Source organism: Eleutherodactylus coqui, chromosome 7, assembly GCF_035609145.1.
Source record: "Eleutherodactylus coqui strain aEleCoq1 chromosome 7, aEleCoq1.hap1, whole genome shotgun sequence".
NCBI classification, from domain to species: Eukaryota; Metazoa; Chordata; class Amphibia; order Anura; family Eleutherodactylidae; genus Eleutherodactylus; species Eleutherodactylus coqui.
The window spans coordinates 16453908-16598086 of NC_089843.1; the positions used below are offsets into that span (position 1 = coordinate 16453908).

General features: G+C 47.0%; 1 protein-coding gene across 1 annotated transcript; it reads left to right on the top strand.

Annotated features, from left to right (window-relative positions):
• Window positions 1-37243: 37243 nt before the first annotated feature.
• Window positions 37244-84219, top strand: LOC136573415 (vomeronasal type-2 receptor 26-like). The gene is made up of 5 exons (XM_066574707.1): window positions 37244-37906; window positions 62589-62798; window positions 78163-78393; window positions 81451-81574; window positions 83312-84219. The coding sequence occupies exons 1-5, from the start codon at window positions 37244-37246 to the stop codon at window positions 84217-84219; spliced, it is 2136 nt and encodes a 711-aa protein (XP_066430804.1).
• Window positions 84220-144179: the final 59960 nt, after the last annotated feature.

Below are 144179 nucleotides of genomic sequence, written 5' to 3' on the forward strand. Positions count from 1 at the left end.
AAGCGAAGCAGTAAGAAAAAATTACGATTTTCATTTTTTGGGCTATTGCGTCAATTTAAAATCAGGTTTTTTTTGTACAGTTCACATATAAATGAAGACTTTCACCCCAAAATGGATACCCCTGTTTGTCCGTGTTCAGAAACATACCCATTGTGGCCCTAATAGACTTACAGGACACATGGCTAGGCCTACAATGAAAGGAATACCTGTTGGATTTCAGGGTACAACTGAATAAATTCCAGGCCCAATTGCCCACTTATAGAGCCATTGAGCGGCCAAAACTATAAAGAACCCCCTCAAATGCCCTAATTTTGAAAACTAGACCCCTTAAAAAATTCATCTAGATGTGTACTGCGTATTTTGACCTCACAGTATTTGAATGAATCTAAGCAAAGCAGAAGAAAAAGTTACGATTTTCAATTTTTTTGGCAATTTTTTAAATTTAAAAACAGTTTTTTTGTACAGTGTACATAGGAATGAAGATGTTCACCACAAAATGGATACCCCCGTTTTTCCCGAGTTCAGAAACATACCCATTGTGGCCCTAATTTACTTACAGGACCCATGGCAAGGCCTATAAAGGAGGGAACAACCGTTGGATTTCAGGGCACAACTGAATAAATCCCAGGCCCCATTGCTTATTTGTACAGAATAAAAATTGACTCCCTAAAAATCCCCCCCACCCCCCGCTCTACACACACTCCGCGCCCTTTTTGGCGTTCGCAAATCTTAGATGAAAGTAATAATGTGAACTGTGTGGTATTTCTGAAGACAGGGGTAATTACGGAGGCTGGTTGGAATGGGCCCATGGGGCAATAAAACCGTATCCCCCCCTCCTCTCATGCTTTTTGGGGGTATTTCGTGACCTTAGTAGCAGGGACGGGGTGTGAAAAGTGGCGTTCCGTGAGTCTCCGTAAGCTTGATGAGGTGCGGCGGTCTCGCACAGAGGGCGCTCAACAAGCTGCTCCTGGAACTGCATGAGGGCGAACGTTCCCGGGGCTTCTTGTAAAATACGTATTACAGGTAGCGGTCTGAATAACGCCGGGCTCACGCAGCCGTAGGCGGAATCTGCTTGCGGAGGCCTGCATCGGATCCCATCTGTGAGCCCGGCTGTGACCCTGCGTTCGGCCGCGTAATGTACTGCGCATAACTGCGTACTTACACGGGCGGTCATGCGCAGTACACCTTTTTTTTTTTTGTATTTCCCGCACCGTCGCTTAGCGATGACGTGGGTACCCGCAGCCCGTATACAACGTAGTTGCGTATGGGTAGCGGGTATATCCACGACAACGGAGCACAATGGGCTCTATGTTGCGGATAGCCGCGGTAAAATAGAACCTGCTGCGTTCTCTTTTCAGCGAGTGGATTACACAATTCCAACCCGCTAATGTGAGCGGAATTGTGTAATCCAATGCGATTGATCTGCGTATTACCGCGGATCAGACGAATGCGGAATCCGTAATTCCTATCCAGTCATGTGAGACCGACCTAAGGTAGATAGCTACCTTTTTATCACGTGACCAGGGATCGCTCAACGAGGCCACCCGTTACTGCTCCAGGCTCTCGGCGACCGTTGGTCGCCTGGGAGCAAGGAGATTTTAAATTTCCTGGGTTCCCCCGACTCCTGCGCATGTGTCCTGTATTTTGCCGGCGGTCACATATGCAGAATCCGGGTAGGTTCACGGATGAGGATCGCGTCGGGGTGCAAATACGGAGGCCTCCAGTAAAACGTTTCATCTCCTCTCACCGATCGCATCGGTGAGGGGAGATGAAACTTCAATTTTTTTTAAAACTTTTTTACGTGATCGCCATTATCCATTGTATAACGGCGAACCCATGATCAGGAACCGCTCACCGCGGCCCCCCGTGAAATCTCCAGGCTCTTGGCTACGTTTTGTAGCCAGGAGCAGGGAGAATTTCAATTATCCTGGCAATCCAGAGCTTTTGCGCATGCGTCCGCCATTTTGGCGATAGGCGTGTGTGCAGAAGCTGGGGTAAGGTCCGCGGATAAATCTGGGGGCCTTATGTACGTACTTTCATCCTCCCTTACGGATATGATCCGTGAGGGAAGATGAAACGTACGCTTTTTAAACTTTTTTAAAACTTTTTTTAACTTATTTTTTTTACTTTTTTACACTTTTTTTTAAACTTTACATGATCACTGTCATCTATAGGATGACAGTGATCATGTCCCCAGTGACATCCCTCTGCTCTTGGCTACACATGGCAGCCAGGAGCAAAGGGATTTTGAATTTCCCGGGGCTCGAGCCCCTCTGTGCACGCGCCCAATGTCAATCATCGAGCGCGCATGCGCAGACAGGCACTTCGGGTCTCGGGACATCGGGACATCGCAGAGGACCCGAGGTGAGTATTTTCACCTCCCCTCATGGATCGGATCCATGAGGGGAGGTGAAACTAGGACTTTTAAAAAACTTTTTAAACTTTTTCGCGATCGCCGCTATCCATTGGATAGCGGCGATCGCGGGCCCGGGGACCGCTCACCGTGGTCCCCGGTAAAACCTCCTGGTTCCCGGCTACCTTCAGGAGCCGGGAGCCAGGAGATTTTGAATTTGCCAGGGGCTCCCGGGCTTCTGCACGTGCGCGTGATGTCATCGTCTGGCACGCATGCGCAGAAGAGCGGCGGCGGGTCCGGGAGGACCAGATCTCCGGGGGACACCGCCGACAAGCCAGGTAAGAATTTTCAGCTGCCCTGGTGGATCCGATCCATCAGAGCAGCTGAAACTTTAACTTTTTGGACACTTTTATTTACTTTTTTGCGATCGGCGCTATATCCATTGGATAGCGCCAATCGCAATGCCGGGGAGAAGTCCCCGCAGCCCGGGAAGACAGCTCCATGCTGTCAGCTACCTGCGGACACCGACAGCATGGAGCTGTCACATCCAGAGCCCGAGGGGCTTTATTCTCTGCAGGACACATGTTTTTACGTCCTCAGAGAATAAAGCCCACTTCGGGAGGACGTAAAAACACTATGGGCTGGTCATTAAGGGGTTAAATGGCATGTAAAGAGAAACAACACCAGGCCCTTATTAATTAAAAAATCAATATTTGCTATATAACATGCTTTTTGGGGTCCAAATTTTTAGTTAAAGATAAGCTGAGCTCCGGAGATTAGCTCTCACCACAACAACACTTAGCCTGGATTCACACAGGGCGGATTAGCAGCGGTTTTGCCGCGGTTTGCCGTTGCATATCCGCATTGCGGCCATTCCGTCGCGGTTGCAGTGCAATGCAGTGCCAATGTGTTTGGCAAAAATCTCGTTCTCACAGGGCGTAAAATTTACCGCAGAGCCGCAGTGCGCATAAGCAACTGCGTCGCGGTTTTGAAAGATGCAGCATGTCCATTCTTTCGACTTTTCCGCAGCGGGTTTTTTTTTCCATAGGGCCCCTATGAAAAAACCGCAATGAAAACCGCTATTGCTTATTTTGTCGCGGTTTTCAAAGCGGTTCCGCAGCTGCTTGTCCGCATGAGAAAGGAGGGGCAATAACAGGAAGTGGTTCTGCGGCCAGTTTAGACGCTTGGCGCCATTTCAGCCTGGACTGCATGGAGAGAGGAAGCAGGGAGCAGGAGCTCCGCCGGCAGCACCCCACCGAGCGGCACCAGACCCTCCCCAGCGGCACCAGTACACCCATTGGCAACAGCACTATCACCACCACCGGTAGGCACTTCACTGACGCCCAGGGAAAAATATTGGCCAACAGGCGGGAAACTCCCAACCCCGTCAGTGGCGGGAAAAGCACCGCCAGCAGCGGCGGCACCACCACTAGCCCCAGCGGGCCCACCACTACCCCCAGCGGGCCCACCACTACCCCCAGTGGGTCCACCACTACCCCCAGCTGGCCCACCACAGCCTCACTACAACCCCCATTGCAACCACGCCCAGTGGCGGGAAAAGCAGCGGCGGCACCACTAGCCCCAGCGGCGGCAGCACTAGCCCCAGCGGCGGCACCACTAGCCCCAGATGTGGCAGAACTAGCCCCAGCGGGCCCACCACTAGCCCCAGTGGGCCCACCACTACCCCCAGCGGGTCCACCACAGCCTCACTACAACCCCCATTGCGACCACGCCCAGTGGCGGGAAAAGCAGCGGCGGCACCACTAGCCCCAGCGGAGGCACCACTACAACCCCCAACGGGGCAAGCAGCCTGTCCACCACAGCAGCACTACAACCCCCAACGGGGCGAGCAGCCTGTCCACCACAGCAGCACTACAACCCCCAACGGGGCGAGCAGCCTGTCCACCACAGCAGCACTACTACCCCCAACGGGGCGAGCAGCCTGTCCACCACAGCAGCACTACAACCGCCAACGGGGCGAGCAGCCTGTCCACCACAGCAGCACTACAACCCCCAACAGGGCGAGCAGCCTGTCCACCACAGCAGCACTACTACCCCCAACGGGGCGAGCAGCCTGTCCACCACAGCAGCACTACTACCCCCAACGGGGCGAGCAGCCTGTCCACCACAGCAGCACTACTACCCCCAATGGGGCGAGCAGCCTGTCCACCACAGCAGCACTACAACCCCCAACGGGGCAAGCAGCCTGTCCACCACAGCAGCACTACAACCGCCAACGGGGCGAGAAGCCTGCCCACCACAGCAGCACTACAACCCCCAACGGGGCGAGCAGCCTGTCCACCACAGCAGCACTACAACCGCCAACGGGGCGAGCAGCCTGTCCACCACAGCAGCACTACAACCCCCAACAGGGCGAGCAGCCTGTCCACCACAGCAGCACTACTACCCCCAACGGGGCGAGCAGCCTGTCCACCACAGCAGCACTACAACCCCCAACGGGGCGAGCAGCCTGTCCACCACAGCAGCACTACAACCCCCAACGGGGCGAGCAGCCTGTCCACCACAGCAGCACTACAACCCCCAACGGGGCGAGCAGCCTGTCCACCACAGCAGCACTACTACCCCCAACGGGGCGAGCAGCCTGTCCACCACAGCAGCACTACAACCCCCAACGGGGCGAGCAGCCTGTCCAGCACAGCAGCACTACTACCCCCAACGGGGCGAGCAGCTGGCCCACCACAGCTACCACCACCGGCAGCAGCACTTTCAGCACCGCCATCGCAATCACCTCTAGCAGCATCGGCAACCTCTGCTAAAAAAGGTAAGTAACTACTTCACCACATTATGCATTGAAGGCAACCCGCGTCCAGCTCCACCCACTCCACCTTCTTGTGCTCTCTCTTCGCAGCTTTACGCCCTTTTGCGTGCCTTTTTTGGCCATTGCCACCCGCGGTATTTGCTGGTTAGCTCACTTGCTTTACTCAACTGTTGCATGGTGTACCTTTCCAAGGGTCACGCTCGGTGTAACATCGGTCATTTCCACCATTGTATGGCCCCCACACCCGGTTGCATGGCATTTTTTTGCACAGCCGAGGACACGCGTTTAGTCCAATTTTTGCATAGCCGACCCACATTTTTTCTTACCACTTTTCCTTTTACATTGTTGTTCTCACTTTGGCCTGTCACTTTTGTGCAGATGTGATCGTAAGCGATATTTTTGGCGACTTGCAATTGTGCGCTAGTGGGCCAAGATGTGTATATGATGAATATTAACTTTTTCTTATTGCTCACAGGACTACCTACATTTTCTGCAGTCGCCCAGTGCATTCCGTTTGCAACGTCAAGCCACTTTCCGGAAAATGGCCTGGTATCAACGAATGTGGATCAACGTCAACAGGATGATAACCTTGGTGAGTGTAGTCTCCGCTGACACAACCATATCCACCCCCCTCGGAATGCAATTCAACTGGTTTTTCCCTCCCCCCCCCCCCATCCTGCAGGTTGAAAGTAGGCCGGAGATTTGGGACCCAGCCGAGCCGGGCTACAGTGACCGCGACATAAAGGCGGACGCCTAGAATGCGGTCTGCACTGGGATGTATCCCGATTGGGACTCCGCTACAGCTGCCACCCAAAGTGAAATCCGTAAGTTAACAGTATTGGTTGTAACGCTTTGGTGTTTCTTTCTTCGATGTATTTTGAACTGTACTGTATCTAACCACACTGTTTATTGCAGCATTTGGTGGATTCCATACTTTTACATTCTGCTTTTAACCATGTTTTATTATATTGCAGTTAAAGACATCAAGAATCGCTGGCGGTCAGTTCGGGACCGCTACAAGAAACACGAGAAAGAGTGTGAAAAAAGCGGCATGTCCCCGTCTAAGAAAAAGTGTCCAAACCAGGAAATACTGCATTTCCTCAGAACAAGTCGAGCATTGCGTCCGTAAGTGCTGTATTTTAGGCGAGCTTTTATAGCTCAGCTTCACTGTTGTTGCATTTTGATGTTCTATGTCTCTAACGGTACTCTTGTTTCGTCCACAGATCTAGCGGGAACCTCACGGCCGACCCTCCAACGGTCGAAACCGCTACAGCCGACACAGAAGGGCAGGAACAGGAGTCACGGGATGATGATATCAGAGAAGGTACCCCAACCTTGAAAGACAGCCAGCGGAGCATGCCCGATTTGTCCCGCACTTCAGTAACACCGGAAGTGGTGGAACAAAACGTGTCGCGTAGCAGCAGTGCTGGCCCTAGCAGCAGAGCATGCAGTAGCCGGGAGGTGAGTTCCGAGCGGACGAGCCGCAGCTTTGCAGCTCGTCCGCATCGGAAGAACAAGGCAGATGCCGCAAACGAGGCGCTGACATTATTGTGGTGGGTTGACACGGAGGATTAGTGGGATACAATGGGTGCCACCATTGCGTCACGCATTCGTGAACTGAGGTCGGAGCGTCAGTGGGCTATTGCGCCCGTTATTTACTATGCTTTAGAGCTTTTTGCTTCTGAAAGGCCCATTGCTGATAGCTGTACCCTTATTTCGGCAATGAAAAATACAGCCTTTGCAGTACCACAATCGAACCGCATGTTGCCTCCACCCCAATCTTTCCCTGACCAACCAGGCAGGGTTCCTAGGACAACAGGATACCCCATGCACCGTGTTTCTCAAGACACTGGCTACGGCGACACGGTCTCTGGCGGGTCCCCTTCCCCTTCCCAGCCATCGTTTCTCTCAATGATGAGCAGCCCTGTGCATCAGACCTCGCAACACACAACCTCGGTACTGTACACGCCGCCAAGCGGATCTCAATCCAGTACAGGAGAAGGCTCTTTTATCAATTATACGACACTGCAGTGATAACAGCTGTTGCATGGTGATAACTGCAATGTCTTATACGCAAGCATTGTAAAGTGCTGGATCCGTTGTGATGCTGCCTTTTGTAGCGGTGCATGCAGTTGCCTGCTGTCCCAGAAATCCTAACGGATGCTCATGTGAAAGATTGGGGTGCAATTTCTTCCATCGCTCACTGCCGGCTACTATCTGCTCTGCTGCTAAATAGGCAAGGCACACACATTCCTTCCCGTGAGTGGCATGACCGTGAAATTATTCGCAGGTTGTGCGACTGTACGTGAAGGATTGTGTATGTGCGTCTAGAGTGATTTTGTCCGCTGCCTCGCTGTCCTCCAAGGTTGGGGTATTTCACTTCTCGGGGTCATTGCCTTTGTTTGTTGTTTTCTTTTTTTTTATTTTCATGTGTATTTTCATGTTTGCTCCAGTGTAACGCATGTTACCGGAGTTCGAACATGAAATAAACTCCAAGAAATGCTGATGAGAACAGGGGCAGTCTGTCTGTCGGCCTGTTCCCATCCGCATTTCCCCTTGCGGTATATCCATCAAGTGTGGCGAAAGCCAAATTGGTATTGGATCGCCCGGCGACAGAGAAAAACGTTACACCATTTACCAAAAAAAAAGTCACCACGTGCAAAATGACTGCAACTGTGTGGCGAGCAATGAAACAGCAAACCCTGAATTCCGCTATCCAACATTGATGTAAAATAATGTCAGTATTTTAGTGGATAAAAAACGGTCACATACGTCGCTTCCATGTGCTCCTGGGGCGTGGCTAATGTAACGCTCGGTAGTGCTGTGGCGTGAAGCTTGTGAATGTGGTTCCATTGCTTGGGTGAAATGTATTGTGCTACTCATGTTGTTGTAATCGTTAACTGCTGAAATGCTTCAAAAAGGTTACGTTTAAAAACCAATACACCTGCCATGTTCATTAGGCTACTTATTAAAAACCAACATAGCCTAACAATTGTTTCAACTCAACATAAAGTTCAGGTATTTTGTTCGACGACAAAAAAGGAAGAGTGATGTTTTTCATTAAATATAGTAAAATTTATTTGTGCAAACTTTTTTCTAACAATTTTGTAAACTTTCATGACCGATCAGAAACTGCATGGACCGCCTTTGGTGGGTCTTGAATAAATGCACTTTATGCCAATAATGTCTTCTGCATCCTTCTGGGGCTGGGCGCCGGGGGAGGGTCACACTCCAGTTTTAGGGCTGCACACCACCGACAAAGGAGAACTGCCATGGCACGGTGCCTTCGTGACTAAGGAAATAATCAGTGAAGAGTTCTCGAACCTGCACTGCGGTAGCAGGCGTGCGACCTGCACCCCAGTTGATGACCGTGTCAAAGGCAGGAGCGAGTTCTTCGACATCTACCTCGGGGCGATAGTCCCGGAGGTAGTTGTGAAGAACACAACATGCCTTGACAAGGTCATCAACTGTGGTAGGGTCTACCATAAGGGTAGTCCCTAGAACTCTCCACTGACTAACCATGATCCCGAAGGCACACTCAACCACGCGACGTGCCCGGCTCAGCCGATAATTAAAAATCCTTTTCTGGGCATTCAGTCCTCTTCGTGGGTATGGGCGCAACAGGTTTGGCAACAACGGGAAAGCCTCATCCGATACCATCACAAAGGGGACTGGATGTGTGGTTCCCGGGAAAGGTTGTGGGGCTGGGAGCGAAACGCCATCTCGAAGAATTTGCATCCCAATCTGTGAAGTTCACAGCACCCGAGAATCTCCAGTGCTGCCATAGGCGCCGACGTCGATGCAAACAAATTTGCTATGTGCATCAGCCACGGCCATCAGGACAATAGAAAAATTTTTTTTGTAATTATAAAATTTGGAGCCTGAGTGGGCTGGCTGAAGCACACGCACATGTTTGCCGTCGACGGCGCCTATGCAGTTAGGAAATTTGGCAACCTCTTGAAAGCCTGCTGCAACATGTTGCCAAGTATCCTCGGTAGGTGAAGGCATCACGATGGGCTGCAACTTCTGCCAGATAGCGCTGCATGTGCACCTCACAATTTCGGTGATGGTAGATTTACCAACACGAAATTGGAGATGCAGGGATGCATAGCTCTCTCCTGTGGCCAAGAAGCTGAAAAGAAGCAGAGAAGAGAAACAAAAGTTAGTACACAATGAAGACTTGCATTATGTCAACACTTCAAACAATAAAGTATTCCGATATTGATCTCAACACAAAATTTATATGAGAACACAGTATAATTCTGACAGCGGCATTTACATAGCACAAATGGTGTCGAGGGGTCACGCACGGGCAACCAAACACCCACCCGACCAGTGAGTTCGGGGATGCCGTGCACGTGTCATTACGGCGGTGTTGCTAATGAAAGGGGTGTTCGATAGCCAAGCTGTCCAAAAGCAGTGTGACGTAATGCGATTGCATTACGTCCTACTGCCGGAGCAATCACAGCATCGCATGAAAAATTAAAATGTATTGCACAAAACGTGTAAGAAAAAAAAGAAATATACAGTTGCAAATTACATTACGGATAAAACAACTGGGACAGGATAAGAAAGGTTACTTACCGAAGGGTGATGAGCAGCCTTTCTTCTGCAGTGATCGCCTTCCTCATCCGCGTATCTTGGTACGTAAGATCCCGGCGCACCAGCTCCAGAAGGCGGTCAAAGGCCTCCATAGGCAGCCTGCAGAAGGCTACGAACTTCTCCGGATGGCTGCAGAGAGAGAGAGAAAGGGAGAGCGGGCTAAACTAAATACAAATTCTTTGCACAATCTCAAACCTATTCACATCACATGATACACTTCACTTACTTTTTTAAATCTTGGTACAGGCTTGCGAAATGTCCCTTCGTCCCCCTCTCGGTGAGTAGGGGATGCACCCAGTAGCGCCTCCGGCGCCGGGAAGCACGATCAGTCTGTAAAAGAATATTAGCAGGAATTAAAGAACATGGCAGCAATCGCACTCTAGTCCACAATGCATCTAAAGAAACAACAAGGAAACAAAGCACACACTGTCGAAACACTGCTCACCTTTTCTGATTCTTCTCCTTCCATGTACAGCATTAGGGCGATGAGTGTGCGGCGGTTGGCGCGCCTCAGCCGAATTCTTGTGGTAGGCTCCATAGCTCAAGAGAAAATGGCCACAAATTCTTAGCCTCTTCCTACCCTGTGCAGAAATGGGCGTGGACGATGACCTCACAGGAAAGGGTTTTCTTTAGCATCTGCACCTACTAAAATACGCAGTCAAATCTGCAACTAAAACCGTGCCTCTCCAAAAAAAAACGCTGCGAAGGACCTGCGGATTTAACTGCGGTTGAACCGCAGAATAATACGCGATGAAAACCGCGACTACATTTGGGTATTGCATGCAGATTTGCCACAGATGCGGCAGGGTTGCGGCAAAACCGCGACGGTAAAACCGCGACGTTTACGAGGCAAATCCGCCCTGTGTGACCCTAGCCTAAGCGTGATCAACGCAATCTGTTTATTGATTGAGAGACAACAGGTTTTATAGAGGCACATGCTTTGAGTACAATGATTCAAATCCATTATAATTCATTTATTACCATTGGTCACTGAGACAAACAATATGAATATGCAAGATAAGAAATTTAACATCCAAATTGCTGAAGAAAAAGTAGCACAAACGCAGTAAAATCCTACATGATTAACTTCTCCAAACACAAAAATACTTAATTATAACTAGAGATGAGCGAGCGTACTCGTCCGAGCTTGATGCTCATTCGAGTATTAGGGTACTCCAGATGTTCGTTACTTGAGGCGAGCACCACGCGATGTTCAAGTCAATTCCATTTCCTTCCCTGAAAGTTTTACGCCATTTTCTGGCCAATAGAATCGCAGGGAAGGCATTACAACTTCCTCCTGTGACGTTCCAGCCCTATCCCACCCCCCTGCAGTGAGTGGCTGGCGAGATCAAGTGACCCCCGAGTATATTAAAGTGGGGCCGCCCGCGGCTCGCCACAGTCACACACTGGGAGAGATCAGGGACAGTGCTGGTGCTGCTATAGGGAAAGTGTTAGTGCAGGATCCTGTGTACAAGAACCCCAACGGTCCTTCTTAGGGCCACATCTGACCATGTGCATTACTGTTGTGGCTGCTGGTAGCAGTTTTGCAATTTTTTTTTTTTTTGTATATCGGGTGTGCAGCCTCATTACAGCTATAGCGTTCTCAGGCTGCAGTCTGTACTACATAGTATAGGGACAGTGTTGCTGAGATGGTAGAGTGGTAGTGTAGGATCCTGTGTACAAGAACCCCAACGGTCCTTCTTAGGGCTACCTGTGACCGTGTGCATTTTACAGGTTGTCTGATGGGAGTTGTAGTCCATCACTATTGCACAGCTAGGCCAGTTTGCAGCCTTCCATATAATTTTTTTCTGGCTGCAGTTAGCGTTACATAACCGCTGTCAGACTCCAACTATACGCCAATAATTACAAAATTTTTTACACCACTCTGTCTGCCGTCAAATTCATGCACAGCGTACGGCGACAGCCCCTGATAGAGGGAAAGTCATATACATGCTACATAGCCGGTATTCTTTTTCAAAAAAAGTTTTAAATAAAAGCTCCTTCTTATGGCTACCTGTGACAGTGTGCATTTTACAGGTTGTTTGATGGGAGTTGTAGTCCATCACTATTGCACTTTGGCCTGTTTGCGGCCTTCCTGACTATTTTTTTCTGCCTGGAGTTTGCCTTACTAGACTGCTCTCAGCGACAAAGTCTACGCACATAATTCCAAGATTATTTACACCGGGCTGTGTCTGCAGTGAATTAGATACGCACAGCATACGGCCACAGTGACTGATGGAGGGAAAGTGATATACACAGTATATAGTCTGTATTCTTTGACCAAAAAAAACAAAAAGCCCCTTCTTAGGGCTACCGCTGACTGTTTACATTTTACTGGCTGTCTGGTGGGAGTTTTAGTCCATCACTATTGCACTTTTGCACTATTGCACTATCCTGACTATTTTTTTCTGCCTGGAGTTAGCCTTACTATACTTCTCTCAGCGACAAAGTCTACGCACATAATTCCAAGATTATTTACACCGGCCTGTGTCTGCAGTGAATTTGACGCTCAGCGTACGGCCAACACAGGTAATTATAGAGGGAAAGTCTTTTTAAAAAACAAAAAAAACAAAAGCTCCTTCGTTTGGCTACCTCTGACCGTCTGCATTTTACTGGGTGTCTGCTGGGAGTTATGGTGCATCACTATTGCATTGCTAGGCCTGTTTGCGGCATTCCTTCCATTTTTTCTGCCTGGAGTTAGCGTTACGATTCGCTCTCTGCGTGAAAGTGTACGCATATAATTGCATAATTATTTACAGCGGTCTGTGTCTGCTCTATTCGTAATCAACCATGCTGAGGGGTAGGGGTAGTGCTCGAGGATGTGGATGCGGGCGAGGATGCAGAGTTCCAAGTGAGGGTATGGGCACAGGCCGAGTTTCTGGTCCAGGTGTATCCCAGCCGGCTGCTGCGGGATTAGGAGAGAGGCAAGTTTCTTGGGTCCCCAGCTTCATATCACAATTTATGGGTCCACGTGGTAGACCTTTATTGCAAACAGAGCAGTGTAAGCAGGTCCTGTCGTGGATGGCAGAAAATGCATCCAGCAATGTATCGGGCACCCAGTCTTCTACGCAGTCCACTGCTGAAACTCTGAATCCTCTGGCTGCTGCTCCTCCTTCCTCACAGCCTATACTGCTGCTACAAAAATGGTACTGGGGTCTGCATATGCTTCTGCTACATAAATGTTACAGGGGTCTGTGTATACTGCTGCTAAAGAAATGTTCCTGGGGTCTGCCTATACTTTCACTACAGAAATGGTACTGGGGTCTGCCTATACTGCAGCTACTAAAATGTTACAGGGGTCTGCCTATACTGCTGCTACAGAAATGTTCCTGGGGTCTGTTTATACCTTTGCTACAGGAATGTTACAGCGGTCTGTCTATACTATGGGTGCACTAAGTCTTCCCATCGCGGTGTATTACCTATGTGGCACAAATAATACAGTGACTGACTAGGCCAGAATTGCTGGCCAGTTAAAGTTGCTTGGCGGGGCAAAACTCTTCCATGGTTGGGCACTCCGATTTCTTCCTTTGTAATACCATTATTGTGTACTTACAGCATAGGCTAGGCAAAGGAACGCAAAGACTGCCCCTTCTAGTGTTGAGCTATCTATGTTGCGACACATGGATTTCCCATTGCTATGTAACTTAGGGCACCTTGGGTCACAAAGGTGGAGGCTTGGAACCGAGCCTGACCCTGGGCCCGCTAATGTGCTTCCCACACAGACTATAGCGGGTCCTGGTCATGGTGTCTTGGGCTTGTAATGCCACCTCCTCCTCCTGCTTGGGGTCAGGGGATCAGCACTGGGCATCATGTATTTTCTCCCGTGCTACCACAGTTATCTGAGACACTGGTTTGGGCCAAAGAAGAGGAGCATTACTGCATTGATGAGACCTTCACAGCTGTACTAGCATCGGAGTCTGCTCTATGCCCACGATTGCTGGGGGTGTCTGCAGAGGCCTATGTACTCGGCACAGTGAAAGTCTGGCATGTTTGGGCACTATCATTTCTTCATGTTTATTACTGTCTTTGGGTTCCTTTGACTCGCCTACGCTGGGTGCACACAGACTTCCCATAGCGGTGATTTACCTGTCCAGCACAAAGTCACTGACTGACTTGGGTAGGGTGCATAGTGCAGATGGCTTTCCCCTTGCGGTGTGGATAGAGCTATATGACACCTAGACAGAATGAATACTGTGTGGACACATGGACTTCCCATTGCTATGTCAGTCGCGGCACCTTGGGTCTCACAAGGTGTTTGCTTGGACCGAGCCTAGCCAAGGGCCCGCTCACATCCTTCCCACACAGGCTACAGCGGGCCCTGGTCATGGTTTCTTGGCCTTGTAAGGCCACCTCCTCCTCCTGCTTGGGATCAGGGGATCAGCAATGCGCATCATGAATTTTCTCTCGTGTTACCACAGTTATCTGAGAAACTCGTTTGGGCCAAAGGAGAGGAGCATAACTGCATTAATGAGACGTTCACTGCTGTACTAGCATCAGAGTCCGCTCTATGCCCGCGATTGCTAAGGGTTTGGGCAGAGGCCTATTGCCTCGGCGCACTTTAAGTCTGCCATGTTTGGGCAGTCTGATTCCTTCATATTTAATGCTTTCCTTGGGTTCCTTCGACTCGCCTATACTTCAGCTGCAGAAATGTTACAGGGGTCTGCCTATACTTCAGCTGCAGAAATGTTACCGGGGGCTGCCTATACTTCAGCTGCAGAAATGTTACAGGGGTCTGTCTATACTGCTGCTACACAAATGTTACAGGGGTCTGCCTATACTGCTGCTACACAAATGTTACTGGGGTCTGTCTATACTGTTACTACAGAAATGCTACTGGGGTCTGTCTATACTGTTACTACTGAAATGTTACTGGGGTCTGTCTATACTGTTACTACTGAAATGTTACTGGGATCTCCCTAGACTTCTGCAACATAACTGGGGTCAGCTTATACCTTTGCTACAGGAATATTACAGGGGTCTGTGCATACTATGGGTTTTTCATCGCAGTGTTCTACCTATCTGGCCCCCCAAAAAACACTGACTGACTAGGGCATGGAGTGTGGGCCAAAGCCAACATGTAATTTCTCTCACGTTACCACAGCTATCTGGTGCACTGCAATGGGATTTCTTTATGTACCTTCTCTGGGTTCCTGGGACCCGCCCATGCTGTGGGTGCACACAGACTTCCCATAGCGGAGTTGTACCTGCCTGGCACGTAAAAAAAAAAAAACAGACTGAGTAGGGCATGGAGTGTGGGCCGACGCCAACATGCATTTTCTCTCACGTTACCACAGCTATCCGGGGGACTGCATTGGGACAAAAAAGAGGAGCGATACAGCGCTAATGAGACGTTCACAGCAACGCTAGCATAGGAGTCCACTCTATGCCCGCGAATGCAGAGGGTTTGTGCAGAGGGACATTTCCTGGGCGCAGTGAAAGTCTGCCATGTTTGTGCACTCTGATTTCTTTATGTGTACTGTCTTAAAGTTCCTTGGGCCCACCCATGCTGTGGGTGCACACAGACTTCCCATAGAGGTGTTTTACCTGTCTGTCCTCAAAAGACTGACAGACTCGGGTAGGGTGCAGAGTGCAGATGGTTTACCCCATGCGTTGTCGATGAGGTATCCGACACCCAAACAGAATAAGTAGTGTGTGGACACATAGATTCTCCATTGCTATGTCACTCGCAGCACGTTGGGCCACACAAGGTGTTTGCTGGGAACCAGCCTGGCCAAGGGCCCGCTCAGATCCTTTCAGCACAGGCTACAGCGGGTCCTGGTCATGGTTCCTTGGCATTGTGAGGCCACCTCCTCCTCCTGCTTGGGGTCAGGGGGTCAGCATTGTGCATCATGTATTTTCTCTCGTATTACCACAGTTATCTGAGAAACTCGTTTGGGCTACAGGAGAGGAGCATAACTGCATAAATGAGACCTTAACGGGTGTACTAGCATCGAAGTCTGCTTCCTGCCTACGATTGCTGAAGCTGTTGGCCGAGGCCTATGTCCCGGGGGAACTGCAACGGCGCCAGGTTGGGCCTGTGGAACTTTTTCCTAGCTAATCCAGTCTTTGGAGCGGTGAAAGAAAACGTAACGGATTTACTGAGACCTTCACAGGGTTACTAGCATCAAAGTCCGCTTCCTGCCTTTGATTGCTGAAGCTGTTGGCCAAGGCCTATGTCCCGGGGGAACTGCAACGGCAACAGCGCCAGGTTGGGCCTGTGGAACTTTTTCCTGGCTTATGCAGTCTTTGGAGCAGTGAAAGAAAACGTAACGAATTTACTGAGACCTTCACAGGTGTACTAGCATCAAAGTCCGCTTCCTGCCTACAATTGCTGAAGCTGTTGGCCAAGGCCTATGTCCCGGGGGAACTGCAATGGTGGCAGGTTGGGCCTGTGGAACTTTTTCCTGGCTAATCCAGTCTTTGGAGCGGTGAAAGAAAATTGATTGAGCTATGCGACACCTAGACAGAACGAATACTATGTGGGCACATAGATTCCCCATAGCTATGTAACTCATGCCCACGTTTGCAGCTCCTGACGGAGGTTGGCACTTTATTGGAATGAAGATCGAACATCAATTTCTCATTGAATCTCAACTGCATTGTGGGCTATCACCCCGCCCCTTTTAAAGAGGATCGCTACCTGGCCCTGCCAACCCTCTGCAGTGTGTGCCTCTGGTTCCTCCTCATCGCAGACGCACTTATAAATAGACATGAAGGTGGCGTGGCTATGAAGTGAGCGTGTGGCATGAGGGCAGCTGAAGGCTGCACAGGGACACTTTTGTGTGCGCTGCGGACGCAGGGTCGTGCCCAAGGGGGGGGGGGGGTGGGCAGCATTTAACCCAGGAGAAGAGGCAGCGTTGTGTCCCGCAGGCAGTGATTGTGCTTGGTTGGAGGTAGTGTGGTGCTTAGCTAAGGTATGCATTGCTAATGAGGGCTTTTCAGAAGTAAAAGTTGTTGGGGAGGGGCCCACTCTTGCCGCTATTGTGGCTTAATAGTGGGACCTGGGAACCTGAGATGCAGCCCAGCATGTTTCCCCCTGCCTGCCCTATCCGTTTCTGTGTCGTTTCCATCACTTTCTTGGGTTTTCCAGATTTTCACAAATGAAAACCTTAGCGGAGCATGGGTCATATACAAAAATGCTCGGGTCGGCCATTGACTTCAATGGGGTTCGTTACTCGAAACGAACTCTCGAGCATCGCGAAAAGTTCGACTCGAGCAATGAGCACCCGACCATTTTGGTGCTTGCTCATCTCTAATACAGACATAACACACTTGTTTACACAAAAGAAATTTAGGCAGACATAAGCACAAAATGACCCTTTAGCTTGGCAGAGGCTAGTTGTGTTACATGGTTAATTTTGTTTGTGGGGGTTACCCCCCAAAACCACCACCGTACAACTGTTAGGAAGATAATAGTGTATTCCCTCTGCATTTTAAGGGCTTTAGCTACCACAATGGTGAGAAATTGAGGATGCCGGCATTGGCCTTAACATCATAACAATACCCTTGGACCCTGCTGGACCTTCGAATTAGATTAAAGCAACTTAACATTTGGTGTGTAGACTCACATTTTATACATGTGCACTGTGGAGGCAAAGCAAGTGAAGTATTGTTTTACTACATTGGCCACCTTCTTTTCCTGTTGCCAAAGTGTTTGAAAGTTCAAATGCTGACCCACATGCATTTCAGGGAGTGGCAGTTGGCCAATTTAGTACAAGCTCACAACCCACGTCAAGGGTCCTCATTGTTTTTTGAATCTTTAACTAAAAAACATGTGCCAATACGTAGCTAACTAAGAAATAAAAAGGGCATAGCCAGCTTAAAAAAAAATGAAAAAAAAAACATACCATCTGGAGAGACTAGTTCATCTGCCTCCTTGCACATGGTTATTCTCCCACAGAAACACTCCCAGAGTCATCAGAAAGTAGTCCGTGAAGATGTCCCTGACTTTGAGAGCAGAATCTGCTGTTCTACCATACAGCACCAGGTCAAATCACCTGATACATTTCGGAAACTGCGCAGCATCCAGAAATCACTCAGTGATGCCCATTCAATCTTGACGAGAGGGCAGAGCTATTACTGAAGGCATCAGACACTGTTAAATGACATTGCAGGTGTAAAAAAACAAAATGATACTCGTCTCCCTTTAGCTGCCGGGGCTCAGCTGCATCTTCTCCGCGCTGTCCCCTGCTCTGTAGTCCTGATCTATCAGCACACGGGGATTTAAAATTCCCGCCTGCTGAAAGAACTGATTGAGCTTGGCTGATTGTGATTGGCTGAGCACCTCAGCCAATCACAATCAGCTCTTTCAGCAGGCAGGGATTTTAAATCCCCGCGTGCTGAAACATCAGCGGTGCTACAGAACTGGTGAGGTGAGTATCTTTTTTTTGTTTGTTTTAATTTTCTACTTATGTTTAATGCCCTTCTCTGAAAAACCATCAGCTGCCGGGGCTCAGCCATGTCTTAGCCCTGCTATCCCCGACTATGTAGCGCCGCTGAATTTTCAGCAGGTGGGAATTTTAAATCCCCGCCTGCTGAAAGAGCTGATTGTGATTGGCTGAGGCGCTCAGCCAATCACAATCAGCTCTTTCAGAAGGTGGGAATTTTAAATCCCCGCGTGCTAAAACATCAGCGACGCTACAGAGCCGGGGACAGCATGGGTAAGATGCTGCTGAGCCAGCTCGAGTAACGAGTACTTTGAGTATGGTAATGCTCGAACGAGCATGCTCACTCATCTCTAGCTACAACCCATTCAACACATAAGTTTACTTCCTTTTCCTTGCTATAGTAGACCATGAAATGTCTTTTATTTTTGCAAAGTCTGTAAAGAGTTAAATCCTGAGCACAATTCTGTAAAAAGAACATATGTAAATGTACTCAAAAATATAGACTTTGATTTTATATTTATTGAGACCATCACCATAGTGCAGCTGCCGCTGAGTCTAAATCAGTCCCAGGATCTGCATATAAGCAGCTGCAGACTGACGGCAATGCCTCTCCTCTGCTGATTCCTGCTGAGCTGTTGGGCCATGTACTGAATGAGAAGACCTGGTCTGTGCCATGAGCTGCTCTCCTGTTCTCAGTGCCTTTTGTCTGTCTATATTCTTACTACTTGTAACATCTCATAGAAGCCATAATCCTCAATGCAAGCTGTCAGGATACAAGCCGGTTATTGAATATGAATATTACCAGGAAGGAGACATCATTATAGCCGGGCTGAATGCTGCTCATAACACTGCTTGTAGAACTGATATTTATAATATGTATGGCTCTTTAAACTTGTACTGTATAGGGTGAGTATCTTTCTTCTTCATGGACTCTAGTTGCTACACTGACATATTGGTGTTTATTTAGTAATACTGCCTAAAAATTAGACAGTGCAAACTTAGCCTAGAAAGTCTTAAAATGATGCATCTGTCTAATATTAAGACTCTAGTCTAAGTTTAGAACACTTATTAATGAACTTAGTTTCTGCTAAAAATTACAGAACATTTTTGTCGCAATTTGCAGCAATTTGCTGCATATTTCCACAATTTAGACCATGACCCTTTTCCAGAGAAGTCGAAAAAACTGTCCAAAAGTGTATAAACAAACTAGAAAATTTGCTGCAAGCTTGTAAGACAGTTTTCTAGGGTAATTAGCTCCAGGACACTGTTGTATTTTGGATAGTAAATAAGCCCCTATATGCTTCATGTTTGTTAGTGAATAAAAGGTGTAAATGACACCATGATCAGAAGCGGTGTCGGCTCCTGCCAGATACCACACAGTATAATCTGACCGCTACCGATCTACAAAAGGTAAACCGATATACAATACAGTGACATAATAACTAACAGATGAGAGCCTCCATGGGGAAGGAGAAACAACAATGTGCATGAAGTACAGAGGAAACCTGAGACAGTAATCACAGTGCCATGGGGGCTTCAATGAGGGATTTATGGCAGAAGCCTGCAGACATGAAGGGGCAGTAAATACATCAAGCTGGAGAAGCACAAATATCAGCTGCAGGATTATAGATTTTACCGCATTAATGACCGGACGCTTCTTGTTTGTCCACGCTCATTTTTTCATCTCCAGGTTCCAAGAGCTAAAAGGTTTTTATTTTTGCATATGAGGGCTGTTTGCTTTCCTTTTTTAGCGGAATGATCTGTATTTTTAATTGGTGTCATTTAGGGCTCAGTCAGACGAGCGTGTTTTACATGCTGCTAAGCAACGTGTAAAACACGCTACTGACATGCAGGGAATTCTGTGCATTACCAGGGCTGCCCCTAGCTACGTGGAGCAATTTGTGATGCGGGCTGAGTGCTGCCATGGCTCCCATAGGAGCCTATGGTCAGCACCATGGACAGCGGCACACCACGGAGCTGACATCTTTTTTGGATGTGAAACCTTGTGCAGCAGCGTCAACCCCATTGAGAACATACAGTGAAGATCGCGATCCTGTGGCACAGGAGTGCAATGTTCTCCCACTGCTTTCACTGGGGCTGGCACTTCTATAAAAGATACATATACCCACTTCTCCAGTGCTGTCGGGGCTCTGCACGTCGAGTCGCTTTGGTTCCCGACACTGCTCTGAAGTTCTTTCAGCAGGTGGGAATTTAAAATCTCCTCCTCCTGAAAGGTCTGTGTCTGATTGGCTAAGCGCTTAACCATTGACAGGCAGTGCTCAGATATTCATTGAATGACAGCTGAGTGCTGCCTAAGATTTGTCACAGCGCTCAGCCATTTATTGAATTCAACCACACACAGACTTTTCAGGAGGCGGGTATTTTAAATTCCCACCTGCCGAAAGAACTTCAGAGCACAGCCAGGGACCAAAGCGGCTAGATGCGCTGAGCTCCGACAATGCCATAGAGGTGAGTATATATATATTTTTATACCAGCTAGGGTTGATTTTCAGCAAGGGCTTATATGTCAAGTCCTTCCCTGAAAATCACTGCAGAGGACACCTGTAGCCCATTGCTTTCAATGGGACGCCAGCTCCATTAATAGCAATGGGAGAACATTGCGGACCTCTGCCACAGCTGTAACAGCTGTGGCAGAGGATTGTGATGTCCTCCATGTGTTTCCAATGGGGCTGGCATTGTTGCTGCGGCCCAGTCAAAGCAAAAGGCATGTAGCTATGCTCACGGACTTTCTTTACATGCGTGGAAGGATTTTTTTGCGCGCATAAGTGTGCATATTAAAAAAAATGCTTCTTTGACCGCAACTTTAGCCCACTCTCAGACATGCATTTTTTAAAGAATTTAGTGTGGGGTTTGAAATGCCCACTAAAAATGCTGTAATACACCTCCCTTGATTTCAATGGAGGCTCTTAGACAAGCGTTTTGAATGCTGTCTGCACCATTTTACTGCGTTTTAGCAATTTCAAACACACCTCATCACCACTGCAATGATGGGCCGCCTTAAAATCGCTGTTGAAAGACGTTGTTAGAAAGAGCAGCAATTAAACTAACGGCTGTGAGAGCAGACTTATTAATAACCTGTAATATGGGAACAGTTGTGTCTGCAGCCGTTCTATAGACACAGAGCGCCCTCTACTGTTATACTGCTAGGTGTAGATGGATTTCTCAGCCCTCCCTTCACCTAGATGCAAAGCAGAAGAGGGTTCTGTGAGAAAAATGTACAGAATAGACTGATAAAACCTAATGCAAAAATGCTTAGAATTGCCTATTCTGGACATTAAAAAAAAGTTTAGGTACTCTTTAGGCCCTACGGACGTGCATTTGCCAGCTATAAACCATAGCATTGCTACGGAAAGCGCCAACCCCTGTCCACGAGCGGAGAATGTGATTCTTGGCTCGCGGTGGGCAAATCTCAGCGGCCAGCCTATCTATCAGAGGTGGAGATTCGGCAGCGGCTCCTGCTCCTGGGCGGCAGCTCCCACGGCAGAGATCTGCCACGGTACTTCGCAACGCCCATTGACAGCCGTCCTTAAAGGAAGTTTGTCACCTAAATTTGGCCTAGTAACCAAGTATACTGTTATGTTCGTTACCTTTATCTTTTGTCACAGTGTCTCTTATGTGAAGGTGTTGGCCAATATGTTTCACCCGTGCCATATGCTAATGAGCCCCAGGCTGTCTGATGGGCTGTCCACCTCTGCTCGCCTTTCTTGCTGAGTGCCACCCCCAGCTCTTAAGGCTGCAGGACGTCCATTTCTCCCATCCTGAAGTGTAGGTCACATAATTTACTGACACGGAAATAGCCGAACTTCTATAATACACTTCTTATCAGCATAATGGAGACGTTCTCTCCCAGCAGTCACAGCTGTCCCTACCAATGCTTTAGTCAAAGTAAGTGGAAAACGTTAATATTTGTGTATACGATTAAGACATTTCGGGTATTTTTTTTTTGTAATGGCTTTTAACCAATTAGTGATGAAGCCTGTTAGTATCTTAATTACAAACCAATTTTTTATTTTCTTCCATCGTCGCATTCCAGGAACAATAACTTCTTAATTTTTTTCGTCAACATCCCCATATAAGGGCTTGGTTTTTGTGGGATAAACTGTTTTTTTATCACAATATTTTTGGGTAAATATACTATACTGTCTACATTTATTAATTTTTTTAGGGTGATTGGGGAAAAAATGTTGTCAACATTTGGTTTTGTGTTGCAATTTTCCAAGAGCCGTAGCATTTTTTTCCACCAATTCAGCTCTATAGAGGCTTACTTTTTGTGGGAGGAACTCTAGTCATCATTTATTTTCTTTTTGGGAACATTTAACATTTTGATTGCTTTTTATTCCATTTTTGTTCTGGAGACAAGATTAATAAAATCTGCAGTTCTGGCATTTTTTAATTTAAAAAATGTTAACAGCATTCACTGTGTAGTACAAATATTATTTTAAAATAATTCTTCAGGCCAATATGAATATGCCAATATTACATTTAGGCCTCAGTCAGACGGGCGATTGTTTGCGCGATTTGCGCATGCGCATGCGTCCGGCGATTTTTTAAAACCATTGCTTTGCAATGGTATCGGACACATGAGCGCTTTTTATGCGCTCGTCCGATAAATTATAGAACAGAAATCGCAGATCGCACCTATCTGCGATCTGCGATTCCTGTTCTCTTCTCTATATGCGCTCAATGGGGCCGGCGGCAGCAGCGCCGACCCCATTGAGAACATATAGAAGACAAATCATTCTTCTCTGCCACAGCTGTAACAGTTGTGGCAGAGAAGAACGATGTTTGCCCATTGAAAGCAATGGGCTGCCGGACAGCGCTGAATGAATTGTCGGGAAGGGCTTAAATATATAAGCCCTTCCCTGCAATTCATCCAGAAATGTGTTAAAATAAAAAATATATATATATACTCACCTTGTCCCGGCAGCCGGAGTTCAGCGCGGCCGGCCTGCAGTGGGTGTGAAGGGGGTGTGACTCAAAGCTGCCCCTGATTGGCTCAGCGCTGAGCCAATCAGAGGCAGGTCTCACTCATACCCATTCATGAATTTATTCATCGATTCATTAAATAACAGCTGAGCGCTGCCTGTCATTGGTCACAGCGCTCATCCAATCATAGGCAGCTCTCAGCCATTCATTTAATTCAGCTTAAAGCCCTTCTCTGAAAATCACTGCAGGAGTGCCAGCATCCTATTGCTTTCAATGGGGCCACATGCAGCGATCCTCTGTGAAAGCTGCGGCAGGGGATTCTTTACACCCCGCGGGGAATATTGACATGCACCACGGACTAATGGTGCACGCATGTCCTTGATTTTGCAGGTACATGCGTTTGCATGCCTGTAAAACATAGACATGTGAATACACCACAGGGAACCGAAGGTTCTAATAGACGCATGGTTATGTGCACTCATGCACATGCTTGTGTGACTGCATCCTTAGGGTGGCTTTATACGAGTGCATACATAGGTGCGTACATGTGTGTGCACCCATGCGCAAAAACATGAGTGTATGCAGGTATGCATTACTTTCAAAGATGCCAAAGCTGCTACCGGCAGCTCTATTGAAGACAATGGTCTGCTGGCACCCTGTAATTGTTTTTCAGGGAAGAGCTTTAAATATAAGCTCTTCCCTGAAAAACAACAATTTATGTAAAAACAAAAACAAAAATATACTTACTTACATGTCCGCCGCTGCCGTGTTCCCTGCGCAGGCGAAGAACACATCTCCCGCTTGCGGCAGATGTCTTCTTCATCTCCACGGTAAAAAATAATTATATTTAAAACCCTTTCATGAAAAATAATTACAGAATGCCGGCAGCTTGGTAGGGAATTCTTTTATCCCCACATGGATGAAGAATTCCTTTGCAGCATCTGTCACAGATGAGGCAGGTGCAGCAGGGAATTATTTTGCCCCACGGGGATTAGGAACACATCTGCCACATTTATTTTTTAAATCAGTATATTTATAATAAAATAAAGTGCATTCCCCATTTTGTTTTGGACAATTTGATATATAATTTGCACAGTCTTGGATTACAGGGCGGCTATGGTGATGGTTCATGTTGATGTCGGCGGTGGGTCACTTTCTTTTTATCATATATATTTTTATTTTATTCTTTAATTTTTTTAAATTATTTTTGTAACTATTTTTAACCTCTGTGTTTTCAATGACGTCATATAAGATTTTGGGGGGAAATTCAAACTGTCATTAATTTTTAATTTCACACTTTTTCACTGCAATTGGAGCATCCATAGGAGCCGCATCCATAGGAGCCCCAGTTACAAGACAAAACTACTCCCTATAGCATCAATAGTCACTGGCAGAGCTAATAAAGGTTGGCTGAGACTGTGCAGCTATGTTGTGCCAGGGGGCTCCCGGCATACATGTATTCGCTGGGTCAAAAAGCAGAAGCTATACTTATGCTGTCTCCATTCACTACATAATGCTCATTGTGTGCTCTGTAGGGTGCAAAAGACAAGGCAAAAGCAGTATAAGGGCAGGCCAATATACGGTGTCCCTCTCTGCAGGGGGAGGAGGCTGGGAGAGCTGGGAACACTGCACTGGGCTCCCGCCCCCTCTCTGCCCTTCGGCACTATTTGCAATGGGAGGGGGCGGAGCCAACTACTGGGACTCAGCCCCACCTTCTCTCATTGCAAATACTGCCGAAGGGCGGAGAGGAGGCGTGAATACCTGGCCAATGTATGTTCGTCTGAATAAGCCCTAAAACTGACTAACTTCTCCTCCGGGTCCTCAGCTGTCAGTTACACCCCCTGGTCCTGCTAGATTCTGCTTGTTATGTTAAACTGCAGTAAACCTCAGATTAACATGTCCCTGCATGCCTCTCGCAGTTTCAGGTCCAGGAAAATATAATGAAACATGCACAGACACAAACAGTGATTGTCCTATAAATAGGATGCTGCCACCTAGTGGGTCCTGCTGGATATTTTTACTTTCAGCCAGGATTAACTCCCAATGTATTTACAATGCTTGGCTCTTAACGGGTTAAATTTTGAAAAAAAAATGAAACACTTAGAAACTAAATCCAAAAAAAGCCCCAAAAGAACCTGAAGCAAAATCAAAATGGTGGTGGATTATGTCCAAGACATGATGGTGTTTTCACATCTGCTGTATATAGTGGACATGGTTTATATAGTGTATAGTGGAAATGGTGAATGTGCTCATCTGTGCCTCCCTTTCATATCTATTTACCTGTAAAAGTAAAAATATGCAAGTGAAAGTCATTGAATGTGACCTCATCCAATACTGTAGTTACTCTGTTAGATTTATTTCATCCTGACTCTTATCCTGAAAATTTCCTAGGGTTCAAGTTGAAAAATATAGAGGCGTCTTGTCCTTCATCTTTGCTGTTGATGAGATTAATAAGGATCCCGACCTTCTACCCAATATTACTTTGGGGTATCATATAGTGGATACTTGTGGGGATCCCCTGCAAACCGCACATGCTGTCTTCAGAATCCTGTCCGGAAGACACGAGGAAGTTCCTAATTACTCCTGTATGGATCGTGGTGAAGTGGCCGCTCTAGTGGTGGATTCTAACTATCACACCAGCCAGACGATGCTTCCTCTGCTCAGCCTGTATAGGTACATACAGGTAAGTGGCATCTACATACAGAATTACCTAGTAGAGATGAAGCATCACAATGACACCTAGCACTGCACATTCTGCTTTATATTTGTGTTCTGGCACATTCAGGGCCGTGGCGATAAAAGACAGAAGTGCCAGCTTAATTTCTATTTGTGGAAAGAGATAATTTATAGATTGAAAATGTAAGGGACTCCCCTAAAGGGTTAAAAGGTTACTATAGAGATGAACTGTAAAGTGCACCAAAATCACTGCATGTGCCAAAATATTTTTGCTAAATATTTGGCCAAAAGGGGATAATTCTTGCTGTCCAGCAAGAGCACAGTGGCTGAAAGCAAGCTTAGAGGAGCTGATGCCTGACTGTCTGAGGAGGGATGACAAGAGGCTGCTGGCTAACAAGACACTGGTGCAGGAGTGCATCATTCTAGGGAGCAGGAGGCCAGAGTGCAGTGCTCCTCAAGCCCTCGAAACATTTAGTGATCACTGGGAATGGTAAAAGCTGCAGCCCTCGCATGACAAACTGTTAGTGAGGCTGGTCTCAATACAAACACAAGGTGTGCACACTGGTAGGGGCATAAACAGTTAGTTAATAGGCTTGTTGTAAAAGAGAAGAACTGCTCCATGGAAATTAGACTGGCTAACAATTCTTACTACCACTGTTCAACTGAGGTAACATTACAAGAGGATCGGGCATGAACAGAAGGTAAAAGACATGTCTGGGGAATTTCACGTGTTGTATTTTTAATAGACCTTATTAATAACAATGGAGTGTGTTAACCCCCAAAGAGGATCTATTTTCCATAATCTGTACTTCTATAAAACGGGACTGATATTTGCAGAATATTATTGACATTGTTCTTAATGGATATTGCTGTTACTTCACATTGTGAACAAAGCATTATTATTCCTAAATTCCAGTTAGTTAGGGATTCTAAAAGTAAATCCTTAAATGGCAATACTCCATTGTTCACTTTTCTTCCTTTGTTCTTAAATAAATATTGTATATTCCTATTACTCCTTCTGCTGCATTGTGTCCTGAATCCTGTGCAGCAATCCATCCACCCTCAATTAAAAATTAACCCAAAAATTATCAAACATTATGCTGCCTTTACATTTCATCACTTGAAGGGCTTATTTACATGGCCATACGCTTTTTTATGTGTGCCCGCCGATGCTATAAAAATGTGTGAACTGGCACATAAATTGAATGTTTGTGCGCCTGTTAAGGTGGCAGGAGCCCGGTGCATATATGCTGAGCCCACAATGCTGTCGGGCTGTTCTGCCTCTTCCCTCCCCTTCATCGGCTTTCTGCAAGGGGAGGGGTACGATGGGACAGAGCTAGTGGGAGTGGGGGCAGCCAGCAATAGGTGCGGGCAAGCCTGGACAGAGCTTTGTTCTGCCCCCACCCCACCCACTCCCATTACAAACAGCCTCAGAGGAGGAGAGGGTAGAAGAGAAGGTGGTGGAAGTTTAGCTGCTAAACTTCCTCCCACCTCTCTTCTCCAGCCACCTTCATGGGCTCCAATAGGAGCTTACGCAGTCGGCACTGGTGTAAAAGAGCTTGGCTGAAATGCACCATCTTGGCCGACCAGGTGCTTTTACGCCGTGGAAATATGCCCATGTGCACTGATGCATTGTAAACCAATGCATTAGAGGGAAAGCGTATATCGATCGGGTGTAAAAACCTGGCCCATATACGCCCGTGTGAATCCAGCCTAAGACTGTTGGAGCTGCCCACTCACTGAGATTGTTCAGACAGCAGTAAAATAGCAGGAATATTTTAACCCTTTCCGGATGCAACACTTTTTTTTACTATTTAGATTTCCCCCCTGACTTTCTTATTTCTCTATTGACGTAGCTGTCTGAGGACTTGTTTTTGTAAGATAAGTTGTATTTTTCAATGCTACTATTTAAAGGGGTTGTCCCGCGAAGCAAAGTGGGGGTATACACTTCTGTATGGCCATATTAATGCACTTTGTAATGAACATTGTGCATTAATTATGAGCCATACAGAAGTTATTCACTTACCTGTTCCATTGCTGGCGTCCCCGTCTCCATGGTGCCGTCTAATTTTCAGCGTCTAATCGCCCGATTAGACGCGCTTGCGCAGTCCGGTCTTCTTCCTTTCTGAATGGGGCCGCTCGTGCCGGAGAGCGGCTCCTCGTAGCTCCGCCCCGTCACGTGTGCCGATTCCAGCCAATCAGGAGGCTGGAATCGGCAATGGACCGCACGGTGCACTGCATGGTGCACCGTGGGTGAAGATCCCGGCGGCCATCTTACTTAGGTAAGTAAGAAGTCGCCGGAGCGCGGGGATTCGGGTAAGTACTGGCCGTTTTTTTTTTTTTATTCCTGCATCGGGTTTGTCTCGCGCCGAACGGGGGGGGGGGGCTATTGAAAAAAAAAAAAAAACATTTCGGCGCGGGACAACCCCTTTAACCCTTTCCAATCCACTGTCTGACCTCTGAAGACATTATGATTTATGGCTGTACAGCTCCAATGTTGGAAAACATCTGTCGGGGTTCTCTTACTGTATATTGCCGGCCTCTCTGCTGTCGGAGCCTATCCAACGTGTCACCTCATTAAGTACTGGCTCTAGCCAGCATCTAGCGTCGTTGTATAATGGCAGAAAAAGAGTAAGCCGACCAGGATACAAATTGGATTGGAAAGGGTTAATGCATCATATAATGTACTGAAAAACTTTTAAACATTTCTAGTTATCTGTAGGTATGTCTTGTTTTCACAGCATACATATTATGGCAAAAATGACATTGTAACTTTACTCTTCGGGTCAGTATTAGAGATGGGCGAGCACACTCGTCCGAGCTTGATGCTCGTTCGAGTATTAGGCTACTGGAGATGCTCGCTACTCAAGTCGAGCAACACCGGTACACTTTCATTTCCCTTCCCCGTATGTTTAGCACCATTTTGTAGCCAATAAACATGCGGGAAAGGCATTACCACTTCCTGCTGTGACGTGTCAGCCCTCTGCACGTCTACAGCAGTGAGTTGCTGGCGGGATCAGGTGACCGACGAGTACTTATACTGGGTCCGCCCACGGCTCGCCTCAGACACATGCTGGCAGAGGTTAGGGAAAGAGCTGCTGATGCTGAGATAGGGAAAGTGCTAGTGTAGGGTACAGTTAGGCAGGGATCACGTATTCAAGAACCCAACAGTCCTTCTTAGGGCTACTCCTTATTGTGTGCATTACTACTGTGGCTGGCTGGGAGCAGTAGTGCACCAATTTTTATATTCAAGTATCTAGGCCTGTACAGAGCATTTCCCCTATACCATTCTCTGTGTGCAGTGCATTAGGCAGAGTTCTCAGCGCTAAACAGTACGCCAATATTCCCTGGGCCCCTGCATAGCATTTCAGCTATAACATTCTCTGTGTGCAGCGCATTAGGCAGAGTTCTCATTGCTAAACAGTACACTAAGTTTTCCTGGGGCACTGCAGAGCATTTCACCTATACCATTCACTGCGTGCGATGAAGTAGCTGAAGCTATCTGCACTATCCACTGGGTTAATAGTTCCCAGCCTCTCTTATATACAAGTCTCTGTGAGTGGTAAATGACCCCTAGGTATCAGCGCAAGACAGCGGGCTAATTTTTTGCATAGAGCCTACGGTATCTACAAGTCTCTGTGTGCGGTGAATTAGCCCCAGTTCTCTGCGCTATACAATGGGGTAATTTATTTGGGCCCTGCTCTATCCTTTATCCAACATGATGAGAAGTAGGGGTAAGGGTCGAGGATGTGGATGTGGACGCAGACGTGGCGTGGGCGTCCAAGTATGGATGTGGGCACAGGCCGAGGTCCTGGGCAGGGTGAATCGCAGCCAGATGCAGAGGGATTAGGAGAGCACCACATCTCTCCGGTCCCCAGCTTCATATCACAATTTTCAGGTCCGCATGGCAAACCTTTATTACAAGCAGAGCAGGTCCTGTCGTGGATCGCAGAAAACGTGGCCAGCGATGTATCGAAACCCCAGTCTTCCACGCAGTGCACTACTACCGGGCTAGGGATGGCACCTCTGAATCCTCTGGCTGCTCCTTCTTCCTCCCAGCCTCGTTACTCCAGGAAAATGACAGATTCTGAGCAGGTAGACTCCCAGGAACTGTTCTCAGGTCCCTGCCCTGAGTGGGAAAAAATGGTTCCTCACCCACCTGAGGGGTTTGTCATGACCGATGCCCAACATTTGGAAATTTCCCAGAGTCCGGCTGATGAGGCTGGGGACTTCCGGCAACTGTCTCAAGAGCTTTTTGTGGATGAGGATGATGAGACACAGTTGTCTGTCAGTAAGGTAGTAGTAAGGGCAGTAAGTCCGAGGGAGGAGTGCACAGAGGGTTCAGAGAAAGAACTGCTGGACGATGAGGTGACTAACCCCACCTGGCTTGCTAAGCCTACTGAAGACAAGGCTTCACAGGTTGGAAGAGGTAGTTGGGTAGCCAGGGGAAGAGGCAGACCCAGAGCCAATATTCCACAAACTGTTTTCCACAGCACCCCCTAGTGGCAAGCCTCCGTGCAGAGGGCTAGGTGTTCCAAGGTGTGGATGTTTTTTAGTGAGAGCGCGGACGATCGATGAACAGTGGTGTGCAATCTGTGTCACACCAAGATCAGCCGGGGAGCCACCACTACCAGCCTTACCACCACCAGCATGTGCAGGCACATCATGGCCAAGCACCCCACGAGGTGGGACGAAGGCCATTCACCGCCTCTGGGTCACACCACTGCCTCTTCCCCTGTGCCCCAACCTGCCACATGGATCCAATCCCCCTCCCAGGAAGCAGGCACAAGCGCCTCCCAGCCTGCACCTACACTCTCACCTCCACAGTCCTCCATGGACTCTAGCAATGTCTCTCAGCGCAGTGTTCAGTTGTCGGTAACACAATCATTGGAGTGAAAGCGGAAATACGCCGCCACCCACCCGCATGCACGAGCTTTAAACATGCACATTGCCAAATGAATCAGCCTGGAGATACTGCCGTACAGGCTTGTGGAAACGGAGGCTTTCAAAAACATGATGGCAGTGGCGGTCTCGCGCTACTTGGCCCCCAGTCTCCACTATTTTTCCCGGTGTGCCGTCCCGGCCCTACACCAGCATGTCTCCCGCAACATTAACCGTGCCCTCACGAACGTGGTTACTGGGAAGGTCCACTTAACGACGGACACGTGGACAAGTACTGGCGGGCAGGGACACTATATCATCCTGACAGCACATTTGGTGACCTTGGTGGAGGCTGGGACCGAGTCAGAGCCTGGGACCGCACACGTCCTACCCACACCCAGAATTGCGGGTTCTTCCTCGGTTCGAGTATCTGCGGCGGTCTATGCCACCTCCTCTAAACCCTCCCCCCTCCTCCTCCTACGCCACCTCTACCTCTCAATTAAGAAATGTGAGCAGCACGTCACCAGCAGTCGGTGTGGCGCGGCAGCACAGTGGTGGGCAAGGGTCAGCAGGCCGCGCTGAAATTAATCAGCCACTATATCTTCCTGACAGCACATTGGGTGAACTTGGTGGAGGCTGGGACCAAGTCAGAGAATTGGGACCGCTCACATCCTACCCAAACCGAGGATAGCGGGTCCTACCTCGGTGCTGGTTTCTGTGGCATATTATGCCACCTCCTCCACCCCCCCACCTCCTCCTCTGCCACCTCTCAATTAAGATGTGTGAGCACGTTGCCAGCAGTCGGTAGCACGCGGTGCGGCAGCCCAGCGGTGGGGACATGTCAGCAAGTTATGCTGAAGCTAATCAGCTTAGCTGACAAGAGGCACACTGCCCCCGAGCTGTTACAGGGTCTGACAGAGCAGACCGACCTCTGGCTTTCGCCGCAGACCCTCCAACTAGGCATGGTCCTGTGTGACAATGGCCGTAACCTGGTGGTGGCTCTGCAGCATGGCTCCCTCACACATGCCATGCCTGGCCCACTTCTTCAATCTGGTGGTTCGGCGGTTTCTGAAAAACTATCCCCACGTGTCTGGTGTGCCGCGTGTACATACCTTTTTTTTTTTTTTTTGCAAGTCCACCATGGATGCTGCCACCCTCAGGACACTGCAACATCGCTTCCAGCTGCCAGAGCACCGACTGCTGTGCGACGTGCCCACACGCCGGAATTCTACGCTGCACATGTTGGCCAGGCTTTACGAGCAGCGTAGAGCAATTGTGGATTACCAGCTGCAACATGGGCGGTGGATTGGTAGTCCGCCTCTGCAGTTCTTCACAGAGGAGTGGGCATGGATGGCAGAAATCTGTCAGGTCCTCGGAAACTTTGAGGAGTCTACCCAAATAGTGAGTGGCGATGCGGCCATAATTAGCATTACCATCCAGCTGCTTTGCCTGCTGAGAAGTTCACTGCTAATCATAAAGGTTGACACTTTGTGGTTGGAACAGGAGATGGGGGATGACAGTATGTCACTTGATAGGCAGACCACCCTCATGTCTGTATCTCAGCGCATTTTGGATGAGGTGGAGGGGGAGGAGAAGGAGGAGGGGGATGGGGAAGACTGATTCAGAGGGAGCACTGTAAAAAGATCGTGAGGAAGTACCACCGTTCTCCGTGATCCCTCTGCTCCATACAACTATTGGGTGTCAAAGCTGGACACGTGGCACGAACTTGCGCTGTACGCCCTGGAGGTGCTGGCCTGCCTTGCCGCTAGCATCTTGTCTGAGCCGGTGTTTAGTATAGCTGGGAGATCATCACGGATAAGCGTACCCGCCTGTCAACTGACAGCGCCAACATGCTTACACTCATAAAGATGAACAAATGCTGGATTTCCCCAGACTTCTCTTCTCCACAGGTGGAAAGCAGTGGATCATAAAGATTCTTTTTGCAGCAACAGGAGAAATATGCACCCTCTATCACCCCCAAAAAAGGGGAGAAGTAGCTTGGTCTATCGCTCTCGGATATTATTCCTCCTCCTCCTCCTCCTAAAACAGCATGTTATCATGCTGATCTGCCAATTTTTCTGTGGGACAAAAGGCTCTGTTAAAACCAATTTTTTCGGAGTGCTGTCTCCAGGCTCTGTTACAAATTAAGCAATAACGAGCTGTATCTTTAAAAAATGTTTATGGGTTTCACCTGCCCTTGGGATTAAGCAATTTTTCAGGGGTACACTTGTACTCTTAGTACACCAATTTTTCAGGCCCTCACCTATACTGTTAGCAAATTAATTTTTCCCGGCTTCACCTGTACTCTTGATAAACAAATTTTTTCACGTGTTCGCCTATACTCTTGCTACAGAAATGTTTCCGGGGCCTGCCTATACACTTGCTACAGGAAGGTTTGAGGGGTTCACCTATACTCTTGCTACTGAAAGGATTGAAGGGTTCGCCTATACAGTTGCTACAGAACTGTTTCAAGGGGTTTCCTATACTGTGGGTGCACAAAGGTTTTCCAGTGCGGTGTTCAGCTATCTGTCACAAATACACTGAATGACTTGGGCAGAAGTGTGGGCCGAGGTCCAGGGCGGTGTTAAATTGCCATGTTTGGGCACTGTCATTTCTTCATGTGTAATACTGTCTTTGGGTTTCATGAGCTCGCCTATGTTGTGGCTGCACAAAGGTTTCCCAGCGAGGTGTTTAGCTGTCTGGCATAAATACACTGAATGACTTGGGTAGGCTGCAGACAGCTTTCCCATTGTGATGTTCAGCTATCTGACACATACAAAAAATGAATTGTGTGGGTACACATGGGTTTCCTATAGCTATGTAACTCACGGCACTTTGGGTCACACAAGGTGGAGGCTAGGACCGAGCCTGACCCTGAGCCTGCTCACGTGCTTGCCACACAGAGCATTGCGGTACTACCTCGGTCACGATTTCTCGGGCTTATTATGCCACCTCCCCCTCCTTGGGGTCTGGGAAACAGCATTGGTCGCCATGTATTATCTCTCATTTTACCACAGTTATCCGAGATACTGGATTAGAGCATTTACAGTAAGCATAACTGATTGAATGAGACTTCACAGGGTCACTGTATACCTGTGGTGGCTACTTTTGCGACACTTCCTGCTTTAAACCAATCTTTGGTATTAGTATGCACTGCTGCATTGTGGAGATGTGTAGAAGTACTGGCATCTGAGTCCCCTTTATGCCCACGTTTGCGGCTGCTGACAATTTTGTGACGGATGTGGCAGGGGGTTGGAATTATGATCGTACGTCAATTTATCAGCAATTCTCATTAGCATTGTGGGCTATTGCAGATAATTTCAAAGAGGGTCGCTGCCTGTCCCTGCCAACCCTCTGCAGTGTGTGTCTCCGGTTTCTCCTCATCCAGCATGTACTTATAAATAGACATGAGGGTGGTGTGGCTATGAAGCGAGCGTGTGGCATGAGGGCAGCTGAACGCTGCGCAGGGACACTTTTGTGTGCGCTATGGACACAGGCTCGTGCAGGGGGTTGAACAGCAATGCCAGCATGTAACCCAGGAGAAGAGGCAGTGGTGTCACCCCCAAGCAGTGATTGTCCTTGCTTGCACTTAGTGTGGTGCTTAGCTAAGATGTGCCAGCGTGTGTGCCGTGCTGCTTATGGTCTGTCCGAAGTAAATTGTTAGGGTGGTGACAGCCAGGCTCTTGCCCCCAATTTGGCTTAATAGTGGAACCTGGGAGCCTCAGATGCAGCCATGCATGCTGCCCCGGCTGTTGCCTACCCATTTCTGTGGTGTTTCCATCACTTTCCGATGTTTTCAGAGCATTTGTCACTTTGAAAAATGCTCAAGTCTCCCATTAACTTCAATAGGGTTCGTTACTCGAAACGAGCTCTTGAGCATTATGAAAATTTTGTCTCGAATAATGAGCACCCAGGCATTTTGATGCTCACTCATCTCTAGTCAGTATGATTATGATGACATAGGCTTTTTTTGTTCCTACACTACATTTAAAAAAATAAAATTCATTTAGAAAAAAATTACATTTTTATCTGCTGTCATCTAACAGCCACAATTTTTTTTCCATCAACATAGTTGTGATTGGTTCATTTTTTGTCAGACGTCCTGCATTTCCTGTTGGTTCCATTTTGGAGTTCCTTTTTTTTACTTCTGATCACTTTTTTTTAACGTTTTTTAGGCTCCCATAGGGGTTGTGAACTTGCAATTGTTTGATTGCTCATACAGTATGATGTAATACCACAGTATTGCATTATACCACATTTTGATATGCAGTATATAAATTAAAATCACTGAGGTGAGAGTAAAAACACCAACATTTTTCACTGAAAAAAGAGGAGCCAATAATGCCCCACCTGATAAACTGCAGTCTGGGCTCAATCACCATAAACCCTTGTAGAATGCACAGTGCCAGATTGCAGTATGGAGGAGCTACTTATTCTGTGCAGACTAATCTGCAGTCGACCAATTTACCCTGCCTACATTGGTCGAGGGGTGATTGCAAACACACATAGTCTGGACAGGTGAACCATTGCCAAAGATGCCAGGCACACCAAACAGATAAGTATGCCACACCATACAGAAATTGCAACCCCTACTGGCAAAGCAGTGGATCATCCTGTATCACCACAGTGGGTCACACTGGCTGACATCCCACTGCTCCCCTCCAGCATTTATAGCAACTTCATGTAAAAAACACTGATAAATGCAGGTGTTACTTTTGCATTTTGGACTGGACACATAAGCTGGCAGGCCACGGAAAGGCCATCGCGCGTCCGTCAGAACCTACGCTATCTCACTATTAACTAAAAAAAAATCACTAAGGTGATGCAGTACATGAAAATGTGTCATTGGATAGTCTTGATTTCTCCAGAATGCCCACAGATGCCATATCAACTGGGCAACACCTGTGATTTCAACATGGAGGAGTTGTGCGGGACCTTTGAATAATCATTGAGGGTTAACAACTGCGATCAGCTTTAGCTCTGATCATAGCTCTTACCGGTGGGTGTCTGCTGTCACAAACAATTGGCCCCTGCAGCTCTATATAAACCCTGCACACCGAGCACATAACTGTACATCCTGTGGTGTTATGGGGTTATGAAAGCTATATAGACCGCTGCTTGACTTTGCATTAAGAAAGCAAAATTATACTAAAAAGAGAGCTCAGTGCACAACTAGTCTTAGCCTTTAACCCCTTCCTGACAGGCGCAGGGTGCTGCCCAGATGTTATGGCAGCCTAAAGCCCTCTGAAGGCAGCCAACACTTAGCAAAGGGATCGCTGCCATCTTGGATTCTGAGCTTTAGTGCACACCTCACACCACTGTGTTCAGCAGCCCCAGATGATGGAACTGCTCTGACAGCCCTACTAAGGCACCATAGCCACCATCTGAGGTAGGAACTTGGTGTTGAAGAGGTGGAAGGGGAGAATTACCATAACAAGTGCATGGAGCTCCATGCTGATGCTAAGGAATAGCTACGCATGTATCATGAGTATTCACTGCATAGTTACGTGGACTAATTGACCAAAATAGGACATGACGGGTGTTTTTAAGATTTGCAAAATTAATGCAAGAAAAATACCTGTTTGATTACCCTAATGTAAATGAATGGGTTTAAGTTGTCCAAATTGTGCATAATATGGAACAGAAATACTGTATATTTGGGTTAATGAGCCTGTATAAATAGTGATTTGAAGGCATCCATAATGCTGATGTGGCCCTAATTAAAATGGAGTTTTACACCCGAGGTCTAAAGATTCAACAGATTTATCATCCAGAATGAGCAACTGTGATAAACTGGTACATTTTACGACTATCTAGTCTAGGTTTGCACGGTGTAATTATTACCGTAGACAGCGTTACTATGTCTGCTTCTTTTTATCTCCCACCCCCTGGCGATATTTTCTTTCTTGCGCTGCGAGAGCACGAGAAAAATCTCGCCTCGTAGCGCAAGAAAGAGGCCGGTATAGAACCGGCATATCGCAAGTGGCTTCAATGGAGCTAGCGACAGCAGCGCTAGCCCCATTGAAAGCATAGGGAGAATGCCGCGGACTTCTGCCACAGCTGTGACAGCTGTGACAGCTGTGGCAGAAGTCCTTGGCATTCTATTCTATTCTATGAAATCAATGGTTTTAGCCAAGCCCCGCAGAATGATTATCGGGGAAGGGCTTGAAATATATATTACTCACCTTTCCTGCGCTCAGTCGCGCTCAGCCGCGTCCTCGTGCTGGCTCCCCGGCACTGCTATTAAGCTCTTTCAGCCGTCGGGGATTTAAAAATCCTCGCCTCCTGAAAGGGCTGTGCAGATTGGCTGAGGGCTCAGCCAATAGCAGCTACTGCTTAGCTATTGGCTGAGCGCTCAGCCAATCACACATAGCCCTTAGCTATTCATTCAGGAGAATAGCTAAGGTCTATGTGTGACTTTAACTTTAGAATCGCATCGCAGTAGAGAAAATATCGCCAGTGGGTGGGAGCCCTAATACTGATATATTTTTTTCTCCGCAGCTCATTTATGGAGTCACCGACCCCATCCTGTATAATAGAGCCCTATACCCAACCATATATCAGTTTGGTCTTGATGATTTCGCTCAATATAAAGTTATTGCTACATTTCTGCACAGCATGGGATGGAACTGGGTTGGACTCATTATAGCAAGTAAGGGATGTGATGAAGTAAGAGTAAAAGAGCTTTTGGACTACTATGAAATCTGCATTGAGTATATCATCAATCTGGGTGATGAAGAGAAAGCAAAGAGGGAAATATCTAAGATCGATAACTCGACTGCTGAAGTTGTGGTGATCTGTGGATCTTACTCAGCAGGTTATGCTGATATTATCAGAGAATCTAAAGCACTTATTGACAACAGAACGCTGATCCTCCATGAGTCCTGGGTTGATGTAACAAACACAGCACAATCCGACATGCTGACATTTATCAACTGCAGTTTAGTTTTTATGCTGCCGATAACAACAATAGAGAAGGTCGAGGAATCTATTAATAATGTGAACCCATCAACCCATCAAAATGACCCGCTGCTGGAAGAAATCTGGTTCTGGTTATTTCAATGTCTAGCTGAAGATAAAGAAAGAAATTGCATTTACGAGTGGCACTATGATCGTTATGGAGTGAACTGCACCGAGACATATTATATTCCAGAAACCGTGTACAAGAGAATAGATACTGGTTTATACTATACGTATGTATCCGTGTATGTTGTGGCGCAGGCCATACACACGATAATGGAAACTGGTAATGAGTCAAGTACACACCAAATACAGCAACAGGTAAATATTAACCCCTTAAGGACGCGACCCTTTTTTGATTTTGTCTTCAGTTTCTCCTTCCCACTTTCAAAAAATCATAACTCTTTTATTTATCACTATAACTGTCTTGTTTCTTGTGGGATAAGCTGTATTTTTCTCTGATACTATTTACTGTACCATATGATGTACTGAAAAAGCTTCACGAGTTTCTAATTGGAATGAAATGGAAAAACAAAGTTCGTCCATCTTTGCTGGCTCTTGTTTCTACGGTGTACACACACTACGACAAAAATGGTAAGATAACTTTATTCTTTGGGTCAGTACGATAAGAATGATACAAAACATGCATAGGCTCTTTGTTCTACTTAAAAATAAAATATCTCTGGAATAACATAAAATTAGTCTGTGCCGCCATCTTCTGACCGCCATTTTTCTGTCAACTTAGTTGTGTTAGAGCTTGATTATTGTTGGACATCCTGTAGTTTCATGGACATCCTGTACCATGTTGGAGTACATGCAACTTTTTGATTGCTTTTAATTAAACTTTATCTTCGAGACAGGGCAACCAAAAAAGTGCAATTCTGATGCTGTATATTTTTTTCAGAACAACGTTCCAGCACAGATAAATAATGCAGTACTTTATAGATCAGACTTTTATGCATGCAACAGTACCAAATTTTATTTTTGTTTATTTTAATTTTTGAAAAAATCTCTTAATAAGGCAGGGAGCATTAACATTCTCTGAAGGCTCCCATGATCTCTCCTCTGGACCATAACCCTTCGTATCTACTAGAAAAGGTCTTGTTTCTAATAGTTTAACCCCTTGAGTGGCACGACCGGAAAATTTCCGGGGCCGAGCTCCACTGCTCATAGCGATACTGCCCGGAAGATTTCCGGGCTATGTATCACTATGGGAGCTGCAGAGCACAATGCCACAAGCTGTGACAGTGTGCTCTGCCTGCACAGACCCACACAGAGCAGTGCAAGGGCTTTGAAAAACCAGCAGAAGATATTGCCGACATGTCTGCAAACTCCTGCACTGCTTTGTTTACAGGTTGCCATAGAGACCATCGGCTTGTCAGAAGCAAGCCGATGGTCTCTGTGGCAGGGAGAGCTGGTTGTTAGCTGTCAGAGGACAGCTATGTACCAGCTCTTACAGCAGAGATCAGAGAAAACCTCCGATCTCTGCTGTGTTAACCCTTTACATGCTGCAGTCTATGTGACTGCAGCATGTAAAGGGTTGTCACCGCAGCATGTAAAGGGCTGTCACCATCGGACCCCCGGAATGTGATCAGGGGTCCTGATGGGTCCCTGTGGAAGTCCCCTATAGGGACAAAAAAAAAATTTAAAAAAAAAAATGTTTTTAAAAAAGTACAAAAATTATTAAAAAAATAAAAAAAACACTTGTCTCCCTTTACTTTGTAAAAAATCAAAAATACAATCACACATGTGGTATCCCTGTGCGTCGTAATGACCCAGAGAAGGAAGTTAATACATTATTTAACCCCTTAATAACATGGCCCCTTTTTTCCCCCATTTCTTTTTTTCCTCCCCCCTGTTTAAAAAATCACAACTTGTCCCGCAAAAAACAAGCCCTCACATGGCCATGTCAATGGAAAAATGAAAAAGTTATGGCTCTTGAGACGCAACTGCAAAATTAGTTGAAATTCAATGATTAGACCATTTTTAAAAACCTGCCCTGGTGGGCACGGCAGGGTGATAGGAAACCTGCCACTCAAGGGGTTAATGTGCATATTATCTTTGATCTCATATTCTTCATGATCTGGGTTGCTGCCGGTCTGGCAATTCTGGAAAATTCATTCAAAGCTAGTGGTTTGAGCAGTGAGACATGAAATGAACTAGAGATACGCAGGGAGGCGTGAAGGCGTAATTTCTAGCACACAAGGTTAATTCTACTCAAGAACGTGAATGGTCCCAAAAGTCGCAGAGCAAGCTTGTAGGAGGGAACCTTTAATCTAACATGCTTGGACAAAAGCCATACCTTGTCCCCAATGGCAAACAGAGGTGGAGGCCTGTGCTTGCGATCCACAAACCTCTTCATCTCGGCAGTGGCCTTCTCAAGAGCCCTCTTGGTCTCCTGCCATGTTCTGCAAAAACGTCTGCCAATGCGCCTGCTTCTGGAACCTCAGATGTGGTGGAAATGGGCAGGGGAATCCTGGGCTGCTGGCCATATGTGATGCAAAAAGGGAAACTTTTTGTAAATTCACTAAAATGCTGTTTGTAAGAAAACTCCGCCCAGGGCAGCAGTCTGACCCAATCATCCTGCTGAGCACTGGTAAAATGGCGTAGATAATTAGTTAGAATCAGATTAGTAAGCTCTAATTGACCATTGCTTTGAGGGCGGTAAGCGGAGAAGAAGTCCAACCAAGCTCCAATGAGCCTACAAATGGATACTCCAAAACTTGGAAGTGAATTGCAATTCCCTTTATCGGAAACAATGTACAGTGGAAATCTATGTAGCCAGAAGATATGCTTGATGAAGCTCTCCGCTATCTGGCTGGGAAATAGTAATCCAAACAAAAGAACAAAGTGGGCCATTTTAGAAATTTGGTCGAGGACCACCCAGATAACTGTGTGACCTCCGGCGGGAGTCAAGTCAGTGATGAAGTCCATATCAGTGTGTTGCAACAGAAGCACTGGGATGGGTAGAAGACACAGCAGGCCAGTGAATTTCTGTTTCAGGACCTTGTGCTGCTCACAAGTGGGACAAGCGGCGACAAAGTCATGAATGTCCTTCATCATGGATGGCCACCAATAGTTACACCCAATTAGTTCAGTGAGCTTACATTGGCCAGAGTTCCCAACTATTTTGGAGGAATTTCCCTAGAACAAAACTGACCTCCTCCTGGATTTGTCCACGAAAGTCTTCCAAACCGAAATCTCTTTGACATGGCGTATATAAAACCGCATCTGCAACTGCTGCAGTTGCCTGTGGTACCACTAAAGCAGAATAAATCATATTTAGGCAAGCACTTATATTATGCAAGTAGGGTAGAAGATGCTCCTGGTGCTCGCGCTGTTGCGTCATCTCCTGGAATAGTTCTGTGAGTCCTCTGTGGGAGGATTCAGTGGAGTCCATGGCCTTAGTACACTGTTACGGCTGACTGGTGTGGACCCACTGTGCCAACTTACCAGCTAGGCCATAATCCTGGACCAGTAAGGTTAGCAGCTGATCCGGGTTGATGGAGGTGTTGGAGCGCGACACCGCGAGTCTGTCTCATCTGCAAGCAGGAGAGGCACAAGGAGTACTAAGTACAGGTAGAGACTAATGTTCTCAGACAGGCTATGGGAGATGATGTCTCATTCTTAACTGAAACAGGGTTAGGGGAAAAGCCCTGCCTAGGGCAATCGTTCTGAGAAAGAATGGTCCTGTGGTCTTCAGGTGGGACCTGTATAAGCCTGACAGGGCACAGGAAAGGGGATCTGAAAACTAAACACACACACACAGAACAATAAAGGTAAACAGAAGACCACAGAGATGAATGCAATACAAGACACGACGGCACTAGAGAACAGGAACACGGGAAAAGTACAAAACATAGAGCAGGAAAACACTTGGAAATGGGAACCTGACTGGATAGCTGTAGCAAGGTACACCAGGCAATGAAGCTAAGATCCCAGCTCAGTTAAACAGAAATCTGATGGCTGATGCTTAGCAGCTGAACTGGAACATTGCAGGGATTAACCCCTGCACTGCTGGAAGGAAATATACAACAGTTCAGGTTAATGTAAAAGCCAGATGACACCTTTTGTCTGCCTGAAATAAGCAGAGGTAGGTAGATCTGGGGCACAGGCGTAATAACTGTGAGGCTTTAGCATTGATTGGCTCTCTTCTGTAGCAGAAGACATTGTAGACTTTATATGATTCCTTCTTCAGCCGTGATCGGGTACAGCTCTATATGAATTCATCCTATTTTATTATTAAAATGAAATGTTAGTAGTAAAGTATCAATATATCTCGTAAAATCACCTTTTTCCGGTGATGGCATGTCCACTTAGCATATCTTATCAACCCCCCACCTCCTTATAGTAGTGACAGGCGGATCTGCCCTTTAATAAAGATCATAAACCCAACCCTATTCTTGGAGTAGTGATAGCCCCACCCCATGACATGTTGCGATTCTGCTAAAATAGGAGTTATTCATTTCCCATGTGGAGCCATAACCATTGTCTCCACCTCTCCCAATTCCTATTTCAATAGCAATTGTGGTATAATGATACTGATAAAGTACCACCCAATTGTCCATCAGCTGCCACCCAGGATACTGGGAAAGCTGAACTCCTCAATATTTTTATTCTTCCCTTCCTTCCTCAGATCTGAGAGGTCTCTGAAATGCATATAGCCTCAGGAATTCATTATTCAAGATGGCAATAAAATTAGGCATGGACAAGGTGTAGTGCCCTAGAACATCTATTTCTGGCCCCCTCCATAGGTGTATTGTCACTGCTTGTTTGTCACGGCAGCGTTGTGGCATAGTGGCCTTGACCAAGGCCAAGACCTTTTGCCTTGTTATGCATGACAAGGGTTAATGCACTTCGGGTTGCTGTCTCTCTATACTGCATGGATGCATGCTGATGATTAGTTATTCCTGGGAGAAGGTTGGGGGTGCGGTCCTCTAGTTGCTCTGCTAATCCTCAGGTGTTGAGAGCTTTAGATTCTTATCCCTTCCTTTGCTCAGCACAGCTTATTCAGTTCCATAAAGGGATAGTTGGAGAGAGGTGTTCCTCTGTGCGGGGTGTTTTGCTACTTCCAGAAAAGTGCTGTAGTTTCCTTTTCAGTTGTATTGCTGCTTTCATTTCTGTATTGCTTTGCTGTGTCAGTTCATCTCTCCAGGGGCTCCTATTGGGACAATTAGAGGTCAGGAAGAAGACCGTGGGGCCACCTTTATCAAGGCGATGACTTTGCTTCTAGACAGGGACCCTTCACCCCCCTGCTAGGTTAGGGCCAGGAGTCTTTCTCTCTGGAGTGGTGCTTCTGATCAGCATAGCTTGGTGTGCTTCTATTCCAGCAGTGTGTACGTTATCTGACACCGTGCTAAGTGCAGTACTCCCTTGTTGCACAGGCTTTTACATACTGGTTTACATACTCCTGTTGGGATTCGCACTGTTCTACAGTGCATAGTGTTATCAACTGCAGTAGTTGTGAATGTCACCCTGTGTCATGCTACAGTAATGTGAGACCATTATATGTAGTGTCTTGTGTGGATGCACTGTGCAAAGATTGTCTAGTCATTTGTTATGTGTGTTGCACAGCTGCAGCATATGAAGAGTTAATGTCAGTATGAGACTGGGAGATGCATGTAAATGTATTTTTTCACATCCTGTCATGTGCTGTGAGTGAGGGGATAAAAGTCAGTGTGTGAGAGTGAGAAAAGAGTTTTATGGCTGGCTAGTCTTTGCTGCTAATGTTTCTTGTGTTCAGAGTGAAAATGCCAGCCACACATGGGTACCTTCAACCCTCATGTGGTGAAGATGGAGGAGAAATAGCGGCTCTCTGAAAACTGGTATACCAGGGGCCACTGAAACTTGAGGAGAGAGAGAAGAGAGAGTGTGTGTGAGAAGAAACTTAAACATCATGCAGAGGTACTGTTTTCTCAAGTCTAGCATCTGTGGAGAGTTTTCCTTCCCTAATTCCAGGAGCGATCCCAGACAAATAACTAGGACTGTCAAGCCGGTGTCATCCTGAGTTTTCTCTGCCAGGAGTGGTTCCTTTAATATTGCAAGACCAAGTGCTTTCTGAGTCCCTCCCAGATTTGCCCGTTTTTGTGACCTGCATCTTCTTTTGCCACCGACAGCTCATACAGGTGGGAAAGGAAGTGGTGGTGTCACCCATGACAAACCTACATTCCTGTTCCATGTAATATAGTAACATAGTATGTAAGGCTGAATGAAGACAATGTCCATCTAGTCCAGCCTGTCTATCCTCCTGTGTTGATCCAGAGGAAGGCAAAAAAACCCAAGGCCAGAAGCCAATTAGCCCTTTTGGGAAAAAAAATTCCTTCCCGACTCCCTAATGGCAATCAGACTGTTCCCTGGATCAACCCCTAATAGTTCCTACCTGCCTGTATACCCGGATTGACAATTAACCTAAGATTTATATCCTGTAATGTCCTTCTCCAGAAAGACATCAAGTCCCCTTTTAAACTCCTCTATGGATTTTGCCATCACCACTTCCTCTGGCAGAGAGTTCCACAGTCTAACTGCTCTTATAGTAAAGAATCCCCTTCTATGTTGGTGATGAAACCTACTTTCCTCTAATCATAGCGGATGTCCTCTTGTCACCGTCGTGGTCCTGGGTGTAAATAGATCACGGGAGAGATCCTTGTATTGTCCCCTCATGTACTTATACATGGTTATTTGATCGCCTCTTAACCTTCTTTTTTCTAGAGCAAATAGTCCCAATTTGGATAGCCTCTCTGGGTATTCCAGTCCCGTCATTCCATGTATTAGTTTAGTTGCCCTTCTTTGAATCCCCTCAAGCACTGTGACATCTTTCCTGAGCACTGGTGACCAGAATTGTACGCAGTATTCCATGTGAGGCCTGACAAGTGCCTTATATAATGGAAGGATAATGTTCTCGTCCTTCGCCCCTATACCTCTTTTAATGTACCCCAAGACTTTATTTGCCTTTGCAGCAGCTGACTGGCATTGGTTACTCCAGTTTAGTCTATTATCCACTAATACCCCCAGATCCTTTTCCATATCACTTTTCCCTAGTGGTACCCCATTAAGTGAATATTGGTGACATCCGCTTCTCCTGCCCATGTGCATAGTCTTACATTTTTCAACATTGAACTTCATTTGCCATTTTTCTGCCCAAGCCCCCAGCTTATCCAGGTCCATTTGTAGCCGCACATTGTCCTCCATTGCATTAATTATATTGTATAATTTTGTGTCATCTGCAAAATATTGATATTTTGCTGTGCAGCCCCTCTATCAGGTCATTGATAAATATGTTGAACAGAGTGGGGCCTAATACTGAACCCTGTGGCAACCTGCTAGCGACTGTGGTCCAATCAGAGTACGAACCATTTATTACCACCCTCTGCTTTCTATCACTGAGCCAATTTTTTACCCACTTACACACGTTTTCGCCCAGTCTGAGCTGCCTCATTTTGTATATTAGCCTATTATGTGGCACGGTGTCAAAGGCTTTAGAGAAGTCCAGATATACGAGATCAATAGATTCTCCCTGGTCCAGCTTAGAGCTTACTTCATCGTAGAAACTGATCAGATTTGTCTGACATGAGCGACCCTTCATGAATCCATGCTGGTGAGGAGTTATTCCCTTATTCTCCTTGAGGTACTCATCGATGGCGTCTCTCAGAATCCCCTCGAAAATTTTTCCCGTTACTGAAGTGAAACTTACTGGCCTGTAGTTACCGGGCTCACTTTTGGTCCCTTTTTTGTAAATTGGAACCACGTTGGCAATGCGCCAATCCAATGGTACTACACCGGTCTTGATAGTGTCTAAAAATATTAGGTATAGCGGCCTAGCTATCTCGTCGCTTAGTTCCCTTAGTATCCTTGGGTGTAATCCATCTGGGCCCGGCGATTTATCAATTTTAGTTTTCTTTAGACGCTTCCGCACCTCCTCCTGAATTAGGTATGAGATATTTTGTGAGGGTTTCGTTTTATTGCCCTGCATCTCGTGTGGCATTTCCTTTTCGTTTGTGAATACACTTGAGAAGAAGCTGTTTAGTAGATTTGCTTTCCCTTCGTCATCATCCATGATTTCTCCTGCATTGTTTTTTAAAGGGCCAGCGCTCTCCCTGCAAATCCTTTTGCTGTTAACCCCTTAATGACATGGCCTATTTTGGCGTTGAGGACCAAGCGATTTTTTGGTATTTTTCCATCTCCATTTTTCAAAAGCCATAACTTTTTTATTTTTCCGTCGACGCGGCCGTATAAGGGCTCGTTTTTTGCGTGGCGATCTGTAGTTTTTATCGGTGCCACTTTTGGGTATATAGACAATATCGTAAATTTTTTATTTTTTTTTTTAATGATAACAGGGAGAGAAAACGCATCAATTCTGCCATAGATTTTTTTTTTTTTTTACAGCGTTAATCATGCAGCATAAATGACACACTAAATTTTTTCTGCGGGTCGGTATGGTAACAACGATACCAAAATTGTTATATTTTTTTTAGGTTTTTACACTTTTTTGCAATAAAACCCCCTTTTTTTGGAAATCTTTTTTTTTTCTCTATAGCTGCATTCAAAGTCATGTAACTTTTTTATTTTTCTATGTACGGAGCTCTATGAGGGCTTATTTTTTGCGAGACGAGCTGTAGTTTTTATTGGTACCATTTTGGGAAATGTACAGCTTTTTTGATCACTTTTATTGCATTTTTTGTGAGGCAAAATGCTAAAAATTAGCATTTTGCCTCTGTTTTTTAGCGTTTTTTTTTACGCTTTTTGTCGTACAAAATAGAAAGCGTGTTCAACTTTTTGTACACGTCGTTACGGACGCGTCAATACCAAATATGTGGGGTTTTAGTTTTTTTTCCCTTTTTTTATGCTAATATTAGAAAAAGCATAAAAAAAGGGGTTTTTTACATTTTTTTTTTTACATTTTTCTTTTTTTTACACTTTTCTTTTCTTTTTTTTATACTATTTGAGTCCCTCTGAGGGACTTACATCACTGTGCCTATGATCGCTGTCATAAGGCATGGCAGAGCTACTGCTCTGCCATGCCTTATCGCTTGTACAGCGATTATAGGCACAGGCAATACAGGACGCCGGTGTCTGGCGTCCTGTTGCCATGGTGACAGGCCGGGCTCTCGCGATAACATCGCGAGTTCCGGCCGGAGACACACAGGGATCGCGATCCCTCTGTGAACTCTTTCCCTGCCGCGATCTACTTAGATCGCGGCAGGGAAGGGGTTAACAGCGGCGGGCGCATCTCCGATGCCCCCCCGCTGTTGGAGCGGGACGCCGGCTGTGACTGACAGCCGGCTCCCGCTGCGGGATAGCGCGGGATCTTATGTGATCCCGCGCTATCTCCAGGACGTACCAGGTACGTCATGTTGCGGGAAGTACCAGGCTGCCATGACGTACCAGGTACGTCCAGGAGCGGGAAGGGGTTAATATAGTTGAAAAATAGCTTCAGGTTGTTTTTGCTCTCTTTGGCGATCCGTCTTTCTACTTCCTCCTTGGCAGTTTTGATCTTATCTTTTGCATATTTTGTTTTTTTCCCTGTATGATTTCAGTGCTTCTTCGCTGCCTTGTTGCTTTAGTAGTTTGAACGCTTTCTTTTTTTCGTTTATTGCCCCTCTTACCGTCTTGTCGAGCCACATTGGTTTCCTTTTAGTTGAGTTTCTTTTATTTTTAAAGGGAATAAACTGCTCACATGAGGTGATTAGGATCCTTTTGAACTTTTCCCATTTGTCCTCTGTACCGTTATTTTTGAGGATTTTGTCCCAATTAATGTTACCGATAGTAGTTCTAAGCTGATCAAATTTTGCTTTACTAAAGTTTAGTTTCTTTGTCGCTCCCTGATAAGGCTTCCTATTGATTGACAGCTGGAAGTTGATTATATTGTGGTCACTGTTCCCCAAGTGCCACTCAACCTGCACCCCCTTTATACGTTCCGGTTTGTTGGTTAGTACTAGGTCCAGAGTGGCCCTTCCTCTTGTTGGTTCCTGCACAAGTTGGTTCAGGTAATTGTCTTTAATTACTCTCAAGAACTTATCACCCCTGTGAGATTTGCAGGTTTCCTTCTCCCATGTTATATCTGGATAATTAAAGTCCCCCATGATAATTACTTCGTTGCGCTTTGACACCTCTTCTATCTGCCTTAGTAGTTAGTAAGTTTTCAGTTTCTTCTGTTGCTTTTGGTGGTCTATAGACCCCTATCAGGATTTTGTTATTTTTTCCTCCCTGTATTTCTACCCACAGAGATTCCACCTGTTCGTCTCCTACCCCTATATCCTCCCGTAGCCTCGGCTTCAAGTTCGATTTGACGTACAGACATACCCCTCCCCCTTTCTGGTTCCTTCCATCCCTTCTGAAGAGATTGTACCCCTGCAAATTCACCGCCCAATCGCACTTATCATCAAGCCATGTTTCCGTAATTCCGACTATATCATAATTTTCATCAGTCATTCTCGCTTCAAACTCACCCACTTTACCAATCAGACTTCTTGCATTTGTGGTCATACAATTTATATTTTGTTTTTTAAATTTGTTTTGTTGTTATTCGTACTGCTGCCTTTCTAGTGTGGCTTTAGGTACAGGTAGTATTTCTGAGAAAACTACCCTGGAGGTCCTCACCCTGAGCTTGGACCCTAAGTCCCTGAAATCATTTTTGAGGGCCCTCCAATGACCTCTAACTCGTTCATTGGTGCCAACGTGCACCATGACTGCTGCATCCTCACCAGTCCCTCCCAGTAATCTGTCAATCCGATCCGCGATGTGTCGAACTCGAGCGCCAGGAAGACAACACACCGTTCGACGATCCCAGTCTTTATGGCAGATTGCCCTCTCTGTCCCCCTAATAATTGAGTCCCCCACTACTAGAACCTGTCTAGCCTGCCCTGCACTCCCCGTCCCCGTCTCACCGGAGCAGTCATCCCCCTGGCGTTCAGAGGGCATGTCGTGCTGCAGCGATGCTGGCTCTGTAATGGCATCGCCCTCATCTGCCAACGTTGCAGACATGTTGGGTTGTGCCAGTTCAGGACCAGCCTCCCTGGATCTATTCCCTCTACGCCTCCTTCTATCTGACACCCAGCTGACTGCCTGCTCCCCCGCACTTCTGTACTACCATCCGCCCCCGCCTCTACCCCAGCGAGTGTCTGCTCAGTGAGCAGCAAACTCCTTTCCATGTTGTCAATGGCTCTCAGTGTTGCCAGTTGCTCATTTAGATCCAGAATTTGGGCTTCTAAATGTGCGACGTGCATGCATCTTGCGCAACAGTATGCACCCTCGATCGTTTGATCAAGGACCGCATACATTGCACAAGTAGCACAATGGATGACATTGCCAGACATGGAGCTCATCCTCATGGGGATCTAGAATTTATTTGTTGAAGTAGTGAAGATAGACTAGTTCACACTCCGCTCACACGCTGCTGCAACCGCTCACACGCTGCTGCAACCGCTCACACGCTGACCCGCTGCTGCAACCGCTGACCTGCTGCTGCAACCGCTCAACCGCTGACCCGCTGCTGCAACCGCTGACCCGCTGCTGCAACCACTGACCCGCTGCTGCAACCGCTCACCCGCTGCTGCAACCGCTCACCCGCTGCTGCAAACGCTGACCCGCTGCTGCAACCGCTCAACCGCTGACCCGCTGCTGCAACCGCTGACCCGCTGCTGCAACCGCTCACCCGCTGCTGCAACCGCTCACCCGCTGCTGCAACCGCTCACCCGCTGCTGCAACCGCTCACCCGCTGCTGCAACCGCTCACCCGCTGCTGCAACCGCTCAAACGCTGACCCGCTGCTGCAACCGCTGACCCGCTGCTGCAACCGCTGACCCGCTGCTGCAACCGCTCACCCGCTGCTGCAACCGCTCACCCGCTGCTGCAACCGCTCACACACTGTTGCAACCACTCACACGCTGCTGCAACCGCTCACACACTGCTGAAACCGCTCACACGCTGCTGCAACCGCTCACACGCTGCTGCCTCTGTGCAACCACTCACACGCTGCCGCTCTCGTGCAACCTCTTACCCGCTGACACTTATGCGCAACCGGTCACAAATTATTTTTTTTGTTTCCCCCTTACAAACATTTAGACCCCCAGACACACACACACACACAGACACAACTAACCAGATACACAGAAGACACACACTTAGCTCACAAACACACACAGAAGATACTTATCAGCTCCTCCACTCCTCCAGGTGACGTCACCCGCTGTCCCGGTGGCCGCTCACTCTGCCCTCCTGTCTCAGCTGCTCTGCTGCTCCGTTCTGGTCCCCTCCGCTGCTGCTGGCGCTGGACTCCTGGTGGCCTCTTGGCGCCGGCTACTGCGCTCCGGTCTCTCCTTACTGCCCCGGCACCTGCTTCGGCGCCGTAGGATGTATATTGGCCATCCCTATCCTACGGGTGTCCGGAAGAGGCCTTGTGGTTTTTGGGCCAAGGTCGCATGTAGCCCTCCATGAAGGAGCCTTGTGAGTGCCACCATGACAAGTAACTGCTTTACCCTCCCAGCTCCTGAGTGGACCCTCCTGGTCGCCACACAAGGGAATATAATTACCACCTGCAGATTTTCTTCTGATTTAAATCTTGGAGCCAGGATGTCTATGGAAAATACTCAGGCTGTCAAATTTTACTCAAATAGGACCAGAACTGGGCATTTGTAAACGACACAAACAAACAGATTTTCTGTTTTAGATGTCAAGTTCTGTATTGCAAGCATTATGTATCGGGCACCTGAGCTAGTGAATTATATTTTCAAAATTGGTCGGGCCAGCCCATTAACCCCCTAAGGACATGGCCTATTTTGAGCATACAGACGCAACGATTTTTGGCGGATTTTCTGCTCCATTTTTTAAAAAACTACATAATTTTTTATTTTTTGTCAACACGGCCGTATAAGGGCCTGATTTTTATGTAGTGAACTGTAGGTTTTTTTTGCTGTGATTTTGGGGTACATAGACTAGATTATAAAACTTTTATTAGTTTTTTTATGATACCAGGGTGAGAAAACACAAAAAATCTGCCATAGATTTTTGGAGGTTTTTTCTTACAGCATTAATCGTGCAGCATGAATGACACAATACATTTTTTTCTCTGGGTCGGTACAATTACAATGATACCAACATTCTTACATTTTTTTAGGTTTTTCCACTTTTCCGCAATAAAACAGCTGTTTTTTTCAAATATTTTTTCCTGCATTTAAAGTCCTATAACTTGTTTATTTTTCCAAGCAGGATTTCTGTGAGGGCTTACTTTTGCAAGACAAGCTGTAGTTTTTATTGGTACCATTTTTAGGTACATACAGCTTTTTTGATCACTTTTATTGGGCTTTTTTTGTGATGCTGTGCAGGATAAAAAGCATTTTCATTTTATTGTACATGTCATTACAGATACGGCAATACCAAATATCTGTTTATTTTTTTTAATTTTATGCTAATATAGGAAAAAGCATAATAAAAGGTTGGATTTTTTTTCATTTTTTGTCAGCATTTTTCCATTTTTTTTACATTATTTTGATATTTTTTACACTATTTGTGTCCCTGTGGAGGACTTGAATTATAGCAGCTATGATTACTATGAAAAGGCATTGCGGGACTTCTGTCCTGCAATGCCTTATTGCTTGTATTAGCTTGTATTAGCGATCATAGGCAATAGCAATGCAGGATGTCTGTATCTGGCGTCCTGTTATTATGGCAACCTGCCGAGCTCTCTGCACTTACATTGTGAAAGCCCGATGATGTAACAGAGGAAGTGCACTCCCGCTGTGAACCCCTTCCCTGCTGCGATTTACATAGATCATGGCAGGGAAAAGGTTAACAGCAGGGGTCGCTGTCCCCAAAGTAAACCTGCTGTTGCAGCAGGAGGCCGGCTATCAGTGACAGCTGGCTCCCGCTGCCAGATACCGCGAGATCTCTTCTAATCTTGCACTATCCCCAGGACGCAAATGTACGTCCTGGTGGATTAAGTACCCCTCTGCCATGACATACATTTACGTCCTGTGGTGGGAAGGGGTTAGAATGTATCTACACACATTGAGGCACAGGCCCTAGAACACCCCCAAATGGCGTAACTGCATACCTGGTTATTATTTAAGTGTTATGCTTGATTTTGCTAAATAGATAGAATAGAATAGATAAAATCAAAACCAGAAATATTCTCATATACTTTTGCAGAAATATGGCCAAAATGGGGAATTATGGTTTTTCAGAGGCCTTATGCATCTAACCCATCCCTATTGAAATGACCTCAGAGGCGCAGGGGGAGGTATGTTCTGGGGAATCCTTTATAACTTGGGGCTCAAAGAACACCTATTGTCAGACTTCAGAAATAAGCTACGGCGCAAGGCTTTTTGTTTGCTTCGGTGACTCCACACAAATCAGAACCTTGGGCCGAGTAACGCAAATCTGCTTCCTTTCTTTTTTTTCTCTGTGTTTTATTTTAAAATAGTGCCAGTTGTGTACGCCTGTAACCCTTACCTCCATTGTAACATACTTTTCTGCATATTTTTGTATACTTAGCTATGCTAGTCTTTTTTAGAATAACTCAGCAAATTGAAGACAAGCCTTGCCGGTTGTAAAACGAACCTTGATTCTGAAAATTGTGTTCATAATTCCTAGTCTGGGTTCCAGCTTACCTTTACAATCTGCTGGTGGCATTGTGTTTGTGGGTATTGCAGAGAGCTAAAAGTGTTATACAATTTCAGGGAGTGATTTCAGCTTCCGCTCTGCATGCGTGCAGGAGCCTGGGAAAGCTGGGTACAAATCCACCTGTACTCTAATGACTCTGCACTTGCAATCCCACTAGAGTGATTGATCGAGGTTCTGTCATGACAATTGGTAGCAGTGAGTGTGCTCGGATTTATTGATCCATGACAAATCGGTGATAGAAATAGGATCGTTCTCTCGACCTGACTCTGGCCTATAAAACAAAACTTTTAGTCAACATTTTGTGAAATACAATTAATAACAAAGTTTTTGATGACGATAGATGGAAATATTTTGTTTCTCTTCATGGTCCAGCAATAGTTAGCTAGAATACTAGGACTCCACTTGCCTTGGTACCATTGTTCCATCATAGGAATCTGCTTATGGAAATTCTCACCATGTCGGTTCCTGACAGCCGCAAGATTTTCTGAGAAGAAATCCAGGTGGGAGTCCAAGAGGTGAAGTTTTAAGGACATATATCATATAGCTTGGTATGATTTCACAAGATAACTCACTATATCACAGTTATTTTCTGTTTTATGACTTCTAAGAAATGAAGAGGAGACATTTTTTAATGAAAACCAGAGTGCTTTTTGTAATAAATTTACCAGTTTCTGAAATTTTTAATTATCCATAAGCTTTATATTTTGCCTATCAGCATAACTGAATAGGACAATAAGTCCACATAGGTGCACAAAAAACACACCCATATGACTGAGCCCTTAGGCAGCAAACTGCCCTGTGTCATTCTTGTAGGTAAGGAAGGAAAGCTATGAATTTTGCGCTGAGGGTTTACTCTGTTTATTCTGTCCAGGATTTTTTTTAGTACCAGGGTTTCTCACAACAGTAGAGCACATATTAACCTTGGCCATTGCCTACATTAATATGTCCTAGCCAAAATTTAAAATCCTTTTGGCTATACTGTGACTTTGTGTTGTATTATGCACCAAGTCCAATATGATAGATCCAGGAATTACAGCACTCTTGTAAATAAACTCGCCTTTATCATTCCACGTTGTAATATTTCTTTTCTTCAACAGTCTTTTTAGTAAAAACTGCATTCTTTTGAGACGCTGCTTGACATTCAATCATTGCCTGCATTGTGCAAAGTAGATTTTATGACTGTAGGAGTTGCTTTCACCAGATGTATTAGGAAGCCCCAATTATGATAAATCCACTTTTTAGAGGCAATATTCTTATGAATATACACTGCCGCCGGTAAAGCTGCTGGAAACAATCCCGTTCCTTAGCAGCATTCCACACATGTATTCCCTCTAAAATCCATTAACACCCATAAGAGTCTTGCGTGGCATCCTCAAAAGCTTCTACATTTGTCTAGCTAGCGTAGCAATTTGTAATTCATCGTGGGGGATATTAAAAAGGACTGTGTACTTGGTTTGTAATTTATCAGTCTACTTTTTTCACCCTGACAAAATGTGTTCTGTACCAGATAAAAAATGCTGTGACCTCCAAGCTGTATGTGGAAAGAGACTCAAACTGCAGGATGTTTGAAGGGTTAACTTATCCCAAATAACAATTTAAAGAGGCACCTGGGTGAGGAGGGGGAGTTGGGTTAATAAAAAAGAGATGATGGGGGGGTGATCTCCCTCTTATCCCTTGGGCAGCGTGAGGAACAGTACTATTACCACCTTCACTGTTTGTGGAGCTCAAGAGCTTGCCTTTTCTGGAAAGAGGATCCTGCAATCAAGGCTCACAGGATGCCTCAGAAAGGCATCTGTTCTAGGTCCTGTCCAAACACCACAACCCTGCTGGTAACCTGCCATCTCCCATCCTTCTGCCAAAGGAGTCCTGCAGACAGACCTCTGCCCTAAATATGGTGGAGGCAGGAACACCATGTATGGTTAACCCTCCTAGTGCTACAGGAGGTGGAGGTGGAGGTGGGGGTGGGACAGATTAAGTTTTGGTTTGCAGGAGTTTATTAAGAAGTCTGTTGCAGAATTTACACAAACTAGGCAACTTTCCTCAGGGTGTTCACCTGGTTTCTTCCAGGGAATGCCATTAGGTTTTCACTTGCCCACAACCATACCGGAAGGAGCCATTGGAGGCATGCATGAGACTTGCAGCATAGGGTTGGAAGATGTGCGGATTCACAGCTTAATGGCGTTATGACGATAAATTTCATTGCAGGTTAGCCTTGTAGCCAGAAATAGGTTGGGCAATTATAGCTATGGATGTTGTGTATTCAATCGCAGAAGCAGCCTTGCCCCTTTCAAGCGGGGCCATGGTTAGGGACCTCATAGCATGGTAAAGTTGGAAGGGACATCCAGAGTCCTCTGGTCCAACCCTCTACTCAGTGCAAGACTCACTAAATCATCCCAGACAGATATTTGTCCAACCTTTGTTTGAACACTTTCATTGAAAGAGAACTTACCACCTCCCGTGGTAACTTATTCCACTCATTGATCATCCTCACTGTCACTAATTTGTGTCTTCTCCCTTTCAGTTTTATCCCATTACTTCTAGTATTTTCTTGTGCAGATGAGAATAGGGCTGATCCCTCTGCGCTGTGACAGCCCTTCAGATATTGGTAGATAGCTATTAAGTCTCCACTCGGCCTTCTTTTTTGAAAGCCAAACATTCCCAGATCCTTTAACCCTTTATAATCCAATTTGTATCCTAGTTTTCCTAGGGGGCTTACTCTTTTTCTGCCGTTATACAACGGCGCTATATGCTGGTTAAAGCCAGTACTGCATGAAATGACACATTGGATAGGATCTGACAGCAGATAGGCTGGCAATATACAGCAAGAGAACCCCAACGGATGTCTTCCACCATCAGAGCTGTACAGCCTTAAATCGTAATGTTTTAAGATGTCAGGCAGTGGATTGGAAAGGGTTAACTGTTCCCCATAGGACATGATTTGCAGACCAATCTCCATCTTGGTAACTCTTCTCTGAACTTGCTCCAGTTTGTCAATGTCTTTTTTAAAGTGGGATGCCCAAAACTGGACAAAGTATTCTAGATGAGCTCTGACTAAGGAAGAGTAGAGGGGGATAATTATCTCCCGTGATCTAGACTCTATGCTTCTCCTAATACATCTCAGAATTGTGTTTGCCTTTTTGGATGCTGCATCACATTGCTGACTCATGTTCAGTCTATGATCTATTAGTATACCCAAGTCTTTTTCAAATGTGCTGCTGCTTAGCCCAATTACTCCCATTCTGTATGTGCTTTTTTCATTTTTCTTGCTCAGATGTAGGACTTTCCATTTCTCCTTGCTAAATACCATTCTGTTAGTCACCGCCCATTGTTCAAGCTTTTCTAGATCTTTTTGAATACTTTCTTCTCTAGTGTTAGCTATCGCTCCTAGCTTTGTGTCATCTGCAAATTTGATCAGTTTCCCATCAATTCCCTCCTCCAGATCATTTAGAAAAATGTTAAACAACACTAGGCCTAGGACAGAGCCTTGTGGTACCCCACTTGATACATTCTTCCACTTGGTTGTGCAGCTATTTATGACCACTCTTTGAGTACGATCACTCAGCCAGTTGTGAATCCACCTAACAGTTGCCTCGTCAATTCCATATTTGGTCATTTTTTCAATAAGTATGGTTTAAGATACTTTGTCAAATGCTTTGCTAAAATTAAAACTATACTATATCTCCTGCATTTCCCTGATCAACCCAGTTGGTGATTCTGTCATAGAAGGAAGTTAGATTCAACTGGCATCAGTTTTTTGTTACAAACCCATGCTGGCTCTAGTTAATTACTTCATTCTTATCCAACTACTTGCATGCATGCTGTTTAATAATTTATTCAAAGATCTTTCCCGGTATAGAAGTCAGGCTCACAGGCCTGTAGTTTCCTGGATCTACCTTCTTCCCTTTTTTGAAGATCTAGACAACATTTGCCCTTTTTCAATCTTCTGGGGCTCCTCCTGTTCCCTAGGAATTTTCAAAGATTATGGCAAGTGGTTCAGCAATTACGTCTGCTGCTTCCTTTAGTATCCTAGGATGTAATCATCTGCACCTTGAGACTTAAATTAATTTAAAGGGGTTGTCTCGTGGCAAACATCAAAATTTTACATTAGCCCATTCCCCCTGTCACCCCCCTGGCATAAAATAGCATTTTAAAGCGGTTTTTAAACCGCTTGCTACTCACCGATGTGACGAAAGATGAACTTATAAAATTCTTCTCCAAAGATGGCGGCCGGTCCTTTCCCAGGGATGCACTGCGGTTTTCTCCCATGGTGCACCGCGGGTCTTCTCCCATGGTGCACCATGGGCTCTGTGCGTTCCATTGCCGATTCCAGCCTCCTGATTGGCTGGAATCGGCACACGTGACATGGGTGGAGCTACGTGATGACGCGTAGAAGGGGCGGAGCCAGAATGCCGCTCGTGCCAGGGCCGACCAGAAGGAGAAGACCCTTTTGCACAAGCACGTCTAAAAAAGCAAGAAGACGCCGAAATTAGACGGAGCCATGGAGACGGGGACGCCAGCAATGGAGCAGGTAAGTGAATAACTTCTGTATGGCTCATATTTAATGCACGATGTATATTACAAAGTGCATTAATATGGCCATATAGAAGTGTATAACCCCACTTGCTTTCGTGAGACAACCCCTTTAAGTTAACTAAGTATTACCTCACCATTTCCCTGCTTATAAATAGTCTGCATTCCTTTATCCCACCAATAGCATGGGGAAGATCAGTTGATATTCCATCTACTTTCTGAGAGAAAACAAATACAAACAGGAATTTAAACGTTTGGCCTTCTCAACAGCATTCTTAACCAATTCACCACTTTCATCTTGTAAGCATCCAATAGCATCTTTGACTTTTCTTTTGCTTTTGACATACCACTAAACTCCTTTTTATTGCTTTTGGCCTCTGTTGCATTCTTCAATTCATTATTAGCTTTAGTTTTTCTGACACTTGCCCTACAGTTTCTGCAGACCGCATTGTATTTTTCTTTAGATACTCCCCCTCTTTCCATTTGATAAACATATTTTTCTTTGTTTTTAACATGTGTGCAAGTTCTGATTTCATGCATCCTGCTCTCTTCAAATGCATCCTTCTTTTAGCTGTTGTTAACAATTGTGCCTTGAGAATTTCATTTCGCAATATTTCCCAACCTTCTTGGACATTTCTGTCTTTAAGAACATCCAGCCATTGGATTCTTCCTATCCTCTTTCTGAATTCATTAAAATCTGCGTTTCTGAAATCCAACCTTGAGGTCAGGGTATTTTCAGGTTTTCCTCCCCTTTGTATTCAAAATTCAAAGATAGCCTGATCACTGCCTTCTACGGTCCCAGCCACTCTTACACAACCATTCGCTCCCTGTTGGTAAGAATTAGGTCCAAGATAGCATATCCCCTTGTTTACTCTTTTACCTTTTGGAAGATAAAGTTGTCAGCAGGAGCGGATAAGAATTTGTTGGATCCATTACTTTTACCTGAGAGAGATTCCCAACAAATGTCTGGATAGATAAAATTTCTCATGATCATTATGTCATGCTTCTTTGAGAGCTTGGCCATCTGATGTAGAAAGAGTTCTGCTTGTCCAGGTGGCCTAAAGTAAATGCCTACAATGTTGTCCTTTTTGTTGTTTTCTCTTTGTATTCTTGCCCAAATAGTTTCTACAGAACTACCATGCTCTGAATCTTGAATCTCTGCAGAGATTAATGTTTTCCTAACATACAATGCAACACCTCTTCCCCCTTTTTTAGATGTTTTTTTGTAAATACGTTGTATCCTTAAGGTGTCTCTTGCTCCTCTACTTTCCTTCAGATTTTTTTTGTCTTTGTTCTTTCTTTCCACTTCTAATAACAATGTTCTCAAATGTATTAATTAGCTGTATATTTTTACCTGGCCTTTCACTTTCCTTCTCATATTGTTCTAGTTTAAAGTTCTCCTAATGAGTGAAGCAAGGCATCCACCAAATATTTGCTTACCTGTTTTTGTAGGGTGCAACCCATCTCTAGCAAGCAGTCCATCATGTAGGTAATTCACTCCATGGTCTAGAAATCCAAATATTTGCTGATGGCACCATCGATGTAACCAGTTGTTAACCTCTAGAATCTTGTTCCATCTTCTTATTCCTTGGCCATCCACTAGGAGGATGGATGAGAAGACCACCTGTGCTCCTAGTTCCTTCACCATCTTTCCAAGGTCTTCAAATTCTCTGCAGATAGTTGTACGGTTCTATCTTGAAGTGTCATTTGTCCCTATATGTATTAGTAGGAATGGGTAGTGTTCTGTAGGACTGAAGAGTCTTGACAGCCTATCAGATGCATCTTTAATTTGTGCACCAGGAAGACAGCACATCTCTCATGACGTGTCAGGTCTCCAGAAAGCGCTCTCTGTTCCTCACATTAGGGAATTCTCCATAACCACCACTCTCCTTTACTTTCTTCTATACAACAGTACTTCTTTTTCTTCATTCAGGAGGACTCTGTGTGCTTACTACACAGTTCTTTGTGGGTAAAGTCATTACTTGCTGTACCTCTTTCCCCTCTGCTCTGTACTTTGTGAGTAGGTATCATTTCTTGCTGTAGCTCTTAATTCTTTGTGGGTAGAGTCAATACTTGCTGTACCTCTTCCTCCTTTTGCTCAGGAACCAGTACCAGGCTCCCTGGTTCCAAAACAGTATGGGTTCTGGTTGACTCTAAATCCTCCTCCTTCTTTGGGTCACATGCTTCCATTCCTCAGCTTCTGCAGGTATACTGGATATTTTTTTTTCCTTTAACATTTTGAAGACTTTCTTCTACTCTGTCAAGGAAATCCTCACCATCCTTAATAGGTTTCAATGTAGCTATTCTCTCCTGAAGGCTAAGCACTAGAGATGAGCGAACGTACTCGTCCGAGCTTGATGCTCGGGCGAATATTAGGGTGTTCGGGATGTTCGTTATTCGTAACGAACACCACACGATGTTCGGATGTTCGGGTTACTTTAACTTTCTTCCCTGAGAAATCTTTTCTATATGCGCTCAATGGGGCCGGCGGCAGCAGCGCCAACCCCATTGAGAACATATAGAAGACAAATCCTTCTTCTCTGCCACAGCTGTAACAGCTGTGACAGAGAAGAACGATGTTTGCCCATTGAATTCAATGGAACCGGCAATACAGCCGACTCCACTGAATGCAATGGGCTGCCGGCGATCGCGGGATGAATTGTCGGAAAGGGGTTAAATATATAAGCCCTTCCCTGCAATTCATCCAGAAATGTGTAAAAATAAAAAATATATATATACTCACCTGGTGCCCGCAGACGGAGTTCTGAATTCATGAATGGGTGTGAGTGAGGGCTGGCCTCTGATTGGTCAGGCTGTGACCAATCAGAGGCATCTTATTCAGCAGGCGGGGATTTTAAATCCCCGGCTGCTGAATACTACTCACAGCTGTTCAGAGCAGTTCAGGAGAACTGCAGCCTGCCGCGCTGAACTCCGTCTGCGGGCACCAGGTGAGTATATATATATTTTTTATTTTTACACATTTCTGGATGAATTGCAGGGAAGGGCTTATATATTTAACCCCTTTCCGACAATTCATCCCGCGATCGCCGGCAGCCCATTGCATTCAGTGGAGTCGGCTGTATTGACGGCTCCACTGAATTCAATGGGCTAACATCGTCCCTATCCGTTGCTGTGTCGTTCCCATCATTTTCTTGAATTGCCAAGATTTTCACACATGAAAACCTTAGCGAGCATCGGCGAAATACAAAAATGTTCCGGTCGCCCATTGACTTCAATGGGGTTCGTTATTCGAAACGAACACCCGAACATCGCGGGAAGTTCGTTTCGAATAACGCGAACCCGAACATTTTGGTGTTCGCTCATCTTTACTAAGCACCTTTTCCTCCAGTAGAGACACAAGCTTGCATTTCTGGCAGGTGAAGTTTGGCTTTTCTTCTGGTAGGTTAGTAAACATATGGCATACATTGCTGGTCACCATATGGCTCCTCTCCTTTTCCATGTTGTCAGATGATGTCCTCTTCTAAACTTCTAAATGTCAAGAATTATAGTAAAGTTACTAACAGCGCGCAGTTTACGATGTTCTCCGAGCAGTTAGACCCGGCTACTCCCAACAATCTTCCCGATTACAGTGATTCTTTGCTCTTCCCAGAATGTACAGGGATATGCAAATTATCTTCTTGCAGCTCCAATCTCTGTTCTGGCGATGTCCTCCAAGGAGTTCCATCCAGCTAATCCCGGCAATCTCCCCGCTTAAAGTGATTCTTTGCTCTTCCCAGAATGCACAGGGAATAGGCAAAGAATCTTCCTGCGGCTTCAATCTTTATTCCGTTGATGTCCTTCAATCAGTTAGACCCCACTAATCCCGACAATCTTCCAGCTTACAGTGATTCTTTGCTCTTCCCAGAATGCACTGTGAATATGCAAATGATCTTCCTGCAGCTCCAATTTCTGGTTCTATGGTTCATCGACACACAGGAGCTTGCTGGCTTTTCAATAAAGGGCAATGCCAGGTTTTCACAAAATGTAAATTCCTTTTGTGATAGGAACCATGAGGCAGTGCTTTGTTTCCACGGGTCAAGACATTCTTCAATGGTTTCCACAGTGGAAGAGTCAGAGGACCCCATTGAGTGTTCATATGATGCAGCCAGGGTTGGAAAAGTATTCAAGGAAATGGGAAGCAAAGCTTCTCGCTGATGGATTTAGTTGTGGTTTCGTGATACTCACTGAATCTACAGCAGCGCTCATGTTATTAGAGGTAATTTCATACGTGTTACCAAAAGCATGCAACAAGATTTGCAGATTTGCCAGGTATTTCTGGAGAAGTTTAATGGCAGAACATTGTCAAGATATTGAATATTCTAATGTGGATTTTGAATCATTCATGGATATGTCTGGCGGTATTGATTCCTGTGCGATATTGTGGAACTGTTGGTTTGCTGGCATTTGACCGGGTGTCTGGGGCTCTTTGGGTTCACTAAAAGCTTAATGTTGCTGGAACCATTTCTTATTGTTCCTATTGTTCAGCCCGGTGGCGAAGAGAGGAGGGATAAGAGTCTTTCCTGGAGCAGCTGCAGACATGGATAATGGAAGAAGAGAGCCATGAAGAAGTTTGGCAGAAGCACAGACATCAGGTGCATGGCGGGATGATGGTCAGCATGGTCAGCGGTGCACAGACAGAAGGAGGCAGAGCAGTGATGGCAAGTGGTAAGTCTGGTACGAGGAGTGCCCCCCACGTGGCTGTCTAGATTGACAGTGTAAGTGTGCACCCCACGTTGCTCTAAGGAAGGGAGGCCGCTAGTGGACAGCTTACAATGTAGTTTCAGTGGTAGGCTAGCGGAAGGATCCCAAGACAGTGGGGGTGTTACGGTATCCTACCCGATGATACGCCAGCCCGGGTTGCCCTAGAACTTACCCGCAACCCCTGTCCCTGCCTACTTGCCTCCACTCCTGGCTAACCCCAGGTGGGCAACTGGGCGGCAGTCCCTACACTCGCTAGGGACCGAGGAGGGACGCTGGCGTACCAAGATGGAACAGGGTAGGATACCGACAGGAAGGGCAGATGAATAAACCAACAGAAAATATAGCAGACCGAGGCAGATGGATAACCTGGAATATAAAGCAAAGCTGAGACACAGGAGACTGTCAGAGGCAAGACACTAGCACACTGGAACAGAAACCAATAACTGGCAGTGAATGGACCTCACTGCCAGCCTTATTAACAGAAGCCTCCGCCCAGGGGCGGAGAGGGGGAGGCGACGCCTCCCAGCAGAATCCCATAACAGGGACTCGTGCACAGAGCTGCACTCACAGACGCCCGTGCGCACACTGCCGCCCGGAGCCACGAGCGAGCGCACCGTGCTGACCAACCACCTCCGGCCGCCACCGCATTGTAACAGGGGGGCTGCACAAGTGAGTCCCTTTTCAGCTGGGAGTAGAAGGGACTATGTGCAGGGGAGCAGTAGAAAAGGGGCAAGGGGGCAGAGAGGGAGGGGCTGAGAGTGGAGGAGGGACAAGAGCAGCATATGATCAGCGTGGGGGGGAGTGAAGGAAGCTTTAGGTCCAGTTGTTATTAGGAGGGGGGAAGAGTAGCAGCAAGGGTCAGATGTGACAGGCAGGGGGCTATATTAACAGGGTCATTTTGGACACATCGCGTCAGAGTTGTGAGAAGGGGTGGCACTCTGGGGGAGCTGAGTTTTAAAGGGTCAGATGCTAGTGAGGAGAGCCTTAGCCACATGTGTAGGCCAGCGGAGTGGGGCTAGGATAGGGTGTAGTTGCAGGGTAATGGCAGCTGGCTCAAGTGGCTTTGCGGCGGGAGAGGGGGAAGTAGATATAGCCAGTATTAGAGAAAAGGATTCTCAGCACAGGGATCTCGGATCTTTTTTGGTCTGTCTCAATAGAGGATGACAGGTGCCATCAAGGGGAAGAACAGCAAAGGAGAAGGGCACAGTGTGAGTCCGGCTGTGGCAGTGGCTATTACAGTTGTCAGGGATGGCCTTCAACCACATGATGCCAACAGTCGGCACTTGGTACATCGTCGTCAGGAAGGTTGCCAGTCCTGGTCATCTGGGCGGATTCTTCCCTTGGCAGAACCAGAGGTTGAAAGGATGGTGAGTCGACATGCCATGGTGTTTGGGAAACTGTTTTGAAAATAAAAAAAGGCTTCCAGTGTCCTATAGTTATCTGAGGGGCACACACTAGCCTGATCATAAAGGTTCTTCTCATGCATCCAGCGGCTCGCCAAGGGTGGCAAGCTCTAGGAGCAATGAGTTGTTTTTTGATGGTTTAAAATATGCTGATTCAAAGTTTTGTGGTGTTGCCTCCCTTGGTATAGGGCTGGCAGAGTAGACAACTGAAAAATCTAAAATGGTGTGCATTTGGCCCGGGCTTTTTCTGAGCATTTATCATTGGCAACAAAAGTTACAAGAGAGCTGCATCATTTTATACACGTAACAAGGGCTATGTGCGCAGATTTACACGTGTGGAAAGTTTTTCTCCAGAGTTTCAATGGGCAAGTGATATACCAAAAGCAGGAGGTTGTTTGATTTGCAGCTGGAGCCGTTGGGTTAGGATTTATTTTTGGTGACCATTGGTGCAGAGCTTCCTGGCAAAGGTCATGGTTCGAAAGGCATTGGGTCAAAAACATTGCGTTATTGGAGGTTTTTCCAGTAGTTGTGACAATAGAGGTATGGGGACCTGAGATGGCGGACACGAGCATATGTTTTTTGGGTGGACAACAAGACAGTGGTTCAAGTGATCAACAGGCATTCTGCTCTTTGCCCATGGTACTAGCCATGTTGCAGCACTTGGTGTTGTGATGCTTGCAGTACAATGTAGAGTTTAGGTCCAAGCAAGTCTGATGATGCCAGAAGGGAGTGGCTGATGCTCTTTCTCATTTTCAGATTAGGTCATTCAGAGAGATGCACCCAAAGGTGGATGTCTAGGGGGTACATTGCCCTTCTTCATTATGGGAACTTGTAGAAGAGAGCTCCTGAATTTAATTTAAGTGTCCTGAATTTAATTCAAGGAGGTTACCTGGAAGAGTTATAATAGCATTTGGTCATCCTGGTTGTCTTCCGCGGAGGCCTTTAGATGGAAGGAAAACTGGTGCGGTCAGTGACTTTGGATCTACTGACGGGATTGCGCAGAAAAAGAATCTGGGTGGGGGTAGCTAAAAAACATCTGTGGGGCATTGATTTTTTTACTGTGTCTGCATGGCTGGCTGGACATGACCAAGGATTTTTTTAAAGACAGATCCTGAAGGGTTGGAGAAAGAAGCGTAGGTGTTTTGATGACAGACGGCCTTTAAGTTTCACGTTGCTAGGCCTGATGTTAAAAATTTATGGTATGCACTGATCAACAAGAGATATTGCTTTTTTGCGTCGGTTTTTCATTAGTGTTTTTTGAAGCCGATAGGGTGGGTAAGGTGGTTTCAGCCAGTAAGTTTAAGTTGGGTGTTGCGATTTAGGGATGTTTTGGTGGAAGATGGCATAGTAAAGTTATGTATTAGGAAGTCTATATACACAACCTCTCCTCTTTGCCAAAACTGATATATATGGCAGAGAGGAGAGGTTGTGTATATAGACAATTGAGTCAAAGTGGTGTCCGGCTGAGCTGCTGTGCGCTTACTTAGCACAGCGTCTGGCGAAGGGCCAATTTTTGGTGCATGCATCGGGATATCCAGTTACAAGTTACCAGTTCACGGCGGTCATGTGGTCTTGGCAAAAAAAAAAACTGGGCTTGGACCCGGAAGATTTTTGCACGCTTTCTTTTAAAATTGGAGTGGCAACAACGGCGTATTAATGCGGCTTGAGTGCAGAGGAAGTTAAGCGCTTGGGTAGTTGGAAATCAGACACGTATTGGTCGTATGTATGGCCGGATTTGAAAGTAGATTAGGAGTTGTAGAACTAGTAGGAATTAGAGATGAGCGAGCACACTCGTCAGAGCTTGATGCTCGTTCGAGCATTAGGGTAATCGAGATGCTCGTTACTCGAGACGAACAGCACGCGGTACTCGAGTCAATTGCATTTCCTTCCCCGCATGATTAGCGCCATTTTCTAGCCAATAGACATGCGGGGAAGGCATTACCACTTCCTGCTCTGACGTGCCAGCCCTATCCCACTCCACAGTAGTGAGTGGCTGGGCCGATCAGGTGACCGCCGAGTACTTAAACTGGCCTCAGACTCATGCTGGCAGAGGTTAGGGAAAGTGCTGCTGCTAATATAGGGAAAGTGTTAAGAGTTGGATGCTGTCTCCAAGAACCCCAACAGTCCTTCTTAGGGCTACTCTTCATAGTGTGCATTACTGTTGTGGCTGGCTGGAAGCAGTAGTGCACCAATTTGTTTTTTAAGCATCTCGGGCTGTGGAGGCCATTTCAGCTATACTGTTCTGTGTCTGTAGTGCCGTAGGCAGAGTTGAGGGAAAGAGCTGCTTATATAGGAAAAGTGTTAGCGTAGGATCCTGTCTTCAAGAACCCCAACGGTTCTTCTTAGGGCTACATCTGACCGTGTGCATTATAGTTGTGGCTTGCTGGAGTAGTAGTGCATAAATGTTTGTATTACGCATCTAGGCTAATTCCTAGCCTTTCAGTAATAGCGTTCTTAGCCTGAAGTGCCGTACAACCCGCTCTCAACTTAAAACTGCTCTCTAACATTTCCTAGCCTGCTGCAAGCGACTTCACTTATACCGTTCTGTGTCTGCAGTGCATAACACAGAGTGTTGGGATACAGCCACTTCTATAGGGAAAGTTATACACTGTACAGTCCTGATCCTTCGTGCAAGAACCCCAACGTTCCTTCTTAGGGCTATATTTGACCATGTGCATTATAGTTGTGGCTTGCTGGGAGTAGTAGTGCATCAATTTTTGTATTACGCATCTAGGCCTGTTCCCAGCCTTTCAGTAATAGCGTTCTCAGCCTGCAGTGCCGTACAACCAGCTCTCACCGTGAAATTGCTCTAATATTTCCTAGCCTACTGCAAATGACTTCAGTTATACCGTTCTGTGTCTGCAGTGCATTAAACAGAGGTCTCACTGCTAAACAGTACTGTAATATTTCCTGGGCCACTGCAAAGTATTTCAGCTCTGACGCTCTGCAGAGCATCTCACAATACCCTTTCCTTGGTGCGGTTGAGATAGCCGCAGTTACCAGCACTATCCACTAGCTTTAGAATCTTCTCTTACTCCATACAAGTATCTGCGAGCGATAAATTACCCCTAGGTATCAGCGCAAGACAGCGGGTTAATTTTTTTAAGTCACAGCATAGAGTCTCCGCTATCTATAAGTCTCTGTGTGCGGTGAATTAAGCCACAGTTGTCAGTGCTGTACAGTGGGTTAATTTATTTGGGCCCTGCTCTATTCTTAATCCGCCATGATGAGGAGTAGGTATAAGGGTCACGGACACGGACGTCCAAGTGAGGGTGTGGGTACAGGCCAAGTTCCTGGGCATGGTGAATCACAGCCGGCTGATGCGGGATTAGGAGAGAGGCAAGTTTCTGGGCTCCCCAGCTTCATATCACAATTTGCAGGTCCGTGTTGTAGACCTTTATTACAAACAGAGCAGTGCAAGCAGGTCCTGTCATGAATTCCAGAAAACGGCTCCGGCAATGTGTCAACCACCCAGTATTCTACGCAGTCCACTACTCCCAGCCTAGGGACTACAACTCTGAATGCTCTGGCTGCTCCGCCTTCCTCCCAGCCTCCTCACTTCATGAAAATGACATATTCTGAGAAGGCAGACTCCCAGGAACTGTTCTTGGGTCCCTGCCATGAGTGGCAAAAAACGGTTCCTCTCTCACCAGAGGAGTTTGTTGTGACCGATGCCCAACCTTTGGAAAGTTTCCGGATGATGAGGCTGGGGACTTCCAGCAACTGTCTCAAGAGCTTTCTGTGGGTGAGGAGGATGATGATGATGAGACACCATTGTCTGTCAGTGAGGTAGTAGTAAGGACAGTAAGTCCGAGGGAGGAGCGCACAGAGGATTCGGAGGAAGAGCTGCTGGACGATGAGGTGACTGATGCCACCTGAATTGCTAAGCCTACTGAAGACAGGGCTTCAGAGGGGGAGGCAAGTGCAGCAGCAGGACAGGTTGGAAGAGGCAGTGGGGTGGCCAGGGGTAGAGGCAGGGCCAGAGCAAAGAGTCCCCCAACTGTTTCCCTCAGTACCCCCTCGCGGTAAGCCTCCGTGCAGAGGGCTAGATGTTCAAAGGTGTGGATGTTTTTCAGTGAGAGCAGGGACGACCGACGAACAGTGGTGTGCAACCTGTGCCGCACCAAGTTCAGCCAGGGAGCCACCACTACCAGCCTCACCACCACCAGCATGCGCAGGCATATGATGGCCAAGCACTAGAGATGAGTGAACGTACTCGTCCGAGCTTGATGCTCGTTCCAGTATTAGCGTGTTCGAGATGCTTGTTATTCGAAACGAGCACCACGCGATGTTCGAGTTACTTTCACTTTCATCTCTGAGACGTTAGCGCGCTTTTCTGGCCAATAGAAAGACAGGGAAGGCATTACAACTTCCCCCTGCGACGTTCAAGCCTTATACCACCCCCCTGCAGTGAGTGGCTGGCGAGATCAGGTGTCACCCGAGTATATAAATCGGCCCCTCCCACGGCTCGCCACAGATGCATTCTGACATTGTTCAGGGAAAGTGCTGTCTTGCTGGAGCTGCTATAGGGAGAGTGTTAGGAGTTATTGTAGGCTTCAAGAACCCCAACGGTCCTTCTTAGGGCCACATCTGACCGTGTGCAGTACTGTTGAGGCTGCTTTTTGCAGTGTTGCACATTTTTTTTTTGTATATCGGCCGTGCAGAGCATTGCGTCCAGAGCATTGCGTCCTGCAGTAATTTTACATAGTCCAGGGCCAGTAGTAGTGAGGCACGGACAGAAGACATATACAGTCTATATAGGCAGTGGGCTTTTCCAAAAACATTTGGGAAAAAAATCTATTTGGGCTGCCTGTGACCGTCCTCAGTGTACTGGGTCTCTGCTGGGGGTAGTTGTCCTAATTCATACGCAGCCAGCTAAGTGTTACAGCAGGCTTGCGCAAAATTCTTTCCTGGCTCTGTGTTGCCTGTTACATCACCGCTGTATTCCTGTCCACAGTGAAACAGTCTGCAGTAATTTTACATAGTTCAGGGCCAGTAGTGGTGACGCACGGACAGAAGACATATACAGTCTATAAAGGCAGTGGGCTTTTCCAAAAACATTTGGGAAAAAAAATCTATTTGGGCTGCCTGTGACCGTCCTCGGTGTACTGGGTCTCTGCTGGGGGTAGTTGTCCTAATTCATACGCAGCCAGCTAAGTGTTACAGCAGGCTTGCACAAAATTCTTTCCTGGCTCTATGTTGCCTGTTACATCACCGCTGTATTCCTGTCCACAGTGAAACAGTCTGCAGTAATTTTACATAGTCCAGGGCCAGTAGTGGTGATGCAGGGACAGAAGACATATACAGTCTATATAGGCAGTGGGCTTTTCCAAAAAAATTTGGGAAAAAAAATCTATTTGGGCTGCCTGTGACCGTCCTCAGTGTACTGCGTCTCTGCTGGGGGTAGTTGTCCTAATTCATACGCAGCCAGCCAAGTGTTACAGCAGGCTTGCGCAAAATTCTTTCCTGGCTCTGCTGTGCGTTCCATAAGCGAAGTCAGCCTCCAACCACAGGCCAATAAGCGGCACATTTAATTACAGCGTTCTGTTTCTGCACTACTGGTAATACACCATGCTGAGGGGTAGGGGTAGGCTTAGAGGACGTGGACGTGGCCGAGGACGCGGAGGCCCAAGTCAGGGTGTGGGCACAGGCCGAGCCAGTGCGGTGGCCAGGGGTAGAGGCAGGGCCAGACCGAATAATCCACCAACTGTTTCCCAAAGCGCCCCCTCGCGCCATGCCACCCTGCAGAGGCCAAGGTGCTCTAAGGTGTGGCAGTTTTTCACAGAGACGTCTGACGACGTGGTGTGCAACCATTGTCGCGCCAAGATCAGCTGGGGAGCAACCACCACCAGCATGTGCAGGCATATGATGGCCAAGCACCCCACAAGGTGGGACGAAGGCCGTTCACCGCCTCTGGTTTACACCACTGCCTCTCCCCCTGTGCCCCAACCTGCCACTGAGATCCAACCCCCTCTGAGGACACAGGCACTACCGTCTCCTGGCCTGCACCCACACCCTCACCTCCGCTGTCCTTGGCCCCATCCAGCAATGTCTCACAGTGCAGCGTCCAGACGTCGCTAGCGCAACTGTTTGAGCGCAAGCGCAAGTACGCCGCCACGCACCCGCACGCTCAAGCGTTAAACGTGCACATAGCCAAATTGATCAGCGTGGAGATGCTGCCGTATAGGCTTGTGGAAACGGAGGCTTTCAAAAGCATGACGGCGGCGGCGGCCCCGCGCCACTCGGTTCCCAGTCGCCACTACTTTTCCCGATGTGCCGTCCCAGCCCTGCACGACCACGTCTCCCGCAACATTGTATGCGCCCTCACCAACGCGGTTACTGCCAAGATCCACTTAACAACGGACACGTGGACAAGCACAGGCGGGCAGGGCCACTATATCTCCCTGACGGCACATTGGGTGAATTTAGTGGAGGCTGGGACACAGTCAGAGCCTGGGACTGCTCACGTCCTACCCACCGCCAGAATTGCGGACCCCAGCTCGGTGCTGGTATCTGCGGCGGTGTATGCTTCCTCCACTAAACCACCCTCCTCCTCCAACGCAACCTGTCTCGCAATCAAGATGTGTCAGCAGCAGCACGTCGCCAGCAGTCGCTGTCGCACGGCGTGGCAGCACAGCGGTGGGCAAGCGTCAGCAGGCCGTGCTGAAACTACTCAGCTTAGGAGAGAAGAGGCACACGGCCCACGAACTGCTGCAGGGTCTGACAGAGCAGACCGACCGCTGGCTTTCGCCGCTGAGCCTCCAACCAGGCATAGTCGTGTGTGACAACGGCCTTAACCTGGTGGCGGCTCTGCAGCTCGGCTGCCTCACGCATGTGCCATGCCTGGCCCATGTCTTTAATTTGTTGGTTCAGCGCTTTCTGAAAAGCTACCCACACTTGTCATACCTGCTCGGAAAGGTCCGCCGGATCAGCGCACATTTCCGCAAGTCCAAGACGGACGCTGCCACCCTGCGGACCCTGCAACATCGGTTTAATCTGCCAGTGCACCGACTGCTGTGCGACGTGCCCACACGGTGGAACTCTACGCTCCACATGTTGGCCAGACTCTATGAGCAGCGTAGAGCTATAGTGGAATACGAACTCCAACATGGGCGGCGTAGTGGGAGTCAGCCTCCTCAATTCTTTACAGAAGAGTGGGCCTGGTTGGCAGCCATCTGCCAGGTCCTTGGAAACTTTGATGAGTCTACCCAGATGGTGAGCGTGGATGCTGCTATCATGAGCGTCACCATTCCTCTGCTATGCCTCTTGAGAAGTTCTCTGCAAAGCATAAAGGCAGACGCTTTGCGCTCAGAAACGGAGGCGGGTAAAGACAGTATGTCGCTGGATAGTCAGAGCACCCTCATGTCTATATCTCAGCGCGTTGAGGAGGAGGGGGGAGGAGCATGAGGAGGAGGGGGAAGAGACAGCTTGGCCCACTGCTGAGGGTACCCATGCTGCTTGCCTGTCATCCTTTCAGCGTGTATGGCCTGAGGAGGAAGAGGAGGAGGAGGAGGAGGATCCTGAAAGTGATCTTCCCAGTGAGGACAGCCATGTGTTGCATACAGGTACCCTGTCACACATGGCTGACTTCATGTTAGGATGCCTTTCTCGAGACCCTCGCATTACACGCATTCTGGCCACTACGGATTACTGGGTGTACACACTGCTCGACCCACGGTATAAGGAGAGCCTTTCCACTCTGATTCCCGAAGAGGAAAGGGGTTCGAGAGTGATGCTATACCACAGGACCCTGGCGGACAAACTGATGGTAACATTCCCATCCGACAGCGCTAGTGGCAGAAGGCGCAGTTCCGAGGGCCAGGTAGCAGGGGAGGTGCAGAGATCAGGCAGCATGTACAGCGCAGGCAGGGGAACATTCTTCAAGGCCTTTGCCAGCTTTATGGCTCCCCAGCAAGACTGTGTCACCGCTCCCCAGTCAAGGCTGAGTCGGCGGGAGCACTGTAAAAGGATGGTGAGGGAATACGTAGCCGATCGCACGACCGTCCTCGGTGACGCCTCTGTCCCCTACAACTACTGGGTGTCGAAGCTGGACACGTGGCCTGAACTCGCGCTGTATGCCCTGGAGGTGCTTGCTTGTCCTGCGGCTAGCGTCTTGTCAGAGAGGGTGTTTGGTGCTGCTGGGGGAATCATCACGGATAAGCGTACCCGCCTGTCAACCGACAGTGCCGACAGGCTAACACTCATCAAGATGAACAAAGCCTGGATTTCCCCAGACTTCTCTTCTCCACCAGCGGACAGCAGCGATACCTAAGCAATACGTAGGCTGCACCCGCGGATGGAAGCATCGTTCTCTATCACCATCAAAAACGGGGACCTTTTAGCTTCATCAATCTGTGCATTCTATTCATCCTCCTCCTCCTGCTCCTCCTCCTGAAACCTGACGTAATCACGCCGAACGGGCAATTTTTCTTAGGCCCACAAGGCTCAGTCATATTATTTTTGTAAACAATTTTTGTACGTTTCAATGCTCATTAAAGCGTTGAAACTTGCACCTGAACCAATTTTTATTTTAACTGGGCTGCCTCCAGGCCTAGTTACCAATTAAGCCACATTAACGAAAGCGATTAATGGGTTTCACCTGCTCTCTTGGTTGGGCATGGGCAATTTTTCTGAGGTACATTAGTACTGTTGGTACACCAATTTTTTGGGGCCCTCGCCTACAGTGTAATCCAATTATTTTTTGCCTACCTGCATTAAAGCTGACATTACATCAGCTGTGCTGGGCACTGCAATGGGATATATTTATGTACCGCCGGTGGCTTCCTGGCACCCACCCATGCTGTCGGTCCACACGGAGTTGTAACTGCATGTGTCCACTTCTAAAGAACCCCAGTCTGACTGGGGCATGCAGTGTGGGCCCAAGCCCACCTGCATTAAACATCACATAACCTCAGCTGTGATGGGCACTGCAATGGGATATATTTATGTACCGCCGGTGGCTTCCTGGCACCCACCTATACTGTCGGTCCACAGGGACTTCACAATAGGGAGTTGTACCTGCCTGTGTCTATGAATTAAAAACGCCGGTCAGGTTGGGGCATGCAGTGTGGGCCGAAGCCCACCTGCATTTAATCTGACGTTAGCTCTGCTGTCCAGGGCACTGCAATGGGATACATTTATGTACAGCCGGTGGCTTCCAGGGAACCACCCATGCTGTGGGTGCACATGGAATTCCCATTGCGGAGTTGTACCTGCCGTGACTATTTATAAAAAAACGCGGTCTGACTGGGGCATGCAGACACCTTGACAGAATGAATAGTGTGTGGCACATAGGTTCCCCATTGCTATGCCCACGTGTGCAGCTCCTGATGGCGGTGGCACAGGATTATATTTCTCATTGCTTCTGTACAGCATTGTGGGCTATCGCCCCGCCCCTTTTAAAGAGGGTCGCTGCCTAGCCGTGCCAACCCTCTGCAGTGTGTGCCTGCGGTTCCTCCTCATGGCAGACGCACTTATAAATAGACATGAGGGTGGCGTGGCATGAGGGCAGCTGAAGGCTGCGCAGGGACACTTACTTTGGTGTGTGCTGTGAACACTGGGTCGTGCAGGGGGGTTGGGCAGCATGTAACCCAGGAGAAGTGGCAGCGGAGTGTCATGCAGGCAGTGATTGTGCTTTGTTGGAGGTAGTGTGGTGCTTAGCTAAGGTATGCATTGCTAATGAGGGCTTTTCAGAAGTAAAAATTGTTGGGAGGGGGGGGGGCACTCTTGCCGCTATTGTGGCTTAATAGTGGGACCTGGGAACTTGAGATGCAGCCCAACATGTAGCCTCTCGCCTGCCCTATCCGTTGCTGTGTCGTTCCCATCACTTTCTTGAATTGCCCAGATTTTCACAAATGGAAACCTTAGCGAGCATCGGCGATATACAAAAATGCTTGGGTCGCCCATTGACTTCAATGGGGTTCGTTATTCGAAACGAACCCTCGAGCATCGCAAAATTTTCGTCCCGAGTAACGAGTACCTGAGCATTTTGGTGCTCGCTCATCTCTACCAAGCACCCCACGAGGTGGGACGAAGGCCATTCACCGCTTCCAGGTCACACCACTGCCTCTCCCCCTGTGCCCCAACCTGCCATACAAATTCAATCCCCCTCCAAGGACACACGCACGAGTGTATCCCAGCCTGCACCCACACCCTCACCTCCACCGTCCTCCACGGCCTCTAGCAATGTCTTCCAGTGCAGCGTTCAGCTTTCGCTAACACAAGTGTTGGAGCGAAAGTGCAAATACGCCACCACCCACCCGCATGCACAAGCTTAAACATGCACATTGCCAAATTAATCAGCCTGGAGATACTGCCGTATAGGCTTGTGGAAACGGAGGCTCCCACAACATTATTCGTGCCCTCAACAGCGCAGTTCTTGGGAAGTACTGGCAGGCAGAGCCACTATATCTCCCTGATGGCACATTGGGTGAACTTGGTGGAGGCTGTGACCGAGTCCGAGCATGGGACCGCTCACATGCTACCCACACCAAGAATAGCGGGTCGCACCTCGGTGTTGGTATTAGCGGCATATTATGCCACCTCCTCCAAACCCCCCCTTCTCCTACTCCGCCCACTCCACCTCTCAATTACGAAGTGTGAGCACGTCGCCAGCAGTCGGTAGCGCGCGGCGAAGCAGCACAGCAATTGGCAAGTGTCAGCAAGCCGCGTTGAAACTAATCAGCTTAGGTGACAAGAGGCGCACGGCCCCCAAGCTGTTACAGGGTCTTACAGAGCAGACCGACCTCTGGATTTTGCCGCTGAGCCTCGAACCGCGCATGGTCGTGGGTGACAACGGCCGTAACCTGGTGGCGGCTCTGCAGCATGCCAGTCTGACACACGTGCCATGCCTCGCTCACGTCTTTAATCTGGTGGTTCAGCGGTTTCTGAAAAACTCCCCTCACTTGTCTGACCTGCTCGGCAAGGCGCGCTGCGTCTGCAAGATGGTCAGAATATCATTGAGTGTTGCATAATGATTGTGGTATATTACAATGATCACTGGGCTTATTCAGCACTCTATCCATATTGGATACTAAGATTATCTAAGGCTAGCATTTGTGTAATAAATAACTATGGATAGAGTGCTAAATAAGCCCAGTGATCACTGGAATATACCACAATCACTATGCAACACTCAATGATATTCTGACCATCTTAGGCCAAAGCTTGTGGCTCACCTGAACTCGCCATGCAATTTTTGATCACATAAGTTTCTTGAGCACAAAAAGTTGTCTCATTCCAAAAATAATTTACCTTCTCATGATTTCTAAACTAATTATACATCCATGCAAAACTTACACTTATTTTATTATTTGACCTCCGCGAGTGCATAGGACCTTCACAGGCATTGATATTTTCCCATCTAGAAGGTCTGGGAACAAAATGAAAAACATCGAATCTTGTAGAGCAAAAAATTCTCTTTCAAATAGAACAAAAATGAAAAAATAAAAATGGAGTACATTCCGATTTTCGCCTTTGAAAAAGGGAAAAATTAGCAAAAAAGTGTTTTTTGCCATTTTTGACTCATTGTATCTTAAGAGCTATGCATCCTTTTGGGTCCATAATGTGAATAATGAGAAACATTTCTATGGAGTACACATTGATAAATTCATAGCTGAATTGGATTGCATTGATTATGAGTTATTACTACTTAAAATATGAGTTTTATTTTGCGCGATAGAATTTTTCAGCTACTTTGACATGCATTGGTGGCAAAATGATGATACGAGTGGCAGTCTGAGTAGCTTAGCTGGATTCAGCACCAAAAGTTATCCTAGTATGTGAAGTTTCATTGCTCTAGAGTCATTGGAACTGGCTTGGCAATGGATTGAAATCGCCACTTTTTCAGGTTGCGCGCTGTAATCACATGACAACCCCCTAGATTAAGACCTGTAGCTCATGAACCAAAGCACTTTGAAGCCTAATATTCTGGCTATCTTAGTTTAGGGTCAGGGGCTATCTTTGTGCAAAGTTTCATTGAAATCTGAGATGGTCGACCGGGAGCGTTGGTTGAACAGACACGGAATGACCCATAGGTCAGGTCCTCTCTTTTCTCGCACCACGGACCTTAGATGCACGCATAGCGCTTGCATGTCCTATCTTTGTTAGATGGTAGTATTTTAAGTGTCTAAAACTCCTTCATGTGAGAAGTGTATAGAAAACCATTAGTTCTTATAGAAGTGCATTCTGTGTGCGCTTCTAATGCGTACAGACAGCGCTCATCTGAACAAGCCCTTAGACAGCCAGCACCCACCTTGTATGGAGCAGGATCAGGTAGTGATCCTATTCCATATAAAGACGGATACGTTAAGGGGTTAGTAAGTTCCGTCCTTATTGCTCTATGAGAACTAATAGTCCCTGATAAAGATCACTCTGACTGCTGGAGTGCAGTGAGGCCCATATTTTTTGGTTTGTTACTGAAACTTACCCATCTGGCCTTTCTTACAGTAAATCGGTCAATGGTTCAATGGTTATTTTTTGGGTAGGTGTTGAGTGGGATCTGTGTTTCATCATGATATGGGTATATGACTAAGGAAGTGAAAGTAGATTAATCCCTTGTGCTCATGTCACAAGCTAAGAATGCAGTGGTGGAAGCAAGTATTTTGAGGTCACATGAGGCTGTGTTGGGGTGTGATCTTACAATGAGTGCAGGATTGAGTGACTGGATGCAGAACTACCCCTTGTAGTCACACCCTCGTCATGTACCAGAAAGGAGGCAGTTGAAGATTGAGCGATTCCTGAGATTGTGCCCCTTAGTTTATCCCTAAGGCCTTGGTCAGACAAGCATTTTTTTTAGCGCATGAATAGGTGCGCTAAAACATTGCACATCTCATGTGTACAAAAACGTGTGACCAGAGCAAAAATAAAAGAATTGAACATAAATAGTGCAATTGGTATCTCCTGCTGTGGTTGTGATAGTTGCAGGGGATTCCTTGGATGTGAAGCCCTGCATGCAGTCACATCCAGGGGTTTCCCCTTGTCATCAATGGGGCCAGCAGCGCCGGACCCCATTGAAAACATAGGGAGTACATTGAACTCCCATACCACAGCTGTGACAACTGTGGCAGGGGATTCCTACATGCCACAAAGTAAAAGTAAAACTTTTTGCTAATTTATTTAATACAAGAAACATTTCAGGCAAAACTAGTGGCCTTTATCAAGCTTGATAGATTTTTTTTTTTTACTTTTAACCAAGAGACTACTGTTAATGCTGCCACGTTCTACTATTTTTCTTGGACATTTGTGGAGACCTTGGGTTCGGGTCACCATTAAGCCGATCTGCATACAATTCGCCTCCCACTGGATGTGGTTTGTTCTGAGTGCCGTGGTTCCTGCTGCTTTTGAGCATTCAGATGTTTCACATCCAAGAAATCCCCTGCTGTAGCTGTCAGTCGCAGCAGGGGATACAGATCGCACTATTAATAGGCGATTTTTTTTGCTTCAGTAACATGTTTTTTTACACACGCGATGTGCGATTTTAATTGCTGTCCTATCTTTTGCAGGTGCAATTTTTTTTGCAAATGTAAAAATTGGACATATGACCGCTTTCATTGGAAAGCATTGGTTCTAATAAAGCTGTTTAACCCCTTAATGACGCAACTGCCTTTTTTTCCCATTTTCGTCCCCCCCCCCCCCCCCCCCTTTAAAAAAAAAAAAAAAAAAAAACGCAACTCCTTTATTTATCCATCGACGTCGTTGTTTGAGGGCTTGTTCTTTGCGGGACGAGTCGTATTTTTCAACGTGCCTATTTAATGTACCATATAATGTAGTGAAAAACTTTTAAACAATTCTAAGTGGAGTCAAACGAAAAAAAAACAACATTCTGCCATTTTTGATTGTGTTTTTCTACAGCGCACAAACTGCAACAAAAATGACATGATAAATTTATTCAATGGGTCAGTATGATTGCTAGGATACCAAACTTGTATAGTTTTTTTTACTGTACTATTTTTTTTCAAAGACATTTAATTTTTCAATTATTTTCTGCGGTCATCTTCTGCGCACAATAACTTTATTTTTTCATCGCCGTAATTGAGCGAGGGCTAATTTTTTCGTGGGATTTCCTGTAGTTTACGTTAGTACAAATTCGGAATACATATGACTTTTTGATCGCTTTTTATTGTGTTTTTTTTTTCTGGAGACAGGGTGAGTTAAAAAGTTCATTTCTGGAATTTTTATTTATTTTTTTGGATGACGTCCACCGTGCGGGGTAAATAATGTGCTACTTTGATAGATTGGACTTTTACTGATGCGGCGATTCCAAATATGTATTTTTATTTTATGATTTAGATTTTGTAATTTTAGATATAGCAAAAGGGGGTTGATTTAAACTTTTATTCCTTTTTTTTTTACAATTGATTAAACTTTATTGATCTTTTTTCTTACCTTTCTTTTAAGTCCCCCTGGGGAACTACAACATGCGATGCTTTGATGGCTCCTGCAGTATGACGTAATGCTGTAGCATTACGTCATACTGCAATTTGACAGGGATGGCTTGATTGGCAGTCTTCTAAGGCAGCCCTGGGGCCTTTCAGAAGGCCCCCAGCTGCCATGACACCTGCCCGGCTCCCCTGATCTCACCGCGCCGGGGGGCATACGGGACCAACGAACAGAATTGACAGCAGCATTTACAGGGTCAATATCCGCAATCAGCCGCACAGCTGATTGCAGCTATTGCCCGCGGGTGTCTGTTAATAAACAGCTGACGCCTGTGGTATATGAAGAGAGGTCACAGGGCGACCCCTCTTCATTAGAGATGAGCGAGCATACTCGCTAAGGGCAATTGCTCAATTGAGTATTGCCCTTAGTGAGTATCTGCCCGCTCAGGAGCAAAGATTCAGCTGCCGGCAGCGGGCGGGGAGCGGCGGGGGAGAGCCGGGAGGAACGGAGGGGAGATGTCTCTCTCCCTCTCCCCCCCCCCCCCCCCACTCCATCCTGCTCACTGCCGCAACTCACCTATCACCCGCGCCGGGACCCAAACCTTCTCTGCTGAGCGGGGTGATGCTCGCTAAGGACAATGCTCGATGGAGCAATTGTCCTTAGCGAGTATGCTCGCTCATCTCTACTCTTCATACATACCCCGATGCTCCAGGACGTAAATGTACATCCTGGAGTGGGAAGGGGTAAATCTCACCTATACATGTGCCTTAAAAAAAATAAAAATAAAAAACTCTCATCTGACTGCGGCCTAATCCAAATCCAACAGTGATGTTGTGGGTTCATTCTTAGTTCATTCTTAGTCTGTGATAATAACTGTAGTCAGTTCTATAGTAAATGGGGTTCTACAATGTGGGAATGCAGATAATAATTCTTTATCCCTTTTTTGCAGTTGAACAAATACATGAAATACGTCAAGTACACAGATCCCCGGGGAAATGAGATTACCTTTACTACAGGGCAAGTGCGCTTTCAATGCTACTTAGCAAACTGGATTCTGCACAAAACTGAGATCAGCCGTGAGTTTCTTTTCACAAGCAAACCCATAGGCAGCATTGAGAAAACATCAGAAGGGGAGAAGCGGATCAGATTAATAGATTCTATTACATGGAAAAAAGGACAAGTAAGTGGAACCGGCTATCATAGTACATACAAAGCTTCTATATAAGGGTGGACACCCACTTGCTATACGATTGGCTAGCAATGCAAGAGTGAGTGAAAACACATGATAATGAAACCAATGATTTTCAATGGTTTTATTCTCATTTGGGATGTTTTCACTGTAATCTCACATCGCAAAGAAGAATGGGAGATATCACCTATTGTTTTGAATGGGGCGAGTGGCAGCAGCGCTAGTCACATTGAAAACATAGGGAGAACATTGCGTTCCCCTGACACTGCTGTGACAGCTGTGAGAGCTTTGATAGGGGACTCCTTCACCTCCACGGGGACCGTGGGCATGAAGGAATCCTCTGCCACAGCTGCAACAGCTGTGGCAGAAGTCCATGATGCTATCCAATTTCTTTCAATTGGGCCAGCACTGCAGCCCCATTGAAAGCAGTGGATTTGCAGCGATGATTTTCGGGGAAGAGCGTGAAATATAAGCCCTGCCCTGAAATCATAGCAAGCTGTAAAAAAAAAAAAAAAAAAAAAAAAAGATTAAATCACCTAGAAGAACCGTCCGGTTCTTCTCTCCAGCCCCGGCAGTCTTCTTCTCTGTTTCGGAGGCCGGGGATTGAAAAATTCCCCACCTCCAGAAAGTGCTGCCTCAGATTGGCTGAGTGTCGTGGCCAATCAGAGGCAGTGCCCAGCCATCATTGAATGACTGCAGAGTGCTGCCTCTGATTGGCTGAGTAATTGTATATGGTACAGACAGTAGCTTAAGTCAATACTGCAGTCCGTGACTAAAGAAAGATGAAAGGAATGCCCCACCTTCTGAAACAGACTAGGACAGAGGACTAATACTGGAAAGAGACTTGGAGAAACAGAAGCCTCCAGCCATACACATAAATCATGCACACCAGTCACACAGACCTAAACAGGAGTGTTTTTTTCTTTTGTAAATTAACACCACCTTACTATAGGCACATTTATAAACTACTTCCTCCGGCACGACACTTCAACTATAACATTGCAAGAAAAAACAACATTTCCAATATGAACATTATTATAAGCAGGCTATGAAAAAGGGACATAACTTGTGAGTCCTTTATAAGAAGGGGACAACATTCATTTATTTTTCTAAGTGTCTGCACACGCTCTATTGAGATAGCAGCGCCTTTTATGCACTGGGCATGCTCTGGCGAAACACTATGATTGGTGGAGCCACCGATATGGGATTGGTCAAACTATAGCCCCATTCACCGTCTGTCAAGATTTTCTCACACCGTTATTTGCTGCTGTCTTGTCTCTGGTCTAGATTGGCTACTCCAAAGATTGTTCCGCCTCTTTTCTATTTAAGAGTTATCAGTTCAGCGCTCGGCTCACTACAGCCCTGGTTGATTTTCCCCCTGAGGACTCCGCAAGGTGAAACATGTCGGGGAGGCTATAGATTGGGTTTTAATAGGGTTTTGGTGGTGATGATTAACTAATCTTTACATAGGCTTTTGGAAGTTGGCCATCCAGGCCTATGTTTTGGTGTGTACATGCACAGTTACACACACGATACTAACTGATGACTACTAGTCACATCTCATTTGCCACAACCATTTGCCGCTTTATTTTTAATATTATTTGATGTTGTCCTTGTCTATTTGTATAATAAAGTATTTTGGTTATATTTTAGGTGACAATACTTACGTTTTTTTTTAGCCTCTGCCAATTAGAATTATCTAACCTAAAGTCAGCGCTGGATAGGACACTTTTCTTATATTAACTTCTCATTTACACCTGAATCAATGGAAAATGGCGGTTGGGAATGCCATCCTGTGTGTGGCATGGGGGGAGGGGGGAGGTGTCCAACACGGCAGCCATTTTGAAAGCCAACATCTAGTACTCAAATTGATATTTTCAAATGAGAAGGGGTGCTTGAGACATATGTATCTGGTAGAGAATTTCATGAGGGATCCAAATTTAAGGTGACCTAGCTTTATTTCTTTATTGCCACAGACAAAGCAACAACAATGGCCATCCTGGTGTCCTTCTGCAAGAGCCCACATTATAGCCCCGGAATCTGAAACACAGGACAGCAGGTGAGCCTAACCACCATCAGGCGGATACTGGCTGCACACAAATGGCACTCATACAAGAACCAGTTGCTGCATCATCTCAATGAGGATGGTTCCGATCATCATGTTGAATTTGCAGAATGCGTGTTGAAGCAATAGCAGAAAGACCCACATTTTACAGATATACTACTTCTCGGTGAGCGAGGAGGTGAACAAACAAAATATTCACTAATGATGCAATGGATAGATGCCTCTAAAATGGTTGGCACACAGAAGGTCATAGTGAGGTAGGTACGAAGATAGTGGACCCCTTCTTTATCAATGGTAACCTTATTGCTGGTAAGTATCTGCAATTGTTACATGAATAGGTGTTCCATCACTGTGCAATGAAGATGGTACATTCCGGCATGGTGCCCCCCACATTGTGAACATGATGTCCACAAGTTTTTAGATCAGCAGTTTTTTGCGAATTGGATTGGGCATCGTGGGCCAGTAGAATAGCCCCTGCGCTTGCTGGATCTTACCTAATTGGACTTCTACCTGTGGGGTAATTTCAAGTTCAGGGTTTATGTAGTGAAACTCCAGAGCGGATCCTGGATGCTGGACGCCTGCCCAAGCATTTCTGCTGAGGTGCTGCTCTCAGTGCATTGTGAATGGAAAAGAGGAACCTTGATGATTCGATACAACCCTGAGGACATTGAGCATTGAAACATTTATAACTTTGTCAGGAATAAAGATACATGGCACTTAAATATAGATTTGGGTTTCCCATAAAATTCTCAGATACATATACCACATGCACTACTTTCCATTTGAAAATATTGACTTGGTTTCAAGATGGCTGCTTTCAAAATGTCAACTATGTTTGACATCGCCCCTCTCAGATATGTCCCCTGGCCCTTAGCAATATGGCAAACACAGGATGGCATTCCCATCCACTGTTTTCCGATAATTCAGGTACCCCCATACCTTTGGACCACCCTGTATTTCTCTTTATATTTCTTCTCTTCAAGAAGCCGCAGTCTCGCTGTAACGATCGATGTTCTCCGGGATACAGAAAACGTCCTAATGGAGGATATCATGTCTGCTGCTATGACTGTGTTCCATGTTCTGAGGGTGAAGTGTCCAATATAACAGGTAAGAATATTGCAGACCATGGATATACTAACCTGCAGACAGGAACAGAGGCTGAAAATTATCATGTATAGGTAAAATAAATCCCCCACAAGTAGAGGTGGGATTTCACAGCACGGTGTGATGGAAATGGACAGTTGTGTTAATGCTGGCGCAAAGTGTTACTCTCCGTCTGGTCATATCAGATGAAGATTCCAGTTCTCGCTGTCTGCCAGTCAGGTAAAAACATGACAGAACTGTGCGCCTTTCAGTCAATTTGTTGGAAATCATTTCATCTGCTTCCTTTTTCTGACCCATTGGGTCAAATTCACTAAAACAAAATGTTTTTAAACATCAGTCTTAGTAAACAGGAAAGTAAAGTAAAAGATGCGCCAAACTTTTTAAGAGGCGGTTTGAATTACAGAAATTCTGGCCGGGGTGAGTGAGATAAAAATGTTGCAGAAAAGCAGAATTCCAATACAGCAATTATTTTAGTAAGTCTCTTGGCTTCATCGTGTATCCAATGGTGAGGAGTTTTCTCAGCCTGGATAACCTTTTAAATACAGTTTACCGTGCTGTAAATGTACAGCAGACGGCACAGCAAGAGGTTAACAAAGAGGGTATGTACACAGGAAACACTTGGCATCAAACTAATGGCCCTAATCGATACAAGGAGAACCTGATGAGTCTCATCTGCTTGAATGAATGAGCTGGTGATGTCATCATCAGTTTGTTCACACATTGGCTGCCTGTTTAGACTGCAAGTTTTCTGTTGACTTATTATTTAGTGTTTCACATTCCTATGTGAACGATCAGTGTATAAATTGCCCAACAAGGGCACAAGCCTGAGCAAACATTTATGCTGGCTGAAACTGAACAACGAATCTTTTTTGTCATTCAGTTGTTGACTAGATTTTCAGTTTTGCTTGCTTTAATGATTTTCTGAAACATATAATCATTCAGTCTAAAAGCACCTTTAGAGTAGGCACTATTCCACACAACAGCCTTGGTTGAACTCTTGAGCAGATTTCTACAGATGTCAACATTGTTCAATGTTGCGTGTCCCTGTGATTGGGACAATACCTCTGCAGGGTCACATATTAAATGCAGCATTCCTGCAAAACAATGTCAGACCCATTATACAGGTCTTTATAACGATGATTGGGAATTGATGAAAAGCCAGAAAACCATACACAGACAGCTGTTTCTAGAGAAGCTTGCTTGACCTTATAAGTATCCTCAACTCATAGGGCCTCTCCTTAAGGGATGATACCTTTCCTGACACACATTAGAGGCTTCTAACTAGCCAGATGGAGTCAATGGACTTTCATTGATCTATGCAAATGAAAACACTGCATGTCGATATGCATGACAGAGAGATTGCAGCATGCTCTATTTCTTTGCATACCACGCTTTCCATACACAATACACTGCATATGGGAGCATTTTCATATGCAACCCCATTCTGAAACAGAGTGGGAAATTTGAAAAAAAAAAAAAAAGTCACACTGCATATGTCCGTGTGTGTGTGATATGATCCGTGCGCAGTACACCTGTAGCCATACACAGCCCCATTGTTTACAAACTTAGTAAATCACTGCAGGGAACTAGCAATGGCTTCTTTTTCTGGTGCGGCATCTGTTGGCTGAGATCTGCATTCGGACCCTGCTCCGCCTGTTAAGTACCTTTGGTATATATAGTATTATCACTGTTCTGTAACAATACTGTATGCTAAATCTACCCCTTTTATTGCTATTATAGACAGTGAGATTTGTCATAAATGTCCTGAAGAAGAGTGGCCCGATGGGAAGAAAGTGAAATGTGTCCCCAAATTATATGAGTTTCTATCTTATGAGAAGGACATTTTGGTTCATGTTTTTTCTGGATTTGCTTTATTTCTTTCTGCTGTAACATTATTTATATCAGGACTCTTCATTTATTACTGGGACACTGCAATTGTAAAAGCCAATAATCGGACTCTGAGCTTCATCCTCCTGGTCTCCATCTTCCTGAGCTTTCTCTGTGTCTTCTTCTTCCTTGGTTGTCCAGTGCACATAACTTGCTTACTGAGACAAACATCATTTGGGATCTTATTCTCCATCGGGGTTTCTTCTGTTTTGGCCAAGACTGTCACCGTCTGCATTGCCTTCAAAGCCACCAAACCCGGCAGCTCCTTGGGGAAGCTTGTCTCATTCAAAGTATCTAATTATGTCATCTTGGTGTGTTCTTCTGTACAAGTTCTCATTTGTGTTATTTGGTTGTTGGTGTCACCTCCATATGTAGAGTTTGACCATCACACTTATCCTGGGAAGATCATCATTCAGTGTAATGAAGGCTCAGATATCTGGTTCTACTCCATGTTGGGTTATATGGGGCTCCTGGCATCAATGAGCTTTGTTCTGGCTTTCATGGTGAGGACATTACCGGACAGTTTTAATGAGGCCAAGTACATCACCTTCAGCATGCTGCTGTTCTGTAGTGTCTGGATCACGATGATCCCGGCTTATCTGAGTACCAGAGGGAAATACATGGTGGTTGTGGAGATATTTGCCATATTGACCTCCAGTGCTGGAGTTCTTGGCTGCATATTTTTTCCAAAAGTGTATATTATTCTTCTAAAATCGGATTTCAACTCAAAAAATATAATAATGCAGAAAATCAAGTCATAACTTATATTATCACATTACAAGAATATTGTTTGATCGAGTTACATGATAATCACAAGATTTCCAATACTCTGATATGGCTCATCACTTTTTCCTTCAAGTGATTTAACTGTTTCAGCAATTCCAGATTTACCAGTGTCCATCACATGAACAACAGTAAATGAGCCTAAATTGTGATTCTTTGTATTTATTCTGGATCACTATATTAATATAATTATGTTAATAAAATACTGCTAAGTACACATGTCGGTACTGGTCCTATTAACTCAGAATCACATTCACGCAACCCTCCAGTACCAACCAGAATGGTCACATAGCTTCTCTGACTCATCAGATTTTTTTTGAGATGAAATGACGAAAGCAGCACAATTCTGGCACTATGTGTATTTTTCTGACCACATTCACCATCTAGGATAAATAATGCAATATATTAATATATCAGACTTGTACTGAACAAATATGATTTGTAAACAGAAAATGACAGAACTCGGCGCTGATCCCAATACACACACATTGCCGAAAAGCACCCTAAAACTTAACAGCATTTTTGTATTAAACAAGATATAAAAAGAGCTACATGTTTAAACCCTGGATTGGGGTCTTCTTCAGGCTTGAGGAAAACCCCGATCCAGACAAGAAACATGTAGCCCTTTTGGGCGCAGAGCCAAGTACTGATTTTCTGGTTTCCATTCTTGACCCATTTTGGGATCCCTGAGGACGGCTCTCACGGTGCATCATGACAAGAGCTTGTAGTTTCGGAGTGTAAAATATCCATCATCACCCTATCTGTTGTTTTGAGTTGGTTTAGTGTAGTTGTGCTCATGCTTACCACAACTTTTCCAAGTGAGAGGGTCAACCATATTTTTCCCATTTTTGGTTATTTTACACTATCATAGCATCTTTATTTTTCCTTTCCTGTATTTTTCACTGAGATTTCCTTAAATATCCTTTTGTTAAATGTTTGTTCTAATGTTAAAAATAGGAAAAGTGTTTTTTTTAAACTTCATCTTTTTCAATTTTGTTATAACTTAAAAAATATTTTTTTTGTCCCTATGGGGAACTTGAATTTGCGATTGAATGATTGATTGTACAATATACTGTAATATTTCAGTATTTCAGTATAGTGTACTTTTAATGGCAGCCTAGTAAGTTCTGCCAGTGTCAGGGCTTATAGAGATAAACAAATATATGAGAAAAGGCATCAGGGGCCATACAGTATACTGTAAAATAAGATAGCAATAGCATAAGATATTGAAAAATGTACATATGCAGAGGAGAGGGACTGGTTGATATCTCACCACTGTTGGCCTAAGCATGCCTGAAGGACCACTAGCATCTCCTGTCAAATGATCAACACCTTATTCGAAACAACCAGCTGAATACATTTCAGGGATATAACAGACTTCTTGGCTTCATTTGGGAATATGTCCCTGAAATGCTTTGGGATTGATGTTTCTGAATAAAGTGTTCACCTCCTGACTGGAGTCTCTGGTGGTCCTCCAGCCAGCTGTACTCAGGCTTATAGAGGATGAAAGGTATCTATAAATAACTCTCTTTACACATATGTATGTTTTTTGTGAAACCTTATACTATTGCTACCTTATTTTACACTATATGGTCTCTAGAATCTATCCTTTCATATGCTTTATGATGGTTGGATCCGTGTGCATGAAGGTACCTGCTCTGATATCACATTACTGCAGGTTATTAAGAAAGGAGTTCCTAGAAGAGTTTGAATATTCTGGGAGTCTGCTTGGATTACAGCATAGTATTATCACGTGCAATACTCCTGGAAGGTTCTGCATAAATTATTTTTCTGTATCCATATAACTGTTGAGCTCTTCTGGGTCTTGTATTTCTGTTTGATTCTTGTGTCAGGACTTAAGTGGCTCAAATTCATGCCAGGCTTAGAATCCTTCATTAGGCCCCAGGCTGTCATGACAACAAAGTTCCTGATAAACTCCATGACACCTGTGTAGGAAGGGACTCCATGACATACAAAGTGATAGTTTCTATATGAAATAATCCAAGCTTTAAACACACATCTGGAGAAAATATTTTAAACACTTTGAGACAGTGAAGTGGCATGAATGGTGGACACAGGAATAGCACAATCTTAAGGTCTTTAAACGCATGCGATTGACAGCTTAGATGTACATTAATTATCTCTAGCTCCATAATCCAGAAATACCTTAATTGGAAAATTCTCAGCAGCACAAAGGATCTCAGCGAGAAGGAGCAGCCTGGATGACATCCAAGCGATCTGTGGTCCTAAAGGAAACTTCCCTCTAACCTCAACACCACCTAGTTTTCTGACTGAGATCCTTGGTGAGGACAAACCTCAACAAAATGCTCAGTTTGGCCGCAAAGGAAACAACAACCTCTAAACTGAATTCTGTCTCATTTTCTAGTACCATCGGAAAGAGAACCCAGTTGTCTGGGTCCTTCCACATCTGTAAATTCCAAAATCCCATAGATAAGTTTGAGGAAAGCTCGCTATGCTGTTTCCTTAATTGCCGCTCAATTCAGATGGCCAAAGACATGGTGTTGCTTAAACTGCAAGGAGCAGGATACAAAACAAGCAGATCTTTAGTTTTGTCACTTAATCTGACAAAAAACTGACTTTATAATGCAGGATCATTCCACCGAGTCTCAGTCATCCAGTGTCAAAACTCTGCATAAAACTCCTCAGTGGAAGACCTCCCCTTCTGCAGACTTCTGAGTTTAGCTTCGGTCAGAGACACGCTAACTGGATGGACATAGATTGTGATAGATAAGGAAGAAAAAAATTAATCCACAGAAGATAAAGCCTCAGAAGTGGGTTGTAAGGAAAAGGCCCAGGCCTGAGGGTCTCCCTGCAATCTCAAAATAACCATCCCAACGCTCTGAGCCTGATCTCCTGAAGATATGGTGAGCAATTCAAAATATAATTTCCAGGACTCTCTAAATGACACAAACTCCTGCCTGTTTCCAGAAAAATGATCCTGCAACTCGAGTTTAGGTTCTTTAACTGATCCTGTTAGGTTTGAACGCTGCCGCTTGACCTCAGTGACCTCAATAGCCAGTGCTTTAGGCTGGTTACATAATGTCTCTATGGGATAGAAAAAACAAATAAAAAACGGAGAAAAAGTATTGGCTGATTATTATGTCATGTCTGACCAGGTTGAACTGAAACTGGTCGCCAAAAAGTTCCTAGGCTATGTTAATACAGTGGAGCAAAGAACATAAACCACCACAAGTAACATGTGGAATAACAGATGGAGAGGGGAACTTTCCCCATATGACTCAGAATAAGAGACTGTACTTGCCTTCAGCAGATGTCCCATCCTGATAACAACTCTCTTGACCCATGATCCTCGGCTACTCGCTGTCCCTGTCTGGGAAAGAAGAAAACAGCTAAGTAAGAATACAACTACCACCAATAACCACAATGCTTAGCTTGAGATGAAATGGTGCAACAGAAGACCAAGATCCAGCTCTGATTCCAATAACCATCCAATGAAAACTGAAAATAATTAGCACTGTTCCACAGTCATTGACAATCAAGGCCCTCCCTAATTGCAAAGCAGGTGCAACAGGTAGCAGAGCACTCCCATAGACACTCCCACCAGTGCAAGAGAAAGCTGAGCAGAAAATCCAAAATAGCCCTAACATAAACTAGATATACATGAACAAAAGACAAAACCTGCAGCATCAGAGAGGTTGTAGCCCCCCTTAACAGTATGTGAGGGAGGGGTGAAATGAGGAAAAGGGATTTTATCTGACAACTATTTTAATGATTAAATTATAGAATAAATGTAAGTGGATTTCACAACTAGATGGATTCACTACATACACCCCCTCTAAACTGTCAGAGTTTCTTAGAACAAAGAAGACTTAATTCTCTCTAGACAACTAATATAACTGTATAACAGATTTAAAGGGGTTGTCCCGAGGCAGCAAGTGGGTCTATACACTTCTGTATGGCCATAATAATGCACTTTGTAATGTACATTGTGCATTAATTATGAGCCATACAGAAGTTATAAAAAGTTTTATACTTACCTGCTCCGTTGCTAGCGTCCTCGTCTCCATGGTGCCGACTAATTTTCGCCCTCCGATGGCCAAATTAGCCGCGCTTGCGCAGTCCGGGTCTTCTTCTTTTCTGAATGGGGCTCCGTGTAGCTCCGCCCCGTCACGTGCCGATTCCAGCCAATCAGGAGGCTGGAATCGGCAATGGACCGCACAGAAGCCCTGCGGTCCATGGAGACAGAGGATCCCGGCGGCCATCTTCAGCAGGTGAGTATGAAGACGCCGGACCGCTGGGATTCAGGTAAGCGCTGTGCGGGTTGTTTTTTTAACCCCTGCATCGGGGTTGTCTCGCGCCGAACGGGGGGGGGGGGGGGGTTAAAAAAAAAAAAAACCCGTTTCGGCGCGGGACAACCCCTTTAATGGATCCAAGCAGGAACTCCTATACAGATCAAATAATTCTTTGGTTTCTATGCACCAAACTTTGTGCAGTATGACTTTTAGTATACGTTTACCTCTGCTACATAATTACATTGTGAGAAGGTGTTAGTGAATGATACAGAGGCAGAGCTGAGGCCATGCCAACTGAAGCTGCACTGCTCTTCTCCTTCTGTATATAAACATCCTTTATATTCATCTTCCTTGTAACCTCCGGCAGACACTTTCTGTGACACGTTAAATCACTTCTTTTTTTTACATCATGATCTGCTCTCCAGCCTCCACATTCTCTTCTTAAACTTGCTTCACTTTTGAATTAGCTGCATTTCTCTGTATCAAGACATCCAGTTTTGGCATAACTGTCTCTCTTTTTGCACTCCCAGAGTGATCATAATTGGTAAGAATCAAGCATGACCTACCCCGGTCATCTCTGTCCCTCGGACATTTATTTATGAGCTGCGGCTAATCACACATGACCCACACATTTAACTCATCTGTAGCCATAATATATCAACCCCTCAATGACATACTCAAAAAAAACTCTCTCGGAATCATAATTCATTAATCTAGAATTTCTGCTGGAGTCGTGATTCCCAGAATGACTATATCTAACGGGTACTTTCCAGAAGTCTAAACCCATTAGTGGAGTCCTAGAATTGACTTACCAAACAGCATAAGGCTCAGACACACGGGCATTTGAATGCGTAAGATTTTGTTCGCATATCTGATGCGTTCAAAAATTTTCATGACCGAAGCGGGCGTCACGGCAGAAAAAAAGCACCTAGCAGTGTTTATCCACTCAAAAAGAGCGTTGCTCGCCATCTCCTGCTGCGTCTGTGACTGTGGCAGCAGGGGATTCCTTGGATGTGAAACCCCTGGATGCTGTAACATCCAGGGGTTTCACCTGTGGTCAATGGGGCCAGCTATGCCAGTTGTGGCAGAGGATTTCTTCATCTCCGCGGGGAGTCCCTAAAATGTGTAAAAAATAAAAAAGTAATACTCACCTCTCTGCAGCTGCCGGGGCTCAGTCACGTCCAGCCGACTCCTCTCCTGCACTGCTATGAAGAGCTGCCTCTGATTGGCTGAGCACCATGACCAATCCCCGCCTGAGCACAAATACAGTAAATTTTTAATCCCCACCTGCTGAAAGCTCTTCATAGCAGTGCAGGAGAAGAGCCAGCTGGACATGGCGGTTAACCCCCGGCAGCTGCAGAGAGGTGAGTATAGATTTTTTTTTAATTTTTTAATTTTTTTTACACATTTTTGAATTGATTTTCAAGGCTTATATTTTAAGCTTTTCCCTGAAAATCACTGCAGCGCTTGCTGGAAGCCCATTGCATTCAATGGAGCTGGCTTTTTTGCTATCTCCTTTGAATTCAATGGGGGAACATTACGATCCTCTGCTACAGCTGTGACAGCTGTGGCTGAGGAGTGCGATCTTCACTATATGTTCTCAATGGGGTTGGTGCTGCTGCTGCTGGCCCCATTGAGCGCAAGGTGAAACCCCTGAATGCTCTCCCTCCCCCCCCCCCCCCCCCGAGCACGCTTGGACAAGAATGCAGTTACTCGAGAAGAGCGAGGCTCGCTTGAATAACTGACTTATCCGAGCGTGCTCGCTTATCTCTAACTGTAATCCTACTTCTGTGGTTTATCTCATCACACGTCTGTCCTGCCAAGTACAGTATGTGGGGTGCCTACAGTTTATAAACCAGGATATGAAGACATATATCTGATATTAAACACGCTGGAAGGAAAAAAGTATCGGCTGTTTCATCCCATTTCATTTGGTTCATAAAAGAGATTTTTCCTCTCTAAAAGTCTGTGGTAATGAAAGAGTTAACCACCTATTATGGGGTGGAGATCATCACCGCAAGCTTCTTGATAGAGAGGCAATTTAAATGCATGTTTTGCAAACATATGAACCGCATGATATGAACCGCCGACTGGCTTTTTATTGCATTATTAGTTATTTATTTTTGTTTCCTTGTAATTGTATTTTGCCTCCGGGGTCATGTGTTTTTGTTCCAAGCACCCCATTGGCTGTTCACTGTGATGTATGTGTAACTTACGTGCCTTAATGTCTATGATTAAGGGCAACATGCTTGCCTGAGACATGTAAGAAAGCACATGCGCTTTGTTCTTCCATGTCTGTCTGTCTAGATCATCTAATAAAGCCTGAAAGCTTTTAACCCAGCGCTGGACTTTCTCCATTTTCCTGTATATATGATTACTTTGCTTTAATACAAAGAACAACTCACTACACCATGTGGCAATGCAAGGACATCTATCACAAGAAATACTATTAGATATTACATATAACTACTGCCGAACCTCTGCTTTGTAAAAAGAGACAGGAAGGAATGATGTGCTTTTATACCATTAATTGATTGATCCCACAAAAGTGAATGTAGTGCTAGAGTGGTTGTGCAACCAGTGCGCCATTCAGTCTCCTCCTTACTGTGGGTGGACAAGACCCCTGCAGTGAAGAAGGTGAGGGACACAAGTCCTCTGATCTCAAGATTGGCATGGGGTCTCAGCAGTGATAGGACTGAAGTTGCTGTCTTGGTAAAAAAAAACAATTTGCATATGTAAATTGTGTGTTTAATATACAGCCCCAGTAAGGCACAGTGCAGAGTATTTGTAAATAGTACAGTAGGAAGGAACCAATGTATGCTCAAAGGTTCATCAAGGTCAACAAGACCTCAATTAGTGATATATAGAATGAAAGGCTCTTCGTATATGTGTACTGGTGTAATATGTCGACACCAGAACTAAAGGGTTGGCTGGGCTCAATGACAGGGAACACCCTGGGTGACACCCCCAGCTGTAGATTGGTGGCTCACTTTACCGGTAGTAGAGTACAGTACTCTCTGCACAGAGAACTCTATGCACACAGCAAATGTCAGGCGGCAGCCGTTCTGCTTGTAAGTATGTCCGTTTCTCTTGACTGGTCCCATGCATCATCCATAAAAGCTGGCAAGAAGTTCTGGGTGGGGGTGCGTGCCGGGGCTCCACACTCATACGACTGGCAGTTACCTGAGCTTTAGACTGCTGGAGGTGGCCGTTGTCCTCCTCCTGCTTTGCTGCCACCCCTCTGCCTTCCATTCTTCTCCCTTGTTTGCTGCCTGGTGCAGCAGCATTGGAGGTGCTGGAGCTTGCTGCAGGTGCTCCAGCCACAGGTCATTCACTAACAATTAAAAATAATAATATACGAAGATACATATATACCAAGGACAAAAATGAAAATATGAATGCTTAAAGATTTATACAGCCACCACTAGAAGGAGCTCAACACTTTGTGATTTATACAGTTAGCGCTAGGAGGAGCTCATCACATAAATATTTATAGAACCACCACTAGGGAAGGCTCAACACTTATGGATTTATACAACGACTACTAGGGAGAGCGCATTAAATAGGCCTTTATTCAGTCACCACTAGTAGGAGCTCACCATAGGGGGTGGGGGGGATACAGACACCACTAGGACAAACTCACTGCCTAGGGATTTCCACTAAAAAGACCTCACCACATAGGGATTTATGCAACCACCACTAGGAGGAGCTCACACATAGGGATTTATACAGCCACCACTAGGGAAAGCTCAACACTTAGGGATTTATACAACAACTACTAGGGGGAGCACATCAAATAGGGGGTTATTCAGCCATCACTAGTAGGAGCTCACCATATGGGGGGGGGGGTTACAGACACCACTTGGACAAACTCGCTGCTTAGGGATTTCCACTAAAAGGAGCTAACCACTTAGGGATATACACCACTTCTAGGACAGAGCTCACCACATGAGGATTTTTATAACCACCACTAAGGGAGCTCATCACTTAGGGATTTATATAATCCCCACTAGGAGGATCTCATCACATAGATATTTATACAGTAGAAAGATATAGAAAGAGGAGCATAAGGCTCTGGACCCAATTATCTTTAAGAGCTTACATTATATAGGAGAGAGGACACAACTAACCATAAGAAATTACAATATAAAGGAGATAGAGGGTCCTCCTAACCAAAAGAGCTTACACTCTACATGAGAAGTGAGGACATGGCTGAACATAAGAATTAACACTCTACAGAAGAGAAAGAGGACCTGGCTGACCGTAAGAGCTCACACTCTATAGTAGAGAGAGAGAATATTTTGCTGACTCTAGAGCTTATACTCTATAGCAGAGTGAGGCGCCCACTGACCATAATAGCTTACACTCTATAGAAGAGAGAGAGAGAGAGAGAGTATACAGCTGATCATAAGAGCTTAAACTCTACTGGAGACAAAAGTTCATTGGCCATAAGAGCTTACATTCTACTTGGGAGAGAGGACCACGTTGACCATAAGAGCTTACACTCTACAGGAGAGAGAACCCCACTGACCATAAGAGAATTTACTGTACTGGATATCGGGTCGCACTGACCATAAAAGAGGTCTCTTTTTTCTCTCCTGTAGAGTGTAAGCTCTTATGGTTTGAGGGGTCCTCTCTCTCCTGTAGAGTGAAAGCTATTGTGGTTAACTGCATCTTTCTCCTGTAGATTGGAAGCTCTCATGTTTAGCAAAGTATTCTCGCTCTCCCCTGTAGAGTGTTAGCTCTTATAGTTAGGGGGATGCTCTTTCTCCTGTAGAGTGTAAGCTCTAATGGTCAGCGCGGTCCTCTCTCCTTTCCTGCAAAGTATAAGCTCTAAAGATAAGAGCTTACACACTACAAGTGAGAGAGAACTCCGCTGACCATAAGAGCTTACACTCTACATGAGAAGTGAGGAACACAACTGACTCTAAGAGCTAATGCGCTGCAATCTACAACAGAGAGAGAAACCCCACTTACTTTAAGAGTTTACACTGAACAATAAAAAAAGCACCGCAAACCATAAGAACTTACACTCTACAGGAGAAATAGGACAACGGGTAATCATAAGATCTTTTATGCTTCATGAGATGACCCCGCTGACCATAAGAGCAGGGACTCTATAGTAGAGAGCGGACCCTACTGACCATAGGAGCTAACACTGTACAGTAGATAAAGAGAGAGAACTTTGCTGACCATAAGAACTTACACCTTGCATACCCTAATCACCCCATCATATCCATGTCCACTTTTTTGGGGGTTAATGTTTTTTTTTTTTGTTTACCCTCAATAAAAAAAGATTTCTAAAATGGAGCGTAGGCGCTACAGCGCTGAGCAAGCGTATGCCTTACTCTTTGCCACTAGTTCTGGTAGCAATACCACCAGTGAGTCGAAAGAGGAGGTTTTTTTGAGAGTGACGACTCTGCCTCTCGTGCCATGGAGGTTGAGGAAGGGGTTGGAGCAGCAAGGCTAAGTAATGCAGCACCTGCCACTGCGTGGAGTTCCGCAGATTTATTTTCGCCCCGCATCCCTGAATTTACAGTGACTCCAGGGACTAATATGGGCGTCACAAATTTTATCCCCTTTTTTAATTTATTCATTACTGACGGCTTCCTGGAGCTTACTGTCCAGCAAACTAACACCTACGCTGGACAAAACATTACCCCGCACCCCGCATCAGTATATTCAGCAACGTGGACCGCCATAGATGTCCCTGAGTTTAAAAAAAAGAAAAAAAGGGAATTGTACTGCTAATAGAACTTGTAAAAAAGCCCTTAATACAGTCCTATTAGTCCACAAGGCTATTCTTCCACTACATAAGGCACTTGACCTTGACCCTTACCCCTAGTCTTTATCATGTTGGATAAAGGATAGAGCGGGGCCAGAAAAAATTTAACCAGTGTATAGCGATGATACCTAGGCCTAATTCACCGCCCACAGAGACTTGTACATATGAAAGGCTTTGAGCAGGGCCAGCATGCGTCTGAGGCGAGCTCCGAGCGGCACCAGTTTAAGTACTTGGAGGTCACCTGATCCGGCCAGCCACTCACTGCTGTGGAGCTGCAGAGGGTTGGCACGTCACATCAGGAAGTGGTAAATCCTTCCCTGCATGTTTAATGGCTAAAAAATGGCGCTAAACATGCGGGGAAGGGAAATTAAATTTACTCAAGCACTGTATGGTTCTCGACTCAAATAGCGAGCATCTCATGTAGTCTAATACTCGATCGAGCATCAAGCTCGAGCGAGTGTGCCCACTCACTTTTAATATTACAGGATATAAACATTACGTGATCAACGGGTTGTTGATCTGGGTCTTACAGACAGGTAGGAACAATAAGAGGTTGATCCAGGGATTAGTCTGACTGCCATTAGGGAGTCGGGAAGGAATTTTTTCCCCGAGAGGGCTAGTTGGCTTCTGCCTATTGTTTTTTTTTGCCTCCCTATGGATCAACAAAGAGGTTGAAACAGGCTGAACTAAATGAACATTGTCTTCATTTGGCCTAACGTACTATGTTACTACGTTACTATGCTTAGATAATCATTAGAGATGAGCGAGCACCAAAATGCTCGGGTGCTCGTTACTCGGGACGAAATTATCGCGATGCTCGAGGGTTCATTTCGAGTAACGAACCCTATTGAAGTCAATGGGCGACTCGAGCATTTTTGTATATCGCCAATGCTCGCTAAGGTTTCCATTTGTGAAAATTGGGGCAATTCAAGAAAGTGATGGGAACGACACAGCAACGAATACGGCAGGCGAGGGGCTACATGTTGGGCTGCATCTCAAGTTCCCAGGTCCCACTTTTAAGCCACAATAGCGGCAAGAGTGGGCCCCCCCCCAACAACTTTTACTTCTGAAAAGCCCTCATTAGCAATGCATACCTTAGCTAAGCACCACACTACCTCCAACAAAGCACAATCACTGCCTGCATGACACTCCGCTGCCACTTCTCCTGGGTTACATGCTGCCCAACCCCCCCCCCCCTGCACGACCCAGTGTCCACAGCGCACACCAAATTGTCCCTGCGCAGCCTTCAGCTGCCCTCATGCCACGCCACACTCATGTCTATTTATAAGTGCGTCTGCCATGAGGAGGAACCGCAGGCACACACTGCAGGGGGTTGGCACGGCTAGGCAGCGACCTTCTTTAAAAGGGGCTGGACAATAGCCCACAATGCTGTACGGAAGCAATGAGAAATATAATCCTGTGCCACCGCCATCAGGAGCTGCACACGTGGGCATAGCAATGGGGAACCTATGTGCCACACACTATTCATTCTGTCAAGGTGTCTGCATGCCCCAGTCAGACCGCGGTTTTTTATAAATAGTCACAGGCAGGTACAACTCCGCCATGGGAATTCCGTGTGCACCCACAGCATGGGTGGCTCCCTGGAACCCACCGGCTGTACATTAATGTATCCCATTGCAGTGCCGATCACAGCTAAGGTAACGTCCGATTAAATGCAGGTGGGCTTCGGCCCACACTGCATGCCCCAACCTGATCGGGCTTTTTAATTCATAGACACAGGCAGGTACAACTCCCTATTGTGAAGTCCCTGTGGACCGACAGCATGGGTGGGTGCCAGGAAGCCACCAGCGGCACATAAATATATCCCATAGCATTGCCCATCACAGCTGAGGTAATGTCATGTTAAATGCAGGTGGGCTTCGGCCCACACTGCATGCCCCAGTCAGACTGGGTTTCTTTAGATGTGGACACATGCAGTTACAACTCCGTGTGGACCGACAGCATGGGTGGCTCCCTGGAACCCACTGGCGGTACATAAATATATCCCATTGCAGTGCCCAGCACAGCTGATGTAACGTCAGCTGTAATGCAGGTGGGCAAAAAATTAATTGGATTACACTGTAGGTGAGGGCCCCAAAAAATTGGTGTACCAACAGTACTAATGTACCTCAGAAAAATTGCTCATGCGCAACCAAGAGGGCAGGTGAAACCCATTAATCGCTTTGGTTAATGTGGCTTAATTGGTAACTAGGCCTGGAGGCAGCCAAGTTAAAATAAAAATTGGTTCAGGTGCAAGTTTCAACGTTTTAATGAGCATTGAAACGTATAAAAATTATATGACTGAGCCTTGTGGGCCTAAGAAAAATTGCCCATTCGGCGTGATTACGTGAGGTTTCAGGAGGAGGAGCAGGAGGAGGAGGAGGAATATTATACACAGATTGATGAAGCTAAAAGGTCCACGTTTTTGATGGTGATAGAGAACAATGCTTCCATCCGCGGGTGCAGCCTACGTATTGCTTAGGTATCGCTGCTGTCCGCTGGTGAAGAAGAGAAGTCTGGGGAAATCCAGGCTTTGTTCATCTTGATGAGTGTAAGCCTGTCGGCACTGTCGGTTGACAGGCGGGTACGCTTTTCCGTGATGATTCCCCCAGCCGCACTAAACACCCTCTCTGACAAGACGCTAGCCGCAGGACAAGCAAGCACCTCCAGGGCATACAGCGCGAGTTCAGGCCACGTGTCCAGCTTCGACACCCAGTAGTTGTAGGGGGCAGAGGCGTCACGGAGGACGGTCGTGCGATCGGCTACGTACTCCCTCACCATCCTTTTACAGTGCTCCCGCCAACTCAGCCTTGACTGGGGAGTGGTGACACAGTCTTGCTGAGGAGCCATAAAGCTGTCAAAGGCCTTGGAGAATGTTCCCCTGCCTGCGCTGTACATGCTGCCTGATCTCTGCGCCTCCCCTGCTACCTGGCCCTCGGAACTGCGCCTTCTGCCACTAGCGCTGTCGGATGGGAAGTTTACCATCAGTTTGTCCACCAGCGCCCTGTGGTATAGCATCATTCTCAAACCCCTTTCCTCTTCGGGAATGAGAGTGGAAAGGTTCTCCTTATACCGTGGGTCGAGCAGTGTGTACACCCAGTAATCCGTAGTGGCGAGGGTCACGAGAAAGGCATCCTAACATGAAGTCAGCCATGTGTGCCAGGGTTCCTGTACGCAACACATCGCTGTCCTCATTAGGAAGATCACTTTCTGGATCCTCCTCCTCCACAGGCCATACACGCTGAACAGATGAGAGGCAAGCAGGACGGATACCTTCTGCAGTGGGCCCAGCTGTCTCTTCCATCTCCTCTTCCTCCTCTGGCTCCTCCACTTCCTCCTTCAGGTTCTCCAAAACGCGCTGAGATATAGACATGAGGGTGCCCTGACTATCCAGCGACATACTGTCTTCCCCGTCTCCTGTTCCGACCGCAAAGCGTCAGCCTTTATGCTTTGCAGTGAACTTCTCAACAGGCATAGCAGAGGAATAGTGACGCAAATGATTGCAGCATCGCCGCTCACCATCTGGGTAGACTCCTCAAAGTTTCCAAGGACCTGGCAGATGTCTGCCATCCAGGCCCACTCCTCTGTAAAGAATTGAGGAGGCTGACTCCCACTACGCCGCCCATGTTGGAGTTGGTATTCCACTATAGCTCTACGCTGCTCATACAGCCTGGCCAACATGTGCAGCCAAGATTTCCACTGTGTGGGCACGTCGCACAGCAGTCGGTGCACTGGCAGATAAAACCGATGTTGCAGGGTCCGCACCGTAGCAGCGTCCATGTTGGACTTGCGGAAATGTGCGCTGAACCGGCGTACCTTGCCGAGGGTGTCTGACAAGTGTGGGTAGTTTTTCAGAAACTGCTGAACCACCAAATTAAAGATGTGGGCCAGGCATGGCATGTGCGTGAGGCTGCTGAGCCGCCACCAGGTTATGGCCGTTGTCACACACGATCATGCCTGGTTGGATGCTCAGCGGTGAAAGCCAGCGGTCGGTCTGCTCTGTCAGACCATGTAACAGTTCGTGGGCTGTGTGCCTCTTCTCTCCTAAGCGGATTAGTTTCAGCACGGCCTGCTGACGCTTGCCCACTGCTGTGCTGCCACACCGCGCGACACCGACTGCTGGCGACGTGCTGCTGCTGACACATCTTGATTGCGAGGTAGAGGTTGCGTAGGAGGAGCAGCAGGGGGAAGGTTTAGTGGAGGTGGCATACACCGCCGCAGATACCTGCACCGAGCTGAGGCCCGCTATTCTGGGGGTGGGTAGGACGTGAGCGGTCCCAGGCTCTGACTAGGTCCCAGCCTCCACTAAATTCACCCAATGTGCCGTCAGGAAGATATAGTGGCCCTTCCCGCCTGTGCTTGTCCACGTGTCCGTTGTTAAGTGGACCTTCCCAGTAATGGTGTTGGTGAGGGCACGTACAATGTTGCGTGAGACGTGGTCGTGCAGGGCTGGGACGGCACACCGTGAAAAATAGTGGCGACTGGGGACCAAGTAGCACAGGGCCGATGCCACCATCATGTTTGTGAAAGCCTTCCTTTCCACAAGCCTGTACGGCAGCATCTCCAGGCTGATCAATTTGGCAATGTGCACGTTTAAAGCTTGAGCGTGCGAGTGCGTGGTGGCGTATTTGCGCTTTCGCTCCAACGCTTGTGCTAGCGACAGCTGGACGCTGCGCTGAGAGACATTGCTGGATGGGGCCGAGGACAGCGGAAGTGAGGGTGTGGGTGCAGGCCGGGAGACGCTCGTGCCTGTGTCCTGAGAGGGGGGTTGGATCTGAGTGGCAGGTTGGGGCACAGGGGGAGAAGCAGTGGTGCAACCCGGAGGCGGTGAACGGCATTTGTCCCACCTTGTGGGGTGCTTGGCCATCATATGCCTGCGCATGCTGGTGGTGGTGAGGATGGTAGTGGTGGCTCCCCGGCTGATCTTGGCGCAACAAAGGTTGCACACCACTCTTCGTCAGTCGTCCGCGCTCTCACTGAAAAACATCCACACCTTTGAACACGTAGCCCTCTGCACGGAGACTTGGCGCAAGGGTGTGCTTTAGGAAATAGTTGGGGGATTCTTCGCTCTGACCCTGCCTCTACCCCTGACCACCACACTGCCTCTTCCAACCTGTCCTGCTGCTGCTGTTGTGTCCCCCTCTGAAGACCTGTCCTTAGTTGGCTTATCAAACCAGGTGGGGTCAGTCACCTTATTCTCCAGCGGCTCTTCCTCCGAATCCTCTGTGCGCTCCTCCCTCAGACTGACTGACCTTACTACTGCCTCACTGATAGACAACTGTGTCTCATCATCATCAACCTCGTTATCCTCTGAAAGCTCTTGAGACAGTTGCCGGAAGTCCACAGCCTCAGCACCCGGACCCCGGGAACTTTCCAAAGGTTGGGCATCGGTCACGACAAACTCCTCAGGTGGGAGAGGAACCATTTTTTCCCAATCATGGCAGGGGCCCGAGAACAGTTCCTGGGAGTCTGCCTACTCATCAGAATGTGTCATTTTCATGAAGTGAGGAGGCTGGGACCAAGGAGGAGCAGCAGCGAGAGGATTCAGAGTTGCAGCAGTGGACGGCGTAGAAGACTGGGTGGTCGATACATTGCTGGATGCACTTTCTGTTATCCACGACAAGACCTGCTCCCACTGCTCATTTGTAGTAAAGGTCTACGACGTGGATCCAAAATATGTGATATGAAGCTGGGAACCCCAGAAACTTTCCTCTCTCCTAATCATGCAGCAGCCGGCTGCGATTCACCTGGACCACGAACTCGGCCTATGCCCACACCCTCACTTGGAAATCCGCGTCCGTGCCCGCCTCCACGTCCATGTCCTCTAGCCATACCCCTCCCCCTCAGCATGGTGGATTACGGATAGAGCAGACACACAGCTGTGTGAAATTTTTTTGAATTATTGGCGTGCAGATGGAAGGAATCAGCGCTTTTATTACGCAAACTGCACCCAGTGAAAAAATAATACAGAAGCCTGCAATCAGGCCTAGCTGTGCAATATGCAATACTGATACACCTGAACTGACAGCAGCCACGCAGTGAAATGCAGACAGTTACAGCTAGCCGTAAGAAGTTTTTTTTTTATTTTTGGGAAATGCAATGCAGGCTATATAGCGTCTATATGAGTTTCCCTCTATCGGGGGCTGTCGCCGTCCGCTGTGCGTGAAGTTGACTGCAGACACACAGCGGTGAAAAACATTTTTTGAATTATTGGCGTGCAGTTGGAGGGAATCAGCGCTTATGTTTCACAAACTGCAGCCAGGAAAAAAATAATACAGAAGCCTGCAAGCAAGCCTAGCTGTGCAATAGTGAGGTACTACAACTGCGAGCAGCCACGGAGTTAACTGCACACGGTCCCAGATAGCCCTAAATCCTTGTTGACAGGATTCTACAGTAGCACTGTCCCTGCCTCACCAATACTTCCCCTATACTCTGTATAATTGGCTGCAGACTGAGAAGGCAATAGTCTGCAGAGCCCAAGATGAAGAAAGAAAAAATTGGTGCAAAACTGTTCCTAGCAGCCACAACAGTAATGCACACGGTCACAGATAGCCGTAAACAGGAGCTTTTTGGGGGTACTTGTTGACAGGATTCTACAGTAGCACTGCCCCTGCCTCACCAATACTTCCCCTATACTCTGTATAATTGGCTGCAGACTGAGAACGCAATAGTCTGCAGAGCCCAAGATGAAAAAAAAAAAAAAATGGTGCAAAACTGCTCCTAGCAGCCACTACAGTAATGCACACGGTAAGATGTGGCCATAAGAATGATCGTTGGGGTTCTTGTACACAGGATTCCACACTACCACTGTCCCTACGTGACCAATACTGCCCCTATACTACGTAGTACAGACTGCAGCCTGAGAACGCTATAGCCTGCATGCCCGATATAAAAAAAAATTTGCAAAACTGCTCCCAGCAGCCACAACAGTAATGCACACGGTCAGATGTGGCCCTAAGAAGGACCCTTGGGGTTCTTGAAGATGCCAACACTCTAACTATAGCAGCAGCACCCTCCCTAATCTCTGCCAGCATGTGTCTGAGGCGAGCAGAGGGCGGGAAAGCTTTAAATACCCGGCGGTCACTTGATCTCGCCAGCCACTCACTGCAGGGGGGGTGGGATAGGGCTGGAACGTCACAGGAGGAAGTTGTAATGCCTTCCCTGCATGTCTATTGGCCAGAAAATGGCGCAAAACTTTCATGGAAGGAAATGTAATTGACTCGAGTAACGCATGGTGCTCGTCTCGAGTAACGAGTATCTCGAACACCCTAATACTCTAACGAGCAACAAGCTCGGACGAGTATGCTCGCTCAACTCTATTAGAGAGCCAAATGTTATGTTTATATAAACGTATGAATGTTTAATAAAAAGTGATTGAACCATAACAGATGTCTGCTCCCGCCACCTGTCTGACTTGAAACCTGGTCATATTGGCTCACTGGGTGTGTTCTACTTGTGGGCACCCTGGGCAGTAGTCATAGACATTTACAAAACTATCCTCTGCCTTGGGGTCATTATGGATTACTGAAAATACACATTTTAGTACTGAAATTGAGGTACGTACTGTTAACAGCCAGGTACGCAGTATGCCCTCACTGTTCCTGAGATTTGCCATACACATATTAGTAATATTTAATACATCCCGGGCCAGGTATTCCCACATATTGGCATGCCCTTCTGCCCATTGCATCCACCTCTTTCCATGTCTTAGCTGCTCTGTTTCTTGCAGGCCGTGAGGGATACAGGCCTCATTGCCCCTGGGATTTGGTTTTCTTTTTGCATTGTGAGGCCTGGATCCAATTTGGTTTTGCCTCCAATTAGACTAAAACGCTGGTGGTCAACAGAACCTGGTAGAGACTATCAAATCTGGGTTCCAGCACTCTCCTCACATGTCTCTGAATGACAACCCAATCTCCAGGCTGCAGGTCATATGTACCTTCAAAAGAATTAGGATGTGGAATAGAAGAGAACACTTGGTCATGCGTTTCTTTTAGACGTTTGCTTAGAGTTTGTACATAGTCCGTCAGTGTCCCAAACTCTGCCTGCAGTTGTTAAGGGAAACACAGGCCCAGTCTTGGCACACTGCCAAACAAAATTTCATAGGAAGACAATCCTGTCTTTCTATTAGGTATGCACCTAATTGAGAAAAGGGCTAATGGAAGGCACTCAGACCAATGTTTGCCATTTTCTCCATTGCCTTTTGTATTTTTAATTTCAGGGTACCGTTCAACCTTTCTACTTTTCCCCTACTCTGTGGATTGTAGATTATGTGAAAGGCCTGGGATACACCCAGAGCAGACATGATGTGTTGCATTATTTCACCTGTGAAGTGTGTACCTCTGTCTGACTCAATAACTTCTGGTACCCCGTACCTGCAAATAACCTCATTCATGAGCTTCTTAAATGCTTGGTTACCTTGGTAACAGGGTAAGCCTCCAACCTGAAAAGACAACAACAAGCACATATTCATACCTCCAACAGGTGGGAGCTGAATGTAGTCAATTTGCAATCTCTGAAATGGGTAGAGTGGTCTAGGCAAGTGTTTTTATGGCACTTTTACCTTCTGTCCTGGGTTGCTCATGGCACACTGACTAGTGTCTCATTTCAGGGAGTGGCAGTTGGCTAATTTAGTACAAGCTCTCAACCCACGTCAAGGGTCCTCATTGTTTTGCAAGTCCTTAAATATAATCATGTGCCAATAAGTAGCTGACTAAGAAAAAAAGGACACAACCAGCTTAAAAAACAAACAAACACAAAAAAACACTATCTGGTGAGACCAGCTTATCTGCCTTCTTGCACATCGTTTGACTGTCAAGGAACCACTCCCAGAGGAGTCAGGAAGTAGTCTGCAAAGATGTCCCTGACTTGGAAAGCAGAATCTGCTGGTCTACCATACTATGCAGGCTTCTCCACAACTTCCCCTTAGAAAGTAGTCGATTGAGTCTACTCTGCATTCCAAACAGTATTATTCTACCAAAAAAAATTTGTAGAAACACACAGGCGCAAATAACCGCACACATTTTGTCTGAATGTCACTTAGGAAAACTCTCTATCGGTTGGTAAGAATCTTAAACACACACTCAAGATAACGTCAGGCACATGTGAGGCGGTAATTAAACACCTGCCTCCTGGTGTCCTTGTCTCTGTGAGCAAAGGTATGTATAACATGAGTTGCCAGGCCAATCCCGGATATTCCACATGGACAAATGGGGCATCTGGACCTGTTAAGCCAGGAAGGTTCTGGGGCCCCAGCACAGAGAGCTGCTCGACCATGAGCCACCAAGCCATTCTGGAAGCCCTGAAAATGAGAGCATCCCAATGCTTCTAAAGACCCCAATATCAACCAGCAAGAATCAATAATTACCATCAGCTACTGCAAACAGAACAGCCGAAAATCACTGCCTATGGTTAAAATACAATCTTGAATAGGTTATATGTCAGCAGCACTCCTCTTCAATTACCATCAGGTCTCCAAGAAGTGAGATGTTGCAAGCCCTGCTATGGGCAGGATTCCAGTGCAAATAGATCCAGTAGAAAACATAAATGCACAGGACAGCAGGATTATGGTGTCAATGAAACAGACATCCATCAGGAAAGCAATTAACTTTCCCGGTGTTGCCTCAAGTCTTCATAAAGGGAGTCCTGTGTCCTTCCTCCTCCTTGCTACTGCAGGGAGGTGAAGAATGGAGAGCTGGTAGTGCAGCAACTCTGACACCCCATTCACTTTCAGTGAAATTGCAGAAATTGTTATGTAGCAAGCACTTCAGTGTTTTCATCAGCCCCTTTGAACTGAATGGAGTGCTGATCCTGTATGCTTGGCCAGCACTCCAATCATTCTGACATCACTGCTGCAGAGGAGTAGTGACCCTGCAGTGACTGGCAGAGGGGGACATGGGACCCCATTCTCAAGATTGGGTGCTGCCTCAATGGTGAGTCCCCCATTGTTTAGCAAATTACTTATAATCTTGATACAACCTGTTCAACACATAAGTGTTACCATGCAGGGCAGCGCAGGGTCCCGCAGTCAGCGCGCGCCACCCCGGCGTCGGCTCCGGCGTCCTGGAGCCCTGATGTTGGGGCTGTACCGGCGACGTGAAACGGCTGGTGTGCGGCGGCGTGGGTGTGTCCGCCCGTAGGGCGCCGCCGGCACTCATCCATCTCTCTTGTGCAGTAGTGGGGAGCTGGCTCCTCCCACTCTCCGCCCTGGGGCGGAGTCTTTTGTTTATAAGGCTGGCAGTGACCTGAGCTCACTGCCAGTTATTGGTTCTGTTAGCCACTAGTGAGTTCTGCCTGTGTCAGTCTCTTTCTAGTGTGCCTTTTACTCAGTCTGCTCTGGTTCTGTCTGCTACTAGCTAGTCTGTCTGCAACTACCCTCAGCTAGCCCTAGTTTGCCAGTCAGTTTCCTTCAGCCTGCCTGTAGCTTTGTTTGTTCTGTTGGTCTTTTCCATCTGCCTCTCTGTCGGCACTCTGTCCCCCCCTCAGTTAGTTTCTCTTGTCAGTCGCCAGGTCCCTAGCCAGCGCAGGGACCACCGTCCAGTTGTCCGCCTGGGATTAGCCAGGGCCGAGGCAAGTAGGCAGGGACAGTGGGGTGTGGGAATTTCAGGGCACCCCACTGGGCGCTCGGGGGACAGAGTACAGTAACATAATAACTGGCCCTTAAAACTGTTTTTTCCATGGCGGTGATCAGCGCCCTCGCAAACCAGCTGCAAGACCTGGAGCCGGTGATCCGGGATTTATCAGCTCGCATGGTGGCCTAGGAGCAGTGGGCGTTGTCGCAGGGGCGGGACGCCTCAACCAGTCCTGAACCCAAGTGCCCTCTTCCCGAGGTGTTCTCTGGGGAGAGGAACAAGTTTTTTGTTCTTCAACAGGCGTGTCGGTTGTTTTTTCGGATGCGCCCCAGTTCTTCCGGGTCGGAGGCCCAGAGGGTCGGGCTTATAATGTCCCTGCTGCGGGGCTTTTTCCATTCCCGAGGGTTCCCCCTCCCTGCAGTCGGTGGACTCCTTTTTTCAGGAACTCGGGGGTATCTTCGATGAACCGGACCGAGTGGGGTTGGCGGTTTTGCGGCTGCTGGCGCTGCATCAGGGGTCGCTTTGTGTGGAGGATTATGCTCCAATTTCAGACGCTATGCGGGTGATACTGCATGGAACTATAGCGCCCTGAAAGACGTTTTTCTGCAAGGCCTCTCGGACGCGGTTAAAGAACTGTTGATTTCCCATCCCGTTCCCGGGTCCTTAAAGGAGGCTATGGAGGTATCGGTGAAGGCAGATAGGAGGCTCAGTGCTGGGAAGCAAGATAGACAGGCCCATAGAGTCAGCGAGGTCGTTTGTCCTGCTCCCTCCTCTTCTGTACCAGTCTTTGTTCCCGAGCCTTTGGAACTGGACCCACTGAACCCCAAGGAGCGACGCCGGATTCGTTTATTGCATCACCTCTGCCTCTACTGCGGAAAAGCTGGACATCGGGTGATAACCTGCCCCCTAAGGCCTCAGCGTCCACAGTCTGAATTGGCAGAAAGACTCCAAGTCCTAGGCGATTGCAGAGAGGATCGCCTAGGACTACAGGTACGTCCTAGACTTCTGGTACCCTGCCAGGTTAGATTCCGGAACTTCTCCTTCCCAGGGCAGGCGTTTATTGATTCCAGAGCAGCCGCTAACCTGATAAGCATGTGTTTCGTTGAGCCCCTGATGGCTGAATTTGTGGCGCTGAAGACGCCAATTCGTTTTGCTAGCATTGATGCTACCCCTCTTGCTTCGGGCTTGGTATGATGGAGGACCCCAGTGTTACAGTTCACGGTGGGGGGGTCACCACTCGGAAGATCTATTATTCCTGGTGATGGAGAAAATGTCGGTAGACATGGTACTAGGAATGCCGTGGCTGGTGTTGCACAACCCCCAATTCGATTGGGCCACTGGGGAGCTGACCCAGTGGGGACCATCCTGCCAAAGCCATCTTGCTCCCCTTCCTCCTTGCTCAGTTGATACCGCGCTCAGTCTCCGTGGTCTGACTTCCCTTCCCACCCCGTCTGCCTGTCCCGCTGCTGATGTCGCCACCAATGTGCGGCAGGGGGGGACGGGACGGAAGGAAGTGCAAAAGAATCTAGAAGTGGTGGGGTCTCGTATGCAGTTGCGTAGTGGGAAGAGTCTGTCTGTATCTGAGCCGTGCAGGGTGGGACAGAAGGTGTGCCGATCCTCTGGAAATCCCAAAAGGAGGGTTCGCAGGGGGTTCCATAAGTCTTTATCAAAACCTTTTGTCCCTTCGGTGATCTCACCTGAGCTCACTGCTAGTTATTGGTTCTGTTAGCCACTAGTCAGTTCTGGCTGTGTCAGTCAGTACTAGTTGCTAGTCAGTCTCTTTCTAGTGTGCCTTTTACTCAGTCTGTTCTAGTTCTGTCTGCTACTAGCTAGTCTGTCTGCAGCTACCCTCAGCTAGCCCTAGTTTGCCAGTCAGTTTCCTTCAGCCTGCCTGTAGCTTTGTTTGTTCTGTTGGTCTTTTCCATCTGCCTCTCTGTCGGCACTCTGTCCCCCCCCCCCCCCCCCCCCCTCAGTTTCCCTTGTCAGTCGCCAGGTCCCTAGCCAGCGCAGGGACCGCCGTCCAGTTGTCCGCCTGGGATTAGCCAGGGCCGAGGCAAGTAGGCAGGGACAGTAGGGTGCGGGAATTTCAGGGCACCCCACTGGGCGCTCGGGGGACAGAGTGCCATAACAATAAGTTCACTTACTTTTCCTTGCTAATGTAGAATATGAAATGTATTTTTTTTTATTTTTGCAGTCTGCACAGAGTTAAATTCTGAACACATTTCCGTAAAAAGAACAGAGGTAAAGGTATGCAAAATATAGACATTGGTATTATATTTATTAAGACCATCACCATTGTGCAGCTGCCTCTGAGTCTAAATCAGCCCCAGGATCTGTATATAAGCAGCTGCAGACTGACGGCAATGCCTCTTCTCAGCTGATTTCTGCTGAGCTGTTGGGCCATGTACTGAATGAGAAGACCTGGTCTGTGCCATGAGCTGCTCTCCTGTTCTCAGTGCCTTTTGTCTGTCTATATTCCTACTACTTGTAACATCTCATAGAAGCCACAATCCTCAATGCAAGCTATCAGGATACAAGCCGGTTATTGAATATGAATATTACCAGGAAGGAGACATCATTATATCTGGGATGACTGCTGCTCATTACACTGTTAATAGACCTGATGTTTGTGATATCTTTCATTCTTTACAATTGTACTGTATAGGGTGAGTATCTCTCTCTCCTTCACAGACTCTAGTTGCTACGCTATTTATTTATATTGCAGACAAATTGGAAAAACTGTCCAAAAGCATCTGAAAACCCATGATAAATGTGCTGCAAGCTAGTAAGACAGTTTTCTAGGGTAATGTGCACCAGAACACTGTTGTATTTTGGATAGTAAATAAGCCCCTATATGTTTCATGTTCGTTAGTGAATATAAAGGTGTAAATGACCCCAGGATCAGAAGCGGTGTCGGCTCCTGCCAGATACCACACAGTATAATCTGACTGCTACCGATCTACAAAAGGTAAACCGATATACAATACAGTGACATAATAACTAACAGATGAGAGCCTCCATGGGGAAGGAGAAACAACAATGTGCATGAAGTACAGAGGAAACCTGAGACAGTAATCACAGTGCCATGGGGGCTTCAATGAGGGATTTATGGCAGAAGCCTGCAGACATGAAGGGGCAGTAAATACATCAAGCTGGAGAAGCACAAATATCAGCTGCAGGATTATAGATTTTACCGCATTAATGACTGGACGCTTCTTGTTTTTCCACTCTTTTTCATCTCCAGGTTCCAAAAGCTAAAAGTTTTTTTTTATTTTTGCATATAAAGGGTCATTTGCTGTTTTTTTTGTGTGACGACTTAAATGGCGTCATTTAATGCTCCATATGATGTCCTGAAAAAAATTAAACATTTTCTAAGTGTTGTGAAATGACAAAAAACACAATTGTGAGATCTATATTTTATTTGGGGGCGGGGCTTGTCTTGCTGTTATGGCATTCACCGTGTGATGAATGACAAGTTGTCTCTATTCTGCGGGTTAGTAGGATAACGGCGATACTTAATGTAGAAAGTATTTTAGGTTTTATTACTTAAAAAAAACTACAAAACATTAATAAATGCTTCCTGGCCCCACATTCTGACCTCTTCCCCTTTATAAAAGCTCTATGAGGACTTGTTTTCACAGGTCAGGGTAATACACGCTCGTCTGAAGCCATCCTCACTCTGTAGCTTTTTACTGGATATCAGATTTCATCCTTTTTCTTCACTTTGTTTGGAGCAGCGGGTGATCACCGAAGGGAAAAAGGTTTCAATAAAGACTTATGGAACACCCTGTGAACCCTCCATGTAGCTGGCAAACCCAGTTCGTAGGCAAGCGAGTTCACCACACGTGTGATGACAAAGGGCCCCACGTAACGCGGCACCAGCTTCAAGGATGGGACCCTTAATTTGAGATTTTTAGAAGACAGGTATACCTTTTGTCCCTCCCTGTAAGGTTCAGATACAGACAGACTTTGCCCCCGTTGCTTCCAAGTTTTTCTGTACCTCTTTCCATACTCCCTGCAGCGTATCTGTGGCGATGTCAGCTGCAGGACAGACAGATGGAGTAGGGATTGCTGTAAGGAAGCGAGGATGCTGACCATATACACAAAAGAATGGAGATACCCCACTGGAAGAACAAGTGCGGTATAGTTTAGTGCAAACTTTGCCAACGGCAGGAACTCTGCCCACTGATGAGCCTTTTCGCCAGCAAACAAATGTAAATATTGCACTAAATCTTGGTTCTTCCGCTCAGTCTGACCATTGGTTTACGGGTGGAATACTGACAAGAAGGAAAGCGACGTTCCCAGGTTTCTGCAGAAGGCTCGCCAAAACTGCGACACAAACTGAACCCCGCGATCAGATACAATGTTTTGAGGAACCCCATGTAGGCGAATTATTTCTTTTACAAAAATCTTGGCAAATTCTTTTGCCGAGGGTAGCTTCTTTAACGCCACAAAATGCGCGATCTTTGAGAAGCGGTCGACAACCACTAAGATAGTGGTGAACTTCTAGGATTCTGGTAGATCGGTGATAAAATCTACCGATAACTGCAACCATGGATGAGAAGGTACCGGTAACGGTCTCAGAGGACCTTCCTGAGGACACCGCCAACTTTTATTGCGTGCACAGACAGAGCATCCCTTAACAAAGTCACGGATCTCTGAGACATGCCTGGCCACCAGTAGTGACTAGAACAAAGATCCAGGGTCTCCTGAAACCCTGGATGACCTGCTAAAACCGATGAGGGAGATTCATCCATGACTCGGAGATGTAAGGTCTCTGGCACAAACTATCTGCCCTCCAGCACCTCTGAAGGAGCGTCTTGCTGAGCATTCTGTAGTTGAGGGACGAAGTTAGATTCTACAGCTGTCACCACCACGCCAGGTGCAAAGATATTCTCAGGAGTCATAGTCTCACTTTACGGCACCCCGGAACTCTGTGACAGGGCGTCCGCCTTCACGTTCTTCTCTCCTGGGATATATGTCACGATGAAATTAACCCTGGCAAAAAACAACCCCCACCTGGCTTGACGAGCTGTGAGTCTTTTAGCATTGGCTAAATATACCAAATTCTTGCGATCGGTATACACGGTAATGGGGTGTCTAGCACCCTCAAGATGGTGTCGCCACTCTTCGAAAGCCTATTTGATCGCCAGTAACTCACGGTTACCCACATCGTAGTTGCGTTCTGCTGAACTAAACTTCCGCGAAAAGAACGCACATTGACTATACCGGGATCTCCCACTGACTTCCTGCGACAATACTGCTCCTGCCCCCACCTCAGACGCATCTATCTCAATGGAAAAGGGTAGTAGCCCGTATGGCTGTATTAGCACAGGGGCAGTCATAAACGCTCTTTTTAGATGACTAAAGGCCTCTAGGGCTGCAGGCGACCATTGTACCAAGTCATCCCCCTTCTTAGTCAGATCGGTCAAGGGTTGAGCGATAACCGAGTAATTCTTAATGAATTTGCGGAAGAACTTTGCAAAACCCAAAAACCGCTGGAGAACCTTAAGGTCGTCTGGTCTGACCCATTGGTATTCAAGGCCCGATAATCCACATAAGGCCTCAATGTCCCATCCTTCTTCTCAACAAAGAGACCTGCCCCGGCAGGGGACCTGGACTGCCGTATATGTCGTTTGGTCAGAGACTCCGAGATATAGGACTTAAGGGCTTAGTGCTCACGCCCTGACAAATTGAAAATGTCCCCCTTAGGGATGTGACTTTCAGGAATCAGATCAATACCACAGTCCCACTCCCTATGTGGAGGCAAAGTCTCAGACAGTTTCTTTGGAGAATACGTCCTAAAAATCTGACAAATACTCCGGGACAAGCACAGTATCTGCTGAGCACATAGCTATAGCAGTTAAGTGATTATGACAGGATGACCCCCTATGCGTCAATTCCTGAGTGGACCAATCAAATTGGGGTTGTGCAGTGCCAACCAGGGCATACCTAGCACCACATCAACAGATATCTTTTCCATAACCAGGAAAAACAGATTCTCAGAATAAAGAACACCCACAGTGAACTGCAGAACGGGAGTCCTCAATTTAACAACACCTGTGGAGAGAGGGGTCGAATCAATAGTGATGAAGCGTATGGGGGGCTTCAGCATGGAAAATTCGGTCATCGGAGGTCTGACAAAATTCAAATTAATCAGATTGGAAGCAGCACCTGAATCAATATAGGCTTGACCGGACCGAATAAAATTTCGGAAGCCAACCTGACAAGGCACCAACAGCCTAGGGAGTACCTGTGATCCTAGGCAACCCTTCTGAGAATTGCCTAGGATCTGTAGTTTTTCCGCTGGTTCAGACTGATGTTGCCATTGCTTCTGTGGACAGGTTGCTACCCGATGTCCGGCTTCCCCACAGTAGAGGCAAAGACGGTGAGTCATCTGGATCAGTCGCTGTTCCCCGGGACTTAGCTGGTCCACTTCCATAGGCTCGGCCCCAGAAGCTGGCATGGGAGAAATGGGAACAGATCTACAGGACTCCCTAGTTTTACAGGCCTGACGTTCCTTTTCTCTAGATCTCAGTCTCCTGTCAGACTTTACTGCCAATACCATCGCCTCTTTAAGTGTCACAGGAGCGGGATGGGAAATAATTAGATCCTCGACAGCATCAGAAAAACCCAACAAAAACACATCTTTGAGGGCACCACCGTTCCAGGAGGTTTCACCGGCATACTGTCTAAACTTAGAGCAATAGTCTTCAGCACACTGGGTCCCTGACCCAAAGCCATGAAGTGAGATATGGCTAACCCCGCCCGGTCCGGCTCATCAAAATTACCCCCTAGTTCCTGAAAAAATAAATCAACAGACTGCAGGCAAGCAAAACTCTCGGGTAAGGAGTAGGCCCATGTTTGGGGGGGACCCTCTAGTAAGTACAGAATCAGTCCCACCTTCTGGGACTCAGAGCCAGAGGATCCGGGCCACATCTGGAAATATAGTATACATGCCTGCTGAAAAGCAAAAGACTTGCTTCTCTCCCCAGAAAACACCTCAGGGAGAGGACACTTGGGCTCAGGAATAGATGGGGCGGCCGGAACCTGCGCCAACACCCACTGCTCCTGGGCCACCATACGACCGGACAGGTCTTGGATCACGCCCACTAGCTCCTGCAACCGATTAGCAAGGACGCTCATAGTCTCTATTGGAGAGCAAACAAAAACCCGCAGGATAATTTTAAGTGCCAGTTATTATGTTACGGTATCCTACCCGATGATACGCCAGTCCGGGTTGCCCAAGAACTTACCCGCAACCCCTGTCCCTGTCTACTTGTCTCCACTCCTGGCTTACCCCAGGCGGGCAACTGGGCGGCAGTCCCTACACTCGCTGGGGACTGAGGAGGGACGCTGGCGTACCAAGATGGAACAGGGTAGAATACCGACAGGAAGGGTAGGTGAATAAACCAACAGAAAATATAAGCAGACCGAGGCAGATGGGATAACCTGGCAAATATAGCAAACAAGCTGAAAACAGGAGACTGACAGAGCAGGAAGCAAACACACTGACAGAAACCAATAACTGGCAGTGAATGGACCTTACTGCCAGCCTTATAAACAGAAGCCTCCACCCAGGGGCGGAGAGGGGGAGGTGACTCCTCCCAGCAGAATCCCATAACAGGGACTCGTGCATAGAGCTGCACTCACAGGCACGCGTGCACGTCGCTGCCCAGACCCATGAGCATGCGCACCGCGCCGACCAACCACCCGCGGCCCCGGCAGCCTCCGCATGGTAACATTATGCAACTAATAACATATCTGTACCACGCAATATATGAGACAGTTATCTTCTTAGCAAAACACAACACATTTAGAAATATGAGTATACACTGACAGGAATAAAACTGACTGTTGTATGTATTGAAAGGCTGTAAAGCACAAAAGGACGTGCACATGGACTGCTGGGATGGACTATGCCTTTAAGTATAACAAGGGGCTGCAACTTTCAGTCTGGGTAGGAAATTTGAATAAAAAGGGGTGTTACCTTTCAGCGTAAAAATGAGGAGAGTGTATGAGGAGGCACATTCTGTGTAGTGGCATTTTCACATACAGTCTGAGATAAACCTCTCTCCTATCTGCCTATACACTGAGAGGAATCTATCTGATCTGTGTGTTATGAGCAGTGTGTGAGAGGAGGACATTCTGTTGGGTGACATTTTCACTTAAAGTCTGAGATAAATCTCTCTCCTATCTGCCTATACACTGAGAGGAATCTATCTGATCTGTGTGTTATGAGCAGCGTGTGAGGGGGGACATTCTGTTGGGTGACATTTTCACTTAAAGTCTGAGATAAATCTCTCTCCTATCTGCCTATACACTGAGGAAACGTTGCATGGTTATCTTCACGTGGTGTTTCCTGGGTAACGCAAAGAACTATGCAAAATGGTGAACATATTTTTTCCTCGGTATCTCTAAAGTAACCACGACTTCATAAGATTTTCCGTGTGAACAGCAGATAAACACAAATACCAAATTAACTCGGCCAAGGCCGGGTATGTCAGCTAGTCTCTATATAAGAACTGATAGTTTCCTATGGATTCCTTCATCTGAACATTCCCATAGGGAATTATTGGTTCTAATAGCCGCATGCTTTTTAAGCGTCTGGTTTTTGTGTGCCTAGCTCCCCGTGCGAAAGAGCCCTAAGGGCGCCTACCCACTTGCGTTGCTGATTTTTGCGCGTGAAAAACGCGGCGTTTTCGAGCGTTTTCCGTTGCGTTTTTTGCGCGTTTTTTTGCAGCCCTCCATTGACAATCATGGGTGCATTAAGAGAAAAATAAGGAGACATATGCAACTGACAGTTCCTATGTGAAAAAACCCCACGAAACGGAAAAAAAAAACCCCAGATGGACAAGAACACATTCTATACTAATTGCTCTTGAGAAAAAACGCAAAACATCACAGGAAAAAAAATCGCAAGTGGGTAGGCACCCTAATACAGACATTTGGGCCGCTCTTACGAGCGTTTTGTAAAATATTTAGTGCAGCATTTGAAACGCCCGTTAAATCTATGTAAAACGCCTCCCATTGACTTCAATGCAGGTTCTTAGACAAGCGTTTTGAATGCCGTCTGCTCTATTTTAGTGCTTTTCAGCAATTTCTAACACCCCTCATCACCCACTGCAATGATGGGGCTTAAAATCGCAGTTGAACGAGTTTAAAGATGTCATTAGAAAGCGCAGCAATTAAACTAATGGCTGTGAGAGAGAAGCCTTATTAATAACTAGAGATGAGCGAACGCGTTCGTCCGAGCTTGATATTCGTGCGAATATTAGGGTGTTCGGGATGTTCGTTATTCGTAACGAACACCATGCGGTGTTCTGGTTACTTTCACTTACTTCCCTGAGACGTTTGCGCGCTTTTCTGGCCAATTGAAAGACAGGGAAGGCATTACAACTTCCCCCTGTGACGTTCAAGCCCTATACCACCCCCCTGCTGTGAGTGGCTGGGAAGATCAGGTGTCACCCGAACATAAAAGTCGGCCCCTCCCGCGGCTCGCCTCAGATGCGGTGTGAGTTAGATGAGGGACAGTGCTGTTTGTACCGGAGCTGCTGTAGGGAAAGAATTGGTAGTTAGTGTAGGCTTCAAGACCCCCCAAAGGTCCTTATTAGGGCCACTGATAGCTGTGTGTTGGCTGCTGTTAGCAGTGGCAAATTTTTTTTTTCTCAAAATCGCCTCTGCAGACCGTTGCACCTGGCATTAGGGACAGAAGTGCTGCATAGGCAGGGAGAGTGTTAGGAGTGAGTGTAGCCTTCAAGAACCTCAACGGTCCTTTCTAGGGCCATATTTATCCGTGTGCAGTACTGTCCAGGCTGCTGTTAGCTGTGCTGCATTTTTTTTTGCTTCTCAAAATCGCCTCTGCAGACCATTGCACCCTCCATTGATACTGCAGGGAAAGAATTGTATAGGCAGGGCGACAACACAGTTGTTATTCATTGAATATACGCAGTGCTGCCTTTTGGTGCCAAAAAACGGAAAATAATTAAATTTGTCCTGCCTCTGTCCGGCCTAACGCTGGTGGACACGTGTGAGCTGCGTCTGCAACCTGTAAAAATCAGACGCACCCAGCTACGCTTTACTGCTGGCTTCGCCATTTGCTTTCCTTAATTGGGAAAAAAAATACCTGCTCTGCCAGAGTTAAAATAACTCTGCTACCCTCACGTTCTGTGACACATAAGCAGGGACACAGCACAGTTATTAAACTTCTCATGTTCATTGAATATACGCAGTGCTGCCTTTTGGTGGAAAAAAACTGGACAAATCTATTTGTCCAGCCTCTGTCCGTCCTAAGGGCTGTGGACACGTGTGAGCTGCGTGAACAACATTGCTAAATCAGACGCACCCAGCTACGCTTTACTGCTGGCTTCGCCATTTGCTTTCCTTAATTGGGAAAAAAATACCTGCTCTGCCAGAGTTATAATAACTCTGCTACCCTCACGTTCTGTGACACATAAGCAGGGACACAGCACAGTTATTAAACTTAGATAATTCATTCACTAGAGGCAGTGGGGCCTTTCGTTTTCCAAAAAGGGCAAAAATTATATTTGGCCTGCAGTCTTGCGCCAATTTATTTCCTGCCTGTGAAATCAAATCACTGGTAATACAGCATGCTGAGGGGTAGGGGTAGGCCTAGAGGACGTGGACGCGGCCGAGGACGCGGAGGGCCAAGTCAGGGTGTGGGCACAGGCCGAGCTCCTGATCCCGGTGTGTCGCAGCCGACTGCTGCGCGATTAGGAGAGAGGCACGTTTCTGGCGTCCCCACATTCATCGCCCAATTAATGGGTCCACGCGGGAGACGGTTATTAGAAAATGAGCAGTGTGAGCAGGTCCTGTCCTGGATGGCAGAAAGTGCTTCGAGCAACCTATCGTCAACACGCAGTTCTGCGCCGTCCACTGCTGCAAATCCGAATCCTCTGTCTGCTGCTCCTCCTTCCTCCCAGCCTCCTCACTTCACTACAATGACACCTGCTCAGGAGCGGGAAGACTCCCAGGAACTGTTCTCGGGCCCCTGCTCAGATTGGGCAGCAGCGGTTCCTCTCCCACCAGAGGAGTTTATAGTCACTGATGCCCAACCATTCGAAAGTTCCCGGGGTCCGGGGGATGAGGCTGGGGACTTCCGCCAACTGTCTCAAGAACTTTCTGTGGGTGAGGAGGACGATGACGATCAGACACAGTTGTCTTGCTGTGAGGTAGTAGTAAGGGCAGTAAGTCCGATGGAGCAGCGCACAGAGGATTCGGAGGAAGAGCAGCAGGACGATGAGGTGACTGACCCCACCTGGTGTGCAACGCTTACTCAGGAGGACAGGTCTTCAGAGGGGGAGTCAAGGGCATCAGCAGGGCAGGTTGCAAGAGGCAGTGCGGTGGCCAGGGGTAGAGGCAGGGCCAGACCGAATAATCCACCAAGTGTTTCCCAAAGCGCCCCCTCGCGCCATGCCACCCTGCAGAGGCCGAGGTGCTCTAAGGTCTGGCAGTTTTTCACAGAGACGCCTGACGACCGACGAACAGTGGTGTGCAACCTTTGTTGCGCAAAGCTCAGCCGGGGAGCCAACACCAACAGCCTCACCACCACCACCATGCGCAGGCATATGATGGCCAAGCACCCCACAAGGTGGGACGAAGGCCGTTCAGCGCCTCCGGTTTGCACCCCTGCCTCTCCCCCTGTGCCCCAACCTGCCACTGAGATGCAACCCCCCTCTCAGGACACAGGCACTACCGCCTCATGGCCTGCACCCACACCCTCATCTCCGCTGTCCTCGGCCCCATCCAGCAGTGTAGTTCAGCGCACCGTCCAGCCGTCGCTTGCGCAAGTGTTCGAGCGCAAGCGCAAGTACGCCGCCACGCACCCGCACGCTCAAACGTTAACCGTCCGCATCGCAAAATTCATCAGCCTTGAGATGCTGCCGTATAGGGTTGTGGAAACGGAGTCCTTCAAAAGTATCATGGAGGCGGCGGCCCCACGCTACTCAGTTCCCAGTCGCCACTACTTTTCCCGATGTGCCGTCCCAGCCCTGCACGACCACGTCTCCCGCAACATTGTACGCGCCCTCACCAACGCGGTTACTGCCATGGTCCACTTAACTACGGACACGTGGACAAGCACAGGCAGGCAGGGCCACTACATCTCCCTGACGGCACATTGGGTGAATTTAGTGGAGGCTGGGACAGAGTCAGAGCCTGGGACCGCTCACGTCCTACCCACCCCCAGAATTGCGGGCCCCAGCTCGGTGGTGGTATCTGCGGAGGTGTATGCTTCCTCCACTAAAGCACCCTCCTCCTCCTCCTCCTCCTCCTCCTCCTCCTCTGTCTCGCAATCAAGATGTGTTAGCAGCAGCATGTCCCAGCAGTCGGTGTCGCGCGGTGTGGCAGCACAGCGGTGGGCAAGCGTCAGCAGGCCGTGCTGAAACTACTCAGCTTAGGCGATAAGAGGCACACGGCCCACGAACTGCTGCAGGGTCTGACACAGCAGACCGACCACTGGCTTGCGCCGCTGAGCCTCCAACCGGGCATGGTCGTGTGTGACAACGGCCGTAACCTGGTGGCGGCTCTGCAGCTCGGCAGCTTCACGCACGTGCCATGCCTGGCCCACGTCTTTAATTTGGTGGTTCAGCGCTTTCTGAAAAGCTACCCACGCTTGTCAGACCTGCTCGTAAAGGCGCGCCGGCTCTGCGCACATTTCCGCAAGTCCCACACGGACGCTGCCACCCTGCGCACCCTGCAACATCACTTTAAGCTGCCAGTGCACCGACTGCTGTGCGACGTGCCCACACGGTGGAACTCTACGCTCCACATGTTGGCCAGGCTCTATGAACAACGGAGAGCTATAGTCGAATACCAACTCCAACATGGGCGGCGCAGTGGGAGTCAGCCTCCTCAATTCCTTTCAGAAGAGTGGGCCTGGTTGGCAGACATCTGCCATGTCCTTGGTAATTTTGAGGAGTCTACCCAGGTGGTGAGCGGCGATGCTACAATCATTAGCGTCACCATTCCTCTGCTATGCATCTTGAGAAATTCCCTGCAAACCATAAAGGCAGCTGCTTTGCGCTCGGAAACGGGGGCGGGGGAAGACAGTATGCCGCTGGATAGTCAGGGCACCCTCCTGTCTATTTCTCAGCGCGTACAGGAGGAGGAGGAGGAGCATGAGGAGGATGAGGAGGAGGGGGAAGAGACAGCTTGGCCCGCTGCTGACGGTACACCGGCTGATTGCCTGTCATCCTTTCAGCGTGTATGGCCTGAGGAGGAGGAGGAGGAGGAGGAGGAGGAGGATCCTGAAAGTGATCTTCCTAGTGAGGACAGCCATGTGTTGCGTACTGGTACCCTGGCACACATGGCTGACTTCATGTTAGGATGCCTTTCTCGTGACCCTCGCGTTGCACGCATTCTGGCCACGACGGATTACTGGGTGTACACACTGCTCGACCCACGCTATAAGGAGAACCTGCCCACTCTCATTCCCGAAGAGGAAAGGGGTTCGAGAGTGTTGCTATACCACAGGACCCTTGCGGACAAGCTGATGGTAAAATTCCCAGCCGACAGCGCTAATGGCAGAAGGCGCAGTACCGAGGGCAAGGTAGCAGGGGATGTGCGTAGATCGAGCAGCATGTACATCCCAGGCAGTGCAACAGTCTTTAAGGGCCTGGCCAGCTTTATGGCTCCCCACCAAGACTGTGTCACCGCTCCCCAGTCACGGCTGAGTCGGCGGGAGCACTGTAAAAGGATGGTGAGGGAGTACGTAGCGGATCGCACGACCATCCTTGGTGACGCCTCTGCCCCCTACAACTACTGGGTGTCGAAGCTGGACACGTGGCCTGAACTAGCGCTGTATGCCCTGGAGGTGCTTGCTTGTCCTGCGGCTAGTGTCTTGTCGGAGAGGGTGTTTAGTGCGGCTGGGGGAATCATCACAGATAAGCGTAGCCGCCTGTCAACCGACAGTGCCGACAGGCTAACACTCATCAAGATGAACAAAGCCTGGATTTCCCCAGACTTCTGTTCTCCACCAGCGGACAGCAGCGATACGTAAGCAATACGTAGGCTGCACCCGCGGATGGAAGCTACGTTCTCTCTCACCATCCAAAACGGGGACATTTCTGCTTCATCAATCTGTGTCTAATATTCCTCCTCCTCCTCCTGCTCCTCCTCCTGAAACCTCACGTAATCACGCTGAACGGGCAATTTTTCTTAGGGCCACAAGGCTCACTCAAATAATTTTTCTGAACAATTTTTTATAAGTTTCAATGCGCTTAAAAGCGTTGGAACTTTAACTTGAACCAATTTTTCGTTACACTGGGCTGCCTCCAGGCCTAGTTACCACTTAAGCCACATTAACCAAAGCGATTCACCTGCCATCTTGGTTGGGCATGGCCAATTTTTACTGAGGTACATTAGTACTGTTGGTACACCAATTTTTTGGGGCCCTCACCTACAGTGTAATCATAGTAATTTCTATGTTCTTCGCCTGCACTCATGGTACAGAAAGGTGTGTGGGGTTGGCCTACAGTTTAGCTACATAAATGTAACTTGTGCCTTGGCTATACTAAGGCTACTGAAATGGAACTAAGACTGCGCTCCCACTATACTGCTGCTTCAGAATTGTTACTGGGGCCTGTCTTGAGTGCTACTATTGCTGACATGGAACGAAGACTGCGCTCCCGCTATACTGCTGCTTCGGAATTGTTACTGGGGCCTGTCTTGAGTGCTACTATTGCTGACATGGAACGAAGACTGCGCTCCCGCTATACTGCTGCTTCAGAATTGTTAATGGGGCCTGTCCTGAGTGCTACTATTGCTTACATGGAACGAAGACTGCGCTCCCGCTATACTGCTGCTTCAGAATTGTTAATGGGGCCTGTCCTGAGTGCTACTATTGCTTACATGGAACGAAGACTGCGCTCCCGCTATACTGCTGCTTCAGAATTGTTAATGGGGCCTGTCCCGAGTGCTACTATTGCTTACATGGAACGAAGACTGCGCTCCCGCTATACTGCTGCTTCAGAATTGTTACTGGGGCCTGTCTTGAGTGCTACTATTGCTGACATGGAACGGACACGTGGAGAGGACACGTAGTGCCTCAAAAACATCCCCCTCCTCCTCCAACAGGGAAAACATTCTTGGCAAATGCCTTTGCATTGGTTCGTCTGGTGGCAGTCCAAGAATTTCACCTTTACCGACACAACAAGAGAGCCCCCACACCATCCCCCCGCCACGGCCCACTTAATCCTGGCCACATTCCGAAAACCAACAAAATACAACCGTGCTACTAGGTCCGCAGTCACCACCACATTACCACCAACGCGGTTACTGTTAAGGTGCATATAACCACGGACACGTGGAGAGGACACGTAGTGCCTCAAAAACATCCCCCTCCTCCTCCAACAGGGAAAACATTCTTGGCAAATGCCTTTGCATTGGTTCGTCTGGTGGCAGTCCAAGAATTTCACCTTTACCGACACAACAAGAGAGCCCCCACCCCAATCCCCCCGCCACGGCCCACTTAATCCTGGCCACATTCCGAAAACCAACAAAATACAACCGTGCTACTAGGTCCGCAGTCACCACCACATTACCACCAACGCGGTTACTGTTAAGGTGCATATTACCAGTCTGACTGGGGCATGCAGACACCTTGACAGAATGAATAGTGTGTGGCACATAGCTTCCCCATTGCTATGCCCACGTGTGCAGCTCCTGATGGCGGTGACACAGGATTCTATTTCTCATTGCTTCTGTACAGCATTGTGGGCTATCGCCCCGCCCCTATTAAAGAGGGTCGCTGCCTAGCCGTGCCAACCCTCTGCAGTGTGTGCCTGCGGTTCCTCCTCATGGCAGACGCACTTCTAAATAGACATGAGTGTGGCGTGGCATGAGGGCAGCTGAAGGCTGCGCAGGGACACTTTGGTGTGCGCTGTGGGGGGGAGGGGGGGCGGTTGGGCAGCATGTAACCCAGGAGAAGTGGCAGCGGAGTGTCATCCAGGCAGTGATTGTGCTTTGTTGTAGCTAGTGTGGTGCTTAGCAAAGGTATGCCATGCTAATGAGGGCTTTTCAGAAGTAAAAGTTGTTGGGAGGGGGGGGGCCCACTCTTGCCGCTATTGTGGCTTAATAGTGGGACCTGTGAACTTGAGATGCAGCCCAACATGTAGCCCCTCGCCTGCCCTATCCTTTGCTGTGTTGTTCCTATCACTTTCTTGAATTGCCCAGATTTTCACACATGAAAACCTTAGCGAGCATCGGCGAAATACAAAAATGTTCTGGTCGCCCATTGACTTCAATGGGGTTCGTTGTTCGAAACGAACCCTCGAGCATCGCGGGAAGTTCGTTCCGAATAACGAGCACCCGAACATTTTGGTGTTCGCTCATCTCTATTAATAACCTGTAATATGGGAACAGTTGTGTCTGCAGCCATTCTATAGATACATCTGGATAGAGCGCCCTCTACTGTCATACAGCTAGGAGAGGATGAATTCTGTGAGAAAGGTGTACAGAATAAGCTGATAAAACCTAATGCAAAAATGCTTAGAATCGTCTATTCTGGACATACGAAAAAAAGTGCAGATACTCTTTAAAGGAAGTTTGTCACCTAAATTTGGCCTAGTAACCCAGTATACTGTTATGTCCGTGCCGTCATAAGGAACCCAGCATTACCTTTTGTCACAGTGTCTCTTATGTGAAGATATTGGCCAATATGTTTCACCCGTGCCATATGCTAATGAGCCTCAGGCTGTCTGATGGGCAGTCCACCTCTGCTACCCTTTCTTTTTCGGAGGGGCGGCTTATTGTCTTGTAGTGCTTTCTCAAATGGGGTTGATGGTCTGGTGGATTTATATCTATTAAGGAATATCTTTAACCCCCTCTCTAACGGTGCTTGCTGTAGGAAAGACAGGTTTCCCTCAGGGAGAAGTCTCTGAAGTATTGTAGCCGATGGTAGATGTGCTAGGGGGTATAGGTCAGACAACTTAAGAGGGGAAAGCTTTTTCCAGACCGAGGATGAGGACGGATCCGAAGGCAGATCAAGTATTTTCGTGATAGAGCGCAGTGGGAGTATGGGGGAGGGAGACGGGGACAGGTCCTTTCCAAGATCATCCCAGACTGCGCATGGGCCCTTAAGCAGTGGGTTGAAAGACTTGGCAGTGTATCTGGTTTTAGAGGGGAGCCACAAATCTTCGGTTAGTTGATCCCTGTTGTAGCCTTCCACTAATGTGGTCAGCAGTTTGTCACCGTGTGGTTGGGTTAGGTCAACCCAGTATCGAAGCTGGGCAGCCCGATAGAAGTCGAATAAATTTGGGAGGTCAATACCACCCTCGGATCTCCTCCTGGTCAGCAGGCAGTAAGCTAGTCTTGGCCTCCTCCTCCTCCAAACAAATCCCGTAAACGCAGTGCGTAGTGATTTAAAGAAACTAGTCGGTAGGTGAATGGGGAGCATTCTGATTTTGTACAGAATGGAAGGTAGGATGTATGATTTGATAATGTTTTTTCTACCGAACCCGGACACAAATGGGATATCATATTTCTTTAAAAGATGTTTGACCTGGTCCAGCAGGGGGATAAAGTTTACGCTGTATAGGTCTTCAGCTTGCCGAGATAGTTTAATGCCTAGGTATTCAATTGAGGAAATCGACCATGTGAAAGGCGAGTTGGCTCTCAATGCGTCTGTCTGGGCCTTCGGGATAGAGATATTTAAGATAGTCGACTTTGTGTAGTTTATCTTGAAATTGGAAGCAAGGCCGAATCCTTCCAGTACTTCCATCAGCCTAGGAAGACTCTTTTGGGGGTCTGTTATTAAGAAAACAATATCGTCAGCAAACGCAGCTACCGAGAGCCCTTGTCCACTGAAATGGAGACCTCTAATTTCTGGGTCTTGCCTGACCTTTAGGAGTAGTCGCTCCAGAGCCAGGATAAAAAGGGAGGGTGATAGGGGGCACCCCTGCCAAGTACCATTTTTTTATGTCGAAGGGAGGGGAGAGAGTGTCGTTGATTTTAAGTCTTGCGTAAGGGCATGTGTATAGGGAGAAGATCGCCCTGATAAACTCCGGTGGGAAGCCAAAGGAGTGCAGGACCCCTTCCATATAGCGCCAGTCTACCCTATCAAATGCCTTTTCTGCATCCGTGCTTACTAAGGCTAGAGGTATTCTGTGGCGTTGTGCGTAGCGTGCTGCATGGAGCAATCTGACGCAGTTGTCTCTCCCCTCCCTTCCAACAACAAAGCCCGCCTGTTCTCTGTTTATTAGGGTTGACATAAATGGCTCTAATCTTTTTGCGAGGAGCTTAGCCCAAAGTTTCATATCTACATTTATGAGAAATATCGGGCGGTAACTTGTAACTTCCACACAACTCCGGATCCTTGTTGTCTTTATGGATCAGAGTAATGTGGGCCTTCAGGGACTGTCTCGGCAGGGAGCCCCCCCCCTAACAAGTTGTTGAATAACTCTACTAGTTTGGGTTTTAAAATGGGGAGGAAGGATTTGTAGTACAGAATAGGTAAGTCATCGGGGCCAGGGCTTTTGTTGGGCGGACATGACGCTATCAATTCCCTTCACTTCTGACTGAGTAACCTGGGCCATAAGTGTCGTGGCTTCTGTGGGATTAATTTTAGGGATGATAAGCTGATTTAAGAAGTTATCTATCAAAGTTGAAGGGTCAACCTGCGGGTTGGGCGTGGAGGTATCTTTTAAATTATATAAGCTAGAGTAGTAACGCTGGAACTCTCTTGCAATCCCGGTAGTTGAGGAGCAAGTTCCGCCCGTGGAGGTTTTTATAGCGCCGATGTGGTTTCTTGCACGTGCTTTTTTGATTAGCGAAGTCATAAGCTTGCTGCCCCTATTGCCCTGGGCGTAGACCAAGTGTTTTAGATGTAGTTGTTTTTTATTAAATTTGGATTCTAACAAAAGCTTCAGGTCTGTCCTCAGGGCAGTAAGGGCATCTAGATTTTGTTTTGATTGGGAAAGCTTCGCAGCTAGTTCCACTTTTGCTATCTGCGAGAGTTTCGTGTCAATCTCTTTTTGGGTGCGTTTTTTAACGCGAGAGCCCAGGGCTATCAGGAGTCCTCGGATGAAGGCCTTGTGAGCTTCCCACACAATCGGGATTTTTGATTCGTGAGAGGAGTTCACACAGAAGTATTCCTCTAGTGCTTTGGATAGTAGTTCCCTTTCTTCAATTGAGTCTAGAAGTGACGCATTGAGAGACCACCTCCACTCCCGGGAGATTGGGTGTGGGTCCCTTATGGTCATGTGGATCGGGGCATGGTCAGAGATTGTCATGGAGTCAATCTCTGCTTGAATCATGGATGTAAGGAGGTTGGAGGAGACCAAGACATAGTCCAATCTTTGATACGAAGAATGGTCCGTCGAGAAGTAAGAATAGTCTCTGGTGGCAGGATTTAAGGTACGCCAGGAATCCACCAATCCTAGTTCCTGTAGGGCTTTGCTAAGTTTTCTCAACCCCCTTTGGGAGGTCTGAGATCGACCAGAGGAGGAGTCCAAGGAAGGATTGAATGTGACATTAAAGTCCCCTGTCATAACTATTTGGCCCACTGCAAAGTGTTTTAAAACTTCTAGTTGTTGGAGTAGCCAGGGTATCTGATCTACATTAGGAGCATAAATGTTTGCGAAGGTCATTTTAACATTATTTATTGTACCTTTCACAAAAAGGACTCTATCCTCGCTGTCCTTGTATTGGGCCTCTTCAACAAAATTAGTTGTTTTGTGAAATAGGGTCGAGACCCCTTTTGAGGCCGACGAGGGGTGAGTGTTATGAAACGCTTTGGGGAAATGTTTGCCCGGAAGGGAAAAGCATTTGGTTCCTTTAAAATGCGTTTCCTGAAGGAAAAGTATTTTGGTGTCATACCTTTTCAGGAGGAGGGCGAGGTTGTGTCTCTTGAAGGGGGAGTTAAGTCCTCTGACGTCAAACGAGGTGATGCGAAGTCCCACCATGGTGACGATCCTGAGCTATGGTACGAGAGGGCAGTCCAGTGAGAGAGCTAGACAGGGAACTCAAGCAGGTCCAAAAAGAAAAATATATTAACAGTCGGTACAAGTTATTGAGAGGCGCCGTTAGTCTGGGTGCCTGGAGTTCCAGAGGGGGGTAAGTAGTATTGGAGAGGATACAAGAGGGATGAGGGGGTAAGGAGGCAGAAGGGGGTAGGGAGGAAGACAACACAAAATGGAGAGTGCACTACACGTGTAGTACAGTAAACAGACAAACTTAGCTTGAACAACTAACTTAATGCTTTATGGGAAGGCGAGGAGGAGGGGGTCCGGGATACCCCAAATCTCCCTCTCACGGTTGGGCGGGCTACTGAAGTCTCGCAGGGTCACGGCCCCAGCGAGAGATCAGAGTTTTTATAACAGCCTGGGCAGACCAGCAACCCAGGGCCCCTAGGGAAGAAAAAGGAAAACAAGGGTAGCTGGGCCAACAGCCCAGAATGCAATAAACTGTAGCAGTCAAAACTCGACGGAATTTTCAACTTGGATGTACATAACAATTCTGTAATGGGATGTAATAGGAATCTGGCAATAACATAGGATATAAAAGGAACACTTGGTCTGGCCTGGGACGAGAACATAGCCTGTAAACCGTCCTCTCCACAACCCACGGCGCCGAAGCCAAGGCCCCAAGATTTATGTCAGGAGACCTTTAACCACGGCGGCCACAGACGGGGGGAAGTCGGTGGGAACATCTGATCGTCCAATTGCCGGACGAAACTCGGGGTTCCCCAGATGATACTCAGCAATACTGAGGGAGGACTCAGGTCGAGTCGTCCCTGGGTTTCTTCTTTTTCCCTCTGGGGGATTTAGATCTACTCATTGGAAGCCATCTTTCTGGATTCTCCAGTTGGTGAAATTGGGGTGGGTCCGGGAGTGGTTGCCAATTAGGGAGTTCAATAGGGTCGATCTCAAGGATTGTCCAAAGATTCTGTAGATCTTCATTGGTGCGAATATTGATTCTTTTGCCCTTATGAAAGCAGCTCAGTTCAAACGGGAATAGCCATGAATATTTTATATCCATAGATTTGAGTGTCTCCAAGAGTGGTCGAAGAATGCGGCGCTTTCCCAAGGTGGAAGGGGCAAGGTCTTGGAAGATTTGTATCGGAGACTCAGCATAATTCAGATCTCTGTTAAATCTTGCAGCTCTCAGTATGGCGCCGGCATCAGGGAAAGCGAGCACCTTACAAATGATGTCCCGGGGAGGGTCAGAATCGTCCGGCAGGGGTCTGAGCGCTCTATGAATTCTTTCGATAATTATGGAGCTGGCCCTCTCTGTTCCCAGCAGTAATTCGAAAATTTCTTTTGCGATTTTCGGTAAACTTTCGCCGGGGTGGGATTCGGGCAACCCTTTGATGCGCACGTTATTGCGCCGATTTCTGTTTTCAAGATCCTCCTGCATCAGGAGGGTCTTGTTGAGGTGATTGTGCTGTTCCTTTAAGACCCGCTCTAACTGCAGGGAGTAGGTAGTGATGGCTGACGTTGCGGTCTCAAGCTCTTCCACTCTGTGCCCCATCTGTCTAAAGTCCTCCTTAATCTCGGCTAGGTCAGCGCTTATGGGGCGCAGGGCATGGGAGATCAAGTCTCTCATAAAGGATTTAGAGACCGTTTCCCCTTCGTCGCCTTCGGAGCACGACTCCTCCTCCTCCCCCTTGCTAGGAGCAGATATGAGTTCCCTTGCCGATGCCATCTTGGCAGAGGGGCGTGGGGATCCTGCAGACCGATCTCTGAAGAATCGCTGCATATCTGCTTGGCCTTTTGTAACTCTAGGTGTTACTTGAAGGTCAGTGTTCTTTTCTTTTGATGGCTTACCCATTATTCCGTCCTTTGACTGCTGCTAGGGGTCAGCGTGGGTGCTCGGTCATAGGAGCACTTCTCTCAGGCCGCCATTGCACTCGGCGCCTAGGCTCCGCCCCCCCTGCTCCTAGACTTCTAGCAACAGTTATTAGTTTGGAACTCTTCTTCAGGGAGTTCCGGAAAAAATTAGAGCTAGGCTCTCTGTTTAAATCTTTTGCATGCAGTTGCAGGCAGTTAGGTATGTGGATGGGAGAAGGAAAGAGAGGGGGGGAGGTGGTGGTGGGGGATATGCCTCCCTGTGCTGTTTTGTTAGCCTTGGGCTTGCTAGCTTGTAGTGGGCCGGTGTGGGGGGTATCCCCCTGTGCACAGGGATCTCTCAGGCTCTCAGTAGGGCTCTGCTATTCTGTGGGCCCAGGTTCACTCCCCTCTGATGGATCTAACCTCTCTTCTCCGACGCTTCTGCCTCCTCTCCTCCTCCTCAATCCACTGCAGGCAAGCTGTGTTCACCACTGTCTCCTAGCCGGGGAGGGCTACAGGTTGGTGAATAGTTCAGCAGCCAGGTTGCGCCGCGATCGGGCCGCGATCGGGCCGCCGCTGCAACTTCCGGTCGGCCGAGGCCGGCACTTTAGCCTGGGGATCCGCCTGGTGATGTAGGCCGCGCCGGTGAAGGTGCCACTAGGAGGCTCGGGATGGTCTCTTTTTAAAGCTCTCCTATGCGCGGTGTCAGCGGTGCTGTTTTTAGGCCCGAATGTGGCCTCTATTCAGCAGGATCCCTCACGGAAGCGCTGCACACTCAGGAGCCTCCAAAATGGCGCCCGCTCCCATTGCCGGCCAGGCCATGCCCCCCATATAGGGGGTTTTTGCACCTTTTTCACACTTATTTATTTATTTTTTTTAAAGTACTTTTGTTTATTGCCTTTATTGTATCTTTGCTCATTTTTGTCAATCATGCAGTGAAAAGTTTTTTTTGTTTTTTTTCGAGGATAGGTTCTACTTTTTCATGGTACTATTGATTGATCCATATGACATTTAGATCACTTTCTATTCCATTTCTTGTAAGGCAAAATAGGCAAAATTAAGTAGTTTGGGCCTGTTTTCTTGCATTTTATTTTCATTATGTGCACTTTGAGGATTAAATAATGTACTATCTTTTTCAGCAATATCTCATATATGATTTGTTTGTATTTTTATTTTTTTTTATTGTAATGTAAAGGTGAGGTTTTGACATTTTTATAATTTTTTTTCTAATTTTTAATACTCTTTAAACTATTTATTTTGTCTCTCTAGGGGACTTGAATATCAGCATATTTTATAATTCTTTTAATACATTACTACTATAGATGAGTGAGGATACTCGCTAAAGGCAATTGCTCGAGCGAGCATTGCCTTTAGCGAGTATCTCCCCCGCTCGAGAAGGAAGGTTCGGGTGTCGGCAGCGGGCACGGAGCTGCGGGGGAGAGCGGGGCGGAACGGAGGGGAGATCTCTCTCTCCCTCCCCCCCCCCCCCCGGTCCCTCCTGCTGACAGCCGCTACTCACCGCTCCCCGCGCCGGGACCCGAACCTTTTGTCTCGAGCAGGGGAGATACTCGCTAAAGGCAATGCTCGCTCGAGCAATTGCCTTTAGCGAGTATCCTCACTCATCTAGAATAGTAATGTATTAAAAGAATTATAAAATATGCTGATATTCAAGTCCCCTAGAGAGACAAAATAAATAGTTTAAAGAGTATTAAAAATTAGAAAAAAAATTATAAAAATGTCAAAACCTCACCTTTACATTACAATAAATTTTCTCTATATTGCATGACAGAGGAAAACCACCTCCCTCTGTCATTCTTTAACATGCTCTTTGGTCCCTGATGTTAGAGCAAGTGACTGGCTGTCATCCCACAGCTGAGCAACCACTCAAAAGACTTATGGGCGGTCATTAAAACCGATTCTGCCTTCTCCTCCAGTTACTCAGCTGTCGGTAACAGCCGAGGACCTGACCCGCTCCAGCTAGATTGCAGAATATTTAATCCTGCTCCATATTTTTACTTTTGGTCAGGATTAAAGTCTGCTATATTTATGGTGCTTGGTCCTCATCGGGTTAAATTTTGAAAAAAAAGGAAATGCCAATTAGAAACTAAATCCAAAACCCCCCCAAAAGAACCTTTAGAAAAATCTAAATGGTGGTTGATTATATCCAAGACATGAGGGTGTTTGCATATCTGCTGTATATACTGTATAGTGGACATGGTGTATATAATGTATAGTGAACACAGTGAATGTGTGCATCTGTACCTCCCACTCATCTCTATTTACCTGTAAGTGAAAGTCATTGAATGTCACCTCATCCAATACTGTAGTTACTCTGTTAGATTTATTTCATCCTGACTCTTACCCTGAAAATGTTTCTAGTGTTCAAAATGAAAAATATAGAGGCGTCTTGACCTTCATCTTTGCTGTTGATGAGATTAATAAGGATCCCGACCTTCTACCCAATATTACTTTGGGGTATCATATAGTGGATACTTGTGGAGATCCACTGCAAACCGCACATGCTGTCTTCAGAATCCTGTCTGGAAGACACAAGGAGGCTCCTAATTACTCCTGTATGGATCGTGGTGAAGTGGCCGCTCTAGTGGTGGATTCTAACTATTACACCAGCCACACGATGCTTCCAGTACTCAGCCTATATGGGTACATACAGGTAAGTGACATCTATATAGTATCATACAGAACTACCTAGTAGAGATTAAGCTTCACAATGACAGCTAGCATTGCACATTCTGCTTTATATTTGTGTTCTGGCACATGCAGGGCCATGGCGATAGAGGATGTAAGTGGCGACTTAATTTCTCTTTGTGAAAAGAGATAATTTATGGATTGAAAATGTAAGGGACTCCCCTAAAGGGTTAAAATGTTACTATTAGAGATGAGCGAGCATACTCGTCCGAGCTTGATGCTCGTTCGAGTATTAGGGTGCTCGAGATGCTCGTTACTCGAGACGAGCACCACGCGGTACTCATCTCGATTAAACGAGCACTGACCATTGAATTCAATGGAGCCAGCAATACAGCCAGCTTCATTGAAAGCAATGGGCTGCCGGCGAGCGCGGGATTAATTTTCAGGAAGGGCTTAAAAATATAAGCCCTTCCCTGAATTTCATCCAGAAATGTGTAAAAAGTAAAAAAAAAAAATATACTCACCTTGTCCCAGCAGACGGAGTTCAGCCGCCGGCAGTTCTCCTGAACTGCTGTGAGTAGTATTCAGCAGCCGGGGATTTAAAATCCCCGCCTGCTGAATGAGCTGCCTCTGCTTGGTCACAGACTCACCAATCAGAGGCAGCTCTCACTCACCCATTCATGAATGGGTGAGTGAGTGCTGCCTCTGATTGGCTCAGCGCACAGACCAATCAGGGGCAGCTCTCAGCTGTCATTCAATGGGCCAACATCGTTCTTCTCTGCCACAGCCTTTACAGCTGTGGCAGAGGAGAACAATCTTTATGCTGACAGTGCGGGGGGGGGGGGGGGTCTCACTCTTGCCACTATTGTGGCTTAATAGTGAGACCTCGGAACCCGAAATGCAGCCCTGCATGTTGCTCCTCGCCTGCCCTATCCATTTCTGTGTTTTTTACATGACTTTGGTGATTTGCTACGATTTTCACAAATGAAAACCTTAGCGGAGCACCAGTCATATACAAAAATGCTCGAGTCGCCCATTGACTTCAATGGGGTTCGTTACTCGAAACGAACTCTCGAGCATCACTGAAAGTTCGACTCGAGTAATGAGCACCCGAGCATTTTGGTGCTCGCTCATCTCTAGTTACTATACAGATGAACTGTAAAGTACACCAAAATCACTGCATGTGCCAAAATTTGCGATAAATATTTGGCCATAAAAGGGATAATTCTTGCTGTTCAAGAAACAGGGGTTGGAAGCAAGCTTAGAGGAGCTGATGCCTGACTGTCTGAGGAGAGAGAGGACACCGGATAGGGTGACAAGGGGCTGCTGGCTGACAAGATACAGGTGCAGGATTGCATCATTCTTGGGAGCAGAAGACCAGACTGGAACCAATCACAGGACTGAGAGTAGAGCAGAGCGCAGCAATCCTGACACACAGGCAATGTAGAGGGATTACTGGGATTGATCGTGGAAACTAGAAAGGAGGAGGGGTGTGTCTGTACATTAAGTCCTACTTTATGCCGAGGCTACGGGAGGATATAGGGGGAGAAGATGAACATATGGAATCTCTGTGGGTAAAAATACAGGGAGAAAAAAAAAGCAATAAAATACTGATAGGGGTTTTCTATAGGCTACCAAAAGCAACAGAAGAAACTGAAATCTTATTATTAAGGGAGATAGAAGAGGTGTCAAACCACAACCCAAGTAATTATTATGGGGGATTTTAATTATCCGGACATAACATGGGAGAACGAGACTTGCAAATCTCATGGGGTGATAAGATCTTGAGAGCAATTGAAGATAACTATCTTAGCCAACTAGAGGGAAGACCATTCTGGACTTAAAGGGGTTGTCCTGCGCCGAAACGGGTTTTTTTTTTTTTCAATAGGCCCCCCGTTCGGCGCGAGACAAACACAAGGGATGGGTTAAACAAAAAAACAGTTTAGTACTTACCCGAATCCCCGCTCTGCGGCGACTTCTTTCTTACCTTAGCAAGATGGCCACCGGGATCTTCACCCACGATGCACCGCGGGTCTTCTCCCATGGTGCACCGTGGGCTCTGTGCGGTCCATTGCTGATTCCAGCCTCCTGATTGGCTGGAATCGGCAGACGTGACGGGGCGGAGCTACGAGGACCAGCTCTCCGGCACGAGCGGCCCCATTCACCACGGAGAAGACCGGACTGCGCAAGTGCGTCTAATCGGGCGATTAGACGCTGAAATTAGACGGCACCATGGCGACAGGGACGCTAGCAACGGAACAGGTAAGTGAATAACTTCTGAATGGCTCATAATTAATGCACGATGTACATTACAAAGTGCATTAATATGGCCATACAGAAGTGCTGAACCCCACTTGCTTTCGCGGGACAACCCCTTTAATATTAACTAACAAACCGGACCGAATAATGCGGTACAGGTTGAGGGACACTTGGAGAACAGTGTAAATCATAACAGTAAAACAATTTTCACTGAGGGCACTGTCCTTTTAACAAATAATACAGGAGAGCTCATAGAAGACCATGGGGGTAAGGCAAACTTATTAAACAGTTTCTTTTCAAATATATTCACAAACGAAAAGGAAATATCATATGAGCTGCAGGGTAATAAAATGAATCCCTCGCGAAATATTACATACCTAACACAGGAAGAAGTGCAGATCCGGTTGAAGAGGATTAAAATCAATAAATCGCCAGTTCCAGATGGAATACACCCAAGGGTTCTAAGGGAACTAAGTGATGTGAGAGCTAGGCCGCTATTTCTAATATTTATGGATACTATCAAGACCGGTGTTGTACCATTGGATTGGAGCATTGCCAATGTAGTTCCAATATACAAAAAGGGGTCCAAAAGAGAGCCTGGTAACTACAGGCCGGTAAGTCTCACTTCAGTAACTTGAAAAATAGTCAAGGGGGTTTTGAGAAATGCCATCCTAGAATACCTCAAGGAGAACAATGGAGTAACTCATCACCAACATCGATCATGTCAGACCAATCTGATCCGCTTCTATGATAAAGTAAGCTCTAGGCTGGACTTGACTCACTATCGGGATGCCACCAGTTATCACGGCCACTCCCCTCCTCATTTTCTAATCATCCTGATGAAGCAGTTTATCTGTTATAATACTGCAGAAACGCGTTGATGACGTAGTATAGTGAATTAGTTACTCTACCTTCAGGTAGTCAGTTTGGTGTAGTGTCAGCCGGCTGCTCGATATCATCTGTCGGGCAGCTACAACGATGCCAATCTAGCCAGCTATGCATCATGGCGGTTAGTGCTGTGAGAGGCAGCAGGGACTTTCATGAAATCAGACTGATATATCTTTATAGAGGAGGTTAGCACTGTGTTTCAGACCTCAGGCAAAGATGTCAGCAGCGCGCCGGTCTTTTAAGCCCACGGGAGATATTAACCCTTAACGTGCTAGGTCCACAAGCTGACAATGTGCAATTATCATATGCTCTTCGGCTATTAAAATATTAAACATGGAGCTTTGATTGGGCCAAAGATGTGCCTAATGTAGGGGTCCAGCATCCGATAATTAACCCTTTCCTCTTTGGTCTTTATAGAACCTGTGTGATAAGAGGAAAAATTAATTGGGTTTTCTAGGAGCCAGCTTTTTACATCAATATCGCTAACTTCTATTAATACCTAAATGCATGGGGATTTTTTAACCCTTCGCGTATCGGGCCTTGCAAATTGTTAATTGCACTTTCTTTGGATACACAATATTATGGCTTTTGGAGCAATATATTCCATACCTCAGAAGTGCTAATCCCTGCTCCCACATTAGTGGTCCTGACCTCCATTAGCCCTTTCTTCTCTATTGCGCTCTCTCAGGATTGGGGGTTATTTTTAGCGCCAGACATCAGCTAAGGGTGTTCATTTCTCTTTATAGTCACCATATAATAAAATAATAAAACCCAAAGAGCAAACACTATACACCTGCTTCCCATTATAAAGATCATGGATGGGGGCTTTAATCTAAGGAAGTGCAGGTTCGTGCAATTGCAGCACATACAGTACACTACCTTCTGACTCTCTGAAAACTTGGATGTACCCTGGAGTCCTTATCCAAAGGGAACTCTGTGAATTTGTGAATAAAAGGCTTTGCCTCACCCGAGCTTATGACCGTGTCTGATTAACGGTTGGAGGTGATCACTCCGCGTACTGTATAAACACTCACTTAGTGGTTTGATACCCAGTATCCGTTGAATAGCGAGGTCATTGACAAACGGGTCATTTGATTGTGGAGTCAAGGGATTCTCTCATCATAAATTCCTTCCCGAAGGCTCTCACTTTCTCTATATTTGCTTTGTTCTGTCTATTCAAGATTTTAGATTTCTTTAATAAAGTTAGTATGTTTTAATAGGTTCTTCTTCGGTGAATATTTTCGGACTTATTTGAAGAATTACTGCCTTGGTGACAGTTTTGCATAGTGGATTGATATACAAAATGAGGCAGCTTGGACTGGGTGAAAACGTGTGTATCTAGGTAAAGAACTAACGCAGAGATAGAAAGCAGAGGGTAGAAATAAATGGTTTGTACTCTGATTGGGCCACCATCGCTATTTGGGCACCACAGGGTTCAGTGTTATGCCCCATTCTGTTCAATATATTTATCAAAGACCTGATAGAGGGACTGCACAGTAAAATATCAATATTTGCAGATGATACAAAATTATATAAGACAATTAATACAACAGAGGACGATGTACGACTACAAAATGACCTAGATAAGCTGAGGGCTTGGGCGGAAAATGGCAAATGAAGTTCAATGTTGACAAATGTAAGGTTACACACATAGGCAGGAGAAACGGTGTCACCCATATACACTAAATGGGTACTACTAGGGAAAACTGAGATGGAAAAAGACCTGGGAGTACTAAAGGATTGTAGATTTACCTGGGGTACATTAAAAGAGGTATAGGGGCGAGGGACAAGAACATTATTCTACCACTATATAAGGCACTTGTCAGGCCTCACATGGAATACTGTGTACAGTTCTGGTCACCGGTGCTCAGGAAAGATGTAACAGTGCTTGAGGGGATTCAAAGAAGGGCAACTAAATTAATAAATGGAATGAGATGACTGGAATACCCAGAGAGGCTATTAAAATTGGGATTATTTACCCTAGAAAAAAGACATTTAAGGGGCAGCCAAATAACTATGTATAAATACAAGAAAGGGGACAATATGAGGATCTCTACTAGAGATGAGCGAACCTACTCGTCCGAGCTTGATACTCGTTCGAGTATTAGCGTGTTCGAGATGCTCGTTACTTGAGACGAGTACCATGCGATGTTCGAGTTACTTTCACTTTCATCTTTGAGACGTTAGCGCGCTTTTCTGGCCAATAGAAAGACAGGGAAGGCATTACAACTTCCCCCTGCGACGTTCAAGCCCTATACCACCCCCCTGCAGTGAGTGGCTGGCGAGATCAGGTGTCACCCGAGTATATAAATGGGCCCCTCCCGCGGCTCGCCACAGATGCATTCTGACAGAGATCAGGGACAGTGCTGCTGGTGCCGGAGCTGCTATAGGGAGAGCGTTAGGAGTTATTTTAGCTTCAAGAACCCCAACGGTCCTTCTTAGGGCCACATCTAACCGTGTGCAGTAGTGTGGAGGCTGCTTTTTGCAGTGTTGCACTTTTTTTTTTTTTTGTATATCGGCCGTGCAGAGCATTGCGCCCTGCAGTAATTTTACATTGTCCAGGGCCAGTAGTGGTGAGGCAGGGACAGAAGACATATTTAGTGGATATAGGCAGTGGGCCTTTCCAAAAACATTTGGGAAAAAAAATCTATTTGGGCTGCCTGTGACCCTCCTCAGTGTACTGGGTCTCTGCTGGGGGTAGTTGTCCTAATTCATACGCAGCCAGCTAAGTGTTACAGCAGGCTTGCGCAAAATTCTTTCCTGCCTCTGTGTTGCCTCTTACATCACCGCTGTATTCCTGTGCACAAGTGTACTGGGTCTCTGCTGGGGGTAGTTGTCCTAATTCATACGCAGCCAGCTAAGTGTTACAGCAGGCTTGCGCGAAATTCTTTCCTGCCTCTGTGTTGCCTCTTACATCACCGCTGTATTCCTGTCCAAAAGTGTACTGGGTCTCTGCTGGGGGTAGTTGTCCTAATTCAGACGCAGCCAGCTAAGTGTTACAGCAGGCTGGCGCAAAATTCTTTCCTGCCTCTGTGTTGCCTCTTACATCACCGCTGTATTCCTGTCCACAAGTGTACTGGGTCTCTGCTGGGGGTAGTTGTCCTAATTCATACGCAGCCAGCTAAGTGTTACAGCAGGCTTGCGCAAAATTCTTTCCTGCCTCTGTGTTGCCTCTTACATCACCGCTGTATTCCTGTCCACAGTGAAACAGTCTGCAGTAATTTTACATTGTCCAGGGCCAGTAGTGGTGAGGCAGGGACAGAAGACATATTTAGTGTTTATAGGCAGTGGGCCTTTCCAAAAACATTTGGGAAAAAAAATCTATTTGGGCTGCCTGTGACCGTCCTCTGTGTACTGGGTCTCTGCTGGGGGTAGTTGTCCTAATTCATACGCAGCCAGCTAAGTGTTACAGCAGGCTTGCGCAAAATTCTTTCTTGCCTCTGCTGTGCGTTCCGTAAGCGAAGTCAGCCTCCAACCACAGGCCAATAAGCGGCACATTTAATTACAGCATTCTGTTTCTGCACTACTGGTAATACACCATGCTGGGGGGTAGGGGTAGGCCTAGAGGACGTGGACGCGGGCGAGGACGCGGAGTCCCAAGTCAGGGTGTGGGCACAGGCCGAGCTCCTGATCCAGGTGTATCGCAGCCGACTGCTGCGGGATTAGGAGAGAGGCACGTTTCTGGCGTCCCCACATTCATCTCACAATTAATGGGTCCACGCGGTAGACCTTTATTAGAAAATGAGCAGTGTGAGCAGGTCCTGTCGTGGATGGCAGAAAGTGCATCCAGCAGTCTATCGACCACCCAGAGTTCTGCGCCGTCCACTGCTGCAACTCTGAATCCTCTGGCTGCTGCTCCTCCACCAGCCTCACCACCATCAGCTTGCGCAGACATATGATGGCCAAGCACCCCACAAGGTGGGACGAAGGCCGTTCACCGCCTCCGGTTTGCACCGCTGCCTCTCCCCCTGTGCCCCAACCTGCCACTGAGATCCAACCCCCCTCTCAGGACACAGGCACAACCGTCTCCTGGCCTGCACCCACATTCTCACCTCCGTTGTGCTCGGCCCCATCCACCAATGTCTCTCAGCACACCATCCAGCCGTCGCTAGCGCAAGTGTTGGAGCGCAAGCGCAAGTACGCCGCCACGCATCCGCACGCTCAAGCGTTAAACGTGCACATAGACAAATTTATCAGCCTGGAGATGCTGCCGTATAGGGTTGTGGAAACGGAGGCTTTCAAAGGTATGATGGCGGCGGCGGCCCCGCGCTACTCAGTTCCCAGTCGCCACTACTTTTCCCGATGTGCCGTCCCAGGCCTGCACGACCACGTCTCCCACAACATTGTACGCGCCCTCACCAACGCGGTTACTGCCAAGGTCCACTTAACAACGGACACGTGGACAAGCACAGGCGGGCAGGGCCACTATATCTCCCTGACGGCACATTGGGTGAATTTAGTGAAGGCTGGGACAGAGTCAGAGCCTCGGACCGCTCACGTCCTACCCACCCCCAGAATTGCGGGCCCCAGCTCAGTGGTGGTATCTGCGGCGGTGTATGCTTCCTCCACTAAACCACCCTCCTCCTCCTCCTCCTCCTCCTACGCAACCTCTGTCTCGCAATCAAGATGTGTCAGCAGCAGCACGTCGCCAGCAGTGGGCAAGCGTCAGCAGGCCGTGCTGAAACTACTCAGCTTAGGAGAGAAGAGGCACACGGCCCACGAACTGCTGCAGGGTCTGACAGAGCAGACCGACTGCTGGCTTGCGCCGCTGAGCCTCCAACCGGGCATGGTCGTGTGTGACAACGGCCGTAACCTGGTGGCGGCTCTGCAGCTCGGCAGCCTCACGCACGTGCCATGCCTGGCCCACGTCTTTAATTTGGTGGTTCAGCGCTTTCTGAAAAGCTACCCACGCTTGTCAGACCTGCTCGGAAAGGTGCGCCGGCTCTGCGCACATTTCCGCAAGTCCCACACGGACGCTGCCACCCTGCGCACCCTGCAACATCGGTTTCATCTGCCAGTGCACCGACTGCTGTGCGACGTGCCCACACGGTTGAACTCTACGCTCCACATATTGGCCAGGCTCTATGAGCAGCGTAGAGCTATAGTGGAATACCAACTCCAACATGGGCGGCGCAGTGGGAGTCAGCCTCCTAAATTCTTTACAGAAGAGTGGGCCTGGTTGGCAGACATCTGCCAGGTCCTTGGAAACTTTGAGGAGTCTACCCAGATGGTGAGCGGCGATGCTGCAATCATTAGCGTCACCATTCCTCTGCTATGCCTCTTGAGAAGTTCCCTGCAAAGCATGAAGGCAGACGCTTTGCGCTCGGAAACAGAGGCGGGGGAAGACAGTATGTTGCTGGATAGTCAGAGCACCCTCCTGTCTATATCTCAGCGCGTTGAGGAGGAGGAGCATGAGGAGGATGAGGAGGAGGGGGCAGAGACAGTTTGGCCCAATGCTGAGCGTACCCATGCTGCTTGCCTGTCATCCTTTCAGCGTGTATGGCCTGAGGAGGAGGAGGAGGATCCTGAAAGTGATCTTCCTAGTGCGGACAGCCATGTGTTGCGTACAGGTACCCTGGCACACATGGCTGACTAAAAGGGGTTGTCCCGCGAAAGCAAGTGGGGTTCAGCACTTCTGTATGGCCATATTAATGCACTTTGTAATGTACATCGTGCATTAATTATGAGCCATACAGAAGTTATTCACTTACCTGTTCCGTTGCTAGCGTCCTCATCTCCATGGAGCCGTCTAATTTCAGCGTCTAATCGCCCGATTAGACGCGCTTGCGCAGTCCGGTCTTCTCCCTTCTGAATGGGGCCGCTCGTGCCGGAGAGCTGCTCCTCGTAGCTCCGCCCCATCACGTGTGCCGATTCCAGCCAATCAGGAGGCTGGAATCGGCAATGGAATGCACAGAGCCCACGGTGCACCATGGGAGAAGACCTGCGGTCCACCGTGGGTGAAGATTCCGGCGGCCATCTTCGCAAGGTAAGTAAGAAGTCACCGGGATTCGGGTAAGTACTATCCGTTTTTTTTTTTAAACCCCTGCATCGGGTTTGTCTCACGCCGAACGGGGGGGCTATTGAAAAAAAACAAAAACCCCGTTTCGGCGCGGGACAACCCCTTTAATGTTAGGATGCCTTTCTCGTGACCCTCGCGTTGCACGCATTCTGGCCACTACGAATTACTGGGTGTACACACTGCTCGACCCACGGTATAAGGAGAACCTTTCCACTCTCATACCCCAAGAGGAAAGGGGTTCGAGAGTCATGCTATACCACATGACCCTGGCGGACAAGCTGATGGTAAAATTCCCATCCGACAGCGCTAGTGGCCGAAGGCGCAGTTCCGAGGGCCAGGTAGCAGGGAAGGCACAGAGATCAGGCAGCATGTACAGCACAGGCAGGGGAACACTCTCTAAGGCCTTTGACAGCTTTCTGGCTCCCCAGCAAGACTGTGTCACCGCACCCCAGTCAAGGCTGAGTCGGCGGGAGCACTGTAAAAGGATGGTGAGGGAGTACGTAGCCGATCGCACGACCGTCCTCCGTGACGCCTCTGCCCCCTACAACTACTGGGTGTCAAAGCTGGACACGTGGCCTGAACTCGTGCTGTATGCCCTGGAGGTGCTTGCTTGTCCTGCGGCTAGCGTCTTGTCAGAGAGGGTGTTTAGTGCGGCTGGGGGAATCATCACGGATAAGCGTACCCGCCTGTCAACCGACAGTGCCGACAGGCTTACACTCATCAAGATGAACAAAGCCTGGATTTCCCCAGACTTCTCTTCTCCACCAGCAGACAGCAGCGATACCTAAGCAATACGTAGGCTGCACCCGCGGATGGAAGCATTGTTCTCTATCACCATCAAAAACGTGGATCTTTTAGCTTCATCAATCTGTGTATAATATTCATCCTCCTCCTCCTGCTCCTCCTCCTGAAACCTGACGTAATCACGCCGAACGGGCAATTTTTCTTAGGCCCACAAGGCTCAGTCATATAATTTTTGTAAACAATTTTTATACGTTTCAATGCTCATTAAAGCGTTGAAACTTTCACCTGAACCAATTTTTATTTTAACTGGGCTACATCCAGGCCTAGTTACAAATTAAGCCACATTAACCAAAGCGATTAATGGGTTTCACCTGCCCTCTTGGTTGGGCATGGGCAATTTTTCTGACGTAAATTAGTACTGTTGGTACACCAATTTTTGGGGGCCCTCGCCTACAGTGTAATCCAATTAATTTTTTTGCCCACCTGCATTAAAGCTGACGTTACATCAGCTGTGCTGGGCACTGCAATGGGATATATTTATGTACCGCCGGTGGGTTCCAGGGAGCCACCCATGCTGTGGGTCCACAGGGAGTTGTAACTGCATGTGTCTACTTCTAAAGAACCCCAGTCTGACTGGGGCATGCAGTGTGGGCCGACGCCCACCGGCATTAAACATGACATTACCTCAGCTGTGATGGGCAATGCAATGGGATATACTTATGTACCGCCGGTGGCTTCCTGGCACCCACCCATGCTGTGGGTCCACAGGGAGTTGTACCTGCCTGTGTCTAGGAATTAAAAACCCCGGTCAGGTTGGGGCATGCAGTGTGGGCCGAAGCCCACCTGCATTTAATCTGACGTTAGCTCTGCTGTCCAGGGCACTCTAATGGGATACATTTATGTACAGCCGGTGGGTTCCAGGGAGCCACCCATGCTGTGGGTGCACATGGAATTCCCATTGCAGAGTTGTACCTGCCTGTGACTATTTATAAAAAACCGCGGTCTGACTGGGGCATGCAGACACCTTGACAGAATGAATAGTGTGTGGCACATAGGTTCCCCATTGCTATGCCCACGTGTGCAGCTCCTGATGGCGGTGGCACAGGATTATATTTCTGATTGCTTCTGTACAGCATTGTGGGCTATCGCCCCACCCCTTTTAAAGAGGGTCACTGCCTAGCCGTGCCAACCCTCTGCAGTGTGTGCCTGCGGTTCCTCCTCATGGCAGACGCACTTATAAATAGACATGAGGGTGGTGTGGCATGAGTGCAGCTGAAGGCTGCGCAGGGACACTTTGGTGTGCGCTGTGGACACTGCGTCGTGCGGGGGGGGGGGGGGGTTGGGCACCCAGGAGAAGTGGGAGCGCAGTGTCATGCAGGCAGTGATCGTGCTTTGTTGGAGGTAGTGTGGTGCTTAGCTAAGGTATGCATTGCTAATGAGGGCTTTTCAGAAGTCAAAAGTGGTGGGAGGGGGGGGGGGGGCACTCTTGCCGCTATTGTGGCTTAATAGTGGGACCTGGGAACTTGAGATGCAGCCCAACATGTAGCCCCTCGCCTGCCCTATTCGTTGCTGTGTCGTTCCCATCACTTTCTTGAATTGCCCAGATTTTCACAAATGAAAACCTTAGCGAGCATCGGCGATATACAAAAATGCTCGGGTCGCCCATTGACTTCAATGGGGTTCGTTACTCGAAACGAACCCTCGAGCATCGCAATAATTTCGTCCCGAGTAACGAGCACCCGAGCATTTTGGTGCTCGCTCATCTCTAATCTCTACCATGATCTGTTTATACCCAGGACTGTGTCGGTAACAAGAGGGCATCCGCTGCGCCTAGAAGAAAGCAGGTTTTACTACCAACACAGAAGGGGGTTCTTTACTGTAAGAGCAGTGAGACTGTGGAACTCTCTGCCTGAGGACATGGTGATGGCAAAATCTATAGAGGAGATTCATAGGGGACTAAATGTCTTTCTAGAGTGCTATGATATTACAGGATATAGACATTACGTGACCAGCGGGTTGTTGATCCGGGTCTTACAGACAGGTAGGAATTATCAGAGGTTCATCCAGGGATTATTCTGACTGCCATTATGGAGTCGGGAAGGATTTTTTTCCTCAAAAGGGCTAATTGGCTTCTGCCTGCTGGGGTTTTTGCCTTCCTCTGGAACAACAGGGAGGTTGAAACAGGCTGAACTAGATGGACATAGTATGTTAGGCCAAATAAAGACAATGTTACTATTTTACTATATTGGTAGAAGTTGCAGCCCCCGCATAACAAACTGGAAGTTAGACTGGTCTCAACACAAACACTAGTTGTGCACACTGGTAGGAACACGAACAGTTAGTTGACAGGCCTGTTTTAAAAGAGAAGAGCTGCTCCAAGGGCATTAGACTGGCTAATAATTCATGCTACCACTGTAGGACTAAGGTAATATTACAAGAGGGCAGGGTGTGAGCAGTAGGTAAAATACACTTCTGGGGAATTTCACATGTTGCATTTTTAATAGACCTTATATATAACAATGGAGTGATAGGGTCTATTTACACAGGACGATTGTCAGGCAAACGATGCCCGACACTCGTCCCCGATTGTCCTTGCTCCTGTGCTGTCACAAGAGAGCTAGTATTGCTGGCTCGCTCAGAGTGGCCAGCAGGGGAGCGGGAAAGTGTAGGAGATTTCTCCTCTCGCTCTTTGACCCTCTCCATTGACTTAATACAGCAGACGTTCAGTACTGAATAGCTGCTATTTACACTGAACAATGAGCATTGAGCGTATTGCTCATCACGCAGTGTAAATAGCGGCCATTCAGTACAGAACAGCCACTATATTAAGTTAATGGAGAGCGGTGGGGGAGCGAGAGGAGAGAAATCTCCTGCACTGCCCCGCCACCCTGCTGGGTGCTCTGTGAGTAAGCCAGCTCTGCTTGCTCCCAACAGCATGGGAGCAAGGAAACAAAGGGACATGTATCAGGCATCGTTTGCCCGACATTCTTCCTGTTTAAATGGGGCTTTAACACTCAAAGAGGATCTATTTGCCATAACCTGTACTTCTATGAAATGGAACTCATATTTGCAAATTATTATTGACATTGTTCTGAAAGGATATTGTGGTTACTTCATATTGTGCACAAAGTATCATTATTCCTAAATTCCAGTTAGCAGTAGCGGCCGCCTGGGGGGGGGGGGGGGGGGAAGGATTAGTCTGTTTAAGTAACTTTATAATTTTAATTAAATAGCATTAGACCCATCCAAAGTACATATAAAACCTTCTCCGTGAACCTGAGGTCAAGATCCTTATTGTATCAGTTGAATCTGTCAAGGTTATTTTTTGGGGTTTATCCAGGGGCCGGATTCCCTATCTTGAAGAATTTCTGCCAGGGACTCCATGTCTGCATAAACTGACTTATTCTTTCATTCCTAAATGCAAACACTTTCTCATACACATAATGTTCCAAGAAAAGTTGTGTTATTTCATTGAAGGAAGGGATCTGTGGTGATCTCCATTTTCTCACTAGGAGTAATTGGATCGGAAGGAGGCTATGAGATACCAACTCTCTATATTTGATGGGAATGTTATCTATCCGTATCAGAAGAATGGCTAATTCTGGCTTTGAGGGGATAACTATTCCAGCTATTTTGCTAAGAGAGAAGAATTCTTGCCACAGGGTTCAGTATTAGGCCCCACTCTGTTCAACATATTTATCAATGACCTGATAGAGGGGCTGCACAGCAAAATATCAATATTTGCAGATGACACAAAATTATACAAAATAATTAATGCAACGGAGGACAATGTACGGCTACAAACGGACCTGGATAAGCTGGGGGCTTGGGCAGAAAAATGGCAAATGAAGTTCAATGTTGAAAAATGTAAGACTATGCACATGGGCAAGAGGAACGGATGTCACAAATATTCACTTAATGGGGTACCACTAGGGAAAAGTGATATGGAAAAGGATCTGGGGGTATTAGTGGATAATAGACTAAACTGGAGTAACCAATGCCAGTCAGCCGCTGCAAAGGCAAATAAAGTCTTGGGGTGCATCAAAAGAGGTATAGGGGCGAAGGACGAGAACATTATCCTTCCATTATATAAGGCACTTGTCAGGCCTCACATGGAATACTGCGTACAATTCTGGTCACCAGTGCTCAGGAAAGATGTCACAGTGCTTGAGGGGGTTCAAAGAAGAGCGACTAAACTAATACATGGAATGACGGGACTGGAATACCCAGAGAGGCTGTCCAAATTGGGACTATTTACTCTAGAAAAAAGAAGGTTAAGAGGCGACCAAATAACCATGTATAAGTACATGAGGGGACAACACATGGATCTCTCCCGCGATCTGTTTACACCCAGGACCATGACGGTAACAAGAGGACATCCGCTACGATTAGAGGAAAGTAGGTTTCATCACCAACACAGAAAGGGGTTCTTTACTGTAAGAGCAGTTAGACTGTGGAACTCTCTACCGGAGGAAGTGGTGATGGCAAAATCCATAGAGGAGTTTAAAAGGGGACTTGATGTCTTTCTGGAGAAGGATATTACAGGATATAAATTTTAGGTTAAGTGTCAATCCTGGTATACAGGCAGGTAGGAACTATTAGGGGTTGATCCAGGGAACAGTCTGATTGCCATTAGGGAGTCGGGAAGGAATTTTTTCCCCAAAAGGGCTAATTGACTTCTGGCCTTGGGGTTTTTTGCCTTCCTCTGGATCAACACAGTAGGATAGACAGGCTGGACTAGATGGACAATGTCTTCATTCGGCCTTACATACTATGTTACTATGTTACTATGAATGTGAGGGTAGCTCCAGTAAATATTTAAAAAGCAGCCCTGTTTTCCCACAGTCTCGCCAGCACTTGGTCTTCCTGGAGGAGTGATTTTTTGGAATTTGTATTATTGGTGTCCAAATTGTTATGGCATTATTGATCATGGGGCTTTCCAGACTCTCAAGATTAGTATCAACGCT

Bases quoted from the DNA above. Each gene is read 5' to 3' on its own strand.
- LOC136573415 (XM_066574707.1), top strand. From the start codon at position 37,244: ATGGGATGGAACTGGGTTGGACTCATTATAGCAAGTAAGGGATGTGAT. The intron at 37,907-62,588 runs GTAAATATTAAC...CTGTCTCAATAG, and splicing joins CACACCAAATACAGCAACAG to AGGATGACAGGTGCCATCAA. The intron at 78,394-81,450 runs GTAAGTGGAACC...CTTCTCTTCAAG, and splicing joins TTACATGGAAAAAAGGACAA to AAGCCGCAGTCTCGCTGTAA.